Source organism: Schistocerca nitens, chromosome 7 (assembly GCF_023898315.1).
Source record: "Schistocerca nitens isolate TAMUIC-IGC-003100 chromosome 7, iqSchNite1.1, whole genome shotgun sequence".
Lineage (NCBI taxonomy): Eukaryota > Metazoa > Arthropoda > Insecta > Orthoptera > Acrididae > Schistocerca > Schistocerca nitens.
The window spans coordinates 340,192,218-340,336,396 of record NC_064620.1 but is presented as its reverse complement, the minus strand read 5'-3'; positions in this window follow the sequence as shown (position 1 = coordinate 340,336,396).

Genomic DNA, 144,179 nt, shown 5'->3' with positions numbered 1-144,179 from the left:
GTCGACTAGTGTGGGTAACATCTGACAACTACTGGCTTCACCACTCGGTTAACGCATCACCGATTACGGCTGTAATTAGAAATGTAAAAAAGAGACGGCTTACACTACACTCGTTCGTCCTCTGTTAGAATATTGCTGCGCGGTGTGGGATCCTTACCAGGTGGGATTGACCGAGGACATCGAAAGGGTGCAAAAAAGGGCAGCTCGTTTTGTATTATCGCGTAATAGGGGAGAGTGTGTGAGAGTGTGTCAGATATGATACGCGAGTTGGGATGGAAGTCATGAAAGCAAAGACGTTTTTCGTCGCGTCGAGATCTATTTACGAAATTTCAGACACCAACTTTCTCTTCCGAATGCGAAAATATTTTGTTGAGCCCAACCTACATAGGTAGAAATGATCATCAAAATAAAATAAAAGAAATCAGAGCTCGAACAGAAAGGTTTAGGTGTTCGTTTTTCCCGCGCGCTGTTTGGGAGTGGAATGGTAGGGAGATAGTATGATTGTGGTTCGATGAACCCTCTGCCAAGCACTTAAATGTGAATTGCAGAGTAATCATGTAGATGTAGATGTAGATGTAGAAAGGCTAGGAAGATAATTCTGCTTAGCAAGTGCGACAAGAAACGGGTTTCATGTTACCTGAGGATTATGGAACAGAGATATACATGTAGATGTAGAGAATAGAGCTGAGTTTAATTTTACTTATTTCGATCATCTACTATGAACAGCATAGTGAACGCGTTATCGTAGCCAAGATAAACACGAAGCCCCCACCCACCACCGTAGAACAAGTTTGTATACAACTAGCTCTGCGGATGATGAAGAGATTAAAGGAATGTTTGATGAAGTAATATAAATTACGCTAACGCGTTGTTTAAGAATCATGAAATGAAGCTGTATACGTAGAAGAGGCCTGCAGAAACCAGAAGGTTTCAGCTTGATTATATAATGGTAAGTCAGAGGCTTAGTAACCAGGTTTTAAACTGTACGACATTTCCAGTGGCAGAGTGGACCCTGAAATTGCAAAAAGCTAGGAAGTTAAGGAGATGGAACCTGGATAAGTTCAAAGAACCAGAGTCTGCTGAGAGTTTCTAAAGGAGCATTGGGCAACGACTGACTAGAATAGGGGAAAGGAATATAGTAGCAGACGAGTGGGGAGCTTTAAGGGATGAAATAGTGAAGGCGGAAGAAGATCAAATAGGTAAAAAAACAAAGGCCTAGTAGATAGCCTTGTATAACATAGAATATACTGAATTTAATTGATGAAATGAGAAAATACAAAGATGCAGCAAAAGAAGCAGGCGAAAAGGAGTACATAGTCTAAAAATGAGACTGACAGGAAGCGCAAAATGGTTAAACAGGAATGGCTAGAGGACAAATGTAAGGAAATAGAAGCATATGTCACTATTGAAAATATAGAAACCACCGATAGGAAAATTAAAGAGGACTTTGGAAAAAAGGGAAGTATCTGTATGAATATCATTAGCTCAGATGGAAACCTAGCCCCAAGAAAAGAAGGGAAAGCTGAAAGCTAGAAGGAGTATATAGAGGGCCTATATAAAGGAGATGAACTTGCAGGTAATGTTATAGAAAGGGAAGAAGACGTAGATGAAGAGGAGATGGGTGACATGATTCTGAGAGAAGGATTTGACAGAACACTGAAAGACTTAAGTTGAAACAACATTTCGTCAAACCTACTGTTAGCCTTGCGAGAGCCAGCCATGAGGAAACCCTTCCATCTGGTGTGTAAGATATCTGAGACAGGTGAAATACGTTCCGACTTCAAGAAGAATGTAGTGATCCCAGTTCCAAAGAAAGCAGGTGGTGACAGGTGTGAATAATGTCGAACTATCAGTTTAGTAAGTCTGGGTTGCGAAATACTAACATGAACTCGTTACAGAAGAATGGAAAAACTGGTAGAAACCTACCTCGGGGAAGATCAGTTCTGATTCCGGAGAAATGTGGGCAAACGCGAAGCAATACTGACTCTCCATCTTATCTTCGAAGATAGGTTAAGGAGAAGTAAACCTACGTTTATAGCATTTATCGACTTGGGAAAGTTTTTGACAGTGTTGATTGGAATACTCTATTTCAAATTCTGAAGATAGGTGGGTTAAAATACAAGGAGTGAGAGGCTATCTACGAATAGTACAAAAACCTGATGACAGTTACAAGAGTCGATGGGCACTGAAAGGAAGCAATGATTGAGAAGTGAGTGAGAACACGTTGGAGTCTATCCCCAGTGTTATTCAATCTTTACCTTGAGCAAGCAGTGAATGAAACCAAAGAAAACTTCACGGTAGGATTTAAAGTTCGGGGAGAAGAAATAAAGACTTTGAAGTTTGCCGGTGACACTGTTATTCTGTCAGAGACAGTGAAAAAAATTTTTCAACGTCGAATATAGATTTAACTGTTTCGAACTCTTTTCTGAAAGTATTTGTATGGAGTGTAGCCATGTATGGAAGTGAAACATGGACGATAAACAGTTTAGACGGGGACAGAATAGAAGCTTTTGAAACGTGGAACTACAGAAGAATGCTGAAGATTAGATGGGTAGATCACATTACTAATGAGAAGGCACTGAAGAGAAATGGGGAGAAAAGAAATTTGTGGCACAACTTGATTAGAGGAAGGGATCGGTTGATAAGACACATTCTGAGACATCAAGGGATTAGCAGTTTAGTACTGGAGGGAAGTGTGTGTGTGTGTGTGTGTGTGTGTGTGTGTGTGTGTGTGTGAGGGGGTTGGGGGGGGGGGGAGGAGAAGGAAAACATCGTAGAGGTAGAACAAGAGATGAATACAGTAAGTGTAAGTTTCAGTAGTTATTAGGAAATGAAGAGGCTTGCGCAAGAAAGAGTAGCATGAAGAACTGAATAAAGCCAGTCTTGGAACTGAGGACCACAGCAACAACAACATTCCGATCAGAATGGTCCACAGCATTAGCTCGTGATGTCCTGGTTTCCTGTTGTGTGAGAGGAAGGATAATCAGGCCTCGGAATCCAACTTCAGTAAGTGGTTCGTATACTACTGGCCATTTAAATTGCTACACCACGAAGATGATGTGCTACAGACGCGAAATTTAACCGACAGGAAGAAAATGCTGTAATATGCAAATGATTAGCTTTTCAGAGCATTCATAGAAGGTTGGCGCCGGTGGCGATACCTACAACGTGCTCACATGAGGAAAGTTTCCAACCGATTTCTCATACACAAACAGCAGTTGACTGGCGTTACCTGGTGAAACGTTGTTGTGATGCCTCGTGTAAGGAGGAGAAATGCGTACCATCACGTTTCCGACTTTGATAGAGGTCGGATTGTAGCCTATCGCGATTGCGGTTTATCGTATCGCGACATTGCTGCTCGCGTTGGTCGAGATCCAATGACTGTTAGCAGAATGTGGAATCGGTGGGTTCAGGAGGGTAATACGGAACGCCGTGCTGGATCCCAACGGCCTCGTATCACTAGCAGTCGAGATGACAGGCATCTTATCCGCATGGCTGTAACGGATCGTGCAGCTGCGTCTCGATCCCTGAGTCAACAGATGGGGACGTTTGCAAGACAACAACCATCTGCACGAACAGTTCGACGACGTTTGCAGCAGCATGGACTATCAGCTCGGAGACCATGGCTGCGGTTACCCTTGACGTTGCATCACAGACAGGAGCGCCTGCGATGGAGTACTCAACGACGAACGTGGGTGCACGAATGGCAAAACGTCATTTTTTAGAATGAATCCAGGTTCTGTTTACAGTATCATGACGGTCGCATCCGTGTTTGGCGTCATCGCAGTGAACGCACGTTGGAAGCGTGTATTCGTCATCGCCATAATGGCGTATCACCAGGCGTGATGGTATGGGGTGCCATTGGTTACACGTCTCGGTCACCTCTTGTTCGCATTGACGGCACTTTGAACAGTGGACGTTACATTTCAGATGTGTTACGACCAGTGGCTCTATCCTTCATTCGATCCCTGCGAAACCCTACATTTCAGCAGGATAATGCACGAACGCATGTTGCAGGTCCTGTACGGGCCTTTCTGTATACAGAAAATGTTCGTCTGCTGCCCTGGCCAGCACATTCTCCAGATCTCTCACCAATTGAAAACGTCGATGGCCGAGCAACTGGATCGTCACAATACGCCAGTTACTACTCTTGATGAACTGTGGTATCGTGTTGAAGCTGCATGGGCAGCTGTACCTGTACACGCCATCCAAGCTCTGTTTGACTCAATGCCCAGGCGTATCAATGCCATTGTTAAGGCCAGAGGTGGTTGTTCTGGGTACTGGTTTCTCAGGATCTATGCACCCAAATTGCGTGAAAATGCAATCACATGTCAGTTCTAGTATAATATATTTGTCCAATGAATACCCATTTATCATCTGCATTTCTTCTTGGTGTAGCAATTTTAATGGCCAGTAGTCTAGTTGCCATCCGACGCCAGGGTAACCAACACATGCTTCTGTCTATGGATGGTCACCGACCTTTGTCGAAATCCAGGGGCGCCCTTTGTGGGAACAGGTGCGATTTGCGTCACACTGGCTTTTAGCGCACCGCACCGATGTTCGTGCGCACTGGTGTTTCGCATACAGCAGGCACTGTTCGCTGCCCCTACCTCTTCTTGAGATCTCACCTTCTGCCAAGCAGTCCATCGCGGCTCACGAGTAAGTACCGTGTAAACGAAGGTTTCGTTGCCCGATGCAGACACTGTTTGGACTCTACGTGCTTATGCAATGCGATTTGTTTCTAATCGTATTCGAAGCATATCCTCTTGGGTAGGGAGGCCAATTGTGTAGGCCAGGGCGTAGGAACGTAAGTGCTAATTTATTGGTTTGCTGTTGTTTCAAGAATTTTCAAGGCGGCAAATTGTTGATACTTTGAAGGGAATAGAAAAAAGTCAAGAGGAGTTTTAATTGTTCGCTCTCTCTAGATTCAGGAATATTTTTAAGTAGAAGAGGAGAACTACGATTGGCAATGGCGTCTAACGTGGTACAGATATCTAATAGCGATGTTTCTAATGCCTGAGAAGTATTAAGAAGTTGGATGCTTTATGCTGTTTTATTACTGACGACATTAGATCTTCTGAACAATGTTGAGATTTTGTGTATCAAGTTCTGGGGCTCACTTTTTATTTTGTACGTTATATGGAGTGTGACTAAACGTCGCGTATATAAATTTCCTTTTTCCGAAGATGATTTGCGATAATCCAAACTGTAAACAATAAAATGGTTCAAATGGCTCTGAGCACTATGGGACTTAACATCTAAGGTCATTAGTCCCCTAGAACTTAGAACTACTTAAACCTAACTAACCTAAGGACATCACACACAGCCAAACCCGAGGCAGGATTCGAACCTGCGAACGTAGCGGTCGCGCGGTTCCAGATTGAAGCGCCTAGAACCGCTCGGCCACACCGGCCGGCGGAAACAATAATATAGACTTTTCTCATGTCATATGATGGTGGTACCTTACGATTTTCGATAAGGCTGTGTAAAATACGTATTTCTGAATTAATAAGTGGCAAACCAATACTGCACCCGGCGGCGTCTAGAGATAAGTCTGCTGACGTGGAGGCGTTGTAATTTTACGCCCATTACCGGAAAACGGAAGTCACTCTTCCGCACACGAGCACTAACAGCATCACGCCCATATGTGTGTCAGCGAGAGCACGTAGAACGTTTCAGATGTTCTACCAAAGACTGACTTCTGTTTTAGACTAAACGAAGCTTGTATATACACATGTTACAACGACCCTGAGCAGTCCGTAACTCAGTTCAGCTTAAGGCCGTGTTAACAGCAAAAAAATGGTTCAAATGGCTCTGAGTACTATGGGACTCAACTGCTGTGGTCATTAGTCCCCTAGAACTTAGAACTACTTAAACCTAACTAACCTAAGGACATCACACACATCCATGCCCGAGGCAGGATTCGAACCTGCTACCGTAGCAGTCGCACGGTTCCGGACTTTAAGCGAGACTTTAAGCGAGCCTTTAACCGAGACCACCGCGGCCGGCTGTTAACAGCAAATGCATATTTCTTGATGTATATGGTGTTAAGCTTCCTGCAACTGTACCTAGAATAACATCGCAAATATTTAGTACAAAACTGTCCTTTGGGCTCAGGTTTAAATATTCTTCTGCTGTTTCATCTACGAAACTCTTTGTTTTTCGTTTCTCTGTGCCGCGAATAATTTTGTTCCCCCATAGTCAAATTAAAATTAAAAGCTAGTTCAGTCGCCCTTCGTAACCTTGGAAATGGCTTATCAAACAGAAGCTCGGCATCTTTCCGTGCAGACCGTCTCTTTTCCGATAGCCCGTGATGGCGCGATCCAATATTTATTTTCAAAATTTTCTATATTTAGGAACCAGACTGACACTTGTACTTCCATTAAAATCTGATATCAACTGATGGAAATTAAAATGCGTTCCTAAACATTACAATACTTGCACGTATGTAATAGTAATGTTTATGATCCTACAGTGTCAGATGTACTGGTTGTGCCTTACATACAGGACCATAGTATTTTGCATTAATTTAATCGCCAGTTAGCCGGCCGGGGTGGCCGAGCGGTTCTAGGCGCTTCAGTCTGGAACCGCGCGACCGCTACGGTCGCAGGTTCGAATCCTGCCTCGGGGATGTATGTATTTGATGTCTTTAGGTTAGTTAGGTTTAAGTAGTTCTAAGTTCTATGGGACTGATGACGTGAGAAGTTGAGTCCCATAGTGCTCAGAGCCATTTGAACCATTTTAATCACCACTTATATGATACAGTATATGTTTCTTGAAACTATCCCACAATTTCAGTGAGGGTCTCCAGTGCTCAGGGCTTTTATTCAGAATCATAGGTACAGATTTTGAAACACGTTTGATTTCTAATTAGTAAGCCACTGAGGTCAGCGGTTCCTTCAGCGGACCGCAGCCGGGATAATTTTACCCCGCTTACTCTCCCTTCCCGCCGGCTTAGGAAGTCCAACAATTCATTTGTCTAGCACCAATAGAAAGTTGAAGTAGCGAAAAGGATGTCATCTGTCGAGTTCATATAGTATGGGTCATATTGCCCGCCCGATTAGCCGCGCGGTCTGACGCAGTGCTTTCCGGGCGGGAAGGCGCGCCGGTTCCCGGCAAGAATCCGCCTGGCGGATCAGTGTCGAGGTCCGGTGCGCCGGCCGGTTGTGGATGGTTTTTAGGCGGTTTTCCATCTGCCTCGGCGAATGCGGGCTGGTTCCCCTTATTCCGCCTCAGTTACACTATGTCGCCGATTGCTGCGCAAGCACTTTCTCCACGTACACTTATCCCATCATTACTCTACCACGCAAACATTGGGGCTACACTCGTCTGGTGTGAGACGTTCCCGGGGGAATCCACCGGGAGGCGAACCGCACAGTAACCCTGAGTTCGGTGTGGTGCGGCGGAGTGAGTGGACTGCTGTAACCTGTTGTGGGGACGAAGCCTCTCCGTCGTTTCTAGGTCCACAGTTCCATACCATACAATACAATACAATGGGTCATATTTCAGTAGATACCCCTTATCTGCTAAATACATATTCTCAAACTGCGCTCATCTAGTTGTGTCTCGTTCGCAAAAGAACTTAACCACCAACGTCCAACAGCTGTGACACGATGTTAGGACACACATTTACGTGAAACAATGTACCCCATATTGTCCTTTCTATTACTTATTCAAATCTATGCTCGCCTAGAATACATACCCTTAGCAGCCTAGAAATGCTTGGGTAAATAAGTAGTAACATGTGTACACGGTATTTCAGGGGGCACAGCAGCTATTTCAGGACGTGGCAATATAGACATAACATGTGTTGTGTTTTTGTTTATTACAAGAATACGGGTGGTTACAGAGATAAACTTTCATTTCGGGTGGTGGTACTACCGATGCTATAGATTTATTTATCGTTCAACATTTATGTTTTGAAATTAAAGTTGTGAAGTTGTCCTTGAATTTTACAACTGTGATTATGAATGTGACTTGTTAGCTAATGCTACTGTATCGTTTTTACATGCCGCAAGTTTTAAGAAATATAGGGCTATTATAAATGATTCACTCATTTTCAAAGTTCTACATTTTCCGGAGTATTACATGTACGAAACGGACTGAAGAAATTATTGGAAAGAACTGCCATGTAAGCAGAGTACTGTGCGTTGGCGTCCACAATTTAGGGACGCTGTTTGTCTTTGTAAACAGAAAAATACCGGTCGACGCAGTGTGCCGAGTGCAACCGTGGAGAGAATGATGGAAAGCTTCGTATGCAGTTCAAAGAATTCGACAGTCCGCACAACCCACGAACTCGGAATACCGCAGCAGACTGTGGGGAAATTTTGCGACGACCGTTACGTTTCAAACTGTATCGTCTACAGCTCGTGCAATAATTTAAACCGGAAGATTAAGGCCGGTACCTTGAGTTTTGCATCATTATGAAGCAAGCATCTGTGGACGAAGACTTCGCCTCCAAGCTGATATACAGCGACGAAACACTCTTCCATTTACCTGGAAAAGTAAATCGCCACAATGGGAGAATGAAAATCCTCATGAAATTGTGGCACATGAAAGAGATTCGCCGAAGGTTAATATCACAGACGAAGCTGTACTGGCCGTTTTTCTCCTGTGAGAAGAATGTTACGGGTACCTCTTACCTTGATATGTTACAGTTGTACTTGTTTCCACAACTAACCGCCGATTTCGAGAATTTTATCTTCCAACAATACGGGGCACCCCTTGATTAGGGGACTGAATACATCGCTACCTAAACTACGAATTTCCGCATCGCTGGATTGGGCGTAATGGTGAAGATGATGTGGCTTTGTCCCCATGATCCCTCAGGTCGCATGAACTAATGCGTTGTGACTTTTTCGTTTGGGGGTAAATTAAGGATCGTGTTCACGTACTCTCACCGCCAGTAACAGTAGAGCAGTTCAGAGAACGTGAAAGGTCTGTGCATGAGCCTCTTCATGATTTTTCCATACCACACGGCTTCATCTGTTTGCCTCTGGCACCTCAATTGTTGGTGCAAATGGTCTATTACCCTAGATGTAAAGAAGAAAAGGGAAAAGACTGAGCAGCTGAGTGTGTTTGTGGTGGCCACAGTATATGATCCATATTTAGTTTTAACATTTCATTAGATTATTGGTAGTTGTCTTAGCCCCACACTCATAATTAATACATTTAAGTGCCCTTTTTCAATGTATTTATTCTTCCCTCTTCTTGTCCGATAAGTTGAATGTATGAATGAGAGTGTGCAAGGATTTCAGTGTGTAGATCTGTGGGAGTGTAATTGTTTGCCACTGTGTCAGAACAGCCAACTTTAGGAAACACGTACCAGGTAGAAAAGAGGTTTCTGTTTGCCGTGGACGAACGCTTTATATAGGTTGGCAACATAATAGGTGTTCCTCTGGCCACTTCCGTAGGTTTTTGTCGGAAAGCGAATGCTCGAGGAGTGTTTCGTGGTACGCGAGACGGGTGAGACCTACTGGCAGGAAGTGTGCCTTTTTCAAAGCTAGTCAAAGTAAGTGATTCCTTTCATCGTTCGTAGTTTATTGTGGTTTGTTACAACTTTTACTTGCTAATTCGCGAGTGTTAAACGTGTTGAAATCCAGGGACGGTGTAGGCTATTGTTCAGTTAAACTGTTAATCAAACACGTGAAGCCGTGTTAAGTTCCTTGAGATTCACTTCATTTTGTTTAGTATCCCTTTCGCGAGAACATGTATATGGGGGTGATTTTATGACCGAATTTTGTGCAATTTTTCTCGCTTTATAACTTTCTTTGTGGACGCTTTTGTATGTGGGGACCATGTGGTCGTGATCTAATGAGAGAGTCTACAGTGCCAAAGCCACAGTGATCTTCCGCTGTAGAATATTTGAATCAATTGTGACTCTTGTTTACTCTTCATTTTTATAGCAATTCACTTCAGTAGAAATTTTATTCATTTATCCCGCATGTTAAAATCAAGGGAACAGCCCCTCTTGCTACCGGAGTGTGCTGTGGTCAAGGTTTTTAGTGCTTTTCCTTCTTCTTAGTATCTCAAGTGCGTGTGAATGTAAGTGTTCGTGATTCAACCATCCTTGCAGGGGACTCCGAAGTAAAGTTCTAGGGTTAATTAATATGAGACGTAATAGATTGCAGGCAACGGCAACCATCATATTACTCACTATACACTATCATTAAATTTACTGATCTAACAAATGTTCTTTTGCCAGAATTTTTGTTTACGATCTCACTGCTATAATTCCACCCCATGTTTCATCCAGCTCTGCCGTACGGCACATCCTACAGCATTCCTTTTTCGCGACAGTTGTATTGAGGCCACAATTTACCCCTCTCTTTCCCATATCCAGATTAGTTGTAAAGATACCCATTAATAGTAAATAGAACTTTCAAACGTATCGGTGCTGCTCTGATGACCACTGACGGGATGTTACTACATAAGATATCGTGTGACCAGAGAGGCACTCGTAGAACGTTTGTAGAGTGCAAAATGTGAACTTGGTGAGTTTGTGGTTCTATTCATGCATCAGTCAGATTTGTATATGTAATATTTTATAAAATACAGAGTTTTGATAACGAACGAATCATTTATGGTAGCCCTGCACTTCGTATACCAACATGGGATTTGTGAACGGGTTTCTTAGGGAAAACCCTGCTGCTGCTGATAGAGAATATGGTAAACGATTTCGTAACGGCATAAGCGCAGTGTCGAGATTTTAAGGTAATTGCGTGAGACTGGTGCAGTGCCCAGTAGTGATGTCACAGCCGAATGTGCAAATGAGTGTAATGGATGAAGCAGAACACCTTATTCTGTTTATAGAACGTAGTCTTCCGACAAGCACAATTACAATTTTTACGCGTATCAATACTACACGTACAAGAATGTGACAGTCATTACGCACGCCCTCTGTCCTCGCAATTTACTGCGAATTCAACATCCCAGAAAAGGAAATGAAGTAGACGATTGAAATGTTGCCCTTGGTCACTTGCAAATCATCGACTAATGCCATCAATACAGTTTTCTGATGAAGCCCTTTTCACTCGTGACAGTATCAGTAATACGAGAAGGGGTTGGAAAACAAGTTCCCCCTGTCGACTGTGGGCAGAGTTGTGTGATATGGGCGAAAGACGACACGGCAGGTGAACGCGCACGTGCAAGACACCGATACACCATTGGGTAGAGGTCGACCGCCATCAAGCAGATGGCGCTGTCGCAGTGCTCGCGCATAGCGGAGGCCAGCCGCTCAGTCTTTTCCCGGAGTTATGGAGAGAAGGTGCGTTTTGGAGTCGTGGTCACAGGCGGATGTGTGAGCTGTTATCCGCTATGAATGTGCACGTGGAGTATCAGGCACAGAAATTCATAACCGCCTTGTTGAGGTGTATGGGTCAGGTGTGATGTCGAGGCAAATGGTGCGGAGATGGTGCCAGCAATTCAGTGACGGAGGTCAGCAAGTGCAGGACATACCGAGACCTGGACGGACGCCCACGGCCACTACAGATGCAAAAGTCAGGAAGGTGGATGACATGATCAAAGCGAACCGGCGTATCACCATCGATGGAGTAGTGGCAGAACTTGGAATCGGAAATGAGCGAGCTCACAAGATCATCCACGACAGTCTCGATGCAGGAAGGTGCAGCACGATGGGTGCCCCGCCAACTGACCCCCTTACACCTGGAACAACGCATGGCGTTCAGCCTGGAACAGCTCGTGCGTTACCATGAATCTGTCAATGACCTGTTTCGGATTGTGACGGGGGGATGAAACGTGGGTCCACCACTACACGCCCGAATCGAAGGCCGCGTCCATGGAGAGCATCCGTCGTCACCTGTCCGAAACAAGTTCAAAAGCACTCCGTCTGCAGGTAAAGTGCTACTCACCATTTTCGGGGACGCCAAAGGAGTTTTGCTGCTGGACTTTCTGGAGGATGCAACCATCAATGCTACGCGGTACTGTGCCACTCTGTCGAAACTGACAGAGGTGATTCGAAAAAAGCGGCCTAGCCTTCTCAGATGTGGCGTTCTGCTGTTGGATGACAATGCGAGGTCACACACGGTGGCGGCAACGCAAAACCATATTGCAACTCTTGGTTGGGAGCGCCTACACCATCCGCCTTACAGTCCGGACTTCCATCTGTTTCCTGCTTTGAAGAAGACTCTCGGCGGAAGGTGCTTTGGCAGCAGTGCTGACGTCAAAACAAGCCGTTCAAAGCTTCTTCCGTATGCATCGCCCTGAGTTTTTCCTGGAAGGCTTTTTGAAGCTTATACAGTAGTATGACAAATGTCTCAATGTACTTGGAAATTATATAAAATAAAGATATGTCTTATCTTTAATGCCTCATTCTCTTTTTTTTTCCTTTCACACACAACTCTCACCACAGTCGACAAGGAAAACTTATTTTCCAACTCCTCCACGTACAATGAAATATGAACTCACATCGGTGGTCCGACGAAAAGCGACATCCCTTCGTGGAGAAGAACACTTCTCTGTAAATCTGTAATATGGTGACATCATTCAGTTGACTGACCCTGTTGTGTTGTACCGCATCGGCTTCCAGGACCCCATTATCTAGCCTTTATTGGAAACGAACTTCCGCCACTGTTGGAAGAAATTCCTTTGGCTACAAAGATGAGTATATTCCCTCAGCATGACTGGACCCCTCCACATTCCAGTCTTACGTGACATATCATCTAAACGTAACATTCCTGGAAGATGGATTGGCGGAAATGGCTACGTTTTCTGTTTACTTAGTTCCCTTAACTTTACCCCCTTAGGTGGAAAGCCCACAAAGAGAAAGTAAACACAAGAAACTAAATGCTCGTACGGATTATGAACCATGCTACCCTCACTACAGAATGCTAAGGATACCTCAAAAGAGCTGAAGATGTTATTCTCAACAGGATTCTGAAGTATGCTGAACTCTGGCGTGTCATGTATGAAAATCAACTCTGAACTTAGTCATTTATCTTTGCTTAACACTCTCTGGGTGTCTTCGTTTGGGTTACATTCTGACGGCTGTATCGCTGTAACCAACAAAAGCTGAACACATGGCCGGCCGCGGTGGTCATGCGGTTCTAGGTGCTGCAGTCCGGAACCGCGGGACTGCTACGGTCGCAGGTTCGAATCCTGCCTCGGGCATGGATGTGTGTGATGTCCTTAGGTTAGTTAGGTTTAAGTAGTTCTAAGTTCTAGGGGACTGATGACCTAAGATGTTAAGTCCCATAGTGCTCAGAGCCATTTGAACCATTTTTTGAACACATGTTGTATAGAATTCTTTGTTCAAATTAGTCTATACTACTAACTCCCAAAATATGTACACCCAGAACATGTTTCAGCAAACTTACTTCGATACAAACACGTTCTAATCATGAGCTCAGAATAAGACAGGTACACAGTGGTGAATCAACGGGGCCATCGCTCAGTGTCAAGATACGCCTGTCAGGAGCTAGCAGCAAGCGGTAAATCAGCAGAATTACTCATTTAAAGGCGATGCTCACAGAATTTATAATAGTTATAAATGACGTTGCTAGGTGATATATACAGCTCCACGGAGAACAGTGATGTATTAGGTACCAGGTTTCGCGAACCGTGCAACAGATCGCTACTGTTCCTTGTGATAAAATGGTTCTTTGCAAATATATTGCTGACCAAACATTTCATTTTCGAGAAAACATTTAACGCGTTCAACGTAAGACTAACGGATGAAATAGAAAAGTTTCAGAAAAATATGGCCCGGTTAATAACAAAGAAAGATATTTCGTAACCTCGCCACCTCGAGCCAGCGTGGCTTGAAAAATACAGGGTGTCCATAAAAGGATGCCTCGGTTATAAATTTTCGACACTATCTACTGTAAACATTGTAGACTGTCGGTTCACGATCAGAATTAAAGAGTAACTCAAACAGTTTAGAGAAGCACATGAGCGGGTGTTTTCCCTCACGCAGCGTCACAGCAGCCTGTGCGTAAAGAGTTTTGTGTTCTGCAGTTTGCTAAAAGTGAATCTCTAATTTCAGTTAAAGTTTGATTGTGATTCACCAGTGTGGAAGGTTTTAAGAAAACTTTTAACACGCACCCATACTGGTTATAGTTGGCACATGCTTTAAAGCCAAATGACTATAGTGTATGTTACAGCTTCACAAATGAAGTACTGCAGCGTGATGACTTTCTTTCTTATGTGGTGTTCAGTGATGAGGCAATTTTTCGTCGAAGTGGGAACGTAAATACCCTTGATATTTGTATCTGGGGGTCAGACATCCTCATGAACTTGTACAAAATCAAAGAGATTCCCCAAAATTAAATGGTTTCTGTGTTGTGTTCCAACGTAAAGCGGAAGGACATTTTTTTTGCTGAAGCTACCGCAACAGGAGTGGCTTATCTGGGTATGTTGCAAGAATATTTCTGTCCCTAATTAAAAGATTAATCTGAAAAGTTAATTTGGCAACAAGATGGGGCCCCTTCCCATTCACATCTCTTTATGTGATGTTGCCTGAACGTCTTACCATTGGATTGGCCGTAATGGTTAATGGGACCGAGCTCTTTTCTGATGGCCTGCACATTCACCTGACCTCATGCCATGCCAAGACTGTGTGCTCTGTCACTACGCAATGATTTGCCAGAGTTGACACACGGAAGTAGAGAGGCTATTGGTTCCATTACTCCGGACTTTTTAACCAAAGTGTGTGAAGAATTTGATTTTAGTTTGGATGTGTGCAGTATAACTAAAGGCGCACATATTGAACACTTGTAAGAAAAACTAGATTAGTTTACCTTAAATTTGATGTACGATTTGTTGAGTAAGTAGTCTAAATTAAATTGTTATCATGTACCATTAAAGCTGGATTATTCTATTAGGGACACCTTACATTAGGTTCCTAAGATACTGTGTATCATTTCTTTTCCATCCGAGTTGGTTGCCAGCTTTTAATGACGTCTGAGGTGACTGCCAAGTGACAAACTGGACTTCGTGTTCTGGACATAATTTACAGCTGTTCTGTACGAAGTCAATGAGACTGTGGTTACAGCGTCAAAGGCTGGTCATAGAGACATGTATCAACTGGATCCCACACTACGAGCGCTGATAAATGCTTTTCATAAGACAATTATTATGAAGAAGTTGGGTGGTGACAGTTTTGAACATTACCACATTACCGAACCGTCAATTTAATAAGTAAGGGTTTGCACAAGTACTGACATGAATTACTTACAGAAGAATGGAAACACTGGTGGAAACCGTCCTTGGTGAAGATCAGTTTATGTTCCATCGATTTGTAGGAACACGCAAGACCAAACTGACGCAACAATTTATGTTAGAAGATAGACTGAAGAAAGGCAAATCTTTGTTACAGCACTCGTTGATCTAGAGAAAACTTTTCACAATGTTTACTGGAGTACGGCATTCTGAAGGTAGAGGGGGTAAAATATAGAGAGCAAAGCGTTATGTACACTTTCTGCAGAAACCAGACTTCGGTTGTAAGATGCAAAGGATATGAAAAGGATGCGCTAGGTGAGAATGGGATGAGAGATGGTTGCGGACTCTCCCAAATGTTATTCAACCTGTACGATCAGCGAGCAATAAAGAAAACCAATGAGAAATTTGGAATGGGAATCAAAGTGCAGGGAGAAGAAATAACAGCTTTGCGATTTTCCTATGATGTAGTACCGTAATTCAGTCAGAAAAAACAAAGAATCTGCAAAATCAGTTCAGTGGAATGGATAATGTCTTGAAAACAGTTTAGGACAAGTAAAATAGAAGGCTAATGGAATGTAATTGAATTAACTCAGATGACGCTGTTGGATTTTTATTATGAAATGAGACGGTAAAAGTAGTCGATGAGTTTTGCTAATGAGACAGCAAAATAACGTGACGATAGCCGAAGTAGAAAGGATATAAAATGTAGGCTGGCTATAACAGGAAAAGCATTTGTTAACATTTAGTATGAATGTGAGTATTAGGAAGTCTTTTCTGAAGATTCTTCTTGGAGGGTGGACGATAAGCAGTTCAGAGGAAAAGAGAAATTAAACTATTGAAATGTTGAAGATTAGAAGGGATTTTCCAGTAACCAATGAGGCTATAAGGAATCGGGTTGGGGAATAAGTTATAGCACAACATTTCTAAGAGAAGAGTTCCATTGATGAAACACATCCTGGGGCAGCAAAGAATCATCAGTTTGGCAATGGAAGAAAGGGTGGCGGGTAAAAACTGTAGAAGGAGACTAATGCCTGAATACAGCAAGCAGGATCAAATTGATGTGGATTGTAGTAGTTATGCGGAGATCAAAGAAGCTTGCACAGGATAGATGAGTGTAGTAAGCTGCATCAAACCAGTTCGAACTGAACTCCGCAACAACAAAAACAACATGCCAGGTATACTAGACTGCTGATGGTTTACTACCACTGTTTCCATAACTCTGATGAAATGGCTGTATAGAATTATTCACGTACGCCGCAGGTACTGTTGCTCGGTAATAATACTGAGAGTGATTTGCTGCGATCTCTATATGATGGAAAGGTTGACCTTGCAACGCTCATTTTTTTCTCATGCAGGGTAATGCCTGCCCACATGTTGCCAGGGTTGTAAGAGTGCGCTGTAGAAGTCTCTTTAGGAACCAGTTAGACATTGTAACGGGAAATCCAGCTCTAGCATTACTTTTTCTCAACAGTAGTTGTCGATACCAGTATTATTTTTCGAATCTTGGACAGGTCAGTATTATCTCAGTTGCTTTTGTGAAAACTTTCATATAATTTTATACGCAGTATGTTATATTTCAAGCTTAAATTTATGAAAAGGGATTACTTTATAAAATATTTTAGTTTCGATGTTATAATCGATAAATACTAATTCTGAATGTACAGTTAAAATTATTTTTTTAAGGAACATTTGAAATTACGAATTATTTGCACACTTAAAATTTCTGTTGTTAATTACGCAATCCTGTACTGTTTACTATGTTTATTTCTGGTTTCATTTATGAAATAATAATGGAAATTAATAATGTAAGGAAAACGAGTAGGAATTAATTTATTAAGAAAAATTGTAAACCCTTTGGAATATTATTATTTTCGCAGAGGAGGGAGTTGTAAACTTGTCTCTGATGTGATCGGACGTATTTTTGTATAATAGATGCAATGTATTTCGGCCATTGTTAACGTGAAAAATCAAAATAACGTATGATATACTAAAATGTGAGAAAAATCAGTGGAAAATATATTCACTTAAAAAAATTCTGCAACAACAATCCTCAAATTTCTTTAGTTCAAATCAACCGTGAGGATCTGATGTTAGATTTTTCAGCTTCAAGAATCAGACCCCAAGACAAGAATAACTGGAGCCATCCCAACATGAAAAGCTGAGTAAACTTTATTGTAATCGTCGCTCCTCTAAAATATTCGTAAAAGACTTTACTTATTAATTACTTGGACTGGACATTGTTTAATGCGGAAAATAGATTGAAGAAGGAAGGAGTGGAGGAGAAGGAGGAAGGGGGGGGGGGGTAACAACGTCATCCCTACAAGCCTGATTTCTGCCCGCGCGATTTCCATATTTTTACAGTCCTGAAGGAAGACATTCGTGGCCATCGATTTGCTTCGGACAAAGGGGGAGACGCCTGGGTACAATCACGCTTCTGTAGGCAACCGAAAATATTTTCCATGAAGGTACTGACCAACATGTCTCACAATGGGATAAAGGTATTAACATCTATGGCGATTACTTTTAAATCAGTAAACTGTTTATTTAATTTTTTCCATGACTAATATTCATTTGACTGCCCCTTATAAATACTCTCTGCGAAAGTTCCTGGCAGATTAAAACTGTGTGCTGGACCGAGACTTGCGACCTTTGCCTTTCGCGGGCAAGTGCTCTACCAACTGAGCTACCCAAGCATGACTCACGCCCCCTCCTCACAGCTTTACTAAATGGTTCAAATGGCTCTGAGCACTATGGGACTTAACATCTATGGTCATCAGTCCCCTAGAACTTAGAACTACTTAAACCTAACTAACCTAAGGACATCACACAACACCCGGTCATCACGAGGCAGAGAAAATCCCTGACCCCGCCGGGAATCGAACCCGGGAACCCGGGCGTGGGAAGCGAGAACGCCACCGCACGACCACGTCACAGCTTTACTTCCGCCAGTACCTCATCTCCTACCTTCCAAACTTTACAGAAGCTCTCCTGCGAACCTTGCAGAACTAGCACTCCTGAAAGAAAGGAAATTGCGGAGACATGGCTTAGCCACAGCCTGGGGGATGTTTCCAGAACGAGATTTTCACTCTGCAGCGGAGTGTGCGCTGATATGAAACTTCCTGGCATTTCACTCTGCAGCGGAGTTTGCGCTGATATGAAACTTCCTGGCAGATTAAAACTGTATCAGACGAGGTACTGGCAGAAGTAAGGCTACGAGAAGCGGGCGTGAGTCGTGCTTGGGTACCTCAGTTGGTAGAGCACTTGCCCGAGAAAGGCAAAGGTCCCGAGTTTGAGTCTCGGTCCTGCACACAGTTTTAATCTGCCAGGAAGTTTGATATCAGCGCACACTCTGCTGCAGAGTGAAAATCTCGTTCTGGAAACATCCCCCAGGCTGTGGCCAAGCCATGTCTCCACAATATCCTTTCTTTCAGGAGTGCTAGTTCTGCAAGGTTCGCAGGAGAGCTTCTGTAAAGTTTGGAAGGTAGGAGACGAGGTACTGGCAGAAGTAAAGCTGTGAGGAGGGGGCGTGAGTCGTGCTTGGGTAGCTCATTTGGTAGAGCACTTGCCCGCGAAAGGTGAAGGTCCCGAGTTCGAGTCTCGGTCCGGCACACAGGTTTGATCTGCCAGGAAGTTTCATAGCAGCGCACACTCCGCTGTAGAGTGAAAATCTCGTTCTGGACGCTCTGCGAAAGCTTGCCTATTGCGATGAAACGGCTTTATGAGGAGGACATGCAGAGAGAAATTATTGTTCTGCGATTTTAATTGCTCAGCGTCAAATTTATCCACTATTCCATAAAATGTGACGTTTCCCATTTCACTGGTCGGATGTGCCTTAAACCCGAGCAGAGGTACAAAAGGAAAATAACACACTACGTTCAATGGGAGCACAAAGTAAGCGGACGAGTTGGCGCAGCGGTAAAAAGCCAGAGCTCCGTGGCGAAAATCATTGTCCGTACCTAACATTAAGAATCTTTTGTGTAAAAAACGGGCAGGACGTTCGCATTCGTCGGTACATTAAAGGTACCGCAGGCGAAGCTATTGTACTGCTGTCTGTGTTAATTAGTTTTCCTCGGGAGCGAGCTGAGAAGAGCAGAGCGAAACGTAATAGGAGGTGCTGCTCCCCGTTAATGCGACGTAGTGAGAGGAAAATTAAGGGAAAAATGGAGCCTGACAAAATGAAGTGTGAGTAAACGAGAGAATGCTGACTGAAGCTAGGTGGAAGTTGAATTAGACTTCAAATTGTATTAACAAGAGGAAGCACACAAACTACATTCTTACAGGAGAATAAAATTTGAAATACCTTGCAAAGAACTTCGAATAAAGAGATGCATTACAACGTATCATGTTCATACTTTATGTTTTTATTTCCCCAAAGATAATATGCAGATAGGTAGTGGGATTTTACAATAGAAACTGATATCCGCAAAACAAAAGAAATGTCAAAGCTAACGGGGAATTACGTGGGTCGGGACGAAACTGGACCTATTCGAGTCAATTCAGAAAACGAGACTAGGACTCACTTTAAAAAATTCCAATCATGAAAAAATCGCATAAAGGAAAAAAAATTGTTCCAAGAAAAAGGAAACAAGTATGTGACAGGACAACGCAGTGAAAGCCGTTACCCAAAGCAAGAGAGAAAAATAAAACGAAATGTTTCCTCTTCAGACTAAGGAATGCATTAGAGTCGTAATACGACAAACTTGACATCCCATCTGATTTTTTGAAGTTAAAACGATTGATAATGAAAGGAGACGTAGAATTGTAGGGAATTCGTTGTTAGAAATTGTCTATGGAACAAGCCAGCTAATATTTACGAATTTTTTTAATGAAATTGTCTTGATCGCAAAAATCAGTAACAGTGTTGACCCGTTTTGAACTGCTAAACAGTCATTATCAGAACTAAGAAAGGATAGAAAAGACAGAGTGTAAACAGTTACCGTAAAAAATGAGATAATAAAGTGCATACATGTTAGAGGAAAGATACCCATTCAGCTTGTCAGGTAGGAAGTATGCTTCTGCGCCCACTACTGATATATTTTATCTCGCTGTTACGAGTGTCACTAAGCAGCGCCAAAGGCAGTTTGTATTTTGCGACTAATGTTGTAACAAACTGAATAAGTATGTACTTTTTACCAAATTTTATAGCAAACATAGGGTGATTATAATTACATTTCCGCTACTTGTGAAAGCCCCTTTGAAAAACGAGTGATCATAGGACAGCTAAACTTTGTGGGGATATTTGTATGGACATGAAGAAGAGAAATAAGGAATAAACCAGTTGCCTTGACACATCCACTCCACAAAAAACGTAATACACAGGATGTAAAAAACTAAAGAGGAATCTCTTTACTGGCAGTAACATACAAAGTATTTTCCAAGATTTTTTTAAGCAGAATAGAAACAACTCTAGACTATCATTTAGGTGAATTTCAAGGTGGTTTTAGGAAAGGAAGGTCATACTCAGAACAAATATTTAATGTCAAGTCAATAATTCGGCAGAGATTACCTAAGTCGAAGGATACTGTAGTTACGTTTGTGGGTTTCAAAAAAGGGCTGTTTTGTTGACAGAGAAAATATGGATACAACAATTCGAGAATTTGGCGTAAAGTCTAAACTGATAGTCCGTGAAATACTTACAGATACAGTCTGCAGAGTAAAATTTATGGAAGAAATTTCACAGCCTTTCAAAATAAAAACAGGCGCCCGACAAGGTGAAAGCCTATATCCAGTTCTTTTTAATAGTGAGTTAGAGAAAACATCAAGAATTTGAACTCAACGTCTCACATATAAGGTTACGAAGAGGAAGATCGAAATCAACAGTCTTGCATTTGCAGATGATTTTACTATACTTTCCGAAAATGTGGCGTCTGCTTTAGAACAAATAAATCTCCTGGATGAAATAGCCAACAAACTGGATTAAGAATTTCTGCAGAAAAAACAAAATTTGCGTCAAATGTTAAGGATGATCCAAAATTTCTGAAAACAGATATTGGCCAAATAGAGAGAGTAAGCAAATTCAAATATCTAGGGGAGATAATCCAAGAAAACGCTTTGGGAAAAAAACTGTAATAGGGGAAAGGTTGCATGAAATGGAGAGTACATATAGTATCACCAAAGACCTCTACAGTAAAAAGTGCCTATCCAAAAATGCAAAAATAAGGCATTACAACACAGTAGTGAAGCCAAGAATGCCCACATGCAAGTGAATGCCTGACACTGAACTATAGTTTAGATAAATTAGACGTACTAGAAAGGCGAATTATAACATTAGGACCACAAAAGGTTGGAAATTATGAAGTAATGCTGAAATATACCAAAATATAGAAAATATTTCAAACGTAGTGAAGAAAAGAAGACTCATAGTTTTTTGACCTCTATTTCGAATGTAAGACAGTAGATTAACTAATAAGATTTTCAAATATTTGAGGAGTAAGAAGTCCACTACAAGCTATGTCAACAAAGTATAAAAGGATTCAGAAAGAAACAATATAAAAATAGAAGATATAAACAAGAGGGAAGCCTTTCGGGAAAAAAGTATTGAAAATGGAAGGATCCTAAGGCACGGTAGCTAAAAATACTGGTTCAAAACGGTCTGAAGACAAAAAGAAGGAACTTAGTGAACAGATGGAGGCATACTGGAAGAAATTAAAAGAAAAAAAACGAAGAATTGAAATTGGAACGTGATCCTCAGATGGCCTGTTCGTAATTACAAAAGAAAAGAAAAGAATAAACCTGAGCCGTGCTCATTCCCAACTATGCGTTTTCGTGAACTTGGCTGTCTATCTGTGTTTGGTTTCCCGCCCTTGTTGCGGTTACGCCATGGTTCTTCTTCCTTCTATGTGTGGCAGCAGCGATGTGTATCGATATTTGAACCGTGTACCATCTTTGGTTTTGTGCATATAGTTTCCTGCTAGGGGGGTCTGCGGGCAGTTGGTCGGTTGCTGCGGACCAGGGAAGTTACCTCCGCGCGGTGCAGCCGGCTGTGTCCGCTGGCGGTCCCTGGCAGTGTCGGAGCAGGTGTGGAGCTGTCCGATCATTACGAGCTTCGTGGTTCACCGACCCAGGAGTAGTGGTTTCAACAACCCAAGCCACATCCATTCATGTTGTGTGGTTCATTTCAGTGGTTCGCTGTTGGGGAGGTTTTCCTGTGAGCGACACCGAGTGTTTGTATTGCTGAAATTTAACTGCCATGTAGTCGAATTAACTATATTGGTTGACTACAATTCAAGTACACCAGGAGAATTTTCTGCCTTGTGGCCATTAGTGTTCCAGTTACCTGCCCTGGCTATTAATGTAATTTCAGGCAGTGTCCTTTCCTCACCTGTTGTCGCTGTCCAACACGGTGTGTCATTTTAACAGCTTAATACATATACATATTTGATTGTGGATAATCAAAAACGTAACATTTGGTGTTTGAATTCGCATGTAACGATTGGTGGCAAGCAATTCGTTTGTTGGTCAGTTCGTGGCTGTCCCTTGGTTGGGTTTCGACAGATCAAGTGTAGTTGGGCTCACCACCTGTCTCACCTAAGTGAACGAGGGCAGACCGACCCCCTGGAGGCTTCTGGGTGTTGTTATCTCTACTGTCTTTCTCACCCGTGTTTAATTGTCTGTTTATAATCTATCAGAGCCAATGATAAAAGAAAAATTCTTGGTTTTACTGTGTTTTATGTAAGTAACTTTGAATTCCGGCAAGTGGATATTTGCTGAAAGGTTATTACCGTTGTGTTGTCTTTTCTTTTAGTCCAGTTTCATCTGCTAAAAACTTAAGGTTTATGGTTATATTTTCTTTAAAATTTTGGTAAATTAATTGTGGGCCTTCAGCCTTGCAACCTTATTCTCAAAATTACCTTTCAAGCTTAAACATTGCGGCTTGGAACTTTATTCTTAAAATTACCTTTCAAGCTTAAACATGCGGCCTTGTGCCTTTGAAGGGTTATGGTAATTTATTTTAAAATCTTTTCAGCCGTTTGTATTGCACCTTGCTTATGTTTGTCTGTCCACTCTTGCCTCGAGGCTTTCAGCCTAGCTGTGATACATGGGCAAATATATATATATATATATATATATATATATATATATATATATATATATATATATATATATATAATTTGTAATTGTAACTGCCTGTTTTCAGTCACTTGAAATTTACCTTGTTGATTTTTAAGATTTCTTGTTGCGAGGCCTTCAGCTGTGAAAGATCTGAAGTTTGAAACTCGTAGTTGTAAAAGTTCGGCTTTGTGCCACTTTAGTTGTAAATCTGTTATTAAATTACAATAAATTACGGTTTTAAGGTGAAACTGACCCCAACCTTATTTGGCCCTTTCCACAATCGTAATCACTTGTTCTGCCCAGCGGGTTTAGCGGGCGTCTCAAAACCATTAAAAGAAACAGATTTTAATTTCCTCATTGGAGGGTAACATTTGTTAATTTCGTACCGTGTTTACATTTCAGGTTACAAACATTGCTGTGTGAGGACCACCTGCATCCACGACAGCCTGGAACCGCACTAGAGATACCATTTCTCAGCTGTTCGCAGAACTTCTCGAATGTTGGATCGTGGACTGTACAGCTGCCGTGACAGCTCGTGCATTGCTTCGCACATTGCGTCCAGAATTCTAGTCAAGGCAATGGTAATTTTTTTTAACAGTTAGTAACGCAATTCCCAAATCTCCAATCATTTCGTACTTCCCAACCATGTCCTTCAACCTTAGCATGGAAAGAGGAGCTCTCCGCAGTACTTTAATGCTCGGGTGGGCTAATGGTGACCCACGGCCCGGACCTGGCCCGCGATTGGTTTTAATCCGAACCACGGAAGAAATTCGTGGCAGACAGAATGCGCGAAGCGCTCGCAATGTATTTATTTAGTACTGCAGAAACAATCCATGTACATGTGGTCTGTCATCATAAGCATTTTAATCAAATACTTGCTAATAGGCTTTGTGGATGTCAACCGACTACATTTCAAACACTTGAATGAGCAGCACCTAGCCGAAAATAGCAATGCTACTCCTAATTGTTTGTCGAATGGCATTGCCTACCTCACTGCAGTATATTGTTTTTCTAATAAACAGTTCTTGTACGCTGTGGACGTTTTAGAACACTGCAAATACTGAAACTTAAAGTAATATGTAATTAATTATCGGCAACCAGTTGCTTGTACAGGCGTTTATTTTTCCATTATGACACTTCAAGATGTCTGACATCCTTTATCCAAATGTTTACATTGATTTAAGTGCCCTGAACATCGTTTCTTTATTAACAGTGTTTCAGAATTTTGCAACGGAAATTTTTAAGACAGCTGTTGTGAGATGTTGTGTAAGTCAAGAAACAATGTTCACGGCCCATACAGAAATGTATGCATCTGAAGATGGTGTCAAAGTTAATAGAATGTACTCTCAAAAAACGTGTTTTGAGGCATCATTTGTTGGCGAGGAGTGCCGACAAAGGTGTGCCATTCATATCGATACGTTACCGCCATTAACAATGACGTCACAAACGCTATAGTTTTGATTTTATGCTTTAGGAGCTTTGCTGTCGCGTCATATGACGAGGTGGCCCGCTAGTTTAAAAAAGTATCTAGACCACGTTCGCGGGCCACCAAAGATTACCAATGCGTGCTTTGATGCGTCCATACTCACGAAGAGCAGCAGCACTATTGCTGTTCTTTTGATAAAACAGCTTTACGATAAAGCCCTGCTCACCTTGTTCAGATCCATGTTGACTGTATGCAACTGTAATGCACGCTGATGCTTGTCCTTCAAACTTACGTCGCTGTACCAGAACCGGCGCCTGTCTTCTCATGATGCCAACGTTATTAACAACGCAAATCCTGCAGCAAACAGTCTGACCATCATTCCCATAAAGTCGATAAACAGTTTTCCATCGACACTGGCTGAAGCTGCGAAAGCTTAGTTATATTTTCGAATCTTATAACTGAGGTGGGATGTAGGTACCAGCCCGACATTCATATCGTCGGATGTGGGAAACCGCCTGAACACCATATTCCAGCTGCTCGACACACCGACTCTCGTCGCTAATCTGTCAGGTGTATTCGATCCTGTACTTGTTAGAGGACGGAAATAACTATATAACTTACTTTACTTTTTAATGTCCGGGAACGAATCATAGTCTTTCTGCCCATTATTTGGCCACGTCCAGGGCTTCTTTCTTGTCCATCCACAAATAGTCGAGGTTCCATCTCGAGAGACAGTTTGGACAGGCCAGGAAGTATTCAATGTCTTGCACAGAAACACAACCGTACTTGTCGTCATCCGCTTAGATCCCCCCACCTGAACATGTCTGTTTCCACTGGGGCCACTACTGTTCTTATGCGGTTCAGGGACCAAGTTTTCCCGTTTGTTGTGGATTCTTCAGGCACTACCTGTCTAAACATTCTGCGTGGTTTCTGCGACTGTTCTATGTCGTGTCTCCCTACCACTTTCGCGCAACGACGCTCTGAGCGTGTTTTTTAGGGAATTGACTAGTTTGAACCTGGGACCTGTTGCTGGTAAGGAGACGCCAGACCACACATGACATGTAGAATTCAGAAGCGTTCAGTGAGACTAGCGATGATATAACCAAATACTTAATGATTTCAGCGTCAGCTCCACTGCACTCCCTGTAAAAGAATCTTAATACTAACTAAATTTAGTGGAAGGGGTTCAAGGCTTTCCTATTTTTAGTTAGCTGGTAAAATAACGTCGAAAAAGCAGTTAAGTTTACCATGGGAAATTTTATTCTACTCACAAAACATCGTTTATAAATTGCACTATTGATAAAAGGAAATGTTTTAATACAGGATGGTAAAAACCAACTGCGTTCAACAAAAATGTGAACGAATATTCCCTGAATGGGTTTCCAAGTTCTACAATGGATCAAAGGATGACCTATGCCATATCACATCTATAATCTAGGTTTAAAATAAGTTTCACAAAAGAGCAAACTATCAAAATGGTCTACAGTGACCCTCAATTATCCTTAATTACTTATCTAACTTGTCGTAAATTACAGTGGCTGATGTGGCTTCTCAATAACTATATAACAGAAAAATCATCGCGTTTCAGATTTTAACTTCAAGTGGCAAATGTGAACACCATGAGCTTTAATTGACGATCGACACTAGTATTACGCAAAAAGGGGATGTAACAGATGAGACTTCTGCAGTTCTGAGTGAAGCCTTATGCGCTCAAAAATGCGGCATTGCGTGCGTTCATTACCTTGTCGGTGTTCGTCAGGGGGCGGCGGGCAGCACAGCTCTGCTCACCTCGCTGTCTCGGCAGGAACTCACCTCCTAACTTCTCCTTACTACAATTTACTGAAGTTGGTTTAAAAAAAACTATCTGGCTGTGTTTCCATGTGACCAATCAGGGTCTCAATATTAACCTTAAGCTTTGCCTACAAAAATTCTGTCTATCCAATGAGAAACGTTATACTTTTCTTGGTGGGGCAATGTTTTTAAAGTTTGCAACGTAACAGAGACGCGAAAAAGTCTCACGCTAAAAACTTGTAGCTGGTGTGGTCCTTTAGTGTTATCGTAAGATCTATACTGTTCTTCTGGAGGGCTCTAGCTTTTAACATTGGCTGGGGGGTGGTCTTGACGTAACAGAGACGCGAAAAAGACTCACGCTAAAACTTGCGGGTGGTGTGGTCCTAGCGGTTAGCTGGCGACGTGGGTGTCCGTCCGTCCCTTATCGTAGGGCCTTCCAGCTTAACACGGTTCTGCTCTCGGCTTCTGTTCTCGTTTCTCCCCTCGGAACTGCGTCTGTCTCACGGTGGGAAGGTATGACATGCATAGGCATTCTTGTGTTAGTCTGTGATATTCCATTTGCTCACTCGTTACTCGTATAACTTTGGTTAATTTAGTGTCACGATTTATTCGGAGCTATGTAACATACTACTGGATTTGCTTATCATGTCAGGGTTTTCATGGAAGGTGTTGGATTTGCCTGACACCTTACACCTGTGCTGGTGAATAGTCAGGCGGTCGTCCTGTAATGACCGTGTTTTAGATCCTTTTACGGGATGTCAGTCGTCCAGGCTCGCACTCTGTGCCAAAGAGAGGATGTCGATCATTGATGGTTTGAACCTCTCTATCAATTCCTGAGATGATCTTAGGGACATGAGCCTCGCAAGACCAGCAGCTCTGTAAAGCTGTTTTGATTCGACATGTTTCATGAAGGCTAATGTCGACTTCCTCTGTGTGCTTGGTCTGGTCTGTACTTGGTCGGCACATTCAGCTGTGGAGAAACATTGTGCTTGGGCAGGGTTCTCGGGATAGTAAGTTTGGCTCTTCATTTGTTGTTTACGAGTTTTCGTAAAATATTATTTCTGGAGGCCACCTTATGTTGGATCTTTTCACACAATTTTTATATGGTAGAGATCTGTCCAACGTCACACCCAGGTGATTTATCTGTCTACTCCAGTGTGGTATTATTCTACGAAGTACTGAACTTTCGCTTTGCTTGCCGAGATCGGAAGTGGAAAGCACTTACTTGAGTCTTCGAAGGATTCGGTTTAAGCAAGTTATCTCGATAGTATTCTGACAAGTCTCTGAGTGCTTTCTCCAGTTTCTGCTCTACCTCCTCGAAAGCCCTCCCCTGAGCTATGATAGCTAAATCATCTGTACATAGGAAATGCTTAGTAAGATTAGGTGTTGACTGGTCGCTACTGTGTAGCTTAAATTGGGAGGGGGCCAGAACGCTTCCCTGGACCGGTCAGTTTCTTTGGTTTATGCATCGGTTCTTCTTTACATCGAGAACGAGGTAAAACTGTCTGTTTTGTAAGAGACATATCACCCACCCCAGCCACTTTGCCGTTTTTAGTAGTATTGCCGCACTGGTTGCGTTCTTTCATTGTGAAAGGTGCCGAGGACGTATGGGTTTCCGATTCTAGGGACCTGTTGATTTTTGCTTTTTTTTCAGTGGACTTTCCATTCAAGAAGAGCTGGTGGGCCACTTGGATGGCTACCTGGATCCCTTTGGATCACTGCTAACCTTTCTGACAAGATTCAAGGCTGTTCAAAATGGTTCAAATGGCTCTGAGCACTATGGGACTTAACTTCTGACAAGGGAACCTCCCCATCACACTCCCCTCAGATTTAGTTATAAATTGGTACAGTGGATAGGCCTATCCACTGTGCCAACTTATAACTAAATCTGAGGGGGGTGCGATGGGGAGGTTCCCTTATGAGCACTCCCCTAGAACTTAGAACTACTGAAACCTAACTAACCTAAGGACATCACACAGATCCATGCCCGAGGCAGGATTCGAACCTGCGACCGTAGCGGTCGCGCGGTTCCAGACTGTAGCGCCTAGAACCGCTCGGCCACCCCGTCCGGCTTCAAGGCTGTTTCGCTGCTGTGTGTCATGCCAGTCTTCTGCAGTCTCGATCCCTCTATTTTGCCTCTCTTCACTTTGCATTTCCGCTAGTGCTGTACCGCATTAAAAGGGTCTTTCTGATATACACTAAAGAGCCAAAGAAACTGGTGCGTCTGCCTGCTATCGTGTGGGGCCACCGCGAGCACACAGAAGTGCCGCAACACGACTAATGTCTGAAGTAGTGGCGGAGGGAATCCAGAAATCCGTAAGAGTACAAGGAGGTGGAGATCTCTTCTGTACAGCACGTTGCAGGGCATCCCTGATATCTTCAATGATGTTCATGTCTGGGGAGTTGGGTGGCCAGCAGAAATGTTTAAACTCAAAAGAGTGTTCTTGGAGCCACTCTGTAGCAGTTCTGGACGTGTGGGGTCTCGTATTGTCCTGTTAGAACTGCCCGTCGGAAAGTACAATGGACATGAGTGGATGCAGATGGTCAGACAAGATGATTACGTACATGTCAGCTGTCAGAGTCGTACCTAGACGTATCAGGGGTCCCATATCAATCCAACTGCACACACCCCACACCATTACACAGCCCCCAACAGTTTGAACGGTCTCCTACTGACATGCAGGGTCCATGGATTCATGAGGTTGCTTCATACTCGTAGATATTCATCCGCTTGATACAATTTGAAACGATACTCGTCCTAGCAGGCAACATATTTCCAGTCACGAACAGTCCAATGTTGGTGTTGACGGGTGCAGGCAAGACGTAAAGGTTTCTGTCGTGCATTCATCAAGGGTACACGAATGGGCCTTCGGATCCGAAGGCCATATCGATGATGTTTCGTTGAATGGTTCGCAGGCTGACACTTAGGTTAGTTAGGTTTAAGTAGTTCTAAGTCAGGGAACTGATGACCTCAAATGTTAAGTCTCATAGTGGTTAGAGCCATTTGAACCATCTGCCCACAAAGACAAGACAACCACACTTCCTCAGTCATTTAGTACGTCACAACTTTCGGGTCGCTGAGAGTGGCCGCAATCTGAAACAGTCGACCCGAAGTATTCCGAATCCTGCCGACTTTTAACGACGAGGACTAGTAGGCCGGTGGCCAACATTTTGCGTCCTTACTATAACTCGACTACTAGTGGCTCACAACGTACTAATTTATGTAGGTTACGAGCCAATAATAAGATCGCTACTTATGTGTCCCGAGGAGCTGCTCCACAAGGTCAGTATCTGCTCTTCAGCAAACAGGTTCGATGACCGCAGTGCTACACCTATTGGTGACGTAATGTCCTAAAGACATGTAATCGACATGAAAGCGGTAAGCACGATACTTGGTACTAATTGACAGAACCACTGGCAGGAGGGACCACTGGAAACTGCTTTCGAGTAGTGAGAAACATCACACTTACAAGTGGATCGAGCCTACTGGTCTTGAGCAATTTCGTCCTGATTTATGGTGTTTACAGGACTTGGCCAGAAATAAAAGGGAAAAGGGTGGGAGCTTCAGATGGCCAACCGTTTAGAAAAAGTAGCGGATCGGCCGAGGCATTAGCCATTCATGTTTTCCGTAATTTAGAAGCGGCAGTTGGCTCAGCGGAAAGAGTTCAGATGTAATCCGAGTGTCTTTGGGTCTTGTCCCTATGAGGAAACTTTTTTATTTTCAGTTTTTACGTCCCTTGCACTGCAAATAAACCGAAATAATGCAAAATATACTGTATTTATTAATATCTTCATAAAAAGCCTTAAAGGGAAGGAAAATGAAAATTTGTAATTACAAATAATTTCCAAGAGAGGTTTGTATTTACAGCGTCCATGAGAACTCTGCAAATAACTTTTCAAGAAGGAACTGCAATTAAAGTGTACAGGACTTCGTATTCCGCCAGTTTAACTTGGACCTTCGAACAGCCTTTGGTAGCTACACATGAACAATAGGGTTCTCTATTTTTACAGTGTCTATCAGCCCAGTACATGTAAATCATCAACTGTAAAACAATAAAAGATTGAAATTTTATATACGAAGTTCTCGCGTACATCTTACAGTCTCTTCCTGGAAATTTATTTGCAGTCCCAAGATTTCCTTTGTCTTTCATTTTCATTCGTATTATGAAAATATTAGTAAATACAATGTATTGAGCATTATTTACGTATATTTGCTGTGTAGATAAGTTACGTAAAAATAAAAAAGAAAGAAAACTTTCAGCATAGGGACTCGAGCCCACGACCCTCGGATTACCGTTCTGCGCTGTTTCTGCTGCACCAAGAGCTGCCTGGAAAGTGCGATAACATAAACAGCTCAGGCCTCACCAGAACCACTCCAGAAATGCTATATTCTGTAAACGCTTGTGCGTCTGCAACTCCCAAATCTATCACTTTTATTTCTGTCCAACCCCTGCATGTATTGTGTATGTTTGACATTGCGACAATCACTGGGGGCGATCTGAAGGTTATATTATTCTTGAAGAATCCAGTTGGCCAAGATCACTAGTAATTCATTTTATTACTGTTAACGGTTTCGACGGACCTACGCTGTCACCATTGTAACTGAAAATTACAAAAACAAACATCGAAAGTGATGGGGGCTGAAAAAAAATGGTTCAAATGGCTCTAAGCACTATGGGAATTAATATCTGAGGTCATCAGTCCCTTACACTTAGAACTACTTAAACCCAACTAACCTAAGGACATCACACACATCCATGCCCGAGGCAGGATTCGAACCTGCGACCGTAGCTGCAGCACACGCAGTTCCAGACTGAAGCTCCTAGAACCGCTGGGCCACATCGGCCGGCTGGGGCTCAAAAACATATGATTTCATATACCCACTGTGTACACTATTGCAACATTAGAACGTACGTTGTAACATTTTTAGATGTACATGCTTTTTACAACACTGAAAGTGATATACATTGAGGTGGCAAAAGTCATGGGATAGCCAAATGCACATGTACAGGTGGCGGACGCTTAGCGTACGAAAGGTAGAAAAGTGCGCTGCATTGGCAGGGTTGTCATTTATTCTCAGGTGTTGTTGTTGTTGTGGTCTTCAGTCCTGAGACTGGTTTGATGCAGCTCTCCATGCTACTCTATCCTGTGCAAGCTTCTTCATCTCCCAGTACCTACTGCAACCTACATCCTTCTGAATCTGCTTAGTGTATTCATCTCTTGGTCTCCCTCTACGATTTTTACCCTCCACGCTGCCCTCCAATGCTAAATTTGTGATCCCTTGATGCCTCAAAACATGTCCTACCAACCGATCCCTTCTTCTAGTCAAGTTGTGCCACAAACTTCTCTTCTCCCCAATCCTATTCAACACTTCCTCATTAGTTATGTGATCTACCCATCTAATCTTCAGCATTCTTCTGTAGCACCACATTTCGAAAGCTTCTATTCTCTTCTTGTCCAAACTAGTTATCGTCCATGTTTCACTTCCATACATGGCTACACTCCATACAAATACTTTCATAAACGACATCCTGACACTTAAGTCTATACTCGACGTTAACAAATTTCTCGTCTTCAGAAACGATTTCCTTGCCATTGCCAGTCTACATTTTATATCCTCTCTGCTTCGACCATCATCAGTTATTTTACTCCCTAAATAGCAAAACTCCTTTACTACTTTAAGTGTCTCATTTTCTAATCTAATTCCCTCAGCATCACCCGATTTAATTTGACTACATTCCATTATCCTCGTTTTGCTTTTGTTGATGTTCATCTTATATCCTCCTTTCAAGACACTGTCCATTCCGTTCAACTGCTCTTCCAAGTCCTTTGCTGTCTCTGACAGAATTACAATGTCATCGGCGAACCTCAAAGTTTTTACTTCTTGTCTATGAATTTTAATACCTACTCCGAATTTTTCTTTTGCTTCCTTTACTTCTTGCTCAATATACAGATTGAATAACATCGGGGAGAGGCTACAACCCTATCTCACTCCTTTCCCAACCACTGCTTCCCTTTCATGCCCCTCGACTCTTATAACTGCCATCTGGTTTCTGTACAAATTGTAAATAGCGTTTCGCTCCCTGTATTTTACCCCTACCACCTTCAGAATTTGAAAGAGAGTATTCCAGTTAACATTGTCGAAAGCTTTCTCTAAGTCTACAAATCCTAGGTTTGCCTTTTCTTAGTCTTTCTTCTAAGATAAGTCGTAAGGTTAGTATTGCCTCACGTGTTCCAACATTTCTACGGAATCCAAACTGATCTTCCCCGAGGTCCGCTTCTACCAGTTTTTCCATTCGTCTGTAAAGAATTCGCGTTAGTATTTTGCAGCTGTGACTTATTAAACTGATAGTTCGGTTATTTTCACATCTGTCAACATCTGCTTTCTTTGGGATTGGAATTATTATATTCTTCTTGAAGTCTGAGGGTATTTCGCCTGTCTCATACATCTTGCTCACCAGATGGTAGAGTTTTGTCATGACTGGCTCTCCCAAGGCCATCAGTAGTTCTAATGGAATGTTGTCTACTCCCGTGGCCTTGTTTCGACTCAGGTCTTTCAGTGCTCTGTCAAACTCTTCACGCAGTATCTTATCTGCCATTTCGTCTTCATCTACATCCTCTTCCATTTCCATAATATTGTCCTCAAGCACATCGCCCTTGTATATACCCTCTATATGCTCCTTCCACCTTTCTGCCTTCCCTTCTTTGCTTAGAACTGGGTTTCCATCTGAGTTCTTGATACTCATACAAGTGGTTCTCTTCTCTCCAAAGGTCTCTTTAATTTTCCTGTAGGCAGTATCTATCTTACCCCTAGTGAGACAAGCCTCTACATCCTTACATTTGTCCTCTAGCCATCTCTGCTTAGCCATTTTGCACTTTCTGTCGATCTCATTTTTGAGACGTTTGTATTCCTTTATGCCTGCTTCATTTACTGCATTTTTATATTTTATCCTTTCATCAATTAAATTCAATATTTCTTCTGTTACCCAGGGATTTGTATTAGCCCTCGTCTTTTTACCTACTTGATCGTCTGCTGCCTTCACTACTTCATCCCTCAGAGCTACCCATTGTTCTTCTACTGTATTTCTTTCCCCCATTCCTGTCAATTGTTCCCTTATGCTCTCCCTGAAACTCTCTACAACCTCTGTTTCTTTCAGTTTATCCAGGTCCCAACTCCTTAAAGTCCCACCTGTTTGCAGTTTCTTCAGTTTCAATCTGCAGTTCATAACCAATAGATTGTGGTCATAATCCACATCTGCCCCTGGAAATGTCTTACAATTTAAAACCTGGTTCCTAAATCTCTGTCTTACCATTATATAATCTATCTGATACCTTTTAGTATCTCCAGGATTCTTCCAGGTATACAACCTTCTTTTATGATTCTTGAACCAAGTGTTAGCTATGATTAAGTCATGCTCTGTGCAAAATTCTACAAGGCGGCTTCCTCTTTCATTTCTTCCCCCCAATCCATATTCTCCTACTATGTTTCCTTCTCTCCCTTTTCCTACTGACGAATTCCAGTCACCCATGACTATTAAATTTTCGTCTCCCTCCACTACCTGAATAATTTCTTTTATCTCGTCATACATTTCATCAATTTCTTCATCATCTGCAGAGCTAGTTGGCATATAAACTTGTACTACTGTAGTAGGCATGGGCTTTGTGTCTATCTTGGCCACAATAATGCGTTCACTATGCTATTTGTAGTAGCTAACCCGCACTCCTATTTTTTTATTCATTATTAAACCTAGTCCTGCATTACCCCTATTTGATTTTGTATTTATAACCCTGTATTCACCTGACCAAAAGTGTTGTTCCTCCTGCCACCGAACTTCACTAATTCCCACTATATCGAACTTTAACCTATCCATTTCCCTTTTTAAATTTTCTAACCTACCTGCCCGATTAAGGGATCTGACATTCCACACTCCGATCCGTAGAACGCCAGTTTTCTTTCTCCTGATAACGACGTCCTCTTGAGTAGTCCCCGCCCGGAGATCCGAATGGGGGACTATTTTACCTCCGGAATATTTTACCCAAGAGGACGCCATCATCATTTAATCATACAGTAAAGCTGCATTTCCTCGGGAAAAATTACGGCTGTAGTTTCCCCTTGCTTTCAGTCGCTCGCAGTACCAGCACAGCAAGGCTGTTTTGGTTAATGTTACAAGGCCATATCAGTCCATCATCCAGACTGTTACCCCTGCAACTACTGAAAAGGCTGCTGCCCCTCTTCAGGAGCCACATGTTTGTCTGGCCTCTCAACAGATACCCCTCCGTTGTGGTTGCACCCACAGTACGGCCATCTGTATCGCTGAGGCACGCAAGCCTCCCCACCAACGGCAAGGTCCATGGTTCATGGGGGGGGGGGGGGGGGTACTCAGGTGGTTCACGTGAAAAGGTATCCGACGTGATTAAGGAAGCACGACAGGAATTTAGAGACTCTGAATGCGGTATGGTAGTTGGAGCAGGACGCATGGGACTTTCCATTTTGGAAATCGTTAGCGAATACAATACTCCGAAATCCACAATGTGAAGAGTGTCCCGAGAATACCAAGTTTCAATCATTGTCTCTCATCTCGGGCAACGCAGTGGCCGATGACTTTCATTTAACGACCAAGAGCAGCGGTGTTTTCGTAGTGTTGTCAGTACTGACAGATAAGCCACACTACATGAAATAACCGCAGGAATCAATGTGGTACGTACGATGACCGTATCCGTTAGGACAGTGTGGCGAAATTTGGCGTTAATGGGTGATGGCAGCAAACGACCGAGGCGAGTGCCTTTGCTGATAGCAGGACAGAGTCCGCAGCGCTTCTCCTTGTCTCGTGAGCATATCGGTTGGACCCTAGACGACTGGAAACCCGGGCCTGATCCGATGAGTCCCTACTTCTGTTGACAGGAGCCGATGGTAAGGTTCGAACGTGGCGCAGCTAAGGATCCAAGTTGTCAACAAGGTACTGAGCAAGCTGATGGTGGCTCCGTAATGGAGCTTTTACAACACTTAGGCATGGAACTGACTGCGTCCTGTGGCCCAACTGAACCGGTCATTGACTGGAAATGGTTGTGTTCGGTTACTTGGAGACCATCTGCAGCCATTTAACGGTGGAATTTTTATGGATGACAGTGCACGATGTTATGGGGCCACAATTTTTCGCGATTGATTTGAATAACATTCTGAACATTTCGAGTGCATGATCTGAGCACTGACATGAATCCTGTGAGTACAGAATATCCATTGTGAGTAAATCGAAGGAAGACGAAAGAGATGAGAAGTAGCAGAAATGAGAACGGCGAGAAACTTAACTTGAGGATTGATGGTCACGAAGTAGATGAAGTTAAGGAATTATGCTACCTAGGCAGCAAAATAACCAATGACGGATTAGCAAGGAGGACATCAAAAGCAGACTAGTACTGGCAAAAAGGGCATTTCTGGCCAAGAGAAGTCTACCAGTATCAAACATAGGCCTTAATTTGAGAAAGAAATTTCTGAGAATGTACATTTGGAGTCAACATTGTACGGTAGTGAAACATGGACTGTGGAAAAACCAAAAAGGCAGACACTCGAAGCATTTGAGAAGTGGTGCTGCAGACGAATGTTGAAAATTAGGTGCACTGATAAGGTGAGGAATGAGAAGGTTCTGCGCAGAATCGGAGAGGAAAGGAATATGTGGTAAACACTGACAAGGAGGAGGGACAAGATGATACGACATCTGTTAAGACATCAGGGAATGACTTCCATGGTACTAGAGGGAGGTGTAGAGGGCAAAAACTGTAGAGGAAGAGAGGGATTGGAATACATCCAGCAATTAATTGAGGAGGTACGTAGCAAGTGCTACTCTGAGATGAAGAGGTTAGCACAGGAGAGAAATCCCTGACGGACCGCATCAAACCAATCAGAAGACTAATGACTAAAAAAAATCCATCGAGCATTTATAGGACGTATTCAAGAGATCCTCTCGTACACAAAATCTTGCGCCGGCAAAGCTTTCGCAATTATGAACGGCTGTAGAGGCAGCATGGCTCAGCATTTCTGCAGGGGACATCCAACGACTTATTGAGTCACTTTCCCGGTTTCGGCGGATAATTACGATATTGCACTGCCTGGATTTTTCAGAAATCGATGCAAAGTTTCATCGGACATGCGCGCATGTCGTATTTATCCGCCGAAAGTGGGCAAGCGACTTTCAATTAAATTGTCTCCCCTTTACTAGAATATACATAACGGATATACAAGTCCAGGTTGTAGACACGTGGTTGACGACAGATGGAAGTGTGAGTCTGGCCGTGAATCGTGCTCGGATAGCCTAATGGTGAGGCGACCGCTCGCGATAAGCGAGAAATCCGGGTCCGAGCCCCGGGCCGGCACGTATTTTATTGTCTCATTCCATTTTACAGCTGACGGCTGTCCTAATCCACAATTGCGAATTTATTTCATGTATTTCATAACGCCTTTAGTCGCCGCATGTATGCATGCCCGAAGGAACCTTACATTGCGTTTATGAACAAGACAGGCACTGAAATATCGTAGTTATAAATTACCTCCACGAAAACGATCTACTGTCACAGTCAGCACGGATTCAAAATAATCGTTCTTGTGGAACATAACTGGCTTCTTATTACCACGAAGTAATGAGTGCTATCGACAGGGGATCGTAAATTGATTCCATATTTCTAGATTTCCAGAAGGCTTTTGAAATTGTTCCTCACAATCTGTTTCTAATCAAATTGTGTGCCTGTGGAATAGTGTCTCATACGATTGGATTCATTATTTCCTCTTAGAAAGGTCACAGTTCGTCGACTAAAACAGAAACGATATCCGGCGTTCCACAAGGAAGTGTTACAGGCCGTTTGCTATTCCTAATCTATATATATGATTTGGGAGACACTCTGAGAAATCATCTTAGACTGTTTGCAGATGATGCTGTCATTTACGGTCTACTAACGTCATCAGAAACCAATGGCAAAATGATTTAAGCAAAATATCTATACGGTGCGAAATGTGTCAGTTGTCACCGTAAATAATAAAAAGTGTTAGGTCATCCACGTGAGTAACCTACTAAAAGGAATCCGTCAAATTTCAATTATACAATGAATCACTCAAATTTAAAGGCTGTAAAATCAGTTAAATACCAAGTGACAGCAGCTCAGAACAAATTAACTGGAACTAAGGGATAGATAATGTTCTGGGGAAGACAAACCAAATACCGCGTTTAATTGGCAAAACACTTAGATGCATCAAATCCACTAGTGTGCCTATACTACGCTTGTCCATCCTCTGATAAAGTATTGCTGTGTAGTATGGGATCCTTAGCAAAAACGAAGAAGGGTAGTTCTTTTTGTATTATTGCGAAATAGGGGAGAGAGATTCACGGATATGACACATGATAATTAAAACAAAAGTTTTTCGTTGTGGTGAGATCTTTTCGGGATATTTTAATCTCGACCTTTCTCGCCCGAATACTAAAATATGTCGTTGAAACCCAACTAGATGGGTAGAAATGGTCATTATAATGAAACAAGAGAAATCAGATATCGCGCGGAGAGATTTAGGTGTTCATTATTCCTAAGCGCCGATCGAGAGTGTAATGGTAAAGAAAGAGTGTAAAAGTGGTATATGAACCCTCTACCAAGCACTTCAATGTGAACTACGGAGAAGTAGTGTATATTTACACACAGATTGGCATCATAAAAGAAGGAAAAGTGGAATAGAAACGTTAAATCAAGGAGAACAAGTGCTATATGCTGATGTAAGAGGGAATATCGCAGTACCTTATGTACACAGTTATGGGCTCTCTTGGTGTTCTTCCCGGAATGGGATAATTTGTTTACTTTGCTCATTTGCAGTGCGACATCGATGCACAGCACCCCATTGCGGGTGTAGGGAAGGGGTGAGCTAGGGTGCGGGGTGCAGGTGGGCTGAGAAGTAGTGAGCAGGTAGTTTTCAGATATACTGAGTGCAAATTTAACAGATTTTTGGCTTGGTGCAAATTTCACTGGGTGCAGTTTTCATACATCCGGAACCACTAGAGACCGTTCAAAACTATTCAACGAAATTTCAACGTGAGCCTACGCAGCTGATACTGTTTCTGATTTTTAAACACTCTTTTTCTGCGTCCTCCCGAGGTGTAATCAAGGGGGAGGGGGTGGTGCAACATTAGCATGTGAATAAAAAAGCAAATGGTCCCTCTAAGGCATCACAGTTCACAATAACCTCCATGCCACCCACGCACCTTGTGTGTGTGTATGTATGTGTGTATTAAACCGGGGACCTGGAAACGACGGAGAGGTTTCGATCCGCCGTAGCCCTCAGTGGTTCACAACCCCACCACAGGCCACAGCAGTCCACCCTCAGCAGTCCACCCACCCTACCCAGGGTTATTATTGTGTGGTTCGGCCCCAGTGGACACCCCCCGCCCCCCCCCCCCACCCCCCCCCACCGGGAACGTCACATACCAGACGAATGTAACCCCAAATGTTTGCGTGGTAGAATAATTATGGGGGGTACGCACACGTGGAAACGGTGTTTGCGCAGCAATCGCTGACACAGTGTAACTAAGGTGGAATAAGGGGAACCAGCCCGCATTCGCCGAGGTAGATGGAAAATCGCCTTAAAACCATCCACAGACTGGCTGACACAACGGACCTCGACACTAATCCGCCGGGCGGATTCGTGCCGGGGACCGGCACGCCTTCCCACTCGGGAAGCAGCGCGTTAAACCGCCCGGCTAGCCGCGCGGGCTACCCATGCACCTCAGTTGGGCACGCTACAGATACACCTGTCATAAACTTCGACACACATCAGCCTTGCAGCTGGTGTAGCGCCTGAACGCAGGCAAACCCTACCAAAGGGTTGTCGTATGTGTTGCCTAACCCTTACTGCAAGTTACAGCTCATATGAGCTTCTGAGCTTGGATTCTTTTGTTTGCATGCGTCGACATCTTGCTGTATGAAACGTCGCCGACCCCGAGGATAAAGTTGCGGGTCGCTAAGCTTTTGTACTGTTACAAAGAAAGGTCGTAGGTACATTTGAACCAAATTGCAAACTTCTGTGCCGCAAAGGGAGGCAGTTATGGGGTTTCGAAATAATTATTCTTTAATTTTGTTGCACGGTGTATAATGAAGTATTGTATGAAAAAAGTTGCAGAAAAATCCGGTCAGATGTTGACAGATATCAAAGTGGTGCAAATATTGACAACTTGTTTTAAATTTTTAAAAATTTAAGACTTGACGCCTCACAAAGCTGGAACACCTAATATCTTACGATTACAATGTCAATTAGCCGTAGTTGGAATCAGTCAACTTGGGTGTAACATTTTGTGGAGATATGAATGGAGTGATCACATAGGCTCAGTCGCAAGTAAAGCAGGCGACGGACTTCGGGTGGTTGGTAGAATACCTGGGAAATGCAGTGTCTTCAAAGAAGATCGCTTATAAAACACTCCTGAGAGCGACCTAGAATATTAATCATGTGTCTAGTACCCATACCAAATAGGATGAACAGGGAACAGTGAAGCGCAGCACGAGTGATTACACGTTATTTGACCCGTGGGAGAGTGTCAGAAATGCGCTGAAGAAACTGGTCTGGTAAACTCTTGACACAGCTTGAAGGAAGACATTTTCCTGCGTAGGCTGTGTTTATTTTTGAATAATCACTTAAATATTGTGCTTTAGCTAATAGTAACTATCCATCCAGCCCTTGAGCATTTTCTGTAACTTGCATCACAGTCAAAAACTGTAGTCGCACAGATTTGTGTGTTTCAGGCATCTCTGTGGAGGAAGCAACGTCGGATGGTGTGTTTCTTAGTAAAGCTTTCCTACGATCATGATACTTATTGGCACAGCTATCTCAGAAGTAAATTCCGTATACAGTAACAGAAAAATGGGATTATTGTGAGGATTTTGTCACTATGCCAGCGTACGATGCATTAAAATACGTTAGTATCACATTGAGAAACAGCGGAAATCGTTAAAACTGAAGAAAACGCCAGGGCCCCATGGAGTCTCTATAAGTTTATGTACTGAATATACTGATAAGACAGCCCTTCTTGTAACTATAATACATCTCATATCCCTCGTACAAAAAACGGTACCCAGTAGTTGGAAGAAAGCACAGGTCATACCCGTTTACAAAACTGTAATAGAAGTGATCCACAAAACTACCGCCCAGTAACCTTGTCATCGATTTGTTGTAGGATCTTAGAACATATTCTGAACTCAAACACAATGAGGTCTCTTGAACAAAATGACCAACCAACATGGACTCCAAAAACATCGATCATGTGAAATCTAACTTGCACTTTTCTCACGTGACATACTGAAATCTTTGGAGCAAGGCAGTCACGTATGTGCCATATTTCTCTATTTCTTAAAAGGATTTGACTCACTGCCTTTACGCTTATTGTAGAAAGTACGATTGTATGAGGTGCAGCAAGTTATTTTGGGGGAGTGTCATCGACAGATGTAGAAGTAACTTCAGGTGTGCCCCAAGAAAGTGTGTTGGTATCCTAGCTGTTCATGTTATAATTTAATGACCTTGGGGAAAATACTAATAGTAACCTAAGAAGTTTCGTTGATGATGCTGGTATCTATAATGAGGTACTGCCTGAAAGAAGTTGCATAAATATTCGGTCAGCTCTTCATAGGATTTCAAAGTAGCGCAGAGATTGGCAAATTGCATTAAATTTTCAGAAACATGCAATTGTGCACTTTACAAAACGAAAGAAGTAGTAACCTACCGCTATAACATACTGCCTGACAATTGCTAAGGAACAGAGACACTGGTGGGCACGAATAATCACAGGCAATGCTGGACAACATAAAACACAGTAGCCTGCAGCTCGTGGCCTAGTGGCTAGCGTTCCTACCTATGGATCACGTGGTCCCAGATTCGATTCCCGGCCGGGTTGGGGATTTTCCCTGCCCGGGGAATGGATGTTTCTGTTGTCCTCATCATTTCATCATAATTCATGAAAGTGGCGCTGATGACCGCGCAGTTGAGCGCCCCACAAACCAAATATCATCACCATCATCATCAGCATGATCATCACGGAACACAGTTCACACGTAATAGAGGTGCACTGGTATATTTATAACGAGAAATGGTACAGATTTCACAACCTGGGAAAGCGGGATAACAGACACAAATAACATTCACTTTTGACGCTGGTCAGGTTCAAAATGTGAAGATTGATTAGGACTCTCGGTAAGTAATGCGCCCTCCTCGGGCCAAACTGTTGAGTCCTTGGGAGATACTGTCCCACTCCTCTCTCAGAGTGCTTTTCAGAATTGCACTGTTGAGGGAGGAGCTGGACGTTGAGAAACATGCGATCAACAGCATCCCAGACATGCTCTATAGAATTTAAGTTCGGGAAGTACGCAGTCATTCCATACATTCAGTATCTTCACATTCCAGAGTTTCGGACCTGTGTAGGCGGGCGTAGTCCATAAAAAGAAAATCTCAACCTACCGCACCCCTAAGTAGAAGGACATGATACAGAAGAATTTGCCCGCAGTACCTCTGTGCTGTAACAGTACCCCGTGCAAAGATATGCAGCGGTGTTCGGCCATTGTGCATAATGCCTGCCCACATCATAACGCATAGGTCATACCGATGACGTCCACGAACAATCTGTGATCTGTAACGTATTCCTTTTTCTCTCCATAGTAACTGGTGGCCAGAATCACTTGTCACAGTGAAGTGGGTTTCATCGGAGAACATCAGTCTGGGCCACTTTTGCAGACCCCAACCAGCAACGAACTCTTTCTCGACAATGTGTTTGAAGTGAGATGCATTTAACAGGCTTCTTAGGATAAAAACCAGCCTGATTTAATTACCGAAATATGGTTCTGAGTGAGACACGTGTTTCGGTAGTGGTTGGGAGGTGTGCAGCGATGTCTGTCCCTTTTCGTCACTAGTGCTTCGTATCGATCCTCTTGCTGTGTGGTGATCCGTGTACGACTGCTGGCATGCCTTCACACAGCATTTCCAGTTTCAGCGGCCTTTTTAATAGCACCCATTACTGTGATCACAAGAATGAGACTTTGACCGACTTCGAGGCGGCCAACTGCTCGTCGACGATCGTAAGCACTCGAAGGATGTCTTGCAGACATGTTGCCGTTGAATGTGGAATGTCGCACTAATCGGTTCCACGACAACCTCCGTCAAACACCAGACTGCATGAACTGTCCAATGCATACAGAGCGTCCGTACACAGGCTTCGCTGCAGTTAACACGTCGCGCCCTCTACAGTTCCTTTTAATTTCACGGGCCGGGTGCTCCGTACCAATTGTTAGGAATTGGCAGCTGTTTGTTAGCAAGAGTTATCTGTTCCCAAGCAATCGTCAAGTAGTGTATCAATCAGTCACTGTTGAAAATGGCCAGCTCATACCTGAGTGAACAGTTCCTGAGTGAACAGTTTGTAGGGATATGAAACGGAATGATCACATAATTTCAGTCGTGGGTAAAGCAGGTGGCAGACCTCGCTTTATTGGAAGACTGCTAGGGAAATGCAATCAGTCTACAAAGCAGGTTCGTTACAAATCAGTCGTGTGACCCATCCTAAAATTTTGCTTAGGTGTCTGGGACCCATACTAAATAAGGCTAACAGAGAACATTGAACGGATACAGAAAGGGAGGAACATGAATGGTCACATATTTGTTTGAACCCTGGGAGAGTGTGACTGAGATGTCTAAAGAACTGAACTGGTAGACTATTGAAGATAGACGTAAGCTATCCCGAGAAAGTCTGTTAAGGAAGTTGCAAGCAACGCCTTTAAATGGTGACTGTAGGAATAACTACAACCCCCGACGTATCGCTTCCATAAGGATCATGCACCTTGTTCTGCAGAGGATGGATATAGGTGTAAATGTTGAACTCTACAGGATATCTTTCTCTAGCAGTGGTATTCAAACAATGACGATCTACTGTATACTAGGTTCAGACTCAATAGTGACCTGATTTTTCAAAAAATGATTAGTTCAGGAAACTTACTGGCAGATTAAAACTGTGAGCCGGACCGAGACTCGAACTCATGACCTCTGTCTTTCGCGAGCAATTGCTCTATCGACTTAACTATCGGTGCAAGACTCACGATCCGTCCTCACAGCTTTACTTCCGCCAGTACCTCATCTCCTACCTTCCACATTTCACAGAAGTTGTCCTGCGAAACTTTCAGGCAAAGATCTCGAGTTAGAATCTCGATCCAGCACACAGTTTTATTCGACCAGGAAGTTTCATGCAGAGTGAATATTCATTCTTGTTAATTCATGTCTGATTGAAATAAAAAGATGGAGTGTTTTTATTTTGTTTTTACCGCTCACAAAATTTTCGCGACTGCTTCCTCCTACATCTACATCTACATCCATACTCAGCAAGCCACCTGATGGTGTGTGGCGGAGGGTACCCTGAGTACCTCTATCGGTTCTCCCTTCTATTCCAGTCTCGAATTGTTCGTGGAAAGAAGGATTCTCGGTATGCTTCTGTGTGGGCTCTAATCTCTCTGATTTTATCCTCATGGTCTCTTCGCGAGATATACGTAGGAGGGAGCAATATACTGCTTGACTCTTCGGTGAAGGTATGTTCTCGAAACTTTAACAAAAGCCCGTACCGAGCTACTGAGCGTCTCTCCTGCAGAGTCTTCTACTGGAGTTTATCTATCATCTCCGTAAAGCTTTCGCGATTACTAAATGATCCTGTAACGAAGCGTGCTGCTCTGCGTTGGATCTTCTCTATCTCTTCTATCAACCCTATCTGGTACGGATCCCACACTACTGAGCAGTATTCAAGCAGTGGGCGAACAAGCGTACTGTAACCTACTTCCTTTGTTTTCAGATTGCATTTCCTTAGGATTCTTCAAATGAATCTCAGTCTGGCATCTGCCTTACCGACGATCAACCTTATATGATCATTCCATTTTAAATCACTCCTAATGCGTACTCCCAGATAATTTATGGAATTAACTGCTTCCAGTTGCTGACCTGCTATTTTGTAGCTAAATGATGAGGGATCTATCTTTCTATGTATTCGCAGCACATTACACTTGTCTACATTGAGATTGAATTGCCATTCCCTGCACCATGCGTCAATTCGCTGCAGATCCTCCTGCATTTCAGTACAATTTTCCATTGTTACAACCTCTCGATACACCACAGCATCATCTGCAAAAAGCCTCAGTGAACTTCCGATGTCATCCACAAGGTCATTTATGTATATTGTGAATAGCAACGGTCCTATGACACTCCCCTGCGGCACACCTGAAATCACTCTTACTTCGGAAGACTTCTCTCCATTGAGAATAACATGCTGCGTTCTGTTATCTAGGAACTCTTCAATCCAATCACACATGTGGTACATGTGGGAATTACAGCCATGTTGGGAACCGCTAGCAGGGTGTCATCAGTTTTTACGCCGTCGGCCCCACAAATTTCCAGGCGCGTTCAGGTCTAGAGGTTTCCCAGCGGCGGGGCTGCTCGTCGCGTCATGGGGCCGGCGAGACGGCGTGACTCAGCGGCGTCGATACCTGGCTGGCCACGGGAAGGCTGCCAGGTCACCGCCCACAACCCCGCTGACTCCTCCTATAGCGAATCTGCACCATTGTGTCACCCTATTGACAGTAGCTGACGATACTTCTCTGTTTAATGAAACGTTCCATACCGTTCGTATTTTAACAACGGCACTTTGAAAATTGCATATCTTATTTTCGTTGTGGAAGCGTTCGGGATCATTATACTGTTTGGTGATTACTGCTTGGTGATTACTATTTGAAATTTCACGTATTCCTTCCCATTTTCTCCTTTGTATTTTTAAAATCCATTTCTTTCCTTTTCGTGTCATTTCTGAACACATAAATTAATCTATGACATTGGACTTGTTTATTTCGTCAGCAACAGGAAGATAAATATACACTGAAGAGCAAAGAAACTGGTACACTTGCCTAATATCGTGTAGGACCCCCGAGAGCACGCAGAAGTGGCGCAGCATGACGTGGCATGGACTTGACTAATGTCTGAAGTAGTGATGGAGGGAACTGACACCATGAATCCTGCAGGGCTGTCCATGAAGCCGTAAGCGTACGAGAGGGTGGAGATCTCTTCTGAACAGCACGTTGCAAGGCATCCCAGATATGTTCATGTCTGCGGAGTTTGGTGATCAACGGAAGTTTTTAAACGCAGAAGAGTGTTTCTGTAGCCACTCTGTAGCAATTCTGGGCGTGGGAGTGTCGCATTGTCCTGCTGGAATTGCCCAGCTCCGACGGAATGCTCAATGGACATGAATGGATGCAGGTGATCAGACAGCATGCTTACCTACGTGTCACCTGTCAGAGTCGTATCTAGACGTATGAGGGACCCCATATTACTCCAACTGCACACGCCCCACGCCATTACAGAGTCTCCACCAGCCTGAACAGTCCCCTGCTGACATGCAGCGTCCATGAATTCATGAGGTTGCCTCCATACCCATACACGTCCATCCGCTCGATACAATTTGAAACGAGACTCGGCTGATCAGCAGCATGTTTCCAGTCATTAACAGTCCAGTGTCGGTGTTGATGGACTCAGGAGAGGCGTCAAGCTCTGTGTCTGCAGTCATCAAGGGTACACGAGTGGGCCTTTGGCTCCGAAAGCCCATATCGACGAAGAAGACCAGCTTGAGATCTACCTGTATTTATTAGAATTATTTAAATAAAAATAAATTTTTAATGTTCTACGATCTTAAAGTTTTTTCTAGCTCCATACAGATTTCTTACTCAGTACAGACAGCCCTGAAAGTCTGAATTTTTAATAGCTATGAAAAAATTATAAAATTTAAAACGAAAAACATGGGCTGCATGCAACAGATAATAGTAAGGAGGTGTACTATACATGCATCAGTTGATAAATAGTGTAATATAAGCAGCTGAACTAGCCGGCCGCGATGGTCTAGCGGTTCTAGGCGCGAAGTCCGGAACCGTGCGACTGCTACGGTCGCAGGTTCGAATCCTGCCTCGGGCATGGATGTGTGTGATGTCCTTAGGTTACTTAGGTTTGAGTAGTTCTAAGTTCTAGGGGACTGATGACCACAGATGTTAAGTCCCATAGTGCTCAGAACCATTTGAACCATTTTGCAGCTGAACTATTAATCCATCAATTATGTGTTACATGCGTCCCCCGTTCTTCGTTTTAAGCTGTACAAGTATTTTCATAGCTATCATAAATTCACAATCACAAATTTTGAAGAATATTTGTAGAGGTTAGCAATCTCTACGGAACTAAGAGAAATTATTTTAAACTTTTTAGTCTGATTTAAAAACGGGGTATAGTAAAAATTCATTTTTATTTCAATAATTATTTCCTGCTGTTTGGCGTTGTCTGTGAAAATTTTCAGCCGATTTCAAACATTTTGATGGGATTTAACACAGGTTTATGTCAGTATCTCTTCACCTGAGTCGACCAATATTGCACTTCCTCGTACATATATCTCGCAAGAAAGAGGGATTTGCGCTCGCACTGAGGTTTACCAGCAATACTTCGGCTTACGATCCATTCGCGAATTGGACAGAAAAAGGCAAGAATGGCAGTGAGTTAATGTTGCATTATCATCCAGTTCCCAGCTACGTTTAAAATTTCATGTCTCTAGATAACTGGGACATTACTTTACAATCGATTCCAAAATTTGCACCGAACAGACAGACAGACAGACAAGGAAACTATCTCATGAAAACGCTGTAAAATGGCATTAGTACAAAATCCCACTAATCTGTGTTAGTAAACGGCCGCAACGGTGTCCATTTCCAGTTACAATTTACCAGTCTTGTGGGTTCTTGGCGAGAAAAAAAAATCCATTTATATCATCCAACAGTCCAGGGCTGTACTGGCGGCCCATAGTGTCTAACAGGGACAATATTTCGGTAACCAAACATGTCGTCAGGTACGCTGACGAACTGGGTCCCTGAGGGCGCGCGGCGGACGAATTTCCCTTGCCTCCGCGAGCCGATCAGTCCGCGGTTTCCAAATGGAAACCCACGTGTTTTTCCTGTTACGTGGATGACACGTTTGTCATTTGCCTCCATAGAATGGACAAACTCCTTAAGTTGCTTACACATTTGAACTCCACACAAAGAAGACCGAAGCAGAAGGAAGATTACCATTCTTGGACGTCAAGATCAGAGCTGATGGCACCCAGGACCACGGCTACATCGGAAGAAAACGCGCACAGACCTGTATTTGCATGTAAAGAGCTCCCACCACACTTTGCAGAGGGATGGGGTACTTAAAACACTAGTTCACAGGGTGCGCACCATTTCAGACGCAGAGAGTCTGCTCCAGGTGATGGAACACCTCAGAACTGTATTCCGAAAAAACGGGAACGCTCTCTAATCCACCACAACAGTACAATCTGCGGAGACGGAAGACGCCACGGAGGAAGAGGCAGTCACTGCCTTTATACCGCACTCTGGCTCACTATCTGGAAAAACAGGACGCATATTGAAGAAGCGCCGAGATAAGAACCGTCTTTTGCCCGCCCAATAAAACACTATCATTATTGGGAAGTGTCAAAGACGATCTGGATTTGCTCGAGCTGGCGTTTGCCAGATTCCATGTCAATGTGGGAAGACATATATCGGACAGACAGTGCGCACCGTTGAAGATACCTGCCGAGAACACCAGAGGCACACTCGACTGATATATCCCAACAAGTCAGCGGTCGCAGAGCACTGTTTAACCGAGAAACACGGGATGGAGTACCAACGTACCAGGATCTTGGCACAGACTTCCAAATACTGGGACAGCGTCGTTGAGAGGCCATAGAAATTCGTACCTTGACGGTCTCATCAACCGAGACTGCGGTTAAAATCTTAGCAAAGCTTGGGAACCAGCACTGAGTTTGATTAGGAAAACTATCAGCAAAGAAAACGCACCGATAGATGTGGCACTGTGGTTATCATACTGGACTCGCATACCGGAGGACGATGATTCAGGCCCGCGTCCGGCCATCTTGATTTAGGTTTTTAGTGATTCCCTAAATCGCTTCAGGCGAATGCTGGGATGGTTCCTTTGAAAGGCCACGGCTAACTTCCTTCCCCATCCTTCCCTAATACGGTGGGATGATGACATCGCGGTTTCGTCCCCTCCCCCCAAATCAACCAACCGACCAAACAAAACGATATGGCAAACAGTGTGGACAGATAACTTACATCAACGCTATCACAGACGCCGACGCTAGCGTCTTCGCGACCGCCGACGCGGACCGCCGTTGGAGCGGCTCACAGAGGGCAGGGATGTTAGCCACGCGCCCTCAGGACCTAAGTTCGTCGGCGCACCTGAAGATGGCGACATGTCTGATCGCCGAAATATTGTGCATGTTGGACACTACGAACCGGCAGTACATCCGTGGACTGTTCGATCAACAAATACGCTTCTGTCATAATCTACTAATAAAATTACATCACTCTCTATTATCGTAAAATGAAATGATAGTATGGCATTGCTGGCAAGTTCGAATCCTGCCTCGGGCATGGCCAGTATTACACTATCAAATTTCTTTGTCAAAGATTTGATCAAAGATGTGATCAAATATTCCGTCAATTATATTTGACAAAGATCTTTGACGTAGCGCTAGACGGGGTATTACACTGCCATCATATTTTTCGTCAAAGTTCAAGATGGCTGACAATAATAACTTGTTATTAACCGCAGCAGTTGCATTTACCACAATTGCACTGTGTGCACATGCGGAAGAGAAGCGGGGGAATAAAAAGTTAAGATACCTGGGTGAAGTCGTGGGTTTTAAGACGACACGATAAAACCATTCAACAAAACTTGTTCAAAAAATGGTTCAAATGGCTCTGAGCACTATGGGACTCAACATCTTAGGTCATAAGTCCCCTAGAACTTAGAACTACTTAAACCTAACTAACCTAAGGACATCACACACACCCATGCCCGAGGCAGGATTCGAACCTGCGACCGTAGCAGTCCCGCGGGTCCGGACTGCAGCGCCAGAACCGCTAGACCACCGCGGCCGGCACAAAACTTGTTACGTGAGCTTATAGTGGAGGACGTCAAGTAGTACATGAATTACTTAAGAATGGATGCGCATACATTTCTGTATGTGCTCAATGAAGTGTATCCTCATATCACAAAGCGCAATATTCACTTAAGAGCTGCTACATCTGCAGGAGGCAGGCGCACTGTAACACTCCGATTCCTTGCTACAGGAGAGGGTTACGTTAGGTTAGGTCAGGTTAGGTTAGGTCAGGTCAGGTCAGGTCAGGTCTCCAATCTTCTTAATCTATTTTTGTATTCAGCGTGTTTCACGTTGTAAAGCGCACCATCAGCTTCATACATTCTATTAATTTTGTAGTTGTCGGCACACACCAATTGTATTTACCGGCAATGTTTATTAAAACACTACAGACGACAGAATGCTCCATGTGGTAACATGTCACATTGCAGTGAACAGAAGACAAGCGACTTCTTTGATCAAATCTACTGCGAAGCCCTAGATTTGACCAAATATTGGACGACCTTTGACAAAGTTCCCTATTAAACCATCAAATATCTTTGACAAAGATATTTGACAAAGAAATTTGATAGTGTAATACCGGCCTTAGGTTAGCTAGGTTTAAGTAGTTCTAAGTTATAGGGGACTGATAACCTCAGACGTTAAGTCCTATAGTGCTCAGTCATTGCGAACCATTGGTGGCAGGGAGGCCCCATCCGGGGAAGTTCGGCCGCCGAGTGCGAGTTTTAATTGCAGTCGACGCCACATTGGGCGACTCGCGTGCCGGTGATGAGGATGAAACGATGATGAGGACAACACAGCAGCCAGTCCATGAGCGGAGAAAATCTCCAACCCAGTCAGTAATCGATGCCGGGCCCGGTGCATGGGAGGCAAGCACGTTACCACGAAGGGAAGAAAAGGTAGGGACTTGGCCAGCTTTTCTTCCCTTCGTTAGAAATACCTCCTTCAAAATAGCGAGGATTCTGAATAATCTTCGTGTGAATGTGGCTTTTCGTCCACCTTCTAAGATTTCGGATTTGGTGGGATCGGTGAAGGATGATTTGTTACTGCGGAAGGGGGGAATTTACAAAATACAGTGTCAATGTGGTATGGCCTATATAGGACAGACAACGTGTACAGTGGAAGAGCGTTGTACGGAGCATCAACGTTGCACTCGCCTACTGCAACCCAGTAAGTCTACAGTTGCGGAACATTGTATTTCTAACGGACATTCAATGGAGTACGACAAAACTTCGATTTTGGCGACAGCAACAACTTGTTGGCGCTCCATTGTCAAAGAATCCGTTGAAATACGCATCGCGGGAAATCTAATGAACCGTGGCAGTGGTTACCAATTGAATAACGCGTGGAATCCCGTCATCTTCGAAATCTGCTCGAGACGAAGACGCCAAAAGACTTTGATAGCTGTGGCCAGCGACAATACCGACGACAGCTGAGTCTTGCAGTTCCAACAGCGAGGGCGCTGCCGCTGGGCGGTGTGGCCCTTCTGTCTCCGCGACTGCAACGCGTGCGCGGCAGTACAATCTGCGCACTATATGAGACGGGGCGGAGAACGTCTTCGTCTGTCCTCGTTCGGCTCACCTGAAGACGGCTGGCAGTTGTCCAGCCGAAATATCGTGCCATGAAGTTCACGGCGACCGACTGCAAGCCCTGTGCCTCATAGTCTGACTTTCGCTGATCAGATGCCAATTGCACACCAGACAGCTTACACGACGGTCACAATGTGGGCGCTGCTGTATAAAACGAAAACGACCACTCCGGACAGACGAGACTCAGTACAGGAATAAAACACCAGCGGCACTGCAGTAGATAGACTTGTGACGAGTATTGAGTTGACACAAGAAAGTCAGTCGTGTGAAAGAGACCTTAAGCCTTCGATACAGTGACGGTGTTTCCGAACGCCGGTGTTGAGCGTGCCGAGTTCGTGCTGCTGATCGCTAAGGTATGAGGGAATAAGTGCATACGGTACGTGTGCCTCAACATGGAATATTCTACGACTCTGGCTGTTTACGAAACGGACGGGTCTAAAATTCCTGCGTTGGGTCTATTAAAGCACACATTTCCTCCCCTGTACATATGCTAGCCGTGTTGTTCTGTCTGTAGTACACATAAAAAGGAAGTTCAAGCTCCCGTGAACATGCTACAAGGGAAAAAGTAAACTACCATGTACAGTCAATAAGGACATTGGCTAATGGAAGTTCCATTACAAATGCTGCGATACAAACTTACAAATACTTCTCTACAAAAGATAACAATTATTTTATCATTCTCGCTTTTCGGTAAAACCCTAAGGTTGATCACTGTTTCTATTCAGTACAAGGAAGTGCAAAATATCTTAATACAAGAAGTGCAAGCTGTCTTGTAACTAAAACCAATGGAACAAACTCACTCTTCTGAAAGAGTGGACTTGTATTTACATAACATCGAATATTATAAAATATAATTCCATAAAAATATAAGAAATTATCAGAACCTATTAGAAAACGCGAAGGTTAGTAAAAAATATCTGGATACAGTGAGACCCGAACTGTCAACAGATCAGCCATTACTTTCCAGGTGAGCATCTCTACGTATCACGCTACACCAACCTCTCGTTCTATGCCCCTAATCTTTCCATGCTACCATCTCGTGAAAGCATTAATCGTAGATATGCTACTGACATTTGATTACATCGAACTGCGCGTTTTGATGGGTCCTCAATGTGCCGTTGCCTTGAAACGGCATGCTTTCATAATAGGCAAGTTAGGATAATTCTTTAACAGTAGAACACTAAAGGGGGGAAAGCATGGTGAAGTTTAGTACTCCATGTTTTATTCGAAGGAATCATAATGTATAGATAATGCATTAGGTAATTATAATTGTTAGATCTCCAGTTGTATGTTGCCGACACCCAAGTCACCCCATGCGACGTCAACTGAAAATACTTGCAACTCGGCGGGCGAACATCCCCAGGTGGGGACTCCCAGCCATCAAGTCCATACAATCATTTCAAATGTCCTGTTTTATGCCCTACAGCTGTCCCAGGTATACGGGGGTTTAGTAATTTAGGGTTAAACACTAACGTGACGTATGCCATAAATTTATTACAACAAATCGTAGAATTAACGACGGACTTTCGAGACATCCTCAGTTTGCTGGTGCTTAGAAAGGGCATATATACATATCGGCTTCAACTGAAAGTCAATATATTTATATGGATATGGTGTCTGTTCTTTCGGACACCATTGATGACCTGCAGCCGTTTAGAACGAAATTAGAATTATATTAATACCTTCAGCTGCTGACGGGGGTTGTTATATACCAACGGGGACAGGTGAAAATGAGTGCCCTGACCAGGACTCCAACCCAGGATCTCCTGCTTACATGGCAGACGTTCTATCCATGTGAGCCACCGGGGGCACATAGGATAGCGCGACTGCAGGGACTATCTCGCGTCGCCTCTCACGAGACCCACATTCTCTCCACACACTACATTCGTAGTGTTCCACCCCAACACACTCATTACTGGTGGAAGACATTCTTACCAAGTCCTGTAAGAGTTCGGGGAATATGTGTGCATCCGTACAGAAGAAGAAGGTCATGGCCGTATTGCCAGAACTATATATTTATACGGATATTGTGTCTGTTCTTTCGGAACGGCTACTAGCAATCGTAAGACTAGGAGTGTCACGTGCTATGACATAACTGCCAAGGCCTGTGCTTTCTCACTGGCCTCGGATGACATCATGTGATGTACGTGATGTTCTTAAACTCATTGATGTTCGTTCAAATGCACGTTCAGAATATGTGACATGCTAGATATTGCTCTCAGTGTGCCTTTTCCACGCTATGACGTGATCGGCACGCTCAGTCTTCACGTTTGAACGCACGGCCCGTGTGCCGACTACTTCAGGGACGTGACATTATGTCGCCGTTCCTTGCAGCGTGAACGCGCTGCTGTTTGACGGTGACGTTCTCTTCCGTATTGCGCGACGCCCCCTTGTCGTCCAGTATGAATCGACTTTATGTGGCAGATTGTAAAGTGGGTCTGCGCAAATGCTAGACAATCCATCTGTTCCGACAACTTTTGGAGAGAGGCTGGCGAAACGAGACAGCAGCAGACGGAGGGTGCTCGGCGCTTTCTTTTTCTGTCTCGTTTGTGCCCCGTAGGGGGGATGGGGAGGGGGGGGGGAGAGTCCCGGTTTCCCTCGGCGGCGCGGCGGTGAAAATTAAGACCGCCCGGCGGCCTTTTTTGCCTGGCCTTTCTTCGGCATTCCCTCTCCCTGGTGAAACAGTAGCCTCCTCCTGGAAACCGGGCGGCCGCGCCACCCCTTTGTTCCTGCGAGCAGTCTCCGTCGCCGCCACTCGAACGCCAGATATGAGCGGGGTAAACAGAGCGCCGCGCCGCCACCGAGCTGTCCGCGTCCGCACTCTGCAGTCAATTACTAGCGCCGGCGACGTGCCAGCCGGGCAGTGGAGGGGCGGTGCATGGAGGGGGGCGGGGCGGGGGGGGGGAGGGGGAGCGTCGCCCAGCGACGCGGCGTCACCAGACGTGCTCGCACCTCAAAGGCGGCCGTCTCGAATTGTCCTCCGCAGAGGGCGGCGCGGGGAGTGTTTTTTAGTCCTCGGCGGCCGTTTGTCAGTCTTCTGTTTCTCCGTCGCGCTTCATTTCCTGCCGACGAGGGCAGCATCGTCGTCGTCGCGCTTTCGGACGCCCGCAGAATTGGGTCGTTAGCGGACTGCGGACGCAGAAAACTGCAGAGGGAGACGACTGCATGGCCCGCTGGGCGTCGCGATGGTGTCGGGCTTTGCGGCGGCGCGGCTAGCAGCACCCCTCCTGCAGCTCTGGGTCGCTGAATAGGGATGAGTCCGAATTCCTGACCCTACATTTTCTCCAGAGCCACACCTGCTGGTTTGGCTATATAGTTGTGTTGAACCATGCCGCAGAACAGATCAACTTGTTCGGTTATTCGGTCAGAGGGCAGACTGCACTACTGCACAAAAGAAAAAAAAAACCTAGGGTCATGTAACATCCTTCAAGACCAACTGCTGTGAACAATGCCGAAGAAAAAATCGGTCAAATGCATGCGTGTACTTGGAGAGGTCGCGGGTCAGGTCCTGGTCGGACCATGCAATTTTGATTATTCGTTTTAGCATATCTTTCCCCTCTCAATGATATGAGCAGCCTCCAGAAGCGACAGGTCGTTCCGATTCCACAGAGAACTGTAGGTCCCATTTCCCCTATTGGAAAACTGGGGTAGGTTACGGACACGTAAGTCGCCAAAGGTGGCGTCCAATTGAAAGGCTTGCAACAGGATGTTGAGCACACGAAGTACACTGTCCAGTCAAGTTACCGTGACCACCTGTCAAAAGCCTGAATGAAAACCCTTTACAGCGCGAACCGCTGCGAGTAGTGCAGAATGAGAGTAAATGATGTTCTGGAAACTACCGACAGGGATGAGGAGCCATGCCGACTGCAGTGCTGTGGCCAGCTGCGCTGGGTTTCTCCACTGAGGATCCATGCCCGAGGCAGGATTCGAAACTGCGACCGTAGCGGCCGCGCGGGTCGAGACTGAAGCGCCTAGAACCTCTCGGCCACACTGGCCGGCCGAAATACAGTCTTAGTTGTCTTTTGCTTCCCATAGTCACATTGGTTTACTATCTAGGCGTAACGTTACAAAGCGACATGAAAGGGCACGAGCATGTGAGCTCTGTTGTAGCGGAGGCGGGTGGGCGATTTCAGGTTATTGGGAGAATTCTGGGAGAGTAGGGCTCAACTATGAAAGAAATCGCTTGTACGAGCCTTTCTTGAATACTGCTGAGGTGTTTGGGATCCTCACAAGGTCAGCTTAAAGGAGGAAGCTGAAGTAATTCGGAAGCATGCTGTTAGGTCTGTTGCTGGTATCTTCCATCAACAGACAAGTATTAGGAGAAATCTCCGAGAACCCAAATAGGAATTCCTGTTGGGAGCAAGATGTTCTTTCCGCTAAAGGGTATTGAGAAAATTCAAAGATCAGGCATTTGCGACAGGCTGTTGGACGAATGTACTGCCAACAGCGTAGATCTCGCGTAAGGGCAGCGTATACAAGATAAAGGAAATCATTGCTTGTAACGACAGTCATTTATCTGATGTTCCATTAGCAAGTCGAACAGGAAAGGGAATGACTTCTAGTGGTACACGTACCCTTCTAACCCTTCCCTCTCCCCCCTCTGCATGCAACCTGTGGTGGCTTGTGGAATGTGTATGTAGATGTGAATGGTAGTGGATCCAAGAGGGTCGAAGGATTGGGCTGGGGGGAGTGGGCGGGGGGGAAGGTTGGCGCTAAGAGGCTCAAGTCTCCCCAAAACGTTCACTCTGGCTAATCTAAAATTAAACTTGGTATCATCCACACAATTTCGAAGATAGGAAGGGCAGATTAAGTGCGAGAACTAACGCACAGTGAGCTTAATAGCTCATGCACCCAAGCAGTTGGCAAGGATAATATGCAGAAGAATGGAAAAGAGAATTGAAGGTCTGTTACATGACGATCAATTTGGTTTGAGAAAAGGTAAAGGCAACAGAAAGACAAAGCTGACGTTGCGCGTCATAATGGAAACAAAACTGAAGAAAAATATAGATACATTATAGAATTTGTCGACCTAGAGAAAATGTTCGAAATTCTGAAAAAATACGACTAAGCTATAGGGGAAGGTGGATAATATGCGATATCTACAGGAATCAAGACGGACTAAGAACCGAGTGCTCGGATTAAAAAGAGGTGTACAGTGATGTAGTCTTTCGCCCCTACCATGTCTAGGGGACTGATGACCATAGATGTTAAGTCCCATAGTGCTCAGAGCCATTTGAACCATTTTTGAACCTACCATGTCTCTGTATTTAAATACGCATGCCTGTACCAGTTTCTTTGGTGCTTCTGTGTAATTGAGAACGTAGGGTGCAAGTGGCGCTCTGGGATTAGCGAAGCAAGAGATAAAAAAAAATCTTACTTTCTTAATACTATGGTACCTACAGTACAGCTTTCATCACTTATCCTTACTTAATCCATTTGGAGGGCGTATAGTATGTTTTAAACTCTTTAATTTGTATTATACGTGACGAGATTTTAATCGACGCGCCACTCATTCGAGATGCAGTCGCAGCCACACCCAAAACGCTGTAAGTAGCCTGTGTGTATGTTGGCAGCGCTATAGGCTGTGTTAGCATCGCGCTCTGCGCCCTCGGCAAGAGATTCTGCGTTTGGACGGACTAGCAAGTGAATTGGGAAGTGTATGGACATGATATTCTTAGTGAAGACTGTGTTGATAGGACATGCATCGTAAAGTGAGATGAAATGTGTTTATAAAAAAATACGCAAGGAAATATTTGAAGATGGATGTTTGGTTGATAGTGTTTGGGCAGTGGAATTATTGACAACTATATAATTTTTGGAACTGGATGTCAAATGAGTAAGTTAAACTTTTCTAAATACATTGTTTGCTCCTCAACAATACCTTTCTTTCGCTAACGATATGCCTCCTAGTAGTTAGAATCTATACTTAGCTGGCTGTAGTTGCTACTTGGTGTAACTGCTGTAGTTCGTGTTATAAGATTTTCTGTGAGGCAAGTGACTTATGGGGTTTGCACTGTTGGGATTCGTGACTGAAGTGAGCAATTAAGAGAGTTGGAGGTAGTTTCATATTTCTTTAATTTCATGTTTTTTGGATTTGTATTATTGTTAGGAGTTTTTGCAATTCAGGGCCATTCTTTTGTGTTACTTATTGGAAGTCATGTTGTCAATGTATAGCAGTCAGTTTACTTGAGATAAGACTGTGCGGTTTGCGAGTGCGCGGGCCATACTGCTGAAAACCTAGGCCTCTGATGATTGGTTTGTCGAATCGAAAACAACACAATATGTTTTTAATTGTTATCGTGGCCTGCTTTTGTTTCTTTTTGTTAATTAAAAAAAGACATCGAAACGTAAACAAGGAGATCTTCATCCTTTTTTTTACGGAACAGAAAGATGAGTGTGAATCAAGCGAGAATGAACCAATATTATGTGGAAAGAATGTCAGAGACTTTACCACTGTCTATTCAAAATTCATCAGGTACGTCCTTCTGATTAACTTGCATGTACTTAAATGACAGTCATATAAACCTGATTAGTCGAGTTTGTGACTCTTCATTCGGTTGAGTTCATTGACCTTTCGACCAGTGTGGTGAGAGTTGCAGTACGCTGGACACTAGACACTGGATCTTCTTTGCCTGCCCGGCAGGGCACAGGGTGGAGTAACATGTAATATAAATAATGAAATAAAATATCACTCGTCGCGTTTGTTCGGTTTTGAATTCTTTTTAAAATAACTTTCTTCGCTAGTCCGCCGCAGCCGTGAATTTCATAGTTATTTACCCAAAATCTGTCAATAATCTTTAAAGCCGTTTAAGTACTCATCAGTAATAACAACTTTTACTATGGGACGAATTTCGAAATCGTGACAAATATCAGCCGCTTCATACGTTTTGGTCAAGTAGGTTAGTACATATGTAACTTTTATGAGAAATCACTGATTTTTTCCTCGATTTCGAAGTTGGTCTCATAATGAAACGAAAGCTGTTCATATTGATTGATAAGGATTATTTTAACCCCTTAAAGGATTATTGTCCATTTTTAAATAACCCTGTAGAATACTTCCGAAGACTAGTTGTTGGTAAGTTGTCGATTTCACTATGTGAGATTCTCTCCTCCTTGTATAGGTTTTAATTTTTGTTTGCTGTCGTTACAGAGCCGGAACCAGTGCCAGAGGGAATGGCTAGCAGACTACTTGTGCTGAAATAGCATTGATTCTTACATAATAGTAACAGCACTAGCAAAAGTGTGATATCCAGCGGTATCTTCAGAACTACGTCGTAAGTATTATCGTCCCGAGCAGACAGAAGGTGACCAAAAAAGAAAGTTCCGATCTGATTGGCTAAAGGAATATTCTATAGCCAACAGAACGGTGCATATTATTTGCCTTGCGTACTATCTTCTGGACCAGATAGTGAAAAAGAAATCCTAGAAATCTTCAGAAATCATTCCACTACCGATTACCACAAAATGGCAGTGTTACAAATTCGTATTTCAAAAGATCATACGAAAACCATGAAAAAGCTGTCAATATTGTCATCAAAACTGAGAAACTGAAAACTATTAAATCAAACAGAGAGCGGCCGATTCCAGCAGTAAAGACGTTCGTACTGTATATTAGAGAAATTATATGTTAAGAGGCCACCGAGATGGTGGTACATTGAGCGGAGAAATCAACCAAGGAAAATTTCGAGCGAAGCAACTCAGAATCAGCTGACTGGTTGTTGCCATTCTGACATAATGGAAAAGGTACTCGACAACGTCAAAGAAGCAAAATATTAAGCTGTCCTTGGCGGCGAAATAGCCTATAGCAGTGGTACAGAACAACTCAGTGTGTGGCTCTGGTAAATGGATATACAAAAGAGCACAATACACGAAGAGTTCATATGCTTTCTAGCTGCAGCTGACTTGACTAGTGCTGCATTAAGCGATTAAATCGTTCAAGAATTAAATGAAGTCGGCCAGTAAGTTAAGAATTTGACAAGGCAAGGTTATGACGGAGTTGCCAACATGTCTGGAAAGCTTATTGGTGTTCAGTCCCGAATAAAGCAGCTGGAACCCCTAACGACTTATATGCATTCTGCAGAACATAACCTAACCCGAACTACCGTGAACGCCTGCAGCTTGCCTAGTGTTTGCAATATGAAGGCAGTTACCAGTTACGTGCGTGAGTCAGCAAAAGAGTTGGAACTTATCTAGCAAGCTGTCCTTGAAGAACACCCAGAGGTGAAAAGGGTTCAGTTACACAGTCTTACTGATACACGCTGGCTTAAAAGGCGTAATGCATTCCTTACATTTTGACTCTGTCGTACAGTACCTTGAAGAAATGGACAGAGCTTCTCTGTCATAAGATTGTGCAAGTTTTTTGGGTTCTATTAAACGTTTCGACTCCATCTTAACTTTGATGATAACAGCCGCTGTATTTGAAATTGCTGTTTCGCTTTCACGTCAGCTTCAGGCTGTTGCTGTAAATCTTAATCTTTATTATGAGATGGTAGTCAGTGTAATAAGAACATTGGAGAGGTACAGAGAAACTAAATGTGGATAAATTCTCCAAGAGGCGTGTCGTATTGTACAACCTTTGGACATCGTAGTGCAGGCACCCAGAACAGCCAAACGTTCAACTCATTGCCCAAATATGCTTCTAGAAGCACCTGACGCGAAGAAACACTACAGGTAAAATAAACCTTTAATACATATACACGCTTTTTGCTTGATGCAGCATTTCTTTCTTTACTGTTATATTTTTAGAGATCAAGAATAATGTGATATCGTGTTTGGTTTCAGACTGAATGCATTCCCTTCTTCATCGATTTTGTGTTGGGACAGTTGAAGAGTCACTTTTCGAGGGCAGAGCACTCTTCAATTCTCGACCCGTTCACTCTTATACCTAGTGCCATCGTAAGAACAGAAAATCTAAACTCCTTAGTGGTAGATGAAGGTGTTCACTGCAGAGATGTGCCTCATGCTCTTTCGTGTTCGGGAGAAATAACTCTTTGGAAGGAGCTTTACAGAGACAGGTGGCATCTCCTCCAAACAGCAGCATAGACGTATCAAGAGACAAATGAGTTTTTCTCAATACAAAAATTCTTTTACGAATTCTCGCTAAATTATCAGTATCCACCTGCAGTGTGGAGCGCAGCTTATCTTCGCTTAAACTAACAAAATCGTACCTTCGTACGATAATGGCGGAAGACAGGTTGAACGGTTTGACTGCCATGTATATTCACCGAGCTATATCTGGCAGCCTACAACTTGTCGAAGTCACTGAAGAATTTGCAAAAAATTATCCGAGGAGACTCGCTAAGCTTTAAACGAGGAAAATAAAATTTTACGTGTTTTTTTATTGTTTTAGTGTTTACCTTGATAAAGCCTGCTCTCAGCTGTGTCAAGCCCCTTCCAGACCAAAGTCCTGTATCCGCCACTGGATTTGAAAGTAGAAAGGATAGAGACCAGACATAAAAACCTACAGACCATCGACCTACTGATTGTAATGGACAAGATGTTCACTGAAACTACTACCAACCGCATAAAAAAGACGCTGAATTTTTAATTACAGAAAGGTACACGTTGGCTTAAGAAGCTGATATTGTACAACGAACTATTCGCAAACTTTTGACAAAATAATACGCGGAACAGTTACTATGAATTACCGCAAAACATTTTGACTTGAACTCAGTTTACAAGTTTCTAAGTGTGATCAACGCCGCCTGAGAAGAGATCCACTTTCCATTAGAGGAATACTGTTAATGAGGCAACAGAACTTCCAACTATTTGCAGGATTCGCCCGCCGGTTGGAAGTGTTCCAGCTATCTCCAAGAGTGATCAGCGTATTTAAGGACTGGAGTCAGCCAGGAACATTTAATTCTGGAGACTGTCCATTACTAACAAAAACTTGACGTGACAACGTAATCGATATTCGCTGTGTATTATCATTTCGATTTTGTTTTACATGTTACAGTCGGGTGCAAAATTAATTTAATGACCATGAAGTTCAGGAAGTTTTGAAGTTTGGTTTGGAAGTGCTCAAGCCTAGACAATGATTCATGAGTCATATTATTTCTACACCATTCAAGAATAGTAAAGAGCTTACATTGTTGGTTTGACAAAAATGTATGCCAATTCAAACAGTCAATAGAGTCAGCGAGATATTGCTCAAATGGAAAGTATTTCACACTTCACAGTTCGAAATGTAAACTACAGACTGAAACATATTGAAAGTCTATAAACACAGCGGGGAAGTACAAGCGGTCTAAAACGCATTACATCCCGTAGAACATACAGAAATAAGACGAATGATGGTGGAAAACCAAAGAAAACCGATACGGATGATTAAGAACATGATGGAGGATGGTGGAGTGATTGTATCTACCCGTATTCTGCGGCGAAGGTTCAATCGAATGGAGCTGCGATGCCGTTATCCTGCGAAGAAACAGAAACTTAATCCAGTGATGAAACAAAAAAGTACAAAAATCGAACTGTGGATGACTAGAGTAAGGTAAATAAACTATAATATCATCCTACCGGTCCTTTTATGATAACAGAGACTGATGAATGTGACATGTGATTACATTTCGGGTTTGCTTCTCTAACGAAACAAGTATCCACATTATGCGAGACAAAACGGAATTTTTGAGAGGCAGGAGCCAAGAAAAATTTTACGAAGACTATAGTTCAAACAGTCAAGCATCCTCTGTCAGTAATGGTTTCAGGAAACCCTCGGTGCAGGGATTAGCAGTTGACCCTAAACATAACCAAATGTGAAGTATTGTGGTTACATACGGTGACTGTGCCATCACTGTATGAACATGTATGAACAGACGATTATAGGGCAACCACTGGAAGTAGTCACATCCCTTGACTACCTTGTAATATGAGTTCCTAGTGACTTAAAATGGAACTACCATTTAAAAGTAATCGCAGGTAAGGTAGATGCTAGACTCAAATTCGTTGGAAGAATTCTCAGGAAATGTAACTCATCCACGAAGAAGGTAGCTTGCAAAACGCTCCTTCGAACGATAACTGAGTATTGCTCGTCAGAGTGGGATTTGCGCCCGATAGGATGAGAGGTGGCATGAGCCCCCTCTCATATTTCTATCTTACGATTCTCCTCTCTAGTTGCATGCGGTGGAGGGTTGCTTTTCCTTAACACGCGTACTTCCCACGCAGCGTCTCTCGTCACCCGGGTGGGCCGGTGACAGGCGGGCTCCGTGGAACTGGAGAGAGTTAAGCCGACGTGTGTGAGGCAGTCGAGTGAATGCTTTTCAGACGCCGACATTGTCAAGAGACACGCCCGCTGGGGTGTGAAGTAGCGGCTGGGCTAGAGGTTCCGTTACTTCAGAGAAACTTTGCGAAAACACTTTCTGGCGGGCTACCAGCGAGGCGTGGGAATGACTTGTGTACCCACGCAGTTGTGGCGGGAAAATTCCCGCACTTTCTGCAAAATCAGCACAGAAATTGGCGCCAAGAATCTCCATTGGTGGAATGGTAGTGCTCCGGCAATGGAGTGGAATTTCCGCCGGTTTTCGAGTTGCTGATTGGAACGTAACCACGGCCACTGTCGTGGGGGCGGGAATGTTCGGTGTTCGGCCTGTACGGGTGCTCTGAGTAGTCGGCAGTCGCCTTTCGGTCGAGGACGTCGGAGCAATCAGCCCTCGCCTGCGGTACGCCAGATCGTGTTCTGGGAGATAAGAAGACTGTTGGTAATGTACGTCCGCAGCACCGGCAGATAGGGATTTTCCTAGGTGATAATCAGAGCTCAGCAGAGCGCGCCTGTTCATCCTTTTCTAACTTTGTTCAGTTTCGAGTAGCAGCAATTACTATTGGGTTAGCTGTGTGTCTCTCTTGAGATTTGAGTGGAAAGGAATTGGCTCCACATACCACTTCGTCTTAAACCTCACGATCTAAGTTAGGGACAACTTCACCTTTACTGTGTTTGTATGAATCTCCAATTTTAGCCAATTTGATGTTTTATATTTCCTGTGTCTCTTTTACTATTCTGCGTTTAATCTTAATAAATCATATTGTTATTTTGGACAGAACTTTCTTTCTGTTAATCAATAGAGCAACCCTATCATTCCTCACTATGCTAATGAAACCTTTGTTTATTTAACTTATTTATCAAATTAAATTATTGCAGGTGCCAAACTCTCTTCTACTCCACTAGCAGGGTTGATTAGAGTCAGTTCGCGTATTTGTTTTATCCTTGTGCAACAGCAAAAGTCGGAGTTAGAATAGGGGGGGCTTAGAGCATGATTTACACATGTGGATTCTAGTAGAATTTAGTGATAAATACACTACTAGCCCCGGCACCTCGCATAATATGGCGACCCTTGGCCTCGGATCTTTCCTGTGAATCTCTGATAAACAAACAGGATTCTTAGTAGGAACATTCAATTTTTTTTCTCTCTATTTTTTTTAATGATTAATACCCAAGTTTTTTTTGGTAGTTCCGCGTTTAGTTTTAAGTAGCGGCGCATGACTACAGTTTTTGTTTTCAGTGTATATATTTTTTGTTCATTGTTTTTTTTGTGTTTCGCTGATGTGGTGTCTGTACCGCATCGCACTTTGTCGGATTTGTGTGCGGTTTCTGTACCACATCAAATTGTGTTTGTGATTACAGCGTTGGAACAGCGTTGTTGAAATTTTATGTTTATGTGTAAAAAATATATGGAGTAGATTAATTTTATTGTGCATTTTAGATGAATTTGTTTTTATGAATGATAACGAGAAGTAAGGCACGACTATTATCGGGCGAAGCTAAAACAAAAGAGGATAGCATAATGGATAAGGGGCAGTTTACTGACGGGAATAGGTTCGGAGATGAGATGGGCACATTTTTAGCAGGACAGGACGCCAGGGGCATTGATGAGGAAGGTGATTTGGACGCGATCTCAGAGCAGCGTTGCGGCAGTGATTATGATAGTGAAGTAGAGGATGAAACAGAGACAGGCACACAGGTCGAGACGGTAGCAGAAGTTTATAGTCAAACGAACGAGTGCAGACAGAGGCCAGCTCGGTCACGTCAGAGCTCTAGCGCCCAGGTGTCCAGAGTTACATCGCCCATGTTTGAAGAGGATCAAGAAGATGACGTAAACCCAATACTGAGCTTCCTACGATCAATGAAAGAAGAAGCTGACGAACAGCGTAAGAAGCAGGAAGAAGCTGACGAACAGCGTAAGAGGGAGAAGGAAGAAGAGGAGAAACAACGTAAAAAGGAGAAGGAAGAAGAGGAGAAACAACGTAAGAAGGAGAAGGAAGAAGAGGAGAAACAACGTAAGAAGGAGAAGGAAGAAGCTGACGAACAGCGTAAGAAGGACACGGAGGCAATAATTTCGCATATAGGGGCAATTCGTGGGGAATTATTAACAATAAAGAAAGAATGTGGAGAAGCAAAACAAATGTCAATGGTAGCACAAAAAGTAGCAGGCCTAGCCAAAACTGCAGCAACAGGGGCAATGAAAATCGCAAGAGTAACTCTTAAACTCGCAGGGCGCTTGCGACGTGCGACACAAGTCCACTCGAAATCCCTAGCGGCCTTAAAGACTCAAGGTAATATTGCGGTTACGAACATCACGAAACGAATGAAAGAAGTAGAGAGTCGGATAGCAAAACTAGAGCGAAATGGGCACACGAGCACTGCGCGTTCGGATACCAATGATGGAGCACACAGGATTGTGTCTCCGAGGAAAAGCCCGCCGTGCTCTAGCCCAGTGACAGCGTGCGGAACAAACAATGCACACGCAGAAACAGCGAGTAATAGCTCCAATAATTGCAGCCCACTTAGAAGAGTGAATGCTGAATGCCACTTCCACTGTGATACAGACGTAGCACATCACAGTTATCAGCAAGATAGATCAGGACACTCCGCAGACGTGCAAGTATCGGAAACGTCTGACAACACCAGTGCGAGGATCGGACAGAATTTTGATCACAATCACTTCCTGTCGATACTCAAATTCCAGAAGTTCAAAGATAATGGAGGGTCGATGCATCCGAAGAGCTGGGTGATGCAATTTACTAATTCATTACCGTCGTCATGGCCAACCCAGGCCAAATTAGAATTCATGTGTGGACACATCGAAGGCCAAGCCGCGGAAAAGATGCGGGGCGTGGCAGCGACGTGTCGGACTTATCAGGAATTTGTTGGTGCATTCCTGCGGACCTACTGGTCAAAGGAAACGCAAGACAGGATTAAAGAGGAAATAATATTTTGTCCTGAACTGGAAGTGTCCGGGCATAAGAGCGCAACCAAATTTTTTGATGATTTACTCAAGAAGAATCAGTTTTTAGATAGTCCATACAGCAACGGAGAAATTATTAAATTTTGCTTTTCGAAATTGCCAGTTAGGTATCAACAGACACTTGTCGGGAAGTGTGGATCTGACATAGATGCATTCAAGAGTCTACTGCGCGAACTCGAAGTAGTCTTCGATAAACAAGACGCAAAGGACAGGAAGAAGGCGCAAAATAACAAATACCACGGGCCAGCAAGGGAAGACGACAACAGATCGCATAATCGCACTGGTCAGTTAGGAAACCAGGGTTACCGAGATCAAGGTTACGCTATTCAAGGTTATGGAAACCAGAGACACGGAAACCAGAACGTCAGGGAACAGGGTCAATCCAGACAAGCAATCTGGGACAGGAGGAATGACGAACGGCAAAGCGACCGTAATTGGAGGGAGCGAAATCAAGGACAACAGGAGAACCAGGAGATTGAAATTAGACCTCCAAATCCTAATGCACGTCAGAGGAGGGGGAGTCTAAGAAGGGATTGACGCTAGTCCATAGGACTCCACCACTTCTCTCACATAAAGGAGTTCGTAGAATAGTAGTAGTGTAAGAAATGTACATAGTAGAATAGGCAAAGATATGAACCTTTTTTCGGGGAACAATAATCGTTACATTAATAGATTAAGATTGTTAAAGTATTAACACGCTGCGTTGTCTTGCATAAGAATTTACTGCTGCTATCCTCTTTTTGTTTATGTTCGCGATCTCCAATGTCGATGGAGTAGGAGACACTACCTTTTCATGAGCAATGTTTTTGTCCCTTCCTATCTGGTGTCCATGTTGAGGGATAATGATGAGTGACGAGATGTCGCACAAACGGGCGCATACAAGAACGTGCTCTTAGAAGCGTTCTGAGAAGTCGTGATACGCTCCATAGCGGCCACAACCAGTTCGTGAGTCGTTCATACCAATGCTTGCAGGCACGCGTCAGTGCACTGCAAGATTGTGGTATATTGCGTGATTTCGAGGGTGAATATGGGCAGTATAGTTTTTGCAGAGCTGCGCCGGTATCGTTGTCTTGCAAGTCGGGGTGAACCTGTGAGCATTTGACTCTAATGGTGCCCTAGACGAGAGAAATGAGGGCATAAAAGCCTACCATGCTAATGTGCTGGTTGGGGATTTAGCGTGCTGCTCGTTTTTGTCACAGATGAATCACCAAGGAATTGTACTTGGATATTCGTGACATACTGTGTAGCTGGCGTGTGTTGGGTGTCTGAATCCTCAACAGGAACCAGTCCTGGCTTGGTCATATTACATTGCTTCTGGAAAGGAGTACTTCGATCGCGAAAACCGCTTCACATAGAGAAGGAAGTTGCAACTACAAATTTATTGTCGTGTATAGCCATGGCTAACCCAGTCTCTGGAGTTTCAGTGAGGCGTAATGAAAACTCGGAGGTCATGTCGTACGGCGCGCACATCACTGTCGTCAATAGCGGCGAGCAGCGAGACATCTCAGCGTAACAGGAACTATGTAAGGGTATTGTATAAGGTAAATAAATAAATAAATAAATAAATAAATAAATAAATAAAATAAAATAAATAAATCAATAAAAGGGAAAGTACGATACTAGGATAAGTTAAACTGTAGGATTTAACAATAACTAGATTAATATTGTGGGGGTTTTCTACCACAAGTGTGGCGCGCGCCTGTTGAGTTGCTATTTTTCAGGTCACCAAACCACAGACCCGAGATGGAGGGACGACGGGCGAGCGAAAGTAGCGTAGTTGCATGTTCTTTATAGCACAGTAAAACTTAGACCTGCATAACAACATAATTTAATTAAAAGACGTAGAATGTAGATCGTTGGGATATGGTAGTTAATTCTTGAAGCATGTCTACTGTCGATCTATATAATTAATAGTAATATTAGTGCGGGCCCGCACATTTAGTTGTTCATCCATTACAAAGCATCAGTTATCACACACCATGTACATACTGAGATCGGTCTCTACACATATATCAAAATAAATTATTTCCATGTCTAGATTAGATGTTATAATGATTGCCATAGATTAATAACTATAAAAGTAAAATAAGAGTGTCTGAAATGACAGACCATCAATGTTTCATTATGTAAATTTATTATAACATAGAAGGTCATGGGAAAAAGTTAGGCATAAGACTTTTGTAAGAATTGTACAGATGACGAGGAACGTGGCAATGCAGAGGCCAGCCAGCGCAAAAACAAGAGGTCTTCGGCTACCTGCTAGAGGGCGAGCGTCCCGTCCTACACGCTGACAGTCACCCGGCTGCCTACCTGAGGGATTACACGGAACCCTCGCCCCGCCACAAGCGAAAGTGGGGCTGGCCGTTGACCCTGACACGCGACAGCCTGCTAGCTCTCCGGACGCGGCAGCCGCTTGGAGGGATTCCCTGCGGCAGACCACGTTGTCGTGAGTACACGAAGAACATCACATATCGTGTCAGAACCTGCGCCTCATGTGCCTCAGGACAGAAAGGGACGCTCTATACTCACCTGTTTGGGTTTTTACAACTCACTAGCATTGGCCGATCTGCATACACAAAGCAGTATCGTGCCACACTAACAAATGTATGGTCTCATGTCTTACTTCTCCTCTCTATTAGAGAGCAGTTTTTAACAATAGTCGCTCCTAGTTCGATCCTGTATGGATGACCTCACACACTTGTGGAGTCACTCCACGTGCCATCATCCCTCGTCGAACTGCAATATTGGGAAACATAAAGTTCTGTCCAGCGAGAGAAGAGACCTAGACTAGTGATGTATCCCAACGAGTAGACCTCAGAGACAATTAATCGACGTGAGGAGAGCCTATCACTGTGTCTTCCTACCATACGGCCGTGATCATATGCGTGGGTCTGACTACAATCTCAACAGCGTACTGCAGACACTCCAGAACTCCCTATTGCTGTTGCCACAACGTAGCAACTACAACCGACGTTTAGCCTTATGTGATGTCAGTACAGTGGAATCAGTGAAGTGCCACGGATATTTCTAACAATGTGATTTAGTGCCTCATTCTCAGCACAGTCGTGAACTTTGTGCAATGTGCACGCACAATTTGATGCCCCATGAACCTTGTTTTTTTGTTTTTCTTAAATTTCTTTCTCTTATGTTGTTTCTGTAATGTATGTTATACCTTGTATGCGTTTGTGTTTTACACTGTAATTCTTATTACAGATTACTGTATTGTTCTCCACATCATGTTTTTTTTGTATTTTGTGTTTATTGTTGTGTGTATGCTAACAGTGTGCCTGAAGTCCCCATAAACTGAAGCAGATACCACCACTGTCATTGTGAATGGACCATCAGTTCAGGGAACATTTTGTAAAGGTTATTCTTGCTGCAGGGAGACAGAATGAATCGGAGGTTGTAACTAGATTCTGAAAACTCACAAAGAGATTGTTAACTTAAATATTATCATGTGTGAGTGAGGTCAGGTTAGTTTAATGATTAAAATTGTTGTAACATCTTGGGCATTTAATTGCGGAGCACTCCAACTCTGATTGTAAAGAATAAACTGCTCCATATTTGGCTCAGATGCCCGGGCCATGTTTAGAGCGTGAATGTCTGCGTGAATCGGTGTTTGGAAGGGGCTCCCTGGGTATGGATGTGTGATGTGAGTGTTAGTGTTCCATATTAAGAAGGTGAAGTTGGCTACATCATAAATAATCCTCCCTCTATGAGTTGCATTTTTCAGTTGCAATGATCTTTTTTATAGAGTGCGGTATGTGGAGTCACTTTGTAAGATTGTTCTTGGGCGATTGACTCACTACCTTGCTCCTAAGTGAGCCAACCGCTCACCAATTACAATCTAAAATGGCGTAGGGGCAATGAGAGGTGGCATGAGCCCCCTCTCATATTTCTATCTTACGATTCTCCTCTCTAGTTGCATGCGGTGGAGGGTTGCTTTTCCTTAACACGCGTACTTCCCACGCAGCGTCTCTCGTCACCCGGGTGGGCCGGTGACAGGCGGGCTCCGTGGAACTGGAGAGAGTTAAGCCGACGTGTGTGAGGCAGTCGAGTGAATGCTTTTCAGACGCCGACATTGTCAAGAGACACGCCCGCTGGGGTGTGAAGTAGCGGCTGGGCTAGAGGTTCCGTTACTTCAGAGAAACTTTGCGAAAACACTTTCTGGCGGGCTACCAGCGAGGCGTGGGAATGACTTGTGTACCCACGCAGTTGTGGCGGGAAAATTCCCGCACTTTCTGCAAAATCAGCACAGAAATTGGCGCCAAGAATCTCCATTGGTGGAATGGTAGTGCTCCGGCAATGGAGTGGAATTTCCGCCGGTTTTCGAGTTGCTGATTGGAACGTAACCACGGCCACTGTCGTGGGGGCGGGAATGTTCGGTGTTCGGCCTGTACGGGTGCTCTGAGTAGTCGGCAGTCGCCTTTCGGTCGAGGACGTCGGAGCAATCAGCCCTCGCCTGCGGTACGCCAGATCGTGTTCTGGGAGATAAGAAGACTGTTGGTAATGTACGTCCGCAGCACCGGCAGATAGGGATTTTCCTAGGTGATAATCAGAGCTCAGCAGAGCGCGCCTGTTCATCCTTTTCTAACTTTGTTCAGTTTCGAGTAGCAGCAATTACTATTGGGTTAGCTGTGTGTCTCTCTTGAGATTTGAGTGGAAAGGAATTGGCTCCACATACCACTTCGTCTTAAACCTCACGATCTAAGTTAGGGACAACTTCACCTTTACTGTGTTTGTATGAATCTCCAATTTTAGCCAATTTGATGTTTTATATTTCCTGTGTCTCTTTTACTATTCTGCGTTTAATCTTAATAAATCATATTGTTATTTTGGACAGAACTTTCTTTCTGTTAATCAATAGAGCAACCCTATCATTCCTCACTATGCTAATGAAACCTTTGTTTATTTAACTTATTTATCAAATTAAATTATTGCAGGTGCCAAACTCTCTTCTACTCCACTAGCAGGGTTGATTAGAGTCAGTTCGCGTATTTGTTTTATCCTTGTGCAACAGCAAAAGTCGGAGTTAGAATAGGGGGGGCTTAGAGCATGATTTACACATGTGGATTCTAGTAGAATTTAGTGATAAATACACTACTAGCCCCGGCACCTCGCAAGGATTGACAGAGGAAATGGAGAAGATCCAAAGAAGAGCAGCGCATTTCTTCACAGGTTCATTTTGTAAGCGCGAAGCAGACTCCAAAAGAGCGACGTTGTGTATCACAGGAAGGTTTACAGGTAAAATGGCGAGGCCATACGTGGGTAGAAAAGTCAACAGATGTATTGCTCTCTACTACATGTATATCGCTAAAAGACCATTAAAGAGGAATTAGAGCTCACACAAAAACTTACCAATAATTGTTCTTCCGCCAGACGTTTCGTCGCTAGAAGAAGAAAAGGGAGAAGGGGCTATAGTATATTAAGTATCTTCCGTCAGATACCATAACGTGGCCTCTGCACTTTGTAAATTTAGATATTAGCCAACATGTGTAAGCGACCTTGGGTGTAGAGGAGCCTGGTAAGATGTTGAAGGTATTCCATTAACATACTACACTGTCCAGCCACATTATGTGACCACCTGTCAGAGACCTGAATAACCACCTTTTGCAGCGCGAGACGTGCAGGAAGAGGTCATCGTGGTTCTGGAATGTACTAACAGGGATGTGGAGCGATATCGACTCCAGTGCTGCCACCAGCTTCACTAGATTTCTCGGTTGACGGTACGTGGCGCTGACCGATCGCTGTGTCCCACAGATTCACTATTGGATTTAAAAGGAGAGTTTGGTGGTCAGGGGAGTACGGTAAACTCATCATGGGACCCTTTTGATCACGCACGTACTCTGCGAGTAGTGTGACACGATGCATTGTCCTGCTGGTGTATGCCATCGTACCAAGGAAAAACAAACTGCATGTAGGGGTGGACTTGGTGTCGCGTCTGTAGTTTCCTGCGAGCGGATCAGGATGGGAGCTAGACGCTAAATCCAGTGATGAGGTGGCTCGTCCAACTCGATGTCCTGGTGCTGGAAAACAAGCTGGAAATTCTTTGCAGATAAGGGAACTCGCTGGGATAAGGGACGTATACTTAGATGAAATAACTGAGATGAAACCGGAGGTAGGCACCAACACATTGAATATAAGTTGGGCAGTCCTGCATGTACCCTGTGCAGCTAAGACCCACGAGAAACTAAGTCTCGTCCCGAGGGCAGAGTAACTCAGGTCCAGCATCTAAGGCAACTGTCGAAGGAATCTCCTAGCAGCACCAGCGGCCCTCCTTATAGGCAGTAGGCTCGACTGACGCAATCCCCCGCGATCACGCGCGTCTCCCGTGTCCTGTCGTCCTTCCAGAACATTCTGTCGTAGCTGATCATGTAGCTCCAGCGTCCCTTGCAAAAAAAAAAAAAAAAAAAAAAAAAAAAAAAAAGAGACGCAACCTCTCCTGCTTCCCAGCGCCCTGGCTGACGTTAGGTTGCTTTCCTACATGTTCATCTTATGCAGTCTTATGCATTTCTACCCACATCCGCGACCCATTCGCGACATTAGTGCCCAAGGATAGATGCATACTTGCGCCTGGACTCTTACGACGGTTGTTCAGAGAGCTTGATTTCAGACGTTTCACGCTACTGAGCATAAAAAACGATTCGTCTGAAAAGGTGAACTGTCGCCAATTAGTGCATGTCCTGTTGCGGTATTGGCGTGTGAATTCGAGCCTTCGTCACCGATGAACACCACTCAGCGATAGGTGCATGAATCAAGCGGCTGCTTGCCGAGGCGCATATGCAGCAACGTTCGCTGAACGGTCGTTGAGGAGACACTGTTGGTATCCCCTTGGTTAATCTGGGCGGTCAGCTGATCAACAGTTGTACGTCTGCTCGCCCGTATACAACTCTGCAATCGTCGTTCACCGCTGTCATCTATAGCCTGTGGTGCACAGCAATTGCCTCCTCGCCCGGTTTTGACAGCACCATTTTGCCATGTGGGGTATACTTTAACCATGGCGGCACGCGAACAGTTTGCAAACTTAGTCGTTTCGGAAATGTTTCCTCCCTTGGCCAGAAAGCCGGCAGCCATGCCCTTTCGGACGTCAGATAAATCACTCTGTCTGCGCATTACGATAACAACTGCGGCCGGCCGGATTGGCCGAGCGGTTCTAGGCGCTACACTCTGGAACCGCGCGACCGCTACGGTCGCTGGTTCGAATCCTGCCTCGGGCATGGATGTGTGAGATGTCCTTAGGTTAGTTAGGTTTAAGTCGTACTAAGTTCTAGGGGACTGATGACACAGAAGTTAAGTGGTGGTGATTGTTGGGATGTTTAAGGGGGACTAAACAGCTAAGGTCATCAGTCCCCCCAGAAGTTAAGTCCCATAGTGCTCAGAGCCATTTGAACAACTGCGCTGTTTGCCGCATCTTCCGGACGCGCTTCATATCCTCTCCACTGCTAGTGCTGCCATCTGCCATCAGTGACTGGTTATTTCACGTTGACGTCGAACATGGGTGGTGCTCACATTAACATCACTATATCGTGTATTATGAAGTGATCGATATCCTAACACCATTCTCGAAGCAACCAACTTATGGCACGAACATGCTAGTAACTAACAAATAAACAGGATTATCGCTTCTGATTTCGGTAGCTTACTGCGATAATCCCGTAGTTATTTAGTTTGTTAGCTGTGTGTTCAAATAAGTCGAAAGTGTGACCTATCTGTGGTCGCTACCAGTTTGCAACACCGTCGGAAGGATGATTAAGTTTAATTGTACTGTAGAGGAAAATGTAAGAGGTTCACCAGGCAGAATACATTGCCGTGAATAAATAGGAGGGGAACACACTGTGCATTTGAATATCAATCTAACGAAAGGGAGAACTACTTGCAAAAGCAGTTGTGAATGTGGGTTTGTTCACTGGGCTCCAACGGAAAGCACGTGGCTTCTAGTCCACATAGCTTCCCAGAATGACTATGAATTAATTCATCTAAAAGAGAATCAATATGCATATATCAGTTTAGCATACCAAAAGAAAAGATATTTCACATGTGATGCATTATACAAATTGCCAAACTGGAGTCGTGACAGGATTGGGGAATCGTGACCTGAGAAACAGACATACGTATTAAGACACTACTGGTTTCCGCCAGTGATTTATTATAGAACAACTTGTTTATGTAAAAGGAACATATTATAAGTAAGGTAACTGTTTCTGTAGATAAGCACAGAGAATATTAAGGACACTACTTGGGTTCTAGACCGAGGAGCGCACATAAAATTCGGGCGTTCTGACACTCATTCATAGAGTCTTTCGGAAAAACATCCTATTATAACACTACGTCATGCAATGCTACAATACGTAGACATCACCAAGAACAAAGTTCTAAGGTTACAAAAATTGTTACCTGACAGAAAACTGAGACTTTGATCATTTGTTGTAACAGGATATGATTAAATAACTACTACGAAAGAGGGCGTCATTCCGCTGCTGTTATTGTGGATGCTGGAGGATTGTCGGAGGGACACCTGGCTATTAATCAGTGTACTGACACCAAATATCCATTTAAAATAGTGATGCAGAAGGTATAGTAACTCGCTTGGAACGGACGAGTTGAATGAGCAAAGCATTTTTAATGGGTTGCACCTCATACAAAGTAGTTAGCCACACAAAGTAGTTAGCCACACAAAGGCATTTGTATTCAGAATTCTTAAGTCCAATTACACAAAAATGTCTAATAATTGCGAACTGGCGCGAAGCGTACTTAATCGTGATAATTATTCCTCGACGCTGAGAAATGCTAAATGTCCCTTTGTATAGTTGATTCACCTGAACCCGACGGTCCTCTACATAAAGTAGTCATGTGAATGAACGAAAAGTACTCCTAAATCTCTGTCTCACATATACTTGAGCTCTGAAACATCAATAGAAATATATTCACTAAAAAACACAATTAAATAGCCTAAAAACGAGCTAAGGTAGAAATCTGACCATCTACATAACACAAAATTTGAAGTGGAACATGTCCACGTCCTTCTCACCAGATAACTGGTCCACAATTGCCTCTCCAGCCGATTTCTGCCCTACACCCGCTCTTGGTTGTGGAAAGCTCCTCAAAGAAGCTTACTGTGCCCTTAACCAACTTCGCGAACACCCTTTGTCTACATCTCGAAAGAGTTGTAACCTCTCCCTCCACACACTAACAGTTTATTATGGCAAACCTACGTTAGCAGACACACTATTGTTCACCCAGAGAACAGACTCAAATTCACTTCAGAATACTTCATTTCCCACTACAAACAGGAGGTTGAATTTAGAAACGATCATTTATTCACTCTACCATTCGGGTTGACTTATACGCAGGATGGGGAGGAATGGGATAATGCTGAAACACACTGCTGAACTTCTCCTTCCTCGAGGTCTGGTACAACGGTAAACATTACGATGTGACATATGGTAACTGAACAGACCCAGGAGACATATTTTAAAAAGATGAAAAATTATTTATATGATTGCGTCCTGAGCATTTACAATTTTTCTCTGTGTAAATGTCTAATTATTTCTGTTAGTGTATTCCTCTATAGTACAGAAAGAGTTAAGGTTTCTGAAATTACTGCAACTAGTCGCCTTTTGTTTTGTTCTTCAGTTCTTATCATACTATTACCGGTTTCGAACCGTCTAGAGATTCGTTAGTAGATGGTACACATTTACTGATTGTCTGCAGCATAGGTGTCGTGTAGCTGTGGCAAGATGTGTACACGGAACATGTAAGCTTACAGTGTGGCGAATATTATTCACATTATGAGATCGATTTGTTGCGTTACTTACAGTTATTAATATCCGTTGGTTGCCTGTTGGTGCACACTGTCTTCTGGAAAAGACAAATAATGTTTCTCAGTGACATTAATTTTACTGCACTTCATACGCTTAGCCACAGGTAACACGTTCCACATGCTTTACAAAACGTAAATAAACGAAGGAGTATAGCTAAAGTTAGGTCAAAAAATTTGTGGTAGGGCAGAGAATCTCTTTGTTCAGCTCTTATAATATACTCTGGTGGCAATAAGCATGTATATTTTTCTCCACTGCAAAAATAACATGTAGTTATAAGGCAAAATTGGCATATGCTATTTATACAATCTGTTAAACAATGAGTTTGGTAGATATTATGTCTACAATTTTAGCACTGAAATTTCGTTTGACATTTCATTTATAGTTCGTTTAACTAACATTGATCAACCCTTATGAACTAAACAATAAACATCACAACACTACTTTTTTTGTAATAATGAAATTTTAAGAAGTGTGGTACATGGGTGGAGGAGATTCTGTGTGTGGGTATGTATGCGTGCGTGCGTGTGTGCATGTGTGTGTGTGTGCGTGCGTGCGTGTGTGTGTGTGTGTGTGTGTGTGTGTGTGTGTGTGTGTGTGTGTATGTGTATGTGAGCGTGTGCGTGTGTTTAGCACAAGAAGGGGAGAGAGAGTGTTGAATAGTTGTGTCAGTGTGGAAGAGAAAGAGAGAGAGAGAGAGAGAGAGAGAGAGAGAGAGAGGGAGAGAGAGAGGGGGAGAGAGAGGGGGAGAGAGAGAGAGAGAGGGAGAAGGAGAGAGAGAGAGTGGGGGTGGGGGAGGTCTTTTTGTGAGTTACTTAGATTTTTCAAGTTCTACGATTGTTTGAAATTTTGGAAAACTGAGTTATTTGCTAAGTCCGTTTGTTCATTTAAGATGGTGTAGGGTGATTTATTGTCATAGGTGAAAATCTGTCATTGTTTCAGGAGTTCCATTTTTATTCCTTTATCTGCAATGTGTAGGATATAGAGGTTTGTTTGATGTTTGTAATTGACTGACTGTTATGTGCTTGGAGGGCTGAAAAACTAGATTTACTTGAATTTTGTAAACATAGTGTATCTGTGTGTCTTTGTGTGGAATTTCATAGTTTCGTCCCATTTGCCGAATGTAGTAGTTGAACGGCTATCGCAGGTTAATTTATAACATATACTACATTTGTAAAAATAACTCACAAAAAAGACCTCAGATCCCCTCCTCCCCTGTCTCTCTCTCTCTCTTCCACATTGGCACATCTACTCAACTCTCTCTCTCTAACACACACACACACACACACACACACACACACACACACACGCACAGAATATCCTTCTCCCACTTACCACCCTGCTTCAAATTTCATTATTTAAAAAAAAATAATGCTGTGATGTTTATTGTTTATTTCATAGTGTTCATCAATGTTAGTTAAACAAAAGATAAATGAAATGTCAAAAGAAACTTCAGTGCTACAACTGTCCATCGTCCAAACTCATTACTTAATCGATTTTTATGAGTAGCACTTGCCAGTTTTGCGGTATAGCTAGATGTTATTCTTGCAATAGAGAGATAGATACATACTGGCTGTCGTCAGTGTGTATTACAAGAGCTGAATGAAGAGACACTCTGCCCTCACACAAACTCTTTGACATAACTTTAGCTATACTCCTTGGTCTATTTATGTTTTGTAAAGCATGTTGAACGTGTTACCTGTGGCTAAGGGTATGAAAGGCAGTAAAATTAACGTCACCGGAAAACATTGGTTGGGTTTTTCAGGAATCCTGTGTGCACCAACAAACAACCAACGGATACTAATAACTGTAAGTAACGCAACAAAATCGATCTTACAACGTGAACAATTCTCGTCACACTATTTACTTACATGTTTCGTTTATACATCTTACAACAGCTACACGACTCCCACACTGCTGCAGACCATCAGGAAATATGTACCATGTGATGATGAATCGCTAGACGGTTCGAAACCGGGAACGAGAGATAATAAGAGTTGAAGAACAATACAAAAGGGGACTGGTTGCAGTAATTTGTGAAAAACCTTTATCCATCATAGCCGCAGCCACAGTATTCCTCATCCATAATGTGTAAAAGTTTCATAGTAAGAGTTGTTGAGAAGAAATATCTTTAAGCTACATTCAAAAACACTTCTGCAGTCTGTCACAGATTTTATTTCAGGAGGTAGACTGTCATAGAGTTTTATAGCTGCATTTTTATCTCTTTCTGTGTTAAAGTTAGGTTAATTAAAGTGTAATTCTGATTGTTTTTCCATCTAGTGTTGTAGCTGTGAATATATCTTACTCTCAAACTCAGATGGATTGTTGATAACAAATTTCTTAATTGAATAAATGTACAGTGAGACTGCTGTTACTATCTTCGGCTGCATAAACACGTACCAGTAAGGCGAACGTTTGTGTACCCTGTACATAAATGTAATTGCTTTCTTTTGTGTAATGAATAGTTTCTGCCTAATTGAGAAGTTACTCAAACATGGCAACTTCCAAGTGATCAGTAAATGCAAATATACATAATATGTTAACTTATTGACTTCTGTATCTCTAAAGTTAGCAGTTATTCTCATGGCGAGAGTAACTGGACGTAGACGTTTTAGTAGGTCTATATAAATTTGCACTTTACATCTGTATGTTCAACAAAAGAAGAAATATTTTTGACAGTACAAAACTGGCTGAGCTCTATTTTATGGAAACAGCGTCACTTGTTCGAGCTACCAAGCGAATTCCTGAAGTAGCTGGAATTTGTGCCTACTCATTAAACACATGCCTTGGTAGCGCGGTACAAACACGTGCGTGGCGCTAAGGTATCCATACAAATTAAAGAGATGCAAATCGGCCGCTTTCACTGACTATAATCTCCACCGTTCGTCACCGACAAGTACGTAAGGCACTCGCTGGCTCAGAACTCGTACATCAACCGGAGCAGCAACATTCCTCCATAGAGCGTGTCCCATAAATGGGAACGAGTTTTCATTTGGAAATATTCAGCATAATTTCTGCTGGCGCTTTTAGTTCACATGTCTCGTAGTCCATGTAATGTTCATATCGTGTAACACCCGCAAATACTGCGATTTGCAACTACTGCATGTTGTCGCAGTTACGGCATATATTTGTTTCTGGAGTTATTTTACGTTACCTCATTGACACAAGGAAACCAAATGGAAGATACATGTTGTCGGTTTCAGTCCGAAGACTTGTTTGATGCGGCAGTCCACGCTAATCCATCCTGTGCAAGCTTCTTCACCTCTGCTTAGGTACTGCGACCTATATTAGAACCTGCTTATTGCTTTGTGTCTAATCTCCCTCTGTAGTTTTCACCAGCCACACTTTCCTCCGCTACTAAAAGAACTATTCCTTGACGCCCAGGACGTGTCCTATCAACTGATCCCCTCATTTAGTGTCAAGATGTGTCGTACATTTCTTTCTTCCCCGATTCTATTTAGAACCTCTTCTTCAGTTATTCGATCCACCCACGTAATTTCAGAATATTTATGTAGCACCACATTTTAAAAGCTTCTGTTCTCTTCTTGTCTAAATTGTTTATCGTCTACGTTTCTCTTACATACAAGGGTTACCTTCACAAAGATACCTCCAGAAAATACTTCCTAACTGCAAAGAAAATAGTCGACGTCAGCCAATTTCTCTTTTTCAGAAATGCTTATCTTGCTATTTTTACTTTTAACTTACTTTTATTACTTTTCGTTCAGTTCCTCTGAAAGAAGAGAGCGGTCCATTTAAGAGCGTATTGGTGATTTTTTCAGCCATTTAGTTTGCAGACTCTTTTATTTTGTTTTATTCATATGTCATCATTCTTTGTGTAAGATTTTATGTTTTGTTTTACTTAATATTTGAACACCTTGAACAAGAGCATTTTAATTTATTACGTTTTACTTGTTAAAACTTTGCAACCCAAATTTCTGCAATGCGGCATGTCCAGCGCCATAAAGTCTCAGTGAAGGTGGGTAGTATCAGGCGTCCCTCAGGGTTCGGTATTAGGTCCTATACTCTTTTAATTGTACGTAAATGATGTGATCAGTCTTGTCCTATGGCAGATCCCATATGTACGCTGATGACTTCCAATTGTATCTAAGTGCAAACCCTATACCTCTGAAGACAGTTATCGAGAATCTCAATACCGACCTGTGTACACTATCAAAGTCAATGCAGAATATAGGGTTAAAGCTGAACCCATCCAAAATCCAAGCGGTACTGGTTGCTCATTCTAGGCTCAATTAGCCCTATACATCGGGAATCCCTACCATCTTTGACTCTAAATGGGACAAATATCAGTCTCTCCTTCGGAAAGAGTCTAGGAGTAATAACAGATGAAAATCTAAATTGGGCTGAGCACGTAACTGTAATGTTCAAGAAGGTATCAGCATCTCCCCATAACCTACAAAAATACAAAAAATAAAAAAAACTCTTCCCTCTTGACTTGAAAAAGAAACTTATACAAACACTTACGCTTCCAGTTACTGATAACAGTGACGTTATCTTGCTAGGTCTTTCTCAGAAAACCTTACGGCGTCAGGAACTGGTTATGAATGATTGTGTTTGTTATATCTGTGATGTTCGACTCTTTCGACTCTTTTATGTCATTTCACCATCATATGCACAGCTATCCTCGATGCGTGCAGACAAGTGCAGATATTTCCATACCCTCTGCTATCTCTACTGTCTTATCAACTTACACTGTCCCTCATATCTCTCCTCGACCTTAGCGTTGTTGCCTGAACGACACGGCAGAAATACCCGTTCTCATTAGATCAGAATCCTTTCTTTCTCAGTCCATCGCTCAGCTACCTTCTCGAATTCCTTCTCAGTAGCAGGAATCCGACTGAAGATAAACCTCCCGCGTTATATCAAAGAATCAAAGAACTAAGAAACGTCTCCAGTTTCAGAAGGCAGGTAATGACTTACATAGTAAAGTAACAATGAGATTATTATCGTCCCTGTACGCACTCGTTACCCTTGTACGTCCTTCTTCCAACCTGACATTTCTCATTTCCCAGTATCCTTAGCCGACGTAGTCTCCTTAAATTTCCTTTTTCCCAGAACTCTCCATCTCAGAAAACCTACAAATTCTTCTTTTATTTGACACTGCTATTGTTATTATTAATGTCACAGTTATTGTCATTATTATTATTATTATTATTATTTTAATTAGGTTATTATTATTATTATTACTACTATTACCACTATTAGTGCCTGCAGCTGCAGTAGTACAACTAATGTCAGTACAATAAAAATGTCGTGTGACGAGGGCGACCCGTCGGGTAGACCGTTCGCCGGGTGCAAGTCTCTCGATTTGACGCCACTTCGGCGACTTGCGCGTCGATGGGGATGAAATGAAGATGATTAGGACAACACAACACCCAGTCCCTGAGTGGGGAAAATCGCCGATCCAGCCGGGAATCGAACCCGGGCCCTTAGGATTGACATTCTGTCGTGCTGACCACTTCTTTTTTGGTTTGTCATAGTTGGTTGCATATGTTCGTGGCGGACGTCCTCTGACACCCGTTGAAGTTCTTAGTTGATTCATTCACTCAGTTTTTTTTATTACAGAGCGCAGTTAACCCTCTAATCGAAAACGCTGAGCTACCGTGCCGGCACCACTCAGCTACCGGGGGCGGACACTAATGTCAGTATTAGCTTCGTTAGTCCATAGTCAATACAATTTAGTCACACTGCCACCGCAGACACTCATTTAATTTTAATACTAGTTGTCATACTAAAATTGTTATTTTCTTAGGTAACTATGATATTGTATGTGGTGTCACCGCCAGACACCACACTTGCTAGGTGGTAGCCTTTAAATCGGCCGCGGTCCATTAGTATACGCCGGACCCGCGTGTCGCCACTGTCAGTGATAGCAGACCGAGCGCCACCACACGGCAGGTCTAGAGTGACGTCCTGGCACTCGCCCAGTTGTACAGCCGACGTTCTTAGCAATGGTTCACTGACAACTACGCTCTCATTTGCCGAGACGATAGTTAGCATAGCCTTCAGCTACATTTGCTACGACCTAGCAAGGCGCCGTATTCAATTGATATTGAGATTCTATTAATGTATCATCAAGAGCGATGTTCTACAAATGTGGATTAAAGTTAGGTATTCCAGAAGCTACGTACTTTCCTTTATAGCATTCATTACGTATCCTGTTTCAGACCTCACGCCAGCCTGCGTGAGTTTAAGCGCGTGCCTTTCGGCTTCCTCTCATTGTGTCTAGGCTGTCTTGTCTAGACACAACATTGTATGTGTGAAACCCTGCTCTGATGTGAGAGGGAGCCTGCTGGCCCGAATCAGATCAGGTTAAATAAATAAATAATAAAATTGGTTTTCATATACATTGTGATGTCGTGTGTCTTGTTTTGTGTCTTATAAAATATTACTTCTGGTATATTTAACATTTTATTCGATTACGTTTTGCTCTTACGTTGTTATTATGAGGTGGTGTACCGTGTCTTACATACAGTTGGGATAGCGTGTTTTGGTACATGAGAGATATAAGTGCTGGTTTAATGTTGCTGTCGTATAGTAGACGTTTTACGTGTTTTGTGGCCCAGTGAATCTTGGTTTACAGTGATTCTGTTTCTGGATTCATTTTATAGCTACGTGGGTATCCATCGGGGGTGGTGGTTGAGGGTGCGGTTGGCACTCAGGGACCGGTCGTCCATCACGGTGTTTGTTCATTTTCTATAATTGGTAATGATGCGGATGTTTAGTCTGGAAATATTCTAGTTCTGCTCAGCTCTAGCGTCATGGCTGAGCTGACGTAATTTTCTTTCGACTTTCTGATTTTTGGTGGTTTTGATATTACTGGTTTCGAGCTTGGTCGGGTTCGCAGTAGTAGTGCCAGTCTGCATTTTATATCCTCTCTGTTTGGGTCATCATCAAATATCAGACTGCACCGTCTTCTTAGTGTCTCGTTTCTTGTTTTAATTCCATCAGCAGGTAACGACTTATAACGGTTGTCGCTGTCGCACTTTGGGCAATGGAGATTACATGAAAGGAAAATAAAGCTACTTTGTTAATGGAGGAGCTGAGAGTACAAGTGGTAAAAGTGACTTATCACAAGGAAATGATCGAAGCACACATCTGTTAAGCTAAAATGTGGATCTCTTCTGAGAAAAAGAAGTACAAGCGATTTACTGCATGGTTCTGCACTCTTTGATGAAAAAGTTGAAGCTCTAAGGTAATGCCTGTACTGCATTTAGCATACAACTAGTGTAACTGAAATGGTGGACGAAAGGAGAGTTGCTGCTCTCTTTAAGAAAGCTTCAGGTATCCACATTTTAAAGTAGTTCAATAGTCTAATGTGAATGCCTTTAAGATTACTCACAGTAATATTTAATGCTTGTTTCAATAGTCTCTGTTTTGAAATAGAGGATGTACAGCTTGACGCAAAATCAGCATCTTGACACAGTACATCAGAAGATCCTTGAACATGGCCATACGTACATGGAATGTAATAATGTTAAGAAACGAAATATGTATTTGTTTCCCAAGACACGATGCAAGCATTGAAAGATGTCAGCCTCATGTTTATCTGTAGTGGGAGTGAAAACAGAAAACTTTCTTTTAATTAAAGCCATGGACGCCATAGCAAAGAACAAAATACAACGGACAAATATTACTCGGATCCGAATCAGCAAAGAAAATCATCTAACAATCCTAGTCCAAGTACTCACTAAAACTTGATCATGAGTTTTTTGAAGCGGACTGTGTGGAGGGGGGGGGGGGGGAGGGCAGAATAACTGTCTCCCATCGATACCTCTTCTGCAGCCATTGTGTCAAATATAAAATAAAATTTGAGTAGTGGAAAAATCTTCAGGAAATAAACAACTAGATCCCTCCAATTTATCTGAATCCTACAGCAATATACCCCATTCCCAGACAGCAGTTACCATGTGTGTAAGAAAGGGAGTGGAGAGAAAAAGACTGATAAATGGATGACTCGTGGTACAGCATGACTAATGTCGCCCAAGGAATGACATTCTTCAAGAGATACCACGGAAGGAAATGATTGTTATTCTACGTTAAGGCAATGGCTGTGAGAGGATTATAGGAAGCGACATTGAATGCTATCTCGTATGTGTCGGACACACATTAATATATTTTAGTTTTGGTATTTTTATTTTGTTTGGTTTTTACGTATTGTTTTTCAGCTTATTATTTTGATTTTGTATTTATTATATACACACTCTTGTTTTACAACGAATGTCTATTGCACTATGAGTATCGTGTGTTGTACCAAAAAAAAAATCTTCAGAATTAAGCATAGTAAAGAAAATGTTTTTGCACATGTACATGTTTTACTCTAAAAAGTTTTAAGATGCAAGGAGGATCAGGGGGAGTCAAATGAAAACCGAACACCTGCCACAATGGGACCGTGGAATGGTTCCATTCAAGAGTAAACACGTCACTCGTTAAGACGTTCATCGCAGTGGGAGACGAGACGATCAATTCCTGTCTCGTAGGGCATGGTCGGCTGCTTACGGAGCCTTCTTGCACTTCCCCGTCGGATTAAAACCGACCTCCACGCATGTCTTTCTACGGGTCGCCAAAGACGTGAAAAGCACACGATGAAAGAGCCGGGCTGCACAGAAGATCTTGCAGTATTTCCCAAATAAATAGCTGAATAAAATATATAATGTGCTATATTTTATCTAAATGACAACTTGGCGTGAGGTCCAAGTGAAAATGAACACATTTTATACAAAAAATTTTTTTGAAGACCTGAAGATGACCGGAACGTCTGTCGAAACTTTTACGTGATCTCGGCCTCAGAAAGTTTTTACCAAATAAAACAGCTCGCTCCTTCTGATTTCTGAACAAGAGAAAAAAAAATCCCTGAAGCCTAGTCTTCGGCTGATTGTCAATATGTAGGGGCGGGAGGGGGTGGGGCGTTAACCCGCAACAGTACGATTCCGTCCGAAGCGTTCGTGGTGTTTTGACTTTAAGGGGAGGTTTACTATCTTCTGGCTAAAAAAATCGATTTTTTTAAAGCTAAAAGTGTTTATAATCCACCCCTGAAACGGTTTTTCCGAATACGGAACGGAAATGTTTGTTATTCGCGGTTGAACAAACAAATGCACCTGCCTGAAATCGACCTTTTTCACGTACCAGCTTTTTTCTTTCAGAGGACGAGTTATCGTACCGATGCTTGGGAGGAAGCACACAAAATTCAAACGAAAGTTTGAAAGCGTGTGTTTTGAAGTTAGCCCCCAAGCATTTGCATTCTGGTGCGAAGACTGTGGAGATTGCGACTTTTCTGGCAGTGAGTAGCTTCAGCGAAGGGTATTCAACAATTCTGAAGACCATGACAACGATGGACGCCACCCTGGTACTCTATTCGACGTAGTTCGCCAAGCATTCGGACGACTACCGGATTCAAGAAACTGCAAAAAGGTGGGAATTTACGGAGATGGGACCTGGATAAACTGACTAAACCAGAGGTTGTACAGAGTTTCAGGGAGAGCATAAGGGAACAATTGACAGGAATGGGGGAAAGAAATACAGTAGAAGAAGAATGGGTAGCTTTGAGAGATGAAGTAGTGAAGGCAGCAGAGGATCAAGTAGGTAAAACGACGAGGGCTAGTAGAAATCCTTGGGTAACAGAAGAAATATTGAATTTAATTGATGAAAGGAGAAAATATAAAAATGCAGTAAATGAATCAGGCAAAAAGGAATACAAACGTCTCAAAAATGAGATCGACAGGAAGTGCAAAATGGCTAAGCAGGGGTGGCTAGAGGACAAATGTAAGGATGTAGAGGCTTATCTCACAAGGGGTAAGATAGATACTGCCTACAGGAAAATTAAAGAGACCTTTGGAGATAAGAGAACCACTTGTATGAACATCAAGAGCTCAGATGGAAACCCAGTTCTAAGCAAAGAAGGGAAAGCAGAAAGGTGGAAGGAGTATATAGAGGGTCTATACAAGGGCGATGTACTTGAGGACAATATTATGGAAATGGAAGAGGATGTAGATGAAGATGAAATGGGAGATACGATACTGCGTGAAGAGTTTGACAGAGCACTGAAAGACCTGAGTCGAAACAAGGCCCCCGGAGTAGACAACATTCCATCGGAACTACTGACGGCCTTGGGAGAGCCAGTCCTGACAAAACCCTACCATCTGGTGGGCAAGATGTATGAAACAGGCGAAATACCCTCAGACTTCAAAAAGAATATAATAATTCCAATCCCAAAGAAAGCAGGTGTTGACAGATGTGAAAATTACCGAACTATCAGTTTAATAAGCCACAGCTGCAAAATACTAATGCGAATTCTTTACAGACGAATGGAAAAACTGGTAGAAGCGGACCTCGGCGAAGATCAGTTTGGATTCCGTAGAAATCTTGGAACACGTGAGGCAATACTGACCTTACGACTTATCTTAGAAGAAAGATTAAGGAAAGGCAAACCTACGTTTCTAGCATTTGTAGACTTAGAGAAAGCTTTTGACAATGTTGACTGGAATACTCTCTTTCAAGTTCTAAAGGTGGCAGGGGTAAAATACAGGGAGCGAAAGGCTATTTACAATTTGTACAGAAACCAGGTGGCAGTTATAAGAGTCGAGGGACATGAAAGGGAAGCAGTGGTTGGGAAGGGAGTGAGACAGGGTTGTAGCCTCTCCCCAGTGTTATTCAATCTGTATATTGAGCAAGCAGTAAAGGAAACAAAAGAAAAATTTGGAGTAGGTATTAAAATCCAGGGAGAAGAAATAAAAACATTGAGGTTCGCCGATGACATTGTAATTCTGTCAGAGACAGCAAAGGACTTGGAAGAGCAGTTGAACGGAATGGATGGTGTCTTGAAGGGAGGATATAAGATGAACATCAACAAAAGCAAAACGAGGATAATGGAATGTAGTCGAATTAAGTCGGGTGATGTTGAGGGTATTAGATTAGGAAATGAGACACTTAAAGTAGTAAAGGAGTTTTGCTATTTGGGGAGCAAAATAAATGATGATGGTCGAAGTAGAGAGGATATAAAATGTAGACTGGCAATGACAAGGAAAGCGTTTCTGAAGAAGAGAAATTTGTTAACATCGAGTATGAATTTGGGTGTCAGGAAGTCATTTCTGAAAGTATTTGTATGGAGTGTAGCCATGTATGGAAGTGAAACATGGACGGTAAATAGTTTGGACAAGAAGAGAATAGAAGCTTTCGAAATGTGGTGCTACAGAAGAATGCTGAAGATTAGATGGGTTGATCACATAACTAATGAGGAGGTACTGAATAGGATTGGGGAGGAGAGGAGTTTGTGGCACAACTTGACCAGAAGAAGGGATCGGTTGGTAGGACATGTTCTGAGGCATCAAGGTATCACCAATTTAGTATTGGAGGGCAGCGTGGAGGGTAAAAATCGTAGAGGGAGACCAAGAGATGAATACACTAAGCAGATTCAGAAGGATGTAGGTTGCAGTAGATACTGGGAGATGAAGAAGCTTGCGCAGGATAGAGTAGCATGGAGAGCTGCATCAAACCAGTCTCAGGACTGAAGACCACAACAACAACAACAACCGGATTCAAGCAGCCGAAAACCGCTTGTCACCGGCCGTACGAGCGGCTCTGCAGCAGCGGAGGATGGCCCAGATCGGGCAGAACGCCCTCTATGAGGAAGAGGAAGTTTATGGATCTGGAGTAGCAGATTGAATTTACGGTTGATAATATTGCATTTATATGTAGTCAAATCTTCAATCGCGTTTTTCTCGAAATGACGTTTCTTTTATCGCGCGGTATTGTAACTTCAAATCTAGTGAACCGATTTGCATGATTCTTTGTTTCCGACGAAGATAACTAAATTGTCTAGGAGTTGTACCACTTTTATTCCGATCTATCAACTATAAATATTTTTACCTGGCCGACGAAGTCGAAAAATCGATGAAAAAAACCCTATTTTTTTCAAATGGCCGCCATTTTGTTTCCTATGGTCCAAATAACTTAAGCGAGGTACAACTCCTCAAGAATCTTATACACTTCGCTAACGTCAACTCAATTTTGATTTCAGACGAGCCGGCTGACCTGTGACATACCGCGCGTGGAGGTCTACATCGAAATTTTGTTTCGTTCAGACGGCACTTCCGCCTTTGCTCTTCGACATTTCCGGCAGAAAAAATTACAGTTTATAGAGGAAATATCAATAAACACGTATCTATAACGTATCCCGAGGAAAAAATTCTCAAGGAACATGTTTTTTTTCGGGCCAAAGATAGTAAACATCCCCTTAAGGCTTATCGCAGTTTCTGCTAAGTGTCTTCTTAGCGCTGTGCATTGATTGTGGTTCCACGCTCGCTCAACTCGACGAGCAGAGATCCACCGCATCGAATAAGCTCATCATGACCTTACCAGAACTTGAGTGCTTTGGATTTCTTTGGCGGGGGGAGATGTGGGATGTTCGCTGTTTGTCCTCGGGCTGCCGGAATGCTGTCGGACAGAATCACCCTCTGTAGTGTCAAGGAAGCCTACATACTCGGTTCGCTAGATAAACAATCAAACAAGTCGTATTCATGAGTTTTATTACAATAAGAAAATTACAGTACTTTGACAATTACACAGATGTGTCGCAAGCAAAGGGCGACATACGAAATAATCAATCTTCTTCAGTGTAGACCATCCAAAGTCTGTGCTACGTAGAGAGTACAAGCGGTGTCTAGCGTCCTCTTCGCATAGGGCCTGCTGCTGTCGCGTTGTCGTCCTGGAGGGAGGTCCGGTCAGCATGCGATTGGCTCATATCTTCTCACAGCCTTCTCTTTCCTGCTGTTCCCGACCGGCGTGCCGACGCTTGACTCTATGCCGTAGCATCCTGTTGCACAATAACGTCCACGCCTATAGTGCCAATCGAACGAAGCCTTTGCTCCAGAGATTTGGTTGGAAAACACTGAAACATGCTCCGTACTGCCCGGATCTTATACCGTTTGATTTTCAGATCTTTCGCGACCTGAATAAAGACGTGCGTGCACATCGGTTTCATTAGGACAGGATAGTGCAAGACTGGGTGCGGTTGTGGATCCGTCACCGGACTACCACGTTCTACGAAACAGGATTTGATAGTCTTGTGCCAGTGGGATAAATGTTTTAAAGCGTGCGGTGATTGCTTTTGAATGAAGCCATTCCATGGTCCCGTTGTGGCGGATGATCGGTTTTCATTTGACTGTACCTCATATTTTGAATATCTTCTTCTTTCGTTTCACGCTCTTTGGGGTACGCTGGGTCAACCATTTCTTTGCGCGCTATTCTTTTCTTAGTGCTCAGTATTTCTTCATTCTTTCTGATCTTCTTTTCCTCTCTTCTTCCGAGATGCAGGGTTTGGACTTTTGTGTAGACTTGTCTTGGAACCCTATGTTTTCACCTTTAGTAATTAATTTAGCTGTTCGATCAATAAGTGAATTACCTCAAATCTTTAATTCTACTAGGTCTTTCTCAGTTGCTTTAAACCAGTTCGGTTTCATTTTGCGGTTAAAGAAAAAATCAAAGATTTGTTTACTTATTTATTCTGAGAAGATGACCATAAAAATTTATCCTCCTTTTCCGCATAATATCTGAAAGTTTTTCTGTTTTCTTGTAGAGAGTTTCATTTTTGATGTATGTAATCTTATTGTCTTGAAATTTTGGTCCTATGATTTTTCTTAAAATTTTTCATTCCTTTAGCTCAAGTTTCTCCATTTGACCTTTGAAATTCATGTTGAGTGTTTCTGCTGCATACAGTGCTTCTGGCTTAATCACTGTCTTGTAATGTGTAATTTTGGACCACCATGAAAGAGATTTTTTGTTGTATGTTTTTTTTGTTAGTTCGAAGGCCAATTCAAGTTTATTTTTTCTGGATTCCATTGCTTTGCTTTCCACAGCATTCCAACTAATCCATTCTCCGAGATATTTCAATTCTTTTACTATTTCAATCTTTTGTTCTTGAACTTTGAGGTATTTACATGAATGCTTGATGTTTGTCAATATCTTAGTTTTTTCAAAGGAGATGTGAAGATCTATTTTAGCTGCTTGTTTCTTTAGTTCAAGGATTTGCTCCCGTGCTTCTTCCAGTGTTTCAGCAAACAGGGCCATATAATCCGCAAAAGCAATGCAATTAACTTTAAGGTTCCTCTTTTTGCAACCCAGTTTTATACCACTCTTACTATTTGTGTTCCATTCTCTGACTATTCTCTCAAGCGAACAATTGAACAGCAACGGTGAGAGCCCATCCCCCTCTCGCACTTCCGTTTCAAAGGGTTCCGATAATTCGCCCATAAAGTTAACTTTCGAAAATGTATTTGTAAGGGTCGCTTTTATAGTATTAGTTGTTTTCATATCCAAACTGCTTTCTTCCAGGACTGATAACAGAGATTCTCTATCAATCGAATCATACGCTTTTTTGAAATCAATGAAGGAAATTAAGTATGTCTTTGCACTTGATTTTTGGTATGTCATGATGTTTTTGAGGTTTAGTATTTGTTCCGAGCGTGATCTACCCTTTCTAAAATCTCCCTGGTGTTCCCCGATTTGAAGGTCCAATTGCGGATCTGTCCTGTCCAAAAGGACTTTAGAAAGAATCTTGTATGTTATATCCAGCAGTGATATTCCTCTGTAATTGTTGGGGTCTGTCTTCAAATCTTTCTTGTGGATAGGGTGGATGAGAGCTGTTCTCCATTCTGTGGGGATCTCTTCTTCTTTCCGGGCTTTATCGAAAACACACTGAAGGGATGTAATTGCATTTTTGTCAGCCTTTTTCCATACATGGACTAAGTGATCAATAGAAAAAAATCCTACATTTCGGTAGGAGCTAAAATATTTTATAAATAGCCGTAACCTTTGGCAGTGACTTACTCAGTTTATTCAGAGAGCATCTGTACCACTCAGGCCGGCCCCGGTGGCCGTGCGGTTCTAGGCGCTGCAGTCCGGAACCGCGGGACTGCTACGGTCGCAGGTTCGAATCCTGCCTCGGGCATGGATGTGTGTGATGTCCTTAGGTTAGTTAGGTTTAAGTAATTCTAAGTTCTAGGGGACTGATGACCTAAGATGTTAAGTCCCATAGTGCTCAGAGCCATTTGTACCACTCAATTATTTATTTGGTTCAAAAATGGTTCAAATGGCTCTGAGCACTATGGGACTCAACTGCTGTGGTCACAAGTCCCCTAGAACTTAGAACTACTTAAACCTAACTAACCTAAGGACATCACACACATCCATGCCCGAGGCAGGATTCGAACCTGCGACCGTAGCGGTCATGCGGTTCCAGACTGTAGCGCCTTTAACCGCTCGGCCACTCCGGCCGGCCAATTATTTATTTGTTCTTTCGGACATGTCAAAGAGAACAAACACTAAGTGGAATAAGCAGCTGTGATACCTACCATGTACACTGAAGTTGGAGGGGCGAGAAAGGAAAGAAAAGGAAATAGTGATATCAGCTGCATCGGTACTTTATGCAGAATCAGTGGCGACGAGTGAATATGTGGGCCGGACCGGGACTCGAACACAAAATCTTCTGCTTAGTAGATAGTTGCGTTAACCACTGCGTCATTCGGTCATAGTGTTTCATGCAAATACGGGTACTATTTCGGCACGCTTTTCCGGCCGACGTACTTCCACCTATCTCCACCTATCCGCAGTCACCATTCATGTCCTCCACGCTCGCTAACTTTAGTTTGTCGAACGTAAATGTGTATCCGCACTAAAGGTTGTGTATCCACCGTCCATCAGGCGAATCAATTATATGACTTGGCATGGAGAACACCGACAGGGAGTGCGGATAGATAGTGCTAGATGGGAGTGTGAGCCGGCCAGGGAGCAGGCCGAGATAGCTCTTTATTCCCATGAAGTAATGAGCGCTGTCGACTAGCGATCTCAGATCGATTCCATATGCCTAGATTTCCAGAAGGCTTTTGATACCGTTCCTCACAAGCGACTATTAATCAAATTGCGTGCATGTGGAGTATCGTCTCAGTTGTGTGACTGGATTCGTGATTTCCTCTCAGAGAAGTCACAGGTCGTAGTGATAGACGGTAAATCATCGAGTAGAATAGAAGTGATATCTGGCGTTCCGCAAGGTAGTGTCATAGGCCCTCTGCTGTTCCTGATTTACATAAATGATCTAGGTGATAATATGAGAAGCCACCTTAGCTTACAGATGACGCTGTAATTTACCGTCTAGTAAAATCATCAAACGATCAATTCCAATTACAAAATGATCTAGAGAGAAATTCTGTATGGTGCGAAAAGTGGCAATTGGCACTAAACAAAGAAAAGTGCGAGGTCATCCACATGGGTACTAAAAGAAATCCGATAAAATTTGGGTATACGATAAATCGCACAAATCTAAGGGCTGTCAATTCGACTAAATACCTAGGAATTAGAATTACAAGCAGCTTAAATTGGAAAAATGATTCAAATGGTTCTGAGCACTATGGGACTTAACATCTGAGGTCATCAGTCCCCTAGAACTTAGAACTACTTAAACCTAACTAACCTAAGGACATTACATACATCCATGCCCGAGGCAGGATTCGAACCTGCGACCGTAGCGGTCGCGTGGTTCCAGACTGAAGCGCCGTTCGGCCACACCGGCCGGCTAAATTGTAAAGACCACATAGATAGTATTGTGGGGAAGGCGGAACAAAGACTGCGCTTTGTTGGCGGAACACTTACAAGATGCGACAAACTCACTAAAGAGACAGCCTACATTACACTTATTCGTCCTCCGCTGGAATATTGATGCGCGGTGTGGGATCCTTACGAGGTAGGATTGACGGAGGACATCGAAAAAGTGCAAAGAAGGGCAGTTCAGTCCGCCGCTCGTGATCGTGCGGTAGCGTTCTCGCTTCCCGCGCCCGGGTTCCCGGGTTCGATTCCCGGCGGGGTCAGGAATTTTCTCTGCCTCGTGATGACTGGGTGTTGTGTGATGTCCTTAGGTTAGTTAGGTTTAAGTAGTTGTAAGTTCGAGGGGACTGATGACCATAGATGTTAAGTCCCATAGTGCTCAGAGCCATTTGAACCATTTGAAGGGCAGTTCGTTTCTTGTTATCGCCCAATAGGGGTGAGAGTGTCACTGATATGATACGCGAGTTGGAGCTGCCAGTCACTGAAAGAAAGGCGGTCTTCTTTGCGGCGAGATCTATTTACGATGTTTCAATCACCAACTTTCTCTTCCGAATCCGAAAATATTTTCTTGACGCCCACCTATGTAGGGAGAAATGATCATCATAATAAAATAAGAGAAATCAGAGCTCCAACGGAAAGATTTAGGTGTTCCTTTTTCCCACGCGCCATCCGAGAGTGGAATGGTAGAGAAGTAGTGTGAAAATGGTTCGGCGACCCCTCTGCCAGGAACTTAAGTGTGAATTGCAGGGAAACCATGTAGATGTACATAGTCCCCGCATTTGCGATAGGGATAGCTACTGTGTCTGGGTGTCGCAGTGGGTAACACATCTCCCTAGTAATCATTAAGAGCTCTGCTTCAAGTCCCGCTCTGGGACACATTTAAAAAAAAATGGTTCAAATGGCTCTGAGCACTATGGGACTTAACATCTATGGTCATCAGTCCCCTAGAACTTAGAACTACTTAAACCTAACTAACCTAAGGACATCACACAACACCCAGCCATCACGAGGCAGAGAAAATCCCTGACCCCGCCGGGAATCGAACCCGGGAACCCGGGCGTGGGAAGCGAGAACGCTACCGCACGACCACGAGATGCGGGCGACACATTTTCAACAGTTGGCGCCGATTCCGCATAAAGTCCCATTGCAGCTGATATCATTAGTTCCTTTCCTCTCTGTGGTGTGCGCACTGTGAGACCTTCAGTACGCACACCATCAGATTATTTGACTTGTCGCTCTAAAGAAGTAGGCGAGTGTCAGCAATATGTCTCATGGTCTTATCGTGGCGTGTTTATCTTCTGCCGTTAGGTCAGACGATAGAAATGCCACTTGAATGCTTAGAGTAGCAGATTGACGATGACCATCTTTAAACAGAACTCGATTAATTTTGACACACATTTATTAAAATAATAACAAGCATAAAAATTACTTAACTTGGTCCTGGATGCTATTTACAGTGGACAATCTGAAGTTCCTTTGGTATTGGTACATTAATCTTATACTCACATATATCTCTGACACTTGACAAAAGTGTCTATACATTTATCTTCATGGCTATGTGCAAGAATATGGTAATCTTATTGGGCGCAGATTGAAACTTGACTATAGACTGGTACAGACAAATGTAGAACTCGTACAGACTGGTGCAGACAAATGCAGACTGGACTACTCAGAGGTCTGTACACTCGTTATAATACCTCGCGCGTTCATGTATCACTGCGCGAGTGTGATCCGCTAGGAGAAAAGGTTCTGCGTTAGCAGCAATGTCATTGGCTGCGTTACATATTAATACGTGGATCGTCGGAAGCAGAATTTGGTCCGTCTCTATGGCAGCGCCAACTCGTAGTGCGGAGACGGGCGAGCGCTGCGCCTGCCCTGTTGTGCTTAGCGGGGCGCGCTCTAGTGGGAAAGTTGTGTACGCGCTCACTATGCGGAACTATGTACACAACACTTTCCTTCCTCCCCTTCAATTATGCTTACCTAATTTGTTTTCGTGCGTAATTCATGTTGTAAGTCTCAATGTGCGCTGCGGGCGACAGGACACGTGCACCGTTAGAGAGGCGGGCCGCCCTCGGTATTGGCGTTATCGGTATCCAGGAAATTCCCGCGAATTCGTGGCGGGAGGGCCCACCGCCCGCAGCTCGCGGGAAGGGCAGTCATGCGGAAGCCCGCGCCCGCGACTCCGTGACTCGGTCGTAAGTCCTGTGGCGTCAGCTGCCTTCTCCTCCAGACGCCTCCCCTCTGACTCACACCTGCCGTGATACGTCCGGGCTCCCTCACCGTGAAAGCCTGCTTCCCTTCTGTTTTTCCCGCGAAGCCGTGGCGACGTGCGACGTCTCACGCGCTTCCGTTGCAGAATGCACGAGCTCCCAGCAATACGAGCAAAGTCATATGACAAAGACTACGTATCATAATACCAACTGAGTGCCAGACGTTGTCCGGGTATGTACACTGAAGGAAAATTCGCAACACCAAAAAAATAATTAATTTAGAGCAATGGAAATGCACTGGTTTCCGTTAGATCTCGCCCCCCTTCTTGCAGCAGTGTACTGTAGGTCTCTAGAAGAGCGTAGTGTTCCAAAGGATTGGTAAAGGGCACAGGTCATCCCCGTTTTCAAGAAGGGACGTCGAGTGCTATTAATAGTGTTCCATAGATTTCGTGATTGTTTTGAATAGTCAGAGAGAGTCCCTTCAGTCAGCCATAGTGCCAGTAGTGTCAGTGTCGTCCTAACCGCCGTCTGCTTCACGTCTGCTGTGCAGCGAGCTACCTTAATTTGAGTATTAACTGTATTTTTCTTACTTGTCACTTCTTCTTCCGTGTGTTTTTGCTTTTAGGAAGCTTTAATTGTTGAGTGCTATTAATAGTGTTCCATAGATTTCGTGTTTGTTTTGAATACAGTCAGAGAGAGTCCCTTTAGTCAACCATAGTGCCAGTAGTGCTAGTGTTTGTTTTCAATACAGTCCAGAGACAGGTAGTGCTATTTTCATTGCTTTCTACAAGAAGTGGCTAGCAATCACAGTTTAGTCAATAATCAGCCGCCTTTAGTGAATTAGCAGTCTAGTTAAAAGTTGATTAACTCTCTTCAGTAAATAGATTCCTTAGGATGGATAGGATGTGTGACTTCTGTGTACGGACGCAGGAGGAGCTGGCCACTGTTCGCGAGCAGCTGAACGTGTTGATGGCCGCGGTCAGCCGTCTTCAGGCTGCTGCCTCGGAGTGTAGCGGCAGTGGGGAGTCTGGTGCGTCGCAAGGTACACCCCAGGTGTTACATGCTTCACCCACTGTCCCTGCTGTCGAGACATCTTCGCGGGTACCGGGCGCGTTGGGCCACCCTCTCCCCAAGGGGAGTGGCGGGTTCGGCGGCGTTCGCGGCGCACGTGGCGGAGGGTAAATGTGGAGGCTAGCCGTGTGGCATCGCCCGCTCTGCCTGTGAGTGGACATGTGGCTGCTCCTTCACCAAGGTCCGAGCTGGCTCACGGGGGGAGGGGTTTATTAGTTATTGGGAGCTCCAACGTTAGGCGGGTGATGGAGCCCCTTAGGGAAATAGCGGAAAGGTCGGGGAAGAAGGCCAGTGTTCACTCTGTCTGCTTGCCGGGTGGTCTAATCCGAGATGTGGAGAAGGCCCTACCGGCGGCGATAGAGAGCACTGGGTGCACCCGACTGCAAATTGTTGCTCATGTCGGCACCAATGACTCCTGACGTCTGGGTTCAGAGGTCATCCTCAGTTCGTACAGGCGGTTGGTGGAATTGGTGAAGGCGGAAAGCCTCGCTCGCGGGGTGGAATCAGAGCTAACTATTTGTAGTATCGTTCCCAGAACCGATCGCGGTCCTCTGGTTTGGAGCCGAGTGGAAGGCTTAAACCAGAGGCTCAGACGATTCTGCGGAGATCTGGGGTGCAAATTTCTCGACCTCCGCTATCGGGTGGAGAAATGTAGGGTTCCCCTGAATAGGTCAGGCGTGCACTAAACGCCGGAAGCGGCTACAAGGGTAGCGGAGTACGTGTGGAGTGCACATGGGGGTTTTTTAGGTTAGAAAATTCCCTCCCTAGGCCCGACAAGACGCCTCCTGAGACGCGGCAAGGTAGGAGTAGGCAAAATGCAACAGGGAATAACAATATTAATGTGCTAATAGTAAACTGCAGGAGCGTCTATAGAAAGGTCCCAGAACTGCTCTCATTAATAAACGGTCACAATGCCCATATAGTACGAGGGACAGAAAGTTGGCTGAAACCAGACGTAAACAGTAATGAAATCCTAAACTCAGATTGGAATGTATACCGCAGAGACCGGCTGGGCAGTGAAGGGGGAGGCGTGTTTATAGCGATAAGAACAGCAATAGTATCGAAGGAATTTGACGGAGATCCGAAATGTGAAATGATTTGGGTGAAGGTCACGGTTAAAGCAGGCTCAGACATGGTAATTGGATGTCTCTATAGGCCCCCTCGCTCAGCAGCTGTTGTGGCTGAGCACCTGAAGGATAATTTGGAAAATATTTCGAGTAGATTTCCCCACCATGTTATAGTTCTGGGTGGAGATTTTAATTTGCCGGATATAGACTGGGAGGCTCAAACGTTCATAACGGGTGGCAGGGACAAAGAATCCAGTGAATTTTTTTTAAGTGCTTTATCTGAAAACTACCTTGAGCAGTTAAACAGCGAACCGACTCGTGGCGATAACATATTAGACCTTCTGGTGACAAACAGACCCGAACTATTTGAAACAGTTAACGCAGAACAGGGAATCAGCGATCATAAAGCGGTTACGGCATCGATGATTTCAGCCGTAAATAGAAATATTAAAAAAGGTAGGAAGATTTTTCTGTTAAGCAAAAGTGACAAAAAGCAGATTACAGAGTACCTGACGGCTCAACACAAAAGTTTTGTCTCAAGTATAGATAGTGTTGAGGATCAGTGGACAAAGTTCAAAACCATCGTACAATATGCGTTAGATGAGTATGTGCCAAGCAAGATCGTAAGAGATGGAAAAGAGCCACCGTGGTACAACAACCGAGTTAGAAAACTGCTGCGGAAGCAAAGGGAACTTCACAGCAAACATAAACATAGCCTAAGCCTTGCAGACAAACAAAAATTACGCGAAGCGAAATGTAGTGTGAGGAGGGCTATGCGAGAGGCGTTCAATGACTTCGAAAGTAAAGTTCTATGTACTGACTTGGCAGAAAATCCTAAGAAATTTTGGTCTTATGTCAAAGCGGTAGGTGGATCAAAACAAAATGTCCAGACACTCTGTGACCAAAATGGTACTGAAACAGAGGATGACAGACTAAAGGCCGAAATACTAAATGTCTTTTTCCAAAGCTGTTTCACAGAGGAAGAGTGCACTGTAGTTCCTTCTCTAGATTGTCGCACAGATGACTAAATGATAGATATCGAAATAGACGACAGAGGGATAGAGAAACAATTAAAATCGCTCAAAAGAGGAAAGGCCGCTGGACCTGATGGGATACCAGTTCGATTTTACACAGAGTACGCAAAGGAACTTGCCCCCCTTCTTGCAGCGGTGTACCGTAGGTCTCTAGAAGAGCGTAGCGTTCCAAAGGATTGGAAAAGGGCACAGGTCATCCCCGTTTTCAAGAAGGGACGTAGAACAAATGTGCAGAACTATAGACCTATATCTCTAACGTCGATCAGTTGTAGAATTTTGGAACACGTATTATGTTCGAGTATAATGACTTTTCTGGAGACTAGAAATCTACTCTGTAGGAATCAGCATGGGTTTCGAAAAAGACGGTCGTGCGAAACCCAGGTCACGCTATTCGTCCACGAGACTCAGAGGGCCATTGACACGGGTTCACAGGTAGATGCTGTGTTTCTTGACTTCCGCAAGGCGTTCGATACATTTCCCCACAGTCGTTTAATGAACAAAGTAAGAGCATATGGACTATCAGACCAATTGTGTGATTGGATTGAAGAGTTCCTAGATAACAGAACGCACCATGTCATTCTCAATGGAGAGAAGTCTTCCGAAGTAAGAGTGATTTCAGGTGTGCCGCAGGGGAGTGTCGTAGGACCGTTGCTATTCACAATATACATAAATGACCTTGTGAATGACATCGGAAGTTCACTGAGGCTTTTTGTGGATGATGCTGTGGTATATCGAGAGGTTGTAACAATAGAAAATTGTACTGAAATGCAGGAGGATCTGCAGCGAATTGACGCATGGTGCAGGGAATGGCAATTGAATCTCAATGTAGACAAGTGTAATGTGCTGCGAATACACAGAAAGAAAGATCCCTTATCATTTAGCTACGATATAGCAGGTCAGGAAATGGAAGCAGTTAATTCCATAAATTATCTGGGAGTACGCATTAGGAGTGATATAAAATGGAATGATCACATAAAGTTGATCGTCGGTAAAGAAGATGCCAGACAGATTCATTGGAAGAATCCTAAGGAAATGCAATCGGAAAACAAAGGAAGTAGGTTACAGTACGCTTGTTCGCCCACTGCTTGAATACTGCTCAGCAGTGTGGGATCCGTACCAGATAGGGTTGATAGAAGAGATAGAGAAGATCCAACGGAGAGCAGTGCGCTTCCTTACAGGATCATTTAGTAATCGCGAAAGCGTTACGGATAGATAAACTCCAGTGGAACTCTCTGCATGAGAGACGCTCAGTAGCTCGGTACGGGCTTTTGTTGGATTTTCGAGAACATACCTTCTCCGAGGAGTCAAGCAGTATATTGCTCCCTCCTACGTATGTCTCGCGAAGAGACCATGAGGATGAAATCAGAGAGATTAGAGCCCACACAGCGGCATACCGACAATCTTTCTTTCCACGAACAATACGAGACTGGAATAGAAGGGAGAACCGATAGAGGTACTCAAGGTACCCTCCGCCACACACCATCAGATGGCTTGCGGAGTATGGATGTAGATGTAGATGTAGATCACCGAAGTTAAGCGATGTCGGGTGTGGCCGGCACTTGGATGGGTGACCATCCGGGCCGCCATATGCTGTTGCCATTTTTCGGGATGCACTCAGCCTCGTAATGCCAACTGAGGAGCTACTCGGCCGAACAGTAGGGGCTCCGGTCACAGAAAACGACCGGGAGAGCGGTGTGCTGACCACACGCCCTTCCTATCCGCTTCCTAAGCTGAGGATGACACGGCTGTCGGATGGTCCCGATGGGCCACTTGCGGCCTGAAGACGGAGTGCTTAATGGAAAAGCCGTGTGGTTAGGGCCCCCCGTCGGGTAGACCTTTCGCTTGGTGCAAGTTTTTCGACGCCACTTCGGCGACTTGCTTGTCGATGGGGATGAAATGACGATTATTAGGACAACACACCTGAGCAGAAAAAATCTCCGATCCAGCCGGGAATCGAACCCGGTCCACTAGGTATGACATGCTGACGCGCTGACCACTTTTTTTTTTCCTTCTATTGAACCGTTGCAGGAGCAGGACTAAGGGTAGGGCAGGGGTCGACACCCGAAGCCTGGCCATCCCGCCGCCACGCCCAAGCAACGTGTTCGAGTTCGAGGATCGAAGGATCAGGAAGAGGATGTAGTGGGTTTGTCGATGTTCTTTTATTTATTTATTTCTTTAATTTTTATAACTTTTTTTTGTATTTATAGATTTATTTTTGTTTCATTACAAAGAAAGATCCTACAACTGCCGTAGCCGAGCGTCCGAGTCGTCTTCTCGTCTGTTGGGAGGGGTTCCCCCCTATTCCGTCCGTAGAGGATCAATATGCTCCAGGATTCTTCTTCATTTTCAGCGTCTCATACCCGGAACGCCCCAGTGAGCAGGAGGATCTGCAAATAATGAACCTAAATAATTTGCGAAACGAGTTCTGTACGTCGGGTGGCGGCTGAAAACTGCATGTGTCGTCATCAATAGGGACCAAAAGTCGAGTGTGCCTTTGGGAGCATCGCATAATATGTAGTGAACGACCATGCCTTTTAGCCAGTTAACGGCGTTCGTTCTGGTTGATGGAAAGTATACGCCGTCGGGACGCAATACGTCATCAGGGGAGATAGACTCCGGCAATCGCCGCAAGAGTAACGCCAGCATGCGCTGCGTCAGTAGCCAGCACTTGCTGGTCGCGGCACACGTCAGACGGTGTGCATCCGAGTCAGCGACTGAGCATGTCGGACACAAGGGGTCGTCCGTCAGATGTATGGAATGTAGCCTCTGTCGAGTAGCGAACTTCCCACTCACAACCACGTACCACAATGAACGCACCGTCATAGGTAGAAAAGGCGTGTGTACCGCTCGCCACACCGTGTTACAGGCAACTTCAGGATGTCTGTGGGTGACCGTATTTACAGGTTGCCGCTGTTGATAGAGGCGATAATAGTCTTTTGTGCTGGGCTTCCGTGTCGTCGGAAGTTCTGACCGTAAGTAGCTGAAGTCAATCAAGAACTCTCTGATGTGGGTGAGTGCCGATGAAATGTGTCCTACAGAAACCGGGGGATGCAGAGAGTGTGGTGCCACTTCCGCTATCAGGGTGCCCGTCAGAGTGGCGTGGGCAGAGGTCCACGTACGACGCATAGTGTTGAGATAAAGCGATCGCGCAGGGTTATATACGTGAATTAAACCGATACCGCCCGCCCGCTGCGGCAGTGTCAGGGTAGCGTATCGGACTTTAAAAACCAGACCGGTGCTTACGAAATGTCCATATGCTGCTTGAAATCTGTCGGCCATCGTAGCCGTCAAGGGAAGGATATGCGCAAAATAGTTCAGTTTTGAGACAAGATAGGTTTTGACATAACGTGTTCTGAGGAGCATATCCAAGCGACGCAGTTTGTTGTCCTGCAGCAGAGCACGTGTCTGGTGTAGGAGCCGGCTGTGCGTAGCCGCCGCCGTGCGGCGGACATTGCTATAGAATTGCACTCCTAAACACTTGAGTACGGGCACCTTGTCAAAGGGCACCGCCGCTGTGTGGGAAAGCCCCCCTCCGACATCCATGTATTTTGTCTTCTTCACGTTGATGACGCTCCCAGCGACTGCCCCGTACTGGCGTAGCCACTGTAGCGCCATATGCATTTCATCATCTGATCTGGCCAGGAACACCACGTCATCGGCGAATGCACCACAACGAAAGGTCACGTCCCGCAAGGAGATACTGACTGACTGACCGTCCAACAACAATGTTACCAGACTGATAACCGCTGACCATCATGCGGGAGCGCGCTCCGTGGACCAGTCCAAGGACCACCCATGCAGACTCCGGAGAGAGGCCCATGTGTTGCAAAACTGCGCGTAAGAAGCCGTGGTCGACGCGGTCGAATGCGTGGTCAAAATCTACGGCGACAAGGGCACCTCGTATTTTGCAGGCCGCCGTCAAAGCAATTACGTCGCGGTATGCTCCTAACACCGTATGAATGTTGCTGACACCACCTAAACATGTCTGATCGGTGTGGATGGCTTTCCCGATAGCGGTGTGGAGACGCACGCGGAGGATACGGGCGAAGATCTTGTAGTCGTTGTTGAGGACTGTGAGTGGGCGAAAGTCCTGCCACCTACAACCACCATTCGGTTTCGGTACTGGGATCAAGATGCCTTCTGTGAATTCTGTGGGGACAGTGAAATCAGGGCGGATCAGGTCTTGAAACGTTTGGAGCCACTTGTCACCCATAAGGTGGTAAAAAGTGCGGTAGAATTCCAGGGGTAAACCGTCCGGTCCAGGCGACTTGTTCGGTGATCCACGTGCCAAGGCCGATGTCAGCTCGTCGGGTGTAATGGGCAACAGCAGACTATCATCGGGTGCCACGTCCCGAGGGGCGGGAAAATCGTGCAACAGCTCGTCATAATCACGTACATTTCGCGGATCTTCCATGTACAAGGTCCCATAGTGTCTGGCGAACGTGTGCGCGATGTCCGTATGTGTCACTGCGCGGTTAAGGCGCTCAGTCCGGAACCGCGCGACTGCTACGGTCACAGGTTCGAATCCTACTCGGGCATGGATGTGTGTGATGTCCTTAGGTTAGTTAGGTTTAAGTAGTTCTAAGTTCTAGGGGACTTATGACCACAGTGCTCAGAGCCATTTGAACCATTTTTGGAGTGCAGGTTTGACACATCCCAGCCACCACAGCAAAGTGGAAGCATACGTGGGCAGGCGCCTGATACATCGACGCCACGTGTCAGTGACTGCTCGCCGACACGCTTCCTCGCGAAGGAGGGAGACGTTCAGCGTCCACGGGCCCCTGCTGCGTCTTGTGAGTTGTCGGGGCAGGGTGACAGTGCAGATGTACGCGAGATGGTCCGTGAAGGCCGTCGGCCAGAGTTCTGCATCACGGGTTGCTGTGCGGAGGGCACGCGAGACGTATATCCGGTCCAGACGACTGGCAGAATGGCTGGTAAAGTGCGTATATCCACTCTGGGTCCCATGATGTAAGAGCCATATGTCGTGGAGCGCGAGGTCACGTATCAATGCTTGCAGAGCCGGACATCGGACGTAATGCGGTATCTGGTCGTCGGGCCGCAGAACACTGTTAAAATCGCCGCCCATTATGTAATGGTCCATATTTCCTTGCAAAAGTGGGGCTACCTCCTCCGAATAGAAGACATGCCTGTCACCACGGTGCGAATTACCGGAGGGAGCGTAGACGTTAATGAGGCGGACTGCGCCAAGTGTGCGATGCCTCGCCCGTTCGGCAAGTACGTCGCTTCCGTCGCGTCTATGCCATCTCGGAGAAGGATGGCCGTTCCTTCTGCGCCATCACCTACGGGTAGGCTGTACGTGGTGTAGCCATTTAGGTCTAAACGCAGCTCGGGACGGACCTCCTGGAGAAGGACAATGTCCAAGTCTGCCGCTCTGATCATGTCGTGTAACATGCGGGTCTTGACAGTGGAGTGGACACCATTTACATTGACTGTTCCCACACGGTATGACTGAGACATATCAAGTGGCGGGGGCAGTGTGCCGGTGCAAGCCCACAGTGATCTCACACACCACACAGCCATCCATCTGCATGCTGTGCATTACTGTTCCGTATGAGTCCCTGACTGGCAGAGCCCTCCGGGCTCAATGTCAGCCACGGGCTCTGGTGGAGATATCGATGTTTGCTGTGCATCATCTGCCTCCATATCGTCTGCACAATCGCCAAGAGACGATTGTGATGTCATTGGGGGCTGGTCGCTTTCACAGGAGCCCACATTTTGGGAGTCGACGCAATGCGCCTCGTTTTCTGGGCCACCAGATTTAGGAGAGTGTTCCTTGTCTTCAGGCACCTTCTGGTGAATGATGCCGCTGGAGTCCGTTGTAATCGTGGACGAGTCAACGAAGTCGAAGTCTTCCGCCGGCTTCACATCCCTGTCCTGTTCTTCAGCTGACAATCGCCTCTTCTTGTGTCGCGTGGGTGATTTTTGCTTTCGGGTCCGAGATTCGACATCCACTGGAGGGCGGGGCTCGACACAGTCTCGGTCGTTAGGAACCCCTGTGTCTGATCCCGACAGTGACGGTGGCTGGGTGCCCACGACGCTGCGGTGGGCAGAGGCTGTAGGAACCTCTGCACCGTTTGGCTGCGGCGTCGTCGACGGCGCTGACTCTCCAACGGAGCTGGCAGCGGCTTGAGGATGTAGCAGGTTTTGATCATCCATCACATCATGTCGTGACGCCTCCACATATGTTAGCGGGAGAGAGGTCATAGTGGATCGTTGGGGAAGTTCATTGCGGGGCACCTGAACGAGGCGGCGCTGCAGACACTCAGTTCTAACATGGCCCTCCTGGCCGCAGCCCGAGCAGGTCCTCGGTTGTCCATCATATATAACAATTGCGCGGCAGCCACCAACGAAAACATATGATGGAACGTGCTACTTAAGTTCTATGCGCACTTGTAGTACCCCGTTAAGGACAGGGTACGATTCGAATGTGTTCCATTTTTCCTCTGTGTGGCTCAGAACTGTGCCGTATGGCCGCAGCTCATCAACGACAAGGTTGGCAGGAACTTCGAACGGTAGTTCAAAGATGCGCACGGTACGCACCCCCAGACCAGCATGGTCAACTCCTACCACGCTCACGTTACCGTCTGCGTGGCAGAAGCGAAAGCCGTTTGCAGATCGTTGGAGTAATCTGTCGCAGGCCGCTTCGTCAATCAGTTTGAGGTACACTGTGCTGGTTACAATAGACAGATGAATGCCTATCAGTTCTTGTGGTTCTATGTGCATGATGTCTCGTAGAAACCGTTCAATTTCATGGGCCTTCGGTCTCGTGTACGATGCGTTGAACGTTAGTTTGATTGTAGCTTTTCGATATGAGAACGCCATGTCGGGTCGGTACAGGTACTACACGGCAATACAACGACGCGACCGCGCGCTAGCGGGTAAACAACAACACCTGCGGAGCACTGCCCGGCGCGCCGAGCCCGTCCGCACGGTATCACGGCTGAAAGCCGACTGCCACTCAACTACCAGGGGCGGACATGTAGAGAAATGAAATTTCGGGAATACGTCTAGGCAACATTTTTAAGTGAATAACATTCCAAGATCACAGCTTAATGTAAGCACGGGATTAGCCATTTAAAATGTGAAATGCTGGTACGTTAATATCTTATACAGGGTGTTACAAAAAGGTACGGCCAAACTTTCAGGAAACATTCCTCCCACACAAATGAAGAAAAGATGTTATGTGGACATGTGGCCGGAAACGCTTAATTTCCATGTTAGAGCTCATTTTAGTTTCGTCAGTATGTACTGTACTTCCTCCATTCACCGCCATGATTTCATACGGCATACTGTACCTGTGCTGCTAGAACATGTGCCTTTACAAGTACGACACAACATGTGGTTCATGCACGATGGAGCTCCTGCACATTTCAGTCGAAGTGTTCGTACGCTTCTCAACAACAGATTCGGTGACCGATGGATTGGTAGAGGCAGACCAATTCCATTGCTTCCACGCTCTCCTTACCTCAACCCTCTTGAATTTCATTTATGGGGGCATTTCGAAAGCTCTTGTCTACGCAACTCCGGTACCAAATGTAGAGACTCTGTAAGTAGGCTGTTTAGGTTTTTTTATTGGTAACGCCACCTCTGTATGAAAATCACTGACTGTGCTGTGTGCAGTCTGTGGCTGCTTTGCATTGTTGTAATACTCGCCATTGTAGTGTTAGGCAGCTGGCTGTGAACAGCGCATAGCGTTGCGCAGTTGGAGGTGAGCCGCCAGCAGTGGTGGATGTGGGGAGAGAGGTGGCGGAGTTTTGAAATTTGTCATGAACTGCTATATATATTATGACTATTGAGGTAAATACATTGGTTGTTCTCTATCAAAATCTTTCATTTGCTAACTATGCCTATCAGTAGTTAGTGCCTTCAGTACTTTGAATCTTTTATTTAGCTGGCAGTAGTGGCGCTCGCTGTATTGCAGTAGCTTGAGTAGAGAAGATTTTTGTGAGGTAAGTGATTTGTGAAAGGTATAGTTTAATGTTAGTCAGGGCCATTCTTTTGTAGGGATTTTTTTGAAAGTCAGATTGCGTTGCGCTAAAAATATTGTGTGTCAGTTTAAGGACAGTCCTGTATAACTGTTCAAAGGGGACGTTTCAACTCTTAGTGCTCGTATTGTGGACGGCTGTGATACAATACGGCATTCTCCAGGGCTGCATCAGCGCATCAGGGATTCCATGTGACGGAGGGTGGGTGCATGTATCCTCGCTAACGGAGGACATTTTGATCATTTCCTGTAACAAAGTGTTTGAAGTCACGCTGGCACGTTATGTCGCTGTGTCTTTCCATTCCATGATTAATGTGATTTGAAGAGAAATAATAAAATGAGCTCTAACATGGAAAGTAAGCGTTTCCGGACACATGCCCACATAACATATTTTCTTTCTTTGTGTGTGAGGAATGTTTCCTGAAAGTTTGGCCGTACCTTTGTAACACCCTGTATAACGGCCAGAATGTTCAATGCAACCATGCAAACGTGCATGCATTGTGTTGCACAGGTGCCGGATGTTAGCTTGTGCGATGGAGTTCCAAGCCTGTTGCACTTGGTCGGTTAGTATAGGGGCGGTAAATCCTGTTCGTCATGATGCTGAAGTTGTTGTCCGATGGTGTCCGATATGTGATCGATTGGAGACAGATCTGGTGGTCAAGTAGGCCAAAGCAACATGTTCACACACTGTAGAGCACGTTGTCTTACAATAGCAGCCTGTGGGCGAGCGTTATCCTCTTGGAAAACACCCCCTGGAATGCTGTTCATGAATGGCAGCACAACAGGTCGAATTATCAGACCGACGTACAGATTAGCAGTCACGGTGCGTGGGATAAACACGAGACTGCTCCTGCTGTCATACGAAACCGCATCCCAGACGATAACTCCAGCACGTGTAGGTCCAGTGTGTCCACCACTCAGACAGGTTGATTGCATGCCCTCCTTCCATCCAACACATGGCCACCAGTGGCACAGAGGCAGAACCAGCTTCCACCAGAAAACACAACAGACCTCCACTCTGCCCTCCAATAAGCCCTCGTCTGGCGCCATTGAAGTCGCAAATGATGATGGTTTGGCATCAGAGGAATACACGTTACAGGTCGTCTGGCTCGGATCTATCCTTGAAGTAACAGTTCGTTGTGTCACTGTGGTGGCAACTACTGTTGAAATCGTGGTTGTAAATGAAGTACGGTGCGATAGAATCATCCGGCCGTGCGGTTAAAGGCGCTGCAGTCTGGAACCGCAGGACCGCTACGGTCGCAGGTTCGAATCCTGCCTCGGGCATGGATGTTTGTGATGTCCTTAGGTTAGTTAGGTTTAACTAGTTCTAAGTTCTAGGGGACTAATGACCTCAGCAGTTGAGTCCCATAGTGCTCAGAGCCATTTGAACCATTTGATAGAATCATCCGCCGAACACTACAGTTTCCCCTCTCGGTATTGCCACATGGTCATCGAAAGGATGGGTATGGTTGATTTGGGGGAATCGTTTTAGAATGGGAAGAGTTACCCCAAAATATAATACCATAGAACATAAGCGAATGAAAATAAGCAAAGTAGACTAAATTTCGTGTCGAACGATCACTCACTTCAGATACCGTTCGAATAGTAAAAATGGCAGTATTAAGTCTTTGAACAAGATCCTGAACGTGTGTTTCCCATGACAGCTTACTATCTTTCTGAACACCTAGAAATTTGAACTTTTCAGTTTCACTAACCATATGCCCGTTCTGTGAAATTAAAACGTCAGGTTTTGTTGAACTGTGTGTTAGAAACTGTAAAAACTGAGTCTTACTGTGATTCAGCATTAGTTTATTTTCTACAAGCCATGAACTTAGGTCATGTACTGTACTATTTGAAACCGAGCCAATGTTGCACACAACATTCTTTACTACCAAGCTAGTGTCATCAGCAAACAGAAATATTTTAGGGTTACCCCTAATACTAGAAGGCATATCATTTATATAAGTAAGGAACAGGAGTGGCCCCATCACTGATCCCTGGGGCACCCCCTACTTGACAGTACCCCACTCAGACCCCACATCACAGCCGTTATCAACATTGTGTATAATGACCTTTTGCTGTCTGTTCCTCAAGTAAGAGGTGAACCAATTGTGAGCTACTCCCCATATTCCGTAATTATCCAACTTCTGTAGCAATATTTTGTGATCAACACAATCAAAAGCCCTAGTTAAATCAAAAAATATGCCAAGCGTTCGAAACATTTTGTTTAACCCATCCAGTACCTCACAGAGAAAATAGAATATAGCATTTTCAGTTGTTAAACGACTTCTAAAGCCGAACTGTACATTTGATAGCAAATCGTGTGAAATATGAAATGATCAATTATCCTTACAAAGCCTTTTCAATAACTTTTGCAAACACCGATGGCATAGAAATAGGTCTAAAATTATCTACATTATTCCTTTCTCCCTTTTTATAAAGCGGCTTTACTACTGAGCACTTTAATCGCTCAGGAAACTGACCATTCCTAAAGGAAAAATTACAAATATGGCTAAATACAGGGCGAACATGTACAGCACAGTACTTTAATATTCTGTTAGACATTCCATAATAACCATGGGATTCCTTTGTCTTCAGCTGATTTGATTATTGACTCAGTTTCCCTCTTGTCTGTATCACCGAGGAGTATTTCAGACATCAATCTCGGAAAGGCATTTTCCAAGAAAGTTATATGATTTCCTGTAGAAACTAAATTTTTATTTAATTCACCAGCATTGCTCAGAAAAGATTGTTAAATTTTGTACATATATCTGATTTATCAGTAACAGAAATATTTTTACTACGAACTGACTTTATATCGTCGACCTGTATTCAAATACAGGATGGGGAAGAAAGTCGACCGTGCCCTGTCAAAGGAACCATCCCGGTATTTGCCTGAAGCGATTTAGGGAAATCACGGAATACCTAAATCAGGATGCGTGGACGCGGGATTGAACTGTCGTCCTCCCGAATGCGAGTCCAATGTGCTGCGCCACCTCGCTCGGTGTGGTCTTCGAGAGACCAATCTTTTGCAATCCTACATTCTTGTGACCACCGCTGCCAGCAATCATGAAAAGAAGCTACATTCCTTCCTAGTCTTTCCGCGGTATCGCAGAAGGAACATCCAGCTTCCCGTTCCTCTATTTCAAGGTCTCGATCAAACTCAGTGAAGTTTTGATAATGGATCTGCGTCGCTTTAAAGGCTTTTTGCCTAACATCAACTCAAAACATCCAGTCTCAAAGATAACTAACGCTCACGACCGTTACAGTGTGTATTTAAAGCAAACTGTAACGCCCCAACGACCACCTTAAAGTCAATTAAGAAAGAACATGAAGTAGGGAAAGTTATCTTGGCAGTTACGACATCTTTGCCGATGAGCTAACACGAAAGAGTTTTGTCAACAACTACATTGTACACCACTGAGCATATTTGTTAGCGAAAGAGGAAGAAGAAACATCGTATTTCAGCAATGGACAAATATCCATGTGACAAATGTGAAATTAATATCTCAAAAGTTAAGTCCAAAGTAATGTCATCAGAGATAACTTTTATGTGGAAGAGAGTTATAAGCGCAACGAAGAAATTCAATGCACCTACAATGCTCTTCCACAGAAGTCGCTTACTAGAACTCATCCAGTGCAGACGTACGAGAGCAGTTCTGATCTGAATTGTTGAGATTGCGAATCGTGACGAAATTTGTTTTCGAGTTTAGAAGTGTTTGTTGCGTGACGGAATTCACGGCTTAAGAAACTGATTTTATGAACTGAGACAGGAACAGATAGACTCATTTAACCGTGCACTATGGGTTAACTGAAATCTAATAACGGAATTAGTGAACATTGGACTTGACTTTAAGTTAGTTGGACCTTAAGGAGAAGTGAACATTCTATGAAAGAATACACGCAATTAGTCTTGAGTAGGACCCAAATACACGACATCATGAAGATAAAACAATTACGCTAAAGTGTTGAGTTGTGGTAATTGCCAAGAAACTATAACTCAATCGGACTGACTTAACTAAACTGTTCCGTGTGCGTGTGGCGCTGGAGTTATAAGTATTTAGTGACAAAATAACAATACTGAATGGGGGGCTCCATATGGTTCCCAACTTGTGCAGCGACCGTAGACCATAAAATTACCAAATAAGCAGCAACCAGTCGCAAGGTAAATTTGTATGTGCATTTTAAATGGTTTAATGCGTCTATATACATTTAATTTTGCTTTATGTACATTTATTCATTTGGTCACTGTTATTAATTATTTTTATTCTTGTATTTGTAGCACCGATGATGGCTGTTAATCAGTCGAAATCGATATGCAAAATGAAATAAAGAAAACATGATTTGCGACTGGTTGCTGCTTATTTGGTAAAAAAACAATAAACTATTCGTTACCAGTTAAATACCCGGTGTGGACTACATCATTAAATAGTTTGATAAATGACTAAATCAACGACTACTCATGAAAGTCTATTTCATTGAAGTGCAAATATTCACGTCATTAGTTGAGAAGTGAACTTTAAAATATTTTCGTATTACGACGCAATCTTACAAAGACCGATTCAAAGAGTATCTCTGGATCTCGCTGCATATCAGCACAACAATTCCATAGCAACGAGACAACAGCGTAAGAAAAAACTGTTAACTAAAATATTTCCTCGGAATCAGTGGTATGTGCTATGCGAACGAGAGAAGAATTAATAACTACTGCAAATCCGGGCAATTAACAATACAATATTAATAATAAAAATCATCAATTATACGAGTTCGCGTAAGTGGAAACGCTGCGGACTTGTGATTGAGATACAACGACTACGCGAGGAACGCCTTTTCGGAAGTTTTTCAGGTTTTTTCTCCAGTTAATCTACGGGGACTGACGTTATAGCGGATCGTGTCTCTACCCTTCCGCGAGAGCTGTGGCAGTAGCAGCTCTACTGCGTCGACTACATCAGCACGCGGTTGGAGTCCGGGGGCACGCGTCACACACACCATTTTGGCGCCCAACGTGGGGCGACTGCTAGTGATACTAGGCCGTAGGGATCCAGCACGGCGATGCGCATTACCCTGCTGACCCTACCGTTCCCATATTCTGCTAACAGTCATTGGATCTCGACCAACGCGAGCAGCAATGTCGCGATACGATAAACCGCAATCGCGATAGGCTACAATCCGACCTTTATCGAAGTCGGAAACGTGATGGTACGCATTTCTCCTCCTTACACGAGTCATCACAACAACGTTTCACCAGGCAACACCGGTCAAATGCTGTTTGTGTGTCAGAAATCGGTTGGAAACTTTCCTCATGTCAGCACGTTGTAGGTGTCGCCACCGGCGCCAACCTTGTGTGAATGCTCTGAAAAGCTAATCATTTGCATATCACAGCATCTTCTTCCTGTCTATTAAATTTTGCGTCTGTAGCACATAATCTTCGTGGTGTAGCAATTTTAATGGCCAGTAGTGTATATTTTTATTTGCTCCCTAGGCTGGCGCTCCCCACCAGTTGAAAATTGCTGCCTTATGTGTCCATTCTCCTATCAGCCCACAATGTAAGCGACTTTTTTAGAAACATTAATGAAACGTGAAATGTTTTCGCAGTTGCGAATATGGACAATCATCAGCTGTGTTATGGGATGAGGACAATGAAAATTTGTGGCGAAACGGGACCTGAATACGAATTTCCCGGTTATCACGAACGGCCGCCTTGCCATCTTTTTTCCTCACTTTGTTAGTTATTTTGCTCTGGGTGGACATATCTGCATGTCCGAAGGAATATTGCATCGTACTTCAGAACGACACAGGGACTCGTATAAACTAATGAAGCAATGAACGTAAATTTTTCTGCATACTGTCTATTGATTCTTGGACAGCATTTTTTTTAAAGAAATTCAGTCATCATTAATCCCCTCATCCGACGATCTAAAGTTATTGTGTCCAAAATGAGGTGTGCCCACGACAGACGTCCTGCTGTTTGCAAACCTTATTTGTTCCCGGTAGCTGAGTGGTCACCGCAACAGAATATCAATCCTAAGGGACTGGGTTCGATTCCCGGCTGGGTCGGAGATTTTCTTCGCCCAGGGACTGGGTGTTGTGTTGTCTAATCATCATCATTTCATCCCCATCGATGCGCAAGTCACCGAAGTGGCGTCAAATCGAAAGACTTGCACCCGGCGAACGGTCTGCCCGACGGGAGGCCCTGGTCACCCGACATTTACATCTGAAAAAAAAAAAAACAAACAATGTTCTTAATCGGCGGGATCTTGAACACGGAGCAGTAGCACATGTGTTTTTGGTCCTGCTTTCTGCAATAACTGAGAAATAAATTAAAATTCTTTTACTCCTTGTGGACAGGTCTGAGGAGTAATTCAACCAATATATTTTTATTAGTGTGCCCACAATCCATTCCGTCAGCTTCGCATTCACTGTGTATGTACACACATCATTTTGGACAGAGCAACTTTAACTCCTCAGATAGGGGACTTAATGAAGATTGAATTAACAAAAAAAAAAAAAAAAAAAAAAATTCAGAAAATGTTGTCCAAGAATCAGTAAATAATGTCGAAAAAGATTTACATTGATTGATCCATTAGTCAAAAAATCGTAAAAAACTGGTTATTTTATAGGCTGACTGAGGTGAATGAACCCTTAAGGTACACATTTTGGAGCCCATGTTTAGTAGACTCACTTGGTTCGAACGATCGTTGCTGTCATATCCCTGAACATCGATCATTTGTCCCTGGCACCCTGCATATTATACAGATGTAGGACTGCGGGCAGCTGCAACGATGCCTCTTTTTGTCTCTCTGCATCCTCGTTGCATTTCAACTTATTCGCATAGCAATGTGGAGGTTGACAGACAGTCCGGAACGCAAACGTGAAAGAAAGCATTCATTGTGGGAGAACAAAGAAGAGGAGCGAACGTGCAGGTTGGACCGGGCGGTCTGGGGCACGACACGAGCGCGTGGCTGCTGGCACGTAGGCACCCAGCAGGCGCGCCACCCGGCACCCGGAAGTCCGAACCACACAACGCCACGCGCCCTCCTTGCCCTCGGCTGCTCTGGTCTGTACCAGGGGCAGTCATAAAGTTTTAATTATCGCCTAGCAAAAACAAAGTTGCGTACACAACTTTTTTGTATTCGGAATGAAATTTTCACTCTGTAGCGGGGTGTCGCTGTTATGGAGCTTCCTGGCGGATTAAAAGTGTGTGCCAGACCGGGACTCGAACTCGGGACCTTTTCCTGTGGCTGGCAAGTGCTCTACCAACTGAGCTACCCAGGCACGCCTCGCCACCACCCCTTACAGCTGTACTTCGAACAGTATCTTGTCTCCTGTCTCCCCAACTTCACAGAAATTCTCCTGAGAGCCCTCCACTAAGAGTACTCGTGGATGATAGGAGACAAGCTACTGGCGGAAGTATAGCTGTGAAGAGGGGTCGGGAGTCATGCTTGTGGAAGCTCATTTGGAGCAGCATTGGTCCGCTCCAGGAAAAGATACTCCGTTCGAGTCTCGGTCCCGTACACAGTTTCAATCTGCACAATTGTGCAGTCCTGGTACACATTAATATCGTCGCACCGCAGTGCCGTAGCACGACGCTAGAGGAGCCAAAATAAAATAGCGCACTCCTTTGATTAAGTGGAGTTGTTTACTGTTGCTGTTGTTGTTGTGGTCTTCAGCTCGAAGACTGATTCGGAGCAGCTCTCTACACTGCTCTATTCTGTGAAGTCTCTTCATCTTCACTGCCACTTACATCCATTTTTATGTGCTTATTGTATTCATCACTTTGTCTCCTTCTACAATTTGTAGCTTCCACACGTTTCTCGATTAGTCTTTCCGATTAGTTTCGGCGTTGGAGATACGTCTAACTAGAGACACCTATGACCTCAAACGCTCGGAACCGCACGAAACTGTGCTTAGAATAACATTCGATCGTAAAACAAATAGTGGTCCGAGTCATTTTCATGAAAAACGTTGCGTTCTACCATAAGCGACATCTTAATAAAGAGAAACAAAGTAACAAGATATCAGTACCTTTCTTTCTTTTCTTTTGCTACTGCCTTTATCCTGCATTGGCCGCAGGGTCGGCAGGGTTAAGTACGGATTTGGCATGGTGAATATTAAGGGGTGGCCGGATGCCCTTCCTGCCACCACCCCATACCCCCCGGCACGGAATTAGTGTACCCCAGCTGTCTGCGTCTAGTGTAAATCGTGAAATAGTGCGAAAGTGTTCAGATGTCTGCGAGTCGTGTCACTGAGGCGGAACGTGAGGACCAGCCCGGTATTCACCTAGGAGGATGTGGAAAACCGCCTAAAAACCGCATCCAGGCTGGCCGGTACACTGGCCGTCGTCGTTAATCCGGCGGGCGGATTCCATCCGGGGCCGGCGCGCCTACCCGAGTCCAGGAAGCAGCGCGTTAGCGCTACCGGCTGTCCTGGCGGGTAACAAGATATCAGTACCACAGGAGGGAAATTACACGTTATTCACTGACGTTAGTGTATCATTTCATTTTCGATCAACAGTACGAAAAACGCTCTGCTTAAAGCAGTTATAGTACCGCAAAATACACATATCCTACACACCTGATAGTGCTTATGTTAGTCCTTATAGTGCAGATGCAATATTTCGATGAAATGGTTAAAATAAAGTGGACGAGAACAATGTACACACCTCACTAAAGCCTTATTTTTACATTCAAAATGACTTTCCCATTCATGCAGTCCAATATCAAAAGCCACATTAATTATATCATCAAATGATTGTCGGGGTACGAGTATGCCAATATCATAATCTGCCTTTCGCTAAGCATATACTTTGGAGCGGAAAACTGATTACAAATCACACAGTGAAGTTTGATGTTAAAATAACGATCATACATCTTCACTTCTAGATTTGGCACATTGGCAGTCTTACAAAATCAGCAATTCTTCTGATATAGAGCTTAAATTGCCGAAAGAAGTGATCATCAAGTGGTTGGCAATATTTTGTTGTTTTCGGTGGCAATATCCTTAGGACAACATCTTTGTTTGAAAAACTTACATCTAAAAGGGTACGATTCGCATGACCTAAGCAGGAATCGCAAAGCAGTAGCCTCTTTTCACTTGTTACATGTTCGCGAAGTACTGAAGTTAGAAAACGTCTCATGCGTTTCTTTAGTCATTTTTCCACTTTTGCTTGCCTCCATCTGAATGTTTCGTGAGCAGGTTATTTCAGGTTTCTTTGAAATATTTGGGATCGAAAGAGCCTTGTGCATCCTGCAAAAAGATGTATAACTTGTTTGCTAGTCTGCCTGTCGTTGATAAAGCCACATTAATTGTGTAGTTGTGGATACAGCTATACACAGAATGCTACACAGTAGCTGTAGTTTTCTGTCCTCTGTGAGACAGTGTTGATGATGGTATTTCATACTGGAATTGACTCTGGTCACTGTACTAAACATTTCCTTTCTCCAAATCTTGCTCTGTTATAAATCGTCGTGCCGTCTGACGAACTGTGATCGTCTTCTATGTTCTTACGTGTGACAAACGCAGTAATATATGCCTGGATGAAATGCCGTATTCAACCTTAAGATTGTCAATAAAAGAGACCGAAGCTTTGAAATTTTCCAAGCCAACTATTTTAGACGCTTCTAGTGCCCACATTTACAGATGCAATGTACATCCATACGACCTTGCTCTATCAAATTGCGACATTACAAGCTCTTTTATAGCATGTAATTACGACAGTCTGCCTCCCTTCAAACGAGCTCCTACTCGCCTTTCGCTACACATAACTTGGAATTAATCTGCAATTTGATTTACTTTTAATACGCTTACAGCGCCTCATTGGTTTGCTACAGGAATTGAAGCCACGGTTGTGATAGTATTCTTAAATGTTCTCTACTACGCTCTCATCAGTATCTTCAAATATACTGGGCGTCGACTGTTTGGGTGGGGAAAGTTCGTACTGACTTTGAGTCGACTATTCATGTTACTCTGGAGATGAACCTCGCTTATCGCTTGAACAGTCATCTTCAAGGTTAATATTATTCCTGTCTTTCAAAGTCAGTACATCTGTCAAGCGTAACGTCATGTATTTCTGTGTCAGCCCCATTATATTTCTGAATTGTTATGTTCTGTAATACGGTGTACCCGTGAACTTTCTATCCTCGACCTCGATTTCATTTCCATATTCAGCTCGTCGCAACTTTGTTCCTGATATTTGGACCACATTCATAGGTTTAATTTCCTTCATGATATCACTGTACACAGTCTTCACAGTAATCCGCATACGAATGTTCGAAGAGACACGTTCGTATTACAGATACGCCATTCGCGCTACTCGAGCACTTGTTAGTGCAGCTACAACATGCCATGCCATGCAGCGTTTTACATGGAAATGAAGCAGACCACTCTTGTTTTTATGATCGAATGTTAGTCCAAGAATGTTTTCGTGCGGTTTCGAGCGTTCAAGGTCAAAGATGTCTCTTCTAAGTATGGTAGACGGATTTGTGGACTGTTTTGAGCTGGAGGTCACACTTTCCAACAATATTTATGCTCCTTTTCGTACACGATATTATTTTTAACTCAATTTCAAAGAACTCTGGTCGTGCTTAGCTCATTTTTTTCTGCAACATTTGTATACGGAGTCTTTGAGAATAGGAGGTATTGTTAGAGGTTGACGTGCCGTCAACCGCGCGACTGCTACGGTTGCAGGTTCGAATCCTGCCTCGTCATGGATGTTCAAAAAATGGCTCTGAGCACTATGGGACTCAACTGCTGAGGTCATTAGTCCCCTAGAACTTAGAACTAGTTAAACCTACTAACTTAAGGACATCAAAAACATCCATGCCCGAGGCAGGATTCGAACCTGCGACCGTAGCGGTCTTGCGGTTCCAGACTGCAGCGCCTTTAACCGCACGACCACTTCGGCCGGCTCGTCATGGATGTGTGTGATGTCCTTAGGTTAGGTAGGTTTAAGTAGTTCTAAGTTCTAGGGGACTGATGACCTCAGATGTTAAGTCCCATAGTGCTCAGAGCCATTTGAACCATTTGACGTGCCGTCGACGATGACGCCTTTGTAGACGGAGCACAGCTCAGCAACATGGATGGGTGGTAATGTGGACCTTGGGAAACCGTTCGGCAATGTAAAGTGGTGCAAGGTCTCTGAAATTCTCTGGAAAATAGGTATAAGCTATAGGGAAAGACGGATAATACAAATTTGTGCAATAACGAAGGGGCAAGAATAATAGTGGAAGACCAAGAACGAAGTGCTGGGATTATAATGGGCATAAAACAGTGACGTAGTCTTTCGTTACAACTGTTTACTTAGTATACTAAAACTGCAATGAAGGAAATAAAAGAGAGGTTTAGGAGTGGGATTAAAATCCAGCATGAAAGGATGTCAATGATAAGATTCGCTGATGGCACTGATATCCTCAGTAAAAGTGAGGAAGAATCATAAAGTCTGTTGAACGGAATGAACGATCTAACCAGTACAGAACATGGATTGAAAGTAAACCGAAGAAAGTTGAATGAGGAGAAATGAAATTAGCGATAACTTACCGTAAAAATTGGGGACCAAAAGGAGTGAGGGAATGTTACTAACACGGAAGCAAAATTACTAACGACGGACGAAGCAACGAGGATACAAAAAGCACACTTGCTCATGCGAAAAGGGAATTCCTCACTAAAACAACTCTACTAGTGCCAAACATAGATCTTAATTTAGGGAGCAAGTTTCTGAGGCTGTGCGTCTGGAGTACAACATTGTATGGAAGTGATTCGTGGGCAGTGGAAAAACCGGAAAAGAAGAGAACGAAAGCGTTAGAGACCGGGTGCTAGAGAAGGATGTTGAAGGTTAAGTGTGAAACACGTATGTTGTGCGGCAGCGATGCTGAGACATTGTAGAATCTCTGACCAGAGCAGTTGCGCTCGACTCGCAGTAGCGAGCAGTCAGTCAGTCTGCAGTAGTCAGTCCTCAGTAGTGCTTGGAGTCGGTTCCTAGCAGTAGCGGAGAGCAGTCGGCGGGCGTCGGCACCGCAATGGTCGAGATACAGGATAAGGTATATTGTTAATCAGCCTCGCGCTCAACTAGCAATGTTAATTAAGTGTAATTTTCTGTAAAAATCGCCCCCAATAATAATTTTGATTTTTTGAAAGCAATTTTTTAACAAAAGTATCATTTGATTCCCTTGCATTTCCTTAAACAAAAAAATTTCAGTTAACTTCAAAAAATTTTAGTTATGGCGATACATCTATTGCAAGCTGTGCCGCAGAACAATAAGAGCAGAATTTTGACATGCAGTTTTAATAAGGTAAGAAATTTATTCTGAATTCGCACAGGGCAAAGACCGACATTTTGGTTAAATTGATTTTTGATTATCACTGTAGTCTCATTGTCATGGGATTCTCGTTCATTATTTTATGGGAACTTGCACTTGAGTCAGATAGCGAGCTTCTATTTAATTGTCTTTGTCATTAATATTTTGCGGGAGGCTATACTTGGCTCCATTACTAATAAATATAGTCATTTTTTAAAATTTCTGTGGGGAGGTTACACTAGCTGTGGCTCCATTACTAATAAATATAGTCATTTTTTAAAATTTCTGTGGGGAGGTTACACTTGGCGACACCCAGTCCAGGATCGTATTTCGTAGAGAATCTTTTGAAAAACAGTCAGATATCTGCTCTTATTTGCTTAAATATAGTTGTAATTTGGCGCAACGCTTTTACTAATTTGTGACTTTCTTTCCTCAGATCATCGGCAATTCGTTGCTCTGTTGTATTTGTGTGTTGATTTTGCATTGTGCTTATTTTATTTTTTGAATAATTGTGACTATTGTGAAAATGCCGCGAAAGACTGTGAATAGTGCATCGCGAGGTATTTTGAATGAGATTTCCGACTTAAACATGACCGATAGCAATTGTGACGCGCAGAGTAGTGATGACAATGCTGCGTTCACTAACAGTCAATGCGTTCCAACCACTAATGATGACTTTTGTCTTAATGATGAACAAACGAACTCGGTTATGTCCTCTGTTGATTTGACGACAATCAATGACGCGGGGCGCTCTATTATAATGAGCGCTGCCCAGCCTAACACAACCTGTTTACTAAACTCACGTGACGAACAGACAAATTTGTCTAACGAAAATGAGCAGAATACACAAAGTACGCCGGATTTATTTAATTCCGAAATAGTGAGTGACAATGTATATCCGACTGAGAAACCTTTTTGCAAATCTCAGAATAACCAAATGGTTGCAGAAAGCGAAACAATTCGAGATCCTCCATTAAATAGCACAGAGAATAGAAATGCTAATTCTGTATCGGATCCAATTATGGCACTATTGCTGCAACGAGTTAACCAAATTCTTGAAGAGAACAAACAACAGAGTGTAAATTCCAAACAACAGAATGAAAATCTCAGACAACAGTTAAATGAAAAATTAGACAATCAGAGTAAGGATTTCAAACAACTTAGTGAACAGAATAGACAGTTAAATGAAAAATTAGATAACAATTCCAGACAGTTAAATGAAAAATTGGATAACAATTCCAGACAGCTTAGCGAACAAATTAGAGCCGTTGCCGCGCAGTGTCATGACACTAAGGAACAGTTACGCGAAGAAATTGAGGCTGTTGCTCAGGAATTAAGGGAATTGCAAACAGCTGCAACAGAAACACTCAGAGACGAAATTAGCGGAGTCGCTAAACAATGCTCTGAAAAGGCTACACAATTACGCGACGAGTTTAAAGTTATGACAGCAGAACTTTCGCGCACAATGGATGAAAAGATTGATGCGAAATTCGAACAACAGAACACACAGATTAACGAACGTCTTAGTCTCCATATACAAAACAGTGATACGCGTTTCCGCAAATTTATTGATGATCAAAATAAAGTAAAACGTCAAGTAATGGAAACAATCACTGCTCAGAGACAGGAAGACAAACGTAAAATGTTTGCGAAGGCAAAAACATACGTAGACAATAATATTGCCACAATTTCGGACAAAATCAATACTATTGAACAGTCAAACACAGAATTACGTGACGAAATTTCTGATCTTAAATCAAAAGCAGACACATACACAACCGATTTTCAAACAGTAACCGACAGACTCGAACAATTAGAACTAACACAGGATTCCGATGTCGTCAAAGCTGACGTTAGAAAACTGAACGAAACTACACGTAAATTGCAAAACCAGATTAATGACAATGACACTAAAACCGATGATCAGGTAAAAATACTGACTGAAAAATGTGATGAATTGGCCAGTCGTATTGACGTCATCGAAACTACTAATGACAATAAATCAGACGATACCTCACCGGTTTCATTTAATCAAACAACTGAATTTCAAAATCTACAGCAGACTGTTAATGAGATAGATTCATCTAATAACACATTGCGTCGAAAACCGTCAAGTTCACAACAAGAAGTAACAGAGATGAAAAATATTTCGGTTAATAACACATCACAGCAGACGCCGCTTTTCGAACATTTGCCAGACTCGCGTAACGCGTATAATTTGGGTAATCAACAGAGAGTACGGGACGTAGATTCAGAAATGACACAGAGAAACAGATTCTCACACAAACCTGAACGTTTTGTTAAAATCAGTGACGAGAACGTACATTACGAGCAATTTTTATTTATAAGAAAATCTAAGGAACATAATAATGACAGAGCACAGATACACGTTTTGCACCGTATACGACAATTTATTTTTGTATTTTCACCGCTATTGCCTGTAATGCAGAAGCTGGCTTTGAACTGGATACGACAATTTATTTTTGTATTTTCATCAACGTTGCATATTTTACAAAAACTGCAATTAGCATGGATACAGCAATTTGCTATTGGATTTTTACCGCTATTGCCTGTAACGTTAAAGCTAAAATTTATTTGCAGTGCGTAATAGACCTCAGGGGATTCATTACGCTTTAATGAATATGTGCCGTAGCGAGCATAGGGCCCCGAGCTGTAGTAGTGCTGTTTCATCTTTAGTTTTCTGCACTGCTGCGTTCTCTTCTACTATCCTTTATATCTATCAAAACAGCTCTTTAACTTTTGCTCTATCTAGAATTAAGAATAAGTACTGAACACCGGATATGACAATTTTTACCGAATGTGACAATTTTCAGTAGGCACTCCCGTAATGACCATTACCGCTGTAATTTTAATATCAGATAAAATCGTAATCATCAGTATGTGTAAAATTAACAGCAAACGCATTTTTTTGGTAACAATAGACGTTTTTCACCACAACGGCATGAAAGTCAGCCGCTTAGCATTCCTGACCAACAATGTAATGTACAAGCTTTAATGTTTCGCCGCGTGCACGTATAGTCCCAGCTACAACAAATTGTAACTCACGGCAGCAAAGAAACAACTACGTACAGAAAACACACTATTTCGACTCGTATCGCAATGCGCCGTATAGAAGTGACTATTATGACAGACGTAAAATTAACGAGCACAATTTTTCAGCGTACATTTCATTACAGTCGATCTTTTCAGCAGCAAGAACGTCAGCAACAACATATAATCATGAATGAAATAGACAATAGGTGTCATCTATAGCGTAACACGTCAGTAAGAAATAACAGAGCAGTTCAAATAGTCGAAATGCCACAGCATCCTCTCGTAAATAACAGCACGTACGACAGAATTTAACCGGATACAGCACAGATTGCATATTCCAGTAACGTAAGCAATACTTATTGACACGCAGAATTTTGTTCACGAGAATGTTATTTGAAACATGCTTTGTTGAATGCTCCACTTTTATCGCACCCAGATCTTACCAAAAATTTTTCCATTGCCACCGACAGTTCCAACACAGCTTTAGGCGTACACATTTTTCAGGAAATTGAAGAAGATGGTTCTAAAATAATTAAAAACATCGCATTTGCAAGCCGCATTCTGTCACCTGCTGAACGAAATTATTCCGTCACAGAATTGGAAACATTATGTGTTGTTTGGGCTTTTACGAGATTTAGGCATTTTCTTTATGGAAGACACACGACCGTTTACACAGATCACAGAGCTATACAATTCTTACTTTCGGCTAAATTTACTCATGATAGATTAAGCAGATGGAAACTGTATTTACAGGAATTTGATTTTACGATTGTTTACATTCCCGGCACACAAAATGTAATAGCAGACGCATTATCCCGTTCTCTCAGCAACAATCAGCAAGACGTAGCAACCAACTTCTGCAAAGCAAATTTCAGCGTCATGTACATTCAGCAAGTAGCATTTGAAAATTTTATTTCATCGTCATTACAGGACATAGCACGAGAGCAAAGCAAAGACAATGTGTGGAAAGAAATTAAACACCTTTGGCAAAATAAGAATAATGTTACGATTAGAAACCACTACACTGTACGCAATGACATTCTGTTTCGCCGCTCTCATCCAGACAGCAACAATTGGTTATTATGCATTCCTGACGAACTGATTAACAAATTAATTTGGTACACTCATTTAAGTTACGCACATTATGGAGCCAGAAAATGTTTTCTTATACTGAGACAGAACTGTTATTTTTCAAACATGGAAAAACGTATACGACGAGTTTTAGCGTCATGTAAAATTTGCCAGAAAGCTAAGTCTAACACCACTTCACACATTCCTCCATTATATCCCATTGTACCTGTTAAATTAAGACATATGGCCGCAGTAGACATTTTTGGTCCAATTCCGAGAACTAATAGAGGTTTTTGCTACATCTTTGTCGCTGTTGAACTCACTTCAAAATTTGTTACCTTCACTCCGTTACGCAAAGCTACTGCTAAAACTGTTTCGAAAGCATTTGTAAAGCATTTCTTATTTCATGTAGGGCATGTGATGAAAGTAATTTCTGACAATGGATCACAATTTCGTTCTGTCATATGGACACGCATGTTACGAGCTAGAAACATTTCTCCGATTTATATATCTAAGTACCACGCTTCTTCGAACCCTTGTGAACGACTAATGAAAGAAATTGGTAAACTGTGTAGAATATACTGCCACAAAAGACATGTTAATTGGGACACACACATACACTCATTCCAAGATGTAATTAATTCCATTCCAAATGAATCCACTATGCTATCTCCGTATGTTATACTGAAAAACGTTGAACCACCAAACAAAATTAAAGAATTAGTAACATTTCCTACATCTCGTCGATTACGACACCACGAAATAATTGACATTGCGCTGAACAACATCAAACGTGCCGCAGAGCGCCGGAGAAGACAGCAAAAACAGGTTTGTAGACGCCGAGACTTTCACGTTGGACAGAAGATATTAGTACGAACACACTATTTATCCAGCAAATTAAAAGGTAAGTGCAGTAAATTTGAACTTCTGTACGCAGGTCCATATCGGATTCGTAGCATTCCTCACCCCAATGTTGTACACGTCGAAACTCTGAGAACTAAAAAATCGAAAGGCAATCACCATATCTCCAATGTTAAAGCGTTTATTGAATGAACATACATAATGAGTTATCACACGGTAATACATTTTCCAGATATTTATGTGAACAATTATTGATGATTATCGTATTTTTTCTTGGCAAGTGCCCGGCAAGGTAAGGTTAGCAGATCGCTTTTCTTGTCGTTACACATCAGACCGTGCACATTTTTTTTCAAAAGAACTTATACATTTTATGACCAGTTATGCAAGTATAATTATATGACTAATTACTGATGATGACTATCGTATTTTTCTTGGCAAGTGCCCGGCAAGGTAAGGTTAGCAGGTCGCTTTTCTTGTCGTTACACATCAGACTGTGCACATTTTTCATTTTTTTTTGCGTATGATTGTTTTCCTGTTTTGTTTGTATGCATTGTGAACTAGTCAAGGTGTAACACACACCATTTGACTTTGACATTTTTGCTCTATGATATCTCAACATCGTGACTGTTTTACATTTTTCTTTTTTTTTTTGCTGCTGCATTGTGATATTCTCTGTACACTTTTTGCCTTTGAACACCGTCTATGTTTTGACATATTACGTTTTTCTGTCATGTTATGCTGTATGCTTAATTATTCTCTGTACACTTTTTGCCTTTGAACACTGTCTATGCTTTTGACATATTACGTTTTTCTGTCATGTTATGCTGTATGCTTAATTATTCTCTGTACACTTTTGCCTTTGAACACTGTCTATGCTTTTGACATATTACGTTTTTCTGTCATGTTATGCTGTATGCTTAATTGTGTCACCATTAACCAGTCATTATTTAATGGGTATAGGATTTAAATGCAAGACATTACTCTTTGTTCATCAATTTCAGAAATAAATGATGCGTACAGGAAATGAATTAAACAGAAGTGGGAATTTCACCTATGGAATAAACGAAAGAAGATGCAATAAGCTAATGAGGACGAGTAAATGGATCAGAATTAACAAGCATTAACCAGAATATATTATACACATCGCAGAATAGCAGTCTTAACTAATTTTTTCTTTCAGAATACAAAGCGATTGATGCAAGCTGTCAGACAGAACTACACATTTTAGTTTTAAGTGATGAAATATGCTAGGGATTAGGAATAGTTGTGTGATGAATAATGAAATGATTTTTGCAGATGATAATGAATGCTGATAATGAACAATGATGAAGAATATGGTACTATGAATAATGAAGTTTTTGTTTACAGGTGATGATAATGATGGAGTTATGATGATATGAATAATGAAGTTTTTCTTTACAGATGAGGATAATGTTGAAGTTATGTATTTATGCTATGTAGTTATTTAAGTATTTGTTGCAGTTTACTTTGACAGCAGGTGTTATATTGCGTAGTAGGATGACTGAAGGTTTTGGAAAGGACAGCTATGGAACACATTTTTATACACATTTCACTACCTGTTAATTCGAAGTTCACTACTTTTCAGCATAGTCTGCGTTTCTTCTTTCAGTTCAATAATCCATTTTGTATTTTTCTTTCAGGAGAAGCTTTTTATGATAGTTACTAAACTTGTTACTTATTATACCTGTTCTAGTACTTGCATTTTTCTTACCCACTTGTGTCTATCATTTATAAATGTGATAACCTTGCTACAGCTGACTCATGACGAATGACGTTACACAATCTTTTCATTTATAGGAACAACCTAGAAGCAATTTTTTCTCTTATTTCTTCTTGCTTTCCTTTATAATTACCCAAAGCAATGCATTGCTAGCAGAAAAAACAAAATGTATTAACAGTCCCAGATAATGTCACTAGTTTATGATAATTCTGAATAACACTGATCAGCTCTGAATAGTATGTCACTTGAATAATGACTTCTTAATGATACCAAAACATAATTGCCACTATCTATTGTAATGAGAGTACTTATTATGCCCATGCTTATTAATGCTACTAATGTTTTGTACTATTCAGTACTTGCTGGCCACTGAGTGCCCATAATTAATGTAACTTATAATGCCCATGCTTATTAATGCTATGACTGTAATTAACTGATTTTTCTAATAATGATTTCTTAATGATATGAAGAATACTGAATGATGAATAATGTTTTATACTATTCAATACTTGCTGGCCACTGAGTGCCCATAATTAATGTAATTACTTATTATGCCCATGATTATTAAGGCTATGACTGTAATTAACTGATTTTTAATAATGATTTCTTAATACTGAATGATGAATAATGTTTTATACTATTCAATACTTGCTGGCCACTGAGTGCCAATAATTAATGTAACTTAACGTTTTGTTAGTGTTTTCAATGATGACTTCCCATATTAATACTGAATGATGATAAATATTTTGTACTAATCGAAAGTTGCTAGGCCACTGAATGTTAATAGTTACTTGTAAATATGTCATTTGAATGAGGAAAAATGTTTTGTAATACTCAATACTTGATGGCGATTGATTACCACTCTTGTCTTTAAATTAATTAATGAACATTTTTCTGTAATACTACATTCATGGTACAGAAATGTTCAATGACTAGAGTATGGATACCGCAAACTACTTATGTAATCACTAATCAAGACTTGTGTGTTAGTTAATGTCCTTCACCTTCTGACCTAACTACCTGAAATTATTGTAACATCCATTTGTCTTGTCCATCCTCATTATCATGGAGCACTATATTTGGTTTTTGCACTAATTCTACGTTGGTGTGCCGCCTCTTAAAAGCGTGGTGTTGACACGACATGCTGTCCACCACTGTAGGCGAAGAAACTACTTATGTAATCACTAATCAAGACTTTGTTATGGAGCACTGTGTGCCGCCTCTTAAGAGCGTGGTGTTGACACGACATGCTGTCCACCACCGTAACCGATGAAGACGTTATTCTGGTCGCACTGTTTGGTGTACCTGGTATACTGCCAAATGATAGTATGGAATACTACTACGACGTTTCACTGTCTTGATAAGCTGATAAATACTTCTGGGAACGGAACTGCAGATTGTATCACTTAGTTGTGACTCTGTGGAAAGATATGGACTTTCAGTGCAGCTATGTGCAAACTAAAGTGCTACAACCATGATGCAATCCTTCCTTTCCTATCCTAATGGTGAAAATCTTTTTTAGCTAACATCATTTATGTTCATGGACTATATGTTTTTCTCTCGATTTGTTGAATTCCAGTGCGAGTACACTTATGTCACCTGTCGACATGATTTTTTTGCTATTATGTTTATTTATTGTGAAAATACTAAAGACATTTTTTGATTTGTTCTGAAGTGCAGTATGTGTGCACTCTTGTCATCTATATTGTATATACTTTTTGTGATTTGATGATTTTTCTACCCTTGCGTTTATTTGTTATAAAAAAATGTTCAAAAGCTTTCAGTGCATGTGCACTTATGTGAATATGTTTTCAACTGAACTCCAGTACCTGTGCACTCTTCTTATTTTTCAACATGATTTGTGTTTTTCTGTACACTTTTTATGATTTATGTCATTTGTTACTCTTGTATATACATTTCGTCTTTTACTGATATGTTCTCCACTGCAGTGCATGTGCACTCATGACACTTGTCAACATTATGAAACTGCTAAAGAATTTTTCAGTGTGTGTACACTTTGTTATCTGTCAAATAATTTGTATATACATTTTTCCTGATTTGTTTTGTACTTATATTTTGTCTTGTCTGTAATGTTTTGTAATCGGTGCATGCGCACAACATTTAATTCATGTGATACATCTAAATATTTTGTAAATGTTAATTAATTAAAAGAAAAATTTGTTACGATGGCAAGTCCAAATGACTCACCATCGCTGCCAAATTTTTGCCCCCCCAGTGGAGGGTTATGAAACACGTATGTTGTGCGGCAGCGATGCTGAGACATTGTAGAATCTCTGACCAGAGCAGTTGCGCTCGACTCGCAGTAGCGAGCAGTCAGTCAGTCTGCAGTAGTCAGTCCTCAGTAGTGCTTGGAGTCGGTTCCTAGCAGTAGCGGAGAGCAGTCGGCGGGCGTCGGCACCGCAATGGTCGAGATACAGGATAAGGTATATTGTTAATCAGCCTCGCGCTCAACTAGCAATGTTAATTAAGTGTAATTTTCTGTAAAAATCGCCCCCAATAATAATTTTGATTTTTTGAAAGCAATTTTTTAACAAAAGTATCATTTGATTCCCTTGCATTTCCTTAAACAAAAAAATTTCAGTTAACTTCAAAAAATTTTAGTTATGGCGATACATCTATTGCAAGCTGTGCCGCAGAACAATAAGAGCAGAATTTTGACATGCAGTTTTAATAAGGTAAGAAATTTATTCTGAATTCGCACAGGGCAAAGACCGACATTTTGGTTAAATTGATTTTTGATTATCACTGTAGTCTCATTGTCATGGGATTCTCGTTCATTATTTTATGGGAACTTGCACTTGAGTCAGATAGCGAGCTTCTATTTAATTGTCTTTGTCATTAATATTTTGCGGGAGGCTATACTTGGCTCCATTACTAATAAATATAGTCATTTTTTAAAATTTCTGTGGGGAGGTTACACTAGCTGTGGCTCCATTACTAATAAATATAGTCATTTTTTAAAATTTCTGTGGGGAGGTTACAAGTGGACTGATTAGAAATGAGGTGATGAACACGTGGAAAATTTTGACAATAAGAAGAGGCAGGATAACACGTCATATGTTAGGATAACAAGAAGTAACTTCCATGGTACTAGATGGAAGCGTAAGATGTAAAACTGTGGGGAAAGATAGATATTGGAATAGAGGTTGGTATAGGAGAGGGACACGTGGCAGGCCTCATAAAACCAGGCAGATCATCATCATAAACTAAAGGCTATGCCTTGTCGATTTAGCCACGTCCCTCTCTCCGTTGCCATCCTCTTCAATTCTTCTTACGATTTTATCCCCATATCTTCTTTGATGTTATTAAAATACGTTGCTCTTGGCCTGCCTCTTGGCTTTTTCCCTAAAACTTTTCTTTCAAATACATTCTTTAGGAACTGGTTGTGCCTCATTATGTGCCCTATCATTTTTGATTTTCTTCTTCCTATATAATTTAGCTGCGTTCTGTTCTTATTCACTTCTCTTAAGACCAGTTCATTACTTTTTCTATCCACACAGCTTGTTTTCGTCATTCTTCTCCATATCCACATTTCCATTGCTTCCAGTCTCTTTTTCTCTGCCTTTACCAGAGTCCACGCTTCACATCCGTATGTTAAGACACTCCAGACAAAAGTTTTGGCAATTTTTTTTCTACTTTGTAGGCTTATATGATTGTATTTTGGAAAGGTTACTTTGCCAAGGCTATTCTCTTTATATCTGTGATACATTTATTGTTGTCAGTGATTGTACTCCCCAAATAACAGAAGTTCTTAGCCTGCTCTAGAATATCATCTTCTAGTTTAATATTAATTTTACAATTTTCTTTTGTCTTCCCTACTACCACAGTTTTTGTTTTCTTCTTATTTATTTTTAGATTAAATTCTCTAAGGATTTTGATAAATTTTAGCAACATAAACTCCATTTACTTTACTGAGTCAACAAGTACTACTATATCATATGCAAAACGGATACAATGTATTCGTTCCCCATTAATTTTATTTCCTTTGGTTATTCTTTTCAATTTTTCAATGGTTTTTTTCAATAAATAGGCAGAAGAGTGATGAAAAAGGAGGGAACGAAATCGACCGTTCCCCTCACAATAGAAGTTAGGATGTTTTTGCGGTCTATGTTAACGCAGACAGTGAATTTCTTTAGTTTTGATTGAACATGTTCAACAGTGGAATTAATGCTTTATTTCTATAGCTTATACTGATATGTTATATTTTTAGATTAAGCCCAAAACAAAATTAAATCGTAAAAGGGACGACATAAGGTAGAAAATTAAGCAGCTTCCAATGCGTTATGTAACCCCACTTGATGGGTGATTTCTCCCGCCATGGTCGGGTAAAATGGTGCAATGCAAAAATTAGGACAGAAGTGGTGCCATACAAAAATTAGTCACCCAAAAGTCATATAGTGTTTGGACTGAGTTACGGGCAAATTCCGTGGTTTTAAAAATACAGTTTGATAATAAGGCTCCCCATCCTCCATCTTTACAGGTCTTGATACATCTTCGCAATCATTCGAGTAATCACGTGTTCAACAGCTGTAGCTAACACGTCTAACAGCGAGTAGGCTTGGTTGCTTGTGTGCCAGGGCATGTAGGTGCCAATAAGCAGCGTTGGTGGAGCGAGCGTTTTCATAATTATACTTGCTCAAGTGCGGCATGTATGAGACGAGTTAAGAAAGGCTCTCTAACTCACTTCTGGAGAACGTTCTTATTTTCGTACAAAGAGACTTTCAACATTTGTTGCAGCATTTAGACACATTCATTGTTCAGTTTTGAGTGGTACTGGACGCAATCGTAGAAGTCCTGCGTTCGATTCCCGGTGACTATCTCAGATTCTGCTGTCATGAAAAGGTGTGAACACCAAACGAGAAGCTATCTGAATACTTTTATATGAATGCGTCAGCTGTGCTTTTTTGGACGTACGATGGACAATGAATGCACTACCTTCAGTATAAATGCACAATTTCATTGCGGAATCTCAAAGCAGCAAGCATGGAGTCCATGCATGGAGATTGCGGATAGGTAGCGCCAGTCGGGAATGTGGGCCGGCCACGCGTCGTCCCGAGATAGTCCACGCATTTTCGATGAGCACCGTGTCCGTGTGGCGCAGTGCTGACCTCAACTGTCTAATAAGCAACGCCCGGGCTCGAATCCCAATCCGTCAGTCATTTTCACTCGTCGCTGCTGATTCCGATGCAGCTGACATCAATCATTCTTTCCCTTCCCTTTCCTTTCACTTCTCCCCCCTCCCCTCAACCCCCAGTTTACGTAATACTTGAATGCTTAAGTAGCGAAATTGTCATGTAAGCCATCGAAGTGACCTAAAATTAAAAAGCTTACATCGGAAGTCAAACGACACCTACTTTCATGTTTTTTAAATCCATAACCTTGTTAAACTCCATGTCGTTACTCAGTTATCACCTCTTGATGAAGAACGTAACCAGCCACAAATACTTTAAAAAAACTTTATTTTATTGCCATTTCCGGTTTCTGGTTGTTATACTTACAAGGGAACCTCCCCATCGCACCCCCCTCAGATTTAGTTATAAATTGACACAGTGGATAGGCCTTGAAAAACTGAACACAGATCAATCGAGAAAACAGGAAGAAGTTGTGTGGAACTATGAAAAAATAAGCAAATTATACAAACTGAGTAGTCCAAGTGCAAGATATGCAACATCAAGGACTGTGTAAGCTGAGGAGCGCCGTGGTCCCGTGGTTAGAGTGAGTAACTGCCGGACGAGAGGTCCTTGGTTCGAGTCCTCCCTCGAGGAAAAATTTTACGTACTTTATTTTCGCAAAGTTACGATCTGACCGTTCATTCATTGACGTCTCTGTTCACTGTAATAGGTTTAGTGTCTGTGTTTTGCGACCGCACCGCAAAACCGTGCGATTAGTAGACGAAAGGACGTGCCTCTCCAATAGGAACCGAAAACATTTGATCGCAAATTCATAGCTCAACCGATTCCTCCACAGGAAAACACGTCTGAAATATTCTATACGACACTGGTGACGGCAGGTGCTTCACATTTCAGGAATATGTTGTCGACCCACCTAACTTGCACACTTGGCGAATGGGTAAAAAGTTTCTTCTACCTTGCCCGATTTAGGTTTTCTTGTGGATGTGATAATCACTCCCAAAAAAGTGATGAAAACATAAGAGTTTGTCACATAAACGGCAACAAATGAATGCAAGTTTCACAGTCGCACAGTTTTCCCTGTGCTCTGTCAAAACATACGTTTTTAACGTTTTCAAGTTTTCCGTGTGTAGACCGTCAAATCCTGCATGTGTCCAAGCAAATCTGAACATGTCCTGGAATTTTGGAGAGCGAAGTTGATCATGTCTGAGTGCATGAACTTTGATAATTGTCTGAAAATAAAAAATTAAAACTTTTCATTTGTGGGAGGATTGAAGCAGGGACCTTCCGTTCCGTAGCTGCTCGCGGTAACCACGGGACCACGGTGCTCATCAGTGTACATGTACCTTGATGTGGCTTATCTTGGACACGGACTACTCAGTTTGTATATTTTGCTTATTTTTTTCATAGTTCCATACAACTTCTTCCTGTTTTCTCGATTGATTTGTTTTTCATGGCCTATCCCTGTGCCAACTTATAACTAAATCTGACGGGGGTGCGATGGGGAGGTTCCCTTGTTAGCTTTAGATGACTACACTTGCTTTAATAAAGTATTACATCCTTCAGCAGTTCGCCTCCGTGGGTTAGATGTCAGCGTTTCTGACAGCTATTCGAGAAAACGTGTTCGATTCCTGGTACCGGCAGGGATTATTCCTTGATCGGAGGACTGGACAGTATGTGTTCAGCCTCGTTATATCAATTCAGAAGCCGTTTGAGTCAGAAGCGGCGGTTCCAATGTCTCGGACGCTGACAACGGCCGGCAGAGCGGTGTGTTGACCCCGTGCCTCCCCACAGTCCACGCGAATGACGCCGATGGCAGACGATGACACGGCGATCGGTCGGTTTCATACGGAAAAAATATGCTAATAAGCAAAAATTGCTAACATGTGAAGTAAAGGAGTTATATGCACTTACAAATGTTACAGAGACTATCGTTCCGTCTTGTTTTCTTCCTTCTACATTTCTGGGAGGGTGTACACATACTCGAATTTCATGTAAATAACATAGGCACACAAACATTTCAGAAACTTCTCCACGTAAACTGCGGCCATAAACATAAGCGTTACGTATAATGTTTTTATTTACAATGTAAATACAGTCCAGTAGACAAAGATATTACCCATTTAGCAACAAGCAAACATCTCAGTTACCTAATGTACACAAAGTGTACGTGTAGGAGGCGCAAGAAGTTACAAATAATTTTGGGTATTAGGCCGCGTCAGCCGGCCGCAGTGGCCAAGCAGTTCTAGGCGCTTTAGTCCGGAACCGCGCGACCGCTACGGTCGCAGGTTCGAATCCTGCCTCGGGCATGGATGTGTGTGATGTCCTTGCCTTGGTTAGGTTTAAGTAGTTCTAACTTTAGGGGACTGGTGAACTCAGTCCCATAGTGCTCAGAGCCTTAGAACCATTTTAGGCCGCGTCATTGTAAAACACTAAACCAATTAAACTGATGACGTTTCGACCGACTTGCTGCGGTTCACTTCAGGGTGGTTACCAGCTCGATACTTATGAATTCTTCCTCTATATACCGTTTATTTCGGTTGTACAGTGGCTGTAGATATCACGTATCTGGGATACCACTGGACAATTTGAAGAGAAGTTACTATGCAGGGGATGGCTGTGGGCTATTGCCTGTGCTACTCTGGTGGCTGATGGGAAGGTAACTCCAGTGGGTGATTGGTAGAAAATACCATATCGGTAATTTATTGCCTGTGGCGCTCTAGTAACTGATTGGTAGCCAACCCTCGTCGGTGGTTGGTGTTTGTTGTTGCGGTCTTCCGCCCGAATACTGATTTGACACAGCCCTTAATGCTACTCTATCATGTGCAAGCCTCTTCATCTCCGATAACTACTGCAACATACATCCTTCTAAATCTGCTTAATGTATTCATTTCTTGGTGGCCCACTACGATTTTTACCCCACGCACTTACCTTCAATAGTAAACTGGTGATAGCTCGATGTTTCGGAATGTGCCCTATCAAACGATCCCTTCTTTCAACAAGGTAGTGCCACTTATTCCTTGTCCGTCCAGTCTATTCAGTACCTCCTTATTAGTTACGCGATCTACCTATCTTCAGATCCTTCTATAGCTCCACGTTTCAAAAGTTTCTATTCTCTTCGTGTCAAAACTATTTTTCGTCAAGTTTTCGCTTCCACACATGGCAGCACGCCAGACAAAGGCCTTTAAGAAAAGGTCTCCTAACAGTTATATTTATATTCAATATTAACAAATTTTTCTTCTTCAGAAACGGTTTTCTTGCCGTTGCCAGTCTACTTTTTATATCCTCTGTACTCAGTTTTTTGTCGCCCAAATAGCAAAAGTCTTCTACTACTTAATTGTCTCGTTTTCTAATCTAATTTCCTCAACATCAGCTGATTTTATTCGACTACATTCCATTATTCTTGTTTTACTTTTATTGTTGTTCTTCTTTCAAGGCGTTGCACATTCCCTTCAACTGCTCCTCCCAGTCCTTTGATATCTCTGACAGAATTCTGACACCATGGACAAACTTCAAAGATTTCATATCTTCTCCCGAATTTTAATTCCTACTCAAAATTTTTATTTGTTTTCCTTTATTGCTTGTTCGTTGTACTGATGGAATACCATCTTGTGTAGGCTACAACGCTATATCACCCCCATCTAAAACATTGCATCCCTTTCCAAAACCTGAACTCATATAACTGCTGTCTTGTTTCTGTAAAAGTTGTAAAATGAACTTTGGCTCCCTATATTTTACCCCTGCTACATTCAGAAAATTAAAGAATTTTATTTGGTTTCCTTTACTGCTTGCTCGTTGTACTGATTGAATAACATCGTGTATAGGCTACAGCCCTAAATCAGCCCCATCTCAAACACTGCATCCCTTTACAATACCAGGATTCATATAACTGCTGTCTGGTTTCTGTAAAAGTTGTAAAATAAACTTTCGCTCCCTATTTTACATTCAGAAAATCAAAGAATGTATTCCATTGGCATTGTCAAAAGCTTTCTCTAAGTTTACAAATGATATAAAAGTAGGATTGCCATTTCATAACTGATCTTCTAAGATAAGTCGTAAGGTCAGTATTGCCTTGCGTGTTCCTACATTTCTCCGGAATCCAATCTGACCTTTTTGTATGTCCATCCTTTTGATTGGAGGTCTGGGGAACCAATGTGACCTTTCCCAAGGTCGGCTTCTACCAGTTTCTTTCCATTCTTCTGTGAAAAATTCGTGTTAATATTTTGCAGGTGTGACTTATTCATATGATAGTTCAGTGACATTCACACCTGTCAGTACTTGCTTAATTTGGAATTGGAACTATAACTTCTTCTTGTTGGCTGAGGGTAATTGGCCTGTCTAATACATATTGCACACCATATGGAATAATTTTGCCATAGCTGGCTGCCCCACAGCTATCAGAAGTTCTGACGGAATGTCGTCTACTCCAGAGGCCTTGTTTCGACTTGGGTCTTTCAGTGCTCTATCTAATCTCCAATCTCATCTTCATCTACGTGTTCGTCCCTTTCTGTAATACTAGTTTCAAGTTCATCTCCCTTGGAAATTTGTGGTAAGTTCCTATGGGACCAAATTGCTGAGGTCATCGGTCCCTTGGCTTACACACTACTTCATCTAAATTAAACTAACTTTCGTTAAGAACAACAGAGACACCCATGCCCACGGGGGTGCTCGAAACTCCGACGGGGCGAGCCGCGAGAACCGTGGCAAGCCGCCTTAAACCACGCGGCTACCCCGCGCGGCGCCTTGTATAGATTCTGTATACTCCTTCCAACTTTCAGCTTTCCCTTCTTTACTTAGTAGTAATCTTGAGCTCTGGATATTAATAGAGCTGCTTCTCTTTTCTCCAAAGGCTTCTTTAATTTTCCTGTAGGCGTTATCTATTCTTTCCCTGATACAATGTGCTTCTTAGTCATTTCATTTGTCCTATAGCCTTTCCTGCTAAGCCAATTTGCGCTTCCTGTCAATCATGTTTTTTAGACGTTTGTACTCCTTTTCGCCGGCTTCATCCCCAGCATTTTTATATACATTCCTTTCGTCAATTAAATTCCATATCTCTACTAGATCTGTTTGATCCTCTGATGCCTTCGCTATTTGTTTTCTTAAAGGTACCTATTCGTCTTGTACTGTATTCCTTTACCCAATTCTTGTCAATCGTTGCCCAATGCTCCCTCTCAAACTCTCAAAAATCTCTAGTTCTCTCAACTTACCCAGGAATCATCTCCTTAATTTCTTACCTTCTTGCAATTTCTTCGCCGGCTGCTGTGTCCGAGCGGTTCTAGGCGCTTCAGTCCGGAACCTCGCTGCCGCTACGGTCGCAGGTTCGAATCCTGATTCAGGCATGGATGTGTGTGATGTCCTTAGGTTAGTTAGGTTTAAGTAGTTCTAAGTCTAGGGGACTGATGACCTCAGATGTTAAGGTAGATAGTGCTTAGAGACATTTGAACCATTTGCAATTTCTTCATTGTTAGTGTTCAGTTCATAGGCAATAAATTGTGGTCAGAGTCCACTTCCGCCCCTGGAAATGCGTTATAGTTTAAAATTTTGTTCCAGAAATCTGTTACCTTACATAATCAATCGGAAACCCTCCGATGTCTCCAGGCTTCTTCCACGTACACAACCTTCTTTTATGATTCTTAAACCAAGTATTAGCGATGGTTAAATTAGGCTCTGTGCAAAATTCTACCATTCGTCTTCCTCTTTCATTCCTTTCCCCATTACATATTCACCATCTACTTTTCCTCTCTTCTTTTTCCTACTATTAAGTTCCAGTCCCACCCGCCCTCACAGTTAAATTTTCGTCTCCATTAACTATTTGAATAATTTCTTTTATCTCATCATACTTTTGTTCGTTCTTTTCATTATCTGCGATTCTAGTTGGGATATAAACTTGTACTATTGAGATGAGTATGGGCTTAGTGTTTACCTTGGCTACGGTAATGGGTTCACTAGGCTGTTCATCGTAGCTTACCCGCATTCCTATTTTCTTTTTCATTATTGAGTCAGTCGGCAGTCGGCAGCTAGTATAATGGGGATTGTGTTTCCCTGCATCGAAGCGTTAAGCCCGCACAGCAGTTTTCTCCAGGCTTTTCTTTACGCTGCCAAACCCCGGTGTAGAGGTGTTGTTGGATGACGAACAGATGCTGACCGTCAGACTGGAATTGCTGGCAGGGTGTTGATTATTTCAATGCCCTCTCTCATGCGATCTCGTACAATTGTGCTTGTGTGCAACATACGAGGGTAATCCTAAAAGTAAGGTCTCCTATTTTTTTTAAAATTACAAAACTCTGTGTGGCAGTTGGTCACACTGTTATGAAGAGTGCTTCATGCGCTGTGTGTAAACATGCGCACGCCACGCTGAAGCGCTCAGTCTTGGCTTGGCAGCCGTTGAGAATTGAGCTCCCGTTGTATGTTACTGCCAAGTGCTCACTGGACGCAGTTATTTGTTTTTGAACGCAAAGGGCACTGCGCCGATTGAAATCCATCGCCAATTGACGGAAGTGTATGGTGAGTCGTGCATGGATGTCAAAAATGTTCGTAGCTGGTGTAGAGAGTTTGCAGCTGATCGGACCGAAACTCGCGACGAACAAAGGAGCGAAAGACCGTCAATTTCTGAGGAGACGGTGTTGAAGGTTGAGCAAAGCATGCGTGACGATCACTCTGGAAGATCACTGCACGTTGGTTCCTGAGTTTTCCCGAAGCACCGTTCATAGAATTTTTACGGAAACATTGAACTAAGAAAAGCTAACAATATCATTGCATTATCTCTGATTTTTATTATCTCCGTTCTTGAATGTAATGTTAATGACACCTATTTTGCTCTTGCTCTGATAAAAACGAAGGGAAGTTATAATTGTGAATATTGCGTGTTACAACTCGATAGTAAACGTAAAAGTTGAATTCAAGAAAGAAATAAACGAGTGTGATCTCTGATAAATTATTAGGAGAGACTCGAACATAAATAAACTACTGGCCATTAAAATTGCTACACCACGAAGATGACGTGCTACAGACGCGAAATTTAACCGACAGGAAGAAGATGCTGTGATATGTAAATGATTAGCTTTTCAGATCATTCACACAAAGTTGGCGCCGGTGGCGACACCTACAACGTGCTGACATGAGGAAAGTTTCCAACCGTTTTCTCATACACAAACAGCAGTTGACCGGCGTTGCCTGATGAAACGTTGTTGTGATGCCTCGTGTAAGGAGGAGAAATGCTTACCATCAAGTTTCCGACTTTGATAAAGGTTGGATTGTAGCCTATCGCGATTGCGGTTTATCGTATTGCGACATTGCTGCTCGCGTTGGTCGAGATCCAATGAGTGTTAGCAGAATATGGAATCGGTGGGGTCAGGAGAGTAATACGGAACGCCGTGCTGGATCCCAACGGCCTCGTATCACTAGCAGTCGAGATGACATGCATCTTATCCGCATGGCTGTAACGGATCGTGCAGCCACGTCTCGATCCCTGAGTCAACAGATGAGGACGTTTGCAAGACGACAATCATCTGCACGAACAGTTCGACGACGTTTACAGCACCATGGACTATCCACTCGGAGACCATGGCTGCGGTTACCTTGACGCTGCATAACAGACAGGAGCGCCTGCGATGGTGTACTCAATGACGAACCTGGGTGCACGAATGGCAAAACGTAATTTTTTCGGATGAATCCAGGTTCTGTTTACAGTATCCTGTTGGTCGCATCCGTGTTTGGCGACATCACGGTGAACACACATAGGAAGCGTGTATTCGTCATCGCCATACTGGCGTATCACCCGGCGTGATGGTATGGGGTGCCATTGGTTACACGTCTCGGTCACCTGTTGTTCGCAGTGACGGCACTTTGAACAGTGGACGTTACATTTCAGATGTGTTACGACCTGTGGCTCTACCCTTCATTCGATCCCTGCGAAACCCTACATTTCAGCAGGATAATGCACGACCGCATGTTGCAGGTCCTATACGGGCCTTTCTGGATACAGAAAATGTTCGACTGCTGCCCTGGCCAGCACATTCTCTAGATCTCTCACCAATTGAAAACGTCTGGTCAATGGTGGCCGAGCAACTGGCTCGTCACAATACGCCAGTCACTACTCTTGATGAACTGTGGTATCGTGTTGAAGCTGCATGGGCAGCTGTACCTGTACACGCCATCCAAGCTCTGTTTGACTCAATACCCAGGCGTATCAAGGCCGTTATTACGGCCAGAGGTGGTTGTTCTGGGTACTGATTTCTCAGGATCTATGCCCCGAAATTGCGTGGAAATGTAATCACATGTAAGTTCTAGTATAATATATTTGTCCAATGAATACCCGTTTATCATCTGCATTTCTTCTTAGTGTATTACTCTTACTAGTCATTGTAATTACTACAGAAAGATTCAGGTACGCTATGTCGACTTTAAGTTGGACAGACGCTGGGGAGATTGGCGAACGAACCTGCAAATAAACACGGCGACTTTCAACGAACTCAAGAGCACGCAACAAGAAATTTGACACAGCTCAGTTCCAACATATTACCACACGACTAATCGCACACAAGGCCTGTTTATGTTCAACGGACATTTCAAAACATCATTTGAAAACCAAGAATATTTATAATACTGTCTGTAAAACAAAATATAATAAAAATAATCATATATCACTCTCTGCCCTGCCTTTCTATTCATAACGAATCATACTCTTATACCATTTCTGCTGCTGTTGATTTTATCCTATGCTCATCTGACCAGAAATCCTTGCCTTCTTTCCATTTCACTTCACTGACCCCCCTCCCACTATATCTAGATTGAGCCTTAGAATTTCCTTTTACAGATTTTCTAGCTTCCCTACCAGGTTCAAGTTGCTGACATTCCACGCCCCGACTCATAGAACGTTATCCATTCGTTGTTATTCAGTCTTTTTCTCATCGTCAGCTCCACCTTGGCAGTCCCCTTGCGGAGATCCGAACGGGGGACTATTCCGGAATCTTATCCCAATGGAGAGATCATCATGACACTTTTTCAGTTAAAGGCCACATGTCCTGTAGATACCCATTATGTGTCTTTAATGCAGTGGTTTCCATTGCCTTCTGGATCCTCATGCCATTGATCATTGCTGGTTCTCCTGCCTTTTAAGGACAGTTCCCCATCTCATGGGCAAGAGAGTGCTCTGAACCTCTTGTCGCTACTCCGCCTCCTTTGAAAGAACGTTGGCTGAATGACGATGACTGCCTGTGCTGGAAGTCTTCGGCTGTCATTGCTGGTGATTTTTATTCAAAGTTTAAGCAGTAGTGGAATTCGAACCCGAAACTGAGGACTTTTTGATTACTAATCAAAGACGCTATCCTTAAGCCATAGCTCAAACAGTAATACACTCCTGGAAATTGAAATAAGAACACCGTGAATTCATTGTCCCAGGAAGGGGAAACTTTATTGACACATTCCTGGGGTCAGATACATCACATGATCACACTGACAGAACCACAGGCACATAGACACAGGCAACAGAGCATGCACAATGTCGGCACTAGTACAGTGTATATCCACCTTTCGCAGCAATGCAGGCTGCTATTCTCCCATGGAGACGATCGTAGAGATGCTGGATGTAGTCCTGTGGAACGGCTTGCCATGCCATTTCCACCTGGCGCCTCAGTTGGACCAGCGTTCGTGCTGGACGTGCAGACCGCGTGAGACGACGCTTCATCCAGTCCCAAACATGCTCAATGGGGGACAGATCCGGAGATCTTGCTGGCCAGGGTAGTTGACTTACACCTTCTAGAGCACGTTGGGTGGCACGGGATACATGCGGACGTGCATTGTCCTGTTGGAACAGCAAATTCCCTTGCCGGTCTAGGAATGGTAGAACGATGGGTTCGATGACGGTTTGGATGTACCGTGCACAATTCAGTGTCCCCTCGACGATCACCATTGGTGTACGGCCAGTGTAGGAGATCGCTCCCCACACCATGATGCCGGGTGTTGGCCCTGTGTGCCTCGGTCGTATGCAGTCCTGATTGTGGCGCTCACCTGCACGGCGCCAAACACGCATACGACCATCATTGGCACCAAGGCAGAAGCGACTCTCATCGCTGAAGACGACACGTCTCCATTCGTCCCTCCATTCACGCCTGTCGCGACACCACTGGAGGCGGGCTGCACGATGTTGGGGCGTGAGAGGAAGACGGCCTAACGGTGTGCGGGACCGTAGCCCAGCTTCATGGAGACGGTTGCGAATGGTCCTCGCCGATACCCCAGGAGCAACAGTGTCCCTAATTTGCTGGGAAGTGGCGGTGCGGTCCCCTACGGCACTGCGTAGGATCCTACGGTCTTGGCGTGCATCCGTGCGTCGCTGCGGTCCGGTCCCAGGTCGACGGGCACGTGCACCTTCCGCCGACCACTGGCGACAACATCGATGTACTGTGGAGACCTCACGCCCCACGTGTTGAGCAATTCGGCGGTACGTCCACCCGGCCTCCCGCATGCCCACTATACGCCCTCGCTCAAAGTCCGTCAACTGCACATACGGTTCACGTCCACGCTGTCGCGGCATGCTACCAGTGTTAAAGACTGCGATGGAGCTCCGTATGCCACGGCAAACTGGCTGACACTGACGGCGGCGGTGCACAAATGCTGCGCAGCTAGCGCCATTCGACGGCCAACACCGCGGTTCCTGGTGTGTCCGCTGTGCCGTGCGTGTGATCATTGCTTGTATAGCCCTCTCGCAGTGTCCGGAGCAAGTATGGTGGGTCTGACACACCGGTGTCAATGTGTTCTTTTTTCCATTTCCAGGAGTGTATAAATTACAAATGTTCAAATATGTGTGAATTCCTAAGGGACCAAACGGCTGAGGTCATAGGTCCGTAGACTTACACACTATGTAAACTAACTTATGCTAAGAAAAACACACATACCCATGCCCGAGGGAGGACTCGAACCTCCGGCGGGATGGGCCGCGCAATCCGTGACTTGGCGCCTCAAACCACACGGCCACTCCACGCGGCTATAAATTAAACCATTAACAGTAAAATGTATCTTACTTCATGTCTTACTGACAGTCACGGTACAACGTTACGAAAGGAGGCACTCGCTACTGTGCATACTACCGATTGAAAAGACGCCGGCCGCGGTGGTCTCGCGGTTCTAGGCGCGCAGTCCGGAACCGTGCGACTGCTACGGTCGCAGGTTCGAATCCTGCCTCGGGCATGGATGTGTGTGATGTCCTTAGGTTAGTTAGGTTTAAGTAGTTCTAAGTTCTAGGGGACTGATGACCACAGCAGTTGAGTCCCATAGTGCTCAGAGCCATTTGAACCATTTTTTTGAAAAGACGCTGACTGTTTACAAGTCGAACCAAAAAGGATGCAGAGGTCTTCATGCATCGATAGCTACGATTTGATTGCAGTGAATTGTACGTCTGTTTATCATTGCTGGTTCTCCTGCCTTTTAGGGACAATTCCCCAACCCACGGGCAAGAGAGCATATTTGCCAGTCACAAAAGTGTAACGTTCTGTACGTTGTATGTAACAGAACATCATGTGTGTTGCAAGAACATTAACGTTGATAGTAATAAAATGGAAATGAGTGACTACTTATATTTAGTCATTTAAGCCTGCGTGAAGAAAGCTACACCTACGTTTACTACGCGCATTCTTTTTGTCTTGCAGCGACCTTTGAGAGATACAACACGCTTAAGTTGAAAGTAAACGGAGTACAAGAAAACAGACTTGTACATATGAGATGTCTCGGCCTCTATGCAGTACGAAACTACAGTACTTGTAGGATCTAATTCCCGTATTTAGGCGTATACTTACATACAAGTGTGCCGTTAATAGTAAAAGGCACAATCGGGAGACTTATTTTACTATGTGATATGTACACACCGATCATACTACAAGACGCATAATGTGTACAACTTATTTTAACACTATGAAGAGATACACTCACTGATTAAAACACCAGATACATACATAGCTCCGAACATTAATGTGACCAGCTATCGTAAGACTGAATAACCAACTTTTGCAGCTACAGATCAGACGTCAGAGAGCCAGTCAATTTTAAACATAAGATCGATTTGCTACTTGGCAAACATTTTCTATTATTTGAGAAATCATCGAAAAATTTTGTTGCTGTGTATTGAACTCATTTCTGAGTCACTGACTGTGGTATTCTGCCCACTAATGTAATATAACACGCCTAGGAAGCTGCTTTCTCGGATAGCTAAACAACACACAAGCAAATCATATTAATGAAGTTTGTTACAGTAACTGAACTGACAGTACTTAACTTTCATATCTACAAGGTGGTGTCGCAAGCAATTGACGACATGCAAATAATCAGTGTCCTTCGAAATACACGATTTCCATACAAGTCATTGATATGGATCACGAGTCACGGCTCTTCTAGTGCGGCCGGGACTAGGCGGCGAGTGGCTTTTTATTTTCTTCGTGTATATACTGCTCCTGTCGTGGTGACGTCCTAGTCAGCATGCTATTGGCTGACGTCGTCTCACAGCTCTTTCTGCTGTATCGTTCTTGATCTTCGTGCCGGCGCTTGTTATTACGCCGGAACACTGACATCTTAATAAAGGATAATAAAGGATATTTTTCCCTTTAATGTTGTAGGTATGGACATCACTGCTTTTCTCAAATTGTGAGGGATTATTTATGAGGAATTTCATCGTATAATATATGTTATGTAATGACGCATTTAAAGTGGCTAGCTCCTTGAAGGCGTACCTACATGGTGCCCATGGACAAACACTACATGTTATTCTTACGGATCACTTTTGTGCAATCAATACTTTTTTTTTTCTAAGAGATGAGTTACCCCATAAAATTATCACCTAAGACATTACTAAGTGGAAATGCGCAAAATACGTCAAGAAGCTGATTCATTTGTTTCCAAGATTAGCAGTTATGCAAAGAGTAAAAGTAGCTGAACTATTTGTGAAGCTCAGTAACATGCTTCTTCTAGTTCACGTTTTCATCAGTGCGTACAGTAAAAAATTTGGAACATTCTACACTATTTACTGACTTCTGCTCATGTGCTACATCAGTTATTGGTGCGACTGTTTGTTGTACATAACAGAATGTAGCGCGTTTGTTTTTTAAATTCATGGAGAGTCCATTTTCTGCGAACCATTTTACAATTATTGGTAAAATATCATTTACCTTCTCTTTTGTTGCTTTCTCTCCAATGGTATTTATTATAACATCAGCTGTACTCGGCCACTCTTTGCTGTGGCTCAAATGGAAAAGAAAGAAAAGAGAAAACACACGTTTCTAATACGTATGGGAATTGAATATACGTCCTAGTCACCTTCTCTCACCTGTCTCTGTCCACTTTCTGCTGCCACCTGCCTCTCCTTCTGCCCCCTTTCTCGTCCCTCTCTCAGTCCATTACCACCTTCCACTTTCTCTGTCCATCTTCTGCCCCTCCCTCTCTCTCCATGTCCTCTTGCACTCTTTTCCTGTTCATCTCCTTCTTCCCATTTTCTATGGCAATTTCCTCCCACCCCTCTGCCCATCTAATCTCTCGCCTCTCTCTGACCTTGAGCCTTGCTACTCCAAACTGAGATTCTGTAGTAGTGTTTTAATCACACACCAGTACCCCATGAATACAACTTTCCTATTTGCTAACGACATTTCACTACTGTATATTTTACATATTTACATATATGTGTCTATATTACATTAACGTGTAATAATTTGAAGTAAATCAGAAATGTAGATGTTGAGATTTTTAGTAGCAATGTTTTCCCTTTATCAGCTACTATTGGTTATCCGTCTTGAACTTACTGCAATTTAATTAAAGAGAATTACACCAGATGCTCTTATTTATAAAACATCTTCCGTGATTATTCTGCAAGCTGGATAGATACGTTCGTACATTTTTGGTTGTTTTAGGCATAATTCTCTTTAATTAAATTGCAGTACACTCAAGATCATAACCAATAATAACTGATTTTAACAATTGCTTCAGAAGATGGCTATGTAAACAAATTTACTTTCCCTAAATTATGTGCCTAACAACACGCCCATATTAGAATTCAATGTTGCGTCAGAATTTCAAAGCAATTGGTCAGGAACTTTCGGAGATCAACGATTTTGAACAAACAAATGTTCACATGTGTGTGAAATCTTATGTGACTTAACTGCTAAGGTCATCAGTACCTAAGCTTACACACTACTTAACCTAAATTATCCTAAGGACAAACACACACACCCATGCCCGAGGGAGGATTCGAACCTCCGCCGGGACCAGCCGCACAGTCCAGACTGCAGCGCCTCTGACCGCTCGTCTAATCCCGCGCTGTTTGAACAAACAAACATTTACATTGTTATTTATATAGACTAGCAGTATACTGGGAGTTCAATTAGTAGTGCTTTTCTTGCGTTCTTTCGATGGCTATACAGGATATCTGATGATGGTCTGCAGTCCAAAACTACTAATGTAATAAATAAATTTTTTATGAGCAGCTGTTGGCGGTGAAATATGACTTTTTGAAATTTCATGTTGTGACGCCACAGAACTCGACCAACTCCCCGTCCACGTCGTGTGTGACGGTGGTTTTAGGCAGAGATTACTGTGCTCCCTGGATAAGGAAAGGAGAAAGAAATGCAGCGGGACGGGGCAGAGCGAGCTAGAAGGCGGGGGCGGTGTGGCGGCAGGAAGGGTTGTTTTCGCGAGCGTGCAGTGCAGGCAGCAGGTGTGCCAGCGCCGGTGTGCCGGGCCCGGATTGTGTTTCAATTTTCGCTGGAGCCAGGTGGGCGGCGGGGGAGGGTCGTCTCAGGGGAGCCAGGCTCGCCCGCGGCGTTGCCGTGCAGCGGTGACCTCGCCCTCTGGCCACCCTGCCCCTGGTGTGTGGGAGGCACCAGCCTGCGACACGCGCATGCGTTCTCCTCACTCCTACATCTATACTCCTCAAGCCACCT